The 143015-nt window shown below is 49.6% G+C and overlaps 2 protein-coding genes across 2 annotated transcripts; one reads left to right on the top strand and one right to left on the bottom strand.

Annotated features, from left to right (window-relative positions):
* The first annotated feature begins 11354 nt into the window (after nt 1-11354).
* Nucleotides 11355-38283, top strand: EHD3 (EH domain containing 3). The gene is made up of 7 exons (XM_037066639.1): nt 11355-12259; nt 21787-21963; nt 25945-26042; nt 34028-34440; nt 35090-35254; nt 37640-38222; nt 38253-38283. Exons 1-6 carry the CDS (start codon nt 12033-12035, stop codon nt 38165-38167), a joined length of 1608 nt encoding a protein of 535 aa, XP_036922534.1. The 5' UTR covers nt 11355-12032; the 3' UTR covers nt 38168-38222; nt 38253-38283.
* Nucleotides 38284-83695: 45412 nt separating this feature from the next.
* Nucleotides 83696-140699, bottom strand: XDH (xanthine dehydrogenase). Its single transcript, XM_037066638.1, has 36 exons — nt 140542-140699; nt 135217-135274; nt 134038-134134; nt 132726-132834; nt 129127-129253; nt 128116-128177; nt 124920-124988; nt 124509-124595; nt 123246-123387; nt 121768-121860; nt 121048-121199; nt 119728-119821; nt 118326-118435; nt 115998-116182; nt 114782-114956; nt 113314-113397; nt 111287-111456; nt 108786-108909; nt 104748-104867; nt 103944-104040; nt 102929-103053; nt 102015-102148; nt 101522-101609; nt 100258-100344; nt 97231-97422; nt 96885-97030; nt 95979-96060; nt 95336-95431; nt 94337-94465; nt 93610-93684; nt 91628-91680; nt 89875-89989; nt 89038-89103; nt 87486-87674; nt 86073-86246; nt 83696-84375 (listed from the first exon to the last, which is right to left on the bottom strand). Exons 1-36 carry the CDS (start codon nt 140587-140589, stop codon nt 84325-84327), a joined length of 4005 nt encoding a protein of 1334 aa, XP_036922533.1. The 5' UTR covers nt 140590-140699; the 3' UTR covers nt 83696-84324.
* Nucleotides 140700-143015: the final 2316 nt, after the last annotated feature.

The following is a 143015-nucleotide window of genomic DNA, read 5'->3' as shown; positions in this document are numbered from 1 at the left end:
TCTGAAAACATTAGTCACCTAGATGGCCTGGTACCTAGACCTCCCCTGTGCCCAGGAGAGTTTTACCATGATCTGCCCTTTCTAGAATTGTGTGAATTTATGTTCCAGAAAGAGCTTACCTTTGGAGCCAGATAAAGCTGGGGTTTGAGCCCAACTTTCCCACATATTAGTTGGAGAGCCTTGAGTCATTAACACACCTCTGACTTATTCTTAACATCTAAAAAATAGGAATCATAGCTACTTTGTCAGATTAGTGGAAGAATTCAACTATTCACATTACAATGAATGCAAAACATTTAGTCCAGTGGCTGATACAGAGTGAGCACTCAATACATTTTGTTAAAGGCATAATTATGGTTATTTCACATGATTAGATTCCGTGCTTACTGAGAGGTCTTTGGGAGCCTCGTACCCCTGGGGCCTCATGGGAGTTGCCCACAGGATACCCAGGGGTGCCTGGCCTAGACACCTGAATGCTTAAGGTTATGGGCAGGAGGGTGGTAACCGAGGTCGTGCATGTGGGTAATATCACAGTAAAGAGAGGGTGAGTGAGCAGTAGATTGACTGCATTTGGCTCGTTCTGTACCCATAGTTTTTGCCCTCCCATGCGACAGCCCTTCTAATATAACTGGTACGATTTTAGTTCTTTTAATTATTCCAAACACAACATAGTGACTATTGTCCTAGGCCCCAGCAAGCCACGTCCGAATACATAAATCAGTTCAGGCCTTTACACGTCATGAAAACAGTGGTACTCCCCCTGCCCTGCCTCATGTTAACTACTAAGCTTCGGTTGCTCTGTGTGGGAGAGCAATGGCACTTTGAACTGTCGCTGTGAAAGTGAAATGTGTCGTCTCTGTGAGACCACCTTGTATAATGCCTCCCATATGACAAGCTCTAAGTCAGTAATGATAGTTGTCATTTCCTACACAGCTGGTATCTCGTGCTCATTTTTGGCAACTACATCTCAGCGTTGACTCACATTGACTTTGCTGTATATCAAACCTCATGTCTCTTCAACATGTGAATTCTGTGCCATCCCGTAAAGCAGCAATTTTCAGCTGGTGTGCTGCCACATTTTTAAAACGTGTAATACCTGATTATTTACTCAGGGGAACTGACCTCTACCTCCTTAGATTGTTACGTTAAAAAATGACCGTAGCCTTGAACGATAAATACATAGGTCATATAATAGAGTAGCCTCTTCGTGATTATGTCACATAATAAGTTTGCATCAAATTGGCAAAATCTTGACAGCAGAAATCCTTACACGCAAGTATAGGCACCTGATTTTTTTAAAAAGTCACTTTGGAGCAAGGAGGATAGGTTATTATTATTATTAATATTAACATTATTGTTGTTGTGAATCAGTCACAATTATACCTGTTTTTGTCACATTGGCAAAAATAGATTTCTGACGTGCTGCAGAATCTTAGTAACTGATTTATGGGTGACATCTGATGAGCAAGGCTGGCAATCCCTGCCGTAAGGGAAGCCCCCTCGGACAAGGCCCCCTCAGACAGGCGCCGGGACAGCACTGCAGTGGGCCCTGGCAGCCCGGGAGCAGAGCTCCCCAAACCTCCCACCCCTCCTGTGGTTCCCATTTCCAGTAATGGCATCAGCATCTACCCAGGCTTCTAAAAAGGAACATTCACAAAACAAACCATACGTATGTAATTATCTATGTAGGATTCTAGACACACACAAACACACGTGCCTATGAATTTGAGAGGATGCTACCTATTAGATGCTTTGTTTGGGCAGAATCTTTTTTATCTGAGATCACAGCTCCCAAGCCAAAGAGGTGAAAGAAAGGAGAATCAGGGTAAGAATCAGAATAGCATTGACTCAGGAACAAAACAAGAATGCTCCTTCTTTTCCTTGGCTGGTGTAGCTCAGTGGATTGAGCGTGGGCCTGTGAACCAAACAACCACAGTTCAATTCCCAGTCAGGGCACACGCCTGGGTTGCAGGCCAGTTCCCAGCAGGGGATGCACAAGAGGCAACCATACATTGATATTTCTTTCCCTCTCTCCTTCCCTTCCCCTCTAAAGATAAATAAATAAAATCTAAAAAAAAAAGAATGATCCTTTTTTATTTCCAACATTGTTCTGAAACTTCTGACCCAAATATGAAATGTAATTATAACCCAAGTGGTACCAATAAAAAGAGAAAGACATTAGTTGATGATCTTTATATCATTAGAAAACCTAAGAATGAACTAAAAATTATTACATTGATAAGTATTAAGTAAAATAACTACACAGTATATATTATTTAAAGTAATAGCATTCCTATATAGAACAGTAAGCAATGAGTAGTTACCATATTAGAAATACCTCATTTATAGTAATAATAACAATATCAAATAACTGAGAACAATCTTAAAGGAAATGTTTTTGACCATTTGAGGGGAGCTACAGAAAGATCACAGAGATGTAAAAGATATTTGACTAAATGGGAGTCATGTCATCTTGGATAGAAAGACGAATCATTAATAAGATCTTAATCACCCTAAAATGAATTTGTGGTTTTAATGAGATTCTGATTTTAAAAATCCCAATGATCCTGTTTTGCACAAATAGGAAGAGATAAGAAGATCACAGATAAGGATGTTGTCTTAAAAGAGGTTAAAATAGTTTAGCCTAATTCCCAACGATGGGAACTGGCTGAGTTGAAGCACTTTCCCCTTCAACAGGGGTCAGCAGAATGGATATACTATGTGTCACTCTTACGGGACCAGGCGGAGAGGGGCCTGCGTCCTAGGGTTGCAGACACTGAGCCCCCACTGAATGGTCCCCTGACGCCTCTAACCTCCCCTGGCCGAGCTCCAGCTTTTCCTCTAAGTCCCTACTGTGGTTTCCATCTCATTCTCCCTTGACTTCTAACCAGACCTACATGGTCTTGGTGAGAAAAGGGAAGAAAAGAGAAGGACCCCAGTTTCATAGTGTCAGCTCCAAAGGCCTATAGTGAATGCTACAAATTCTATTAGCAATTATAACCCTTTGAGTCAATGCCATCCTCCGTTAAGATACAAATGAACAAAAAGGTCCAGAACACAGGGCAGTGCCCACATACTAAATAAAAGCAGTAGTGATCATAACCTTAATGTCTAACCATGAATACTGAGCACTCTCAGTGGATTACGCATTGCCCTAAGCTCTCTGCACGCATCGTCTCTTTTACTCCTGAAAAAAAGATTGTTTCTCCATCTCGGAGACCAGAGAGCTGAGGCTTACACAGCAAAGATCACACAGCCAGGACGTGGGGGGACCAGGACCTGTCTCCTGCAGGTTGTCTGAAAGGGAACCCCATGAGCCATGGGGGTGACAGAACACAGGGCCACGTGCTGGGTTTGGGAGAGCCACCTGGCTGGACAGCGTTGCCACCGAGGCAGAGAAGGCGGAAAATAAATGCTGCTGACAAAATGCTGAGTAGGAAGGAACTGAGTTCCAAGAAGCTCCATGCAGCAAGATGTGCCTTTTGTAAAGTTCCAGAGGACTAAAGCTCAATAATACGTTGTTTAGGCTTCCATGCGTATGTGATCATATTAATTTAAAAAGCAAGGGAATAAAACACACTAAATTTGGGGTTGTGTTTCTCTCTGGGGAGGAGAGGAGGCAGCAGACAGGACAAGAGAGGAACAGGCAGGTAGATGTAAATTAATGCTAATTTTTCTAGTCCTTGGATTGGGTGATAGGTTCACCAGGAATTCGTTTATATTATTTAAAATTGTGAAAATTTCCATTGTTCCACACTCTCATCACCACTTGGTACCATCCAAATTTTTATTTTTGGTTATTCTGATGGGTGTGAAGTATAATAACTCTGGTTTGTGGTTTCTCTAATTACTAACGAGGTTCAACATCATTTTTTTCTTCATAGGATATTTATATAGCCTCTTTTGTAAAAGGAATTTTTATGATTTCTGCCAATTTTTTGGATTAGAATATTTGTCTTTTCCTCATAGATGTACAAGCACTAATTATAATAGTAACTGAATGCCCCCTTCATTAATTTTATGCATTGTAAATATTTTTTACTCTCTTTTGTATCTTTAGTTGAGCAAGCACGCTTAAGCTGATTATTGCCAAATGTATTAATATTTTCATTTGTGGTTTATACTCCAATGTCTTATTGAAAGAATTCTTTCTGACCTTGTACATATATTAACACATGTGATCTCTCAAATTCTTTATATATCAGGTTTCCACATTTCTGGCTATTTTACTGTGTCATTCTACTGGTTTATCTCTGTGCCGAAAGCACACCCTCTTAACCCCAGCAACTTGGTAATGACATCCACTAGGGCCAAGTTCTTCACCGACTTGATGCTATTGCCGTTACTGTCTTCTTTTTCTCATCCTTCCCCCCACCCCTCCTTCTTCTCCTCCTGTTCCTCCCTTTCTCTTTTTGGTTCTACTGGAACATCTTAGTTATTCTGGGACTGTTGTTCTCTATGCATTTTAGACTCACCTTGTTAATGTCCATGGAAAATCATCCTCAGTTTTAAATTAAAATTCTATCAGTTATTGACATGGAATATTTCCAAAATTGAACACTGTGCCTGTCCCACTTATTCAGAATGCCTTTAATGTCTTTCCATTACATTTTATAAATTTTCATATAAAGGTCTTGTCCGTTTTTTGTTACACTTATCTCTAGGTTTTTATCTTTTTGTAAATAATATCTTCTAAAAAAGTATCCAGTTCTAAACAAGATAGCAGCATCGGTAAATGCAGTGCTTACATCCTCCCCCAAACACGTCAAAATTACAGCTGAACTACAGGACAACTAACATTTAGAACCACCTCAAATGTAGCTGAACAAAAGCCCTGTAACTAAGGGTAAAAAGAAGAAACCACATGGAGCCCAGGCATAGTGGCAGAGAGGTGGAGACAAGCTGGTTCCCCACACATGGAACCATCACATGGTGATGATTAAAAGTCAGGAGGGATATCTTGCTACTATGGCCATCCTTCTGTGATGAAGGGGTCCCAGCCCAGCACCAGGCCTCCCAGCATTGGGTTCAAGTGCCAGGAAGAGAAGCCTCCATAATTTCTGGCTACAAAAACTAGTGGAAATTAGGCTGAGGAAGACGGAGGGCTTCTGGAATCCCAGGTGTTTCTCTTAAAGGGTCTATGCACAGACTTACTCAGACTCACTTGTTCTGAGCTCCAGTGGTCAGGCAGCAGCTTGAAAGACACATCAGGCACACTCTGCAGAAACTGAATTATCTGGCTGTAGGTTAGGAGTTGAAGGGGCAGCTTTCTCTTAGACAGAAGTGCCGGCAGAGGCCACTGTTCCTTTGCTGAGCACTCTACCTGCAGGCAGGCACCACATCTGAGTCTCCATCACTTTGTCCCACCCTGGTGGTTCACTGAGGCCTCACCCCATCCAACTTGTGGACTTACCCATGCTATTTCCAGTTTATTTTCTCTACCAATGGCATATCTTGGCTCACGGTGCAGACCTTGTCAAAATCTCTAAGAGATTCACAAGCAGCTTCTGGCCTGGGCATGCCCCATACCTCTTGCTGAGTAGCCCCTGGCTTGCTACTAGGGGCTCACAGCCTTGGCTCACAGCTATGCCTTTCCCAGGCACCTCCAAGCCCAGCACAAATAGCAACCATATGCAAATATCTCTGCACCTCAGGCCAGTTGGCTTGCGCCTCCCCAGAGGCCCCAAAGTCAGCACACCTAGTGGTCAGCTTCAGACCATGTTGGAGCACCACCCAACCACCTCCCTGAATGACACACCAAAGGAGGGTACTCATCCGGCCCCAGATCCCTGCTGAAGCGAGTACTGCTATGTGGGGTCAGCCCTTGCACAGTAGCTCCTCCATTGTATTCTTGGCCAGTGATCACAGCCCATGGGCCTGGCAGGGTGATGGGGGTGCTGGGGGGATGGGTAAATCCCTTCCACTGACATGCCAATAGCAAATAAGACTCGACTACAATATACAGCCCACCTGGAGTGCCCATGGGGAAGGCTAAGCAACTGGGCTCAACAGGACACCTATTACATAAGGCCACTCTACCAAAATTGGGAGATTGGCAACTCAGTCTAATACACAGAAACAAACCATGGAGGCAAACAAAATGAGGAGACAAAGAAACATGTTCTAAATAAAAGAACAGAACGAAACTCCAGAAAAAGAACTAAATAAAAAGGAGACAAGCAATCTACCAGGTACAGAGTTTAAAACACTAATTGTAAGAATGCTTAATGACTTAGGGGGGAAGTAGATGAACTCAGTGAGAACATCAACAAAGAAATAAAAAACACAAAAAGTGGAGATATGAAACATAAAAAAGGACAAATGAGAAATGTAGAATGCAATAGCCAAAATGAAGAATACATTACTGGGAATCAACAGTGGAGTAGATGAAGCAGAGAATAAAATCTGAGATTTGAAAATAAGAAAACAGAAAATATCCCATTAGAACAGCAAAAAAAGAAAAAGAATTTAGAAAAAGAGGGTAGTATAAGGAGCCTCTGGGACAACTTCAAGTGTACCAACATTCATATTACTGGGTGCCGGAAGGAGAAGAGAGAGAGCAAAGAATTGAAAACCTGTTTGAAAAAAATGACAACAGAAAACTTTTCTAACCTGGTGAAAGAAACAGACATAAAAGTCCAAGAAGCACAGAAAGTTCCCCAAAAGAGTTCAACAAGATGAACCCAAAAGAGGCCCACCCCAATGTACATCATAATTAAAATTCTAAAATTTAAAAACACAGAGAGAATCTTTAAAAGCAGCAAAAGAAAAGTTAGTTAAAGCAAGCTTCCATAAGACTGTCGGTTGATTCCTAAACAGAAACTTTGCAGGCCAGAAGAAATTGTTGAGAAATATTCAAAATGATCAAAAGCAGAGACCTTCGACCAAGATTAATCTACCCAGCAAAGCTGTCATTTGCAATTGAAGACAAAGAGCTTCCCAGACAAGAAAAGACTAAAGGAGTTCATCATTACCAAACTGATATTACAAAATAAATGAAATTAGAGTTTCTTTTAAGAAGGAAAAAAGGATAAAAAATATGCAAATTAAAACCGCAATGTGCCCTGGCTGGTGTAGCTCAATGGATTGAACATGGGCTATGAACCAAAGGGTAGCCAGTTTGATTCCCAGTCAGGGTGCATGCCTGGGTTGTGAGCCAGGGGTGCGCAAGAGGCAACCGCACATTGATGTTTCTCTCCTTTTCTTTCTCTCTCCCTTCCCCTCTCTAAAAAATGAATAAATAAAATCTTTTAAAAAACTCACAGTAAGGTACCACTTCACACCACTTAGAATGGCCATGAGTAACAAATCAAGAAAAACAAGTGCTGGCGAGGTTGTGGAGAAAAGGGAGCCCTAGTATACTGTTCGTGAGATTATAGACTGATTACAGCCACTGTGGAAAACAGTATGGAATTTCCTAAAAAAAATAAAGATGGAACTGCCTTCTAATCCAGCAATCCCACTGCTGGAATTATACCCTAAGAATCCTGAAGCACCAATTCAAAAGAACCTCTGCACCCCAATGTTCATAGCAGCATTATATGCAACAGCCAAGTGCTGAAAACAGCCTAAGTGCCCATCAGCATATGAGTGGATCAAAAAACTGTGGTGCATTTACACAATGGAATACTACAAAGCAGAAAGAAAGAAGGAGCTTCTACCCCTCACGACAGCATTGATGGAACCGGGGAGGTCTATGGCCATACCATCCTGAACGCACCCTATCTCGTCTGATCTCGGAAGCTAAGCAGGGTCGGGCCTGGTTAGTACTTGGATGGGAGAACTGGGGAGTATTATGCTAAGTGGAATAAGCCAGGCAGTGAAAGACAAATACCATATGATCTCACTTATAAGTGGAACCTAATCAACAAAACAAATACACAAGCAAAATAGAACCAGAGACATGGAAATAAAGAACAAACTGATAGTGACCAAAGGAGCAGGGGAAGGGGGATAACAGGGGAAAGAAGAGGAAGGAGCAAGTCAAGGAACTTGAATAGAGGTCCCAAGGGCAGGGACAATGGGGTAGGGATTGACTGTGGGAGCAGGGAGTGGGGTGTACAAAGCAGGGGAGAGCAATGGAGAAAAAGGCAGGACAACTGTAACTGAACAACAGTAAAAACAAAACAAAAATATGAATAATGAATAATAAACCAGCAATAAATATGTACCTATCAATAATTACTTTAAATGCAAATGGATTAAATGCTCTAATCAAAAGACATATGGAGGTTGAATGGATAACAAAATAAGACCCTTACATATACTGTTTACAAGAGACTCACTGCAGATTGAAAGACATACACAGACCAAAAGTAAAGGGGTTGAAAAAGATATTTCATAAAAGTAGAAATGAAAAAAAACAAAACCCTTGGGTAGCAATACTTATACCAGACAAAATAGGCTTTAAAGCAAAGGCTGTAACAAGATAAAACAAAGGACCCAGAAATCCCACTTCTGGGTATTTATCCAAAGAAACACAAAACACTAAATCAAAAAGACATATACACATCCATCTGTTTATTGCACCATTATTTACAATAGCCAAGGTATGGAGGCGACCTAAGTGTCCATCAAGGAATGAATAGATAAAAAAGTGGTGCATATATACAATGGAATATGATCCAGCCATTAAAAAAATAATGAAATCTGCAGCAGTGTGGATGGACTGAGAGGGTATTGTGCTGAGTACAATAAATCAGACAGAAAATATCATATGACTTCACTTAAGTGTGGAATCTATAAAACAAAATAAGCAAGGAGATTCAGAGAACGTTTTCACAGTTGCCAGATGGAAGGGAGGTTGGGGGAATAGGTGAAAAAGATGAAGGGATTGAGAAGTACAAATTGGTAGTTACAGAACATGGCCAAGTACAGTTTAGGGAATAGAACTGAAAATACAGTAATAACTATGCGTTACATGACTAATAGATTTCTCATGGTGATCACTTTCTGGGTTGTACACCTGGAACTAATATAATATTGTATGTCAACTGTAACTGAAAAATAAAAATTATTATTTAAAAGTTATCTTTTATGACTTGTTATTGCTAGTATACAGAAATGCTGCATTGTTACTTGACTTTTTTTTTAAAGACGAATTTCTAACTCCATAAGATTGGGAGCTTGAGTTTGACGTGTCACGGGGCACTCCATGAATTAGATATTCAGGGTTGACATTCAGTTGTTCACAGTACAATGGCGGTCCTACTTACTGAAATATTAAAATATTTCCACAGTGGACCCCCCCCCTTACACCCTGGCCATCCAGGACTTCCCCTCAGGCAGACACGGGCCTCCTCAAGCTCCAGACACCTGGTAATAATGAGGCTTAATATTTTTCTTGCATTTCTAAGGCAGTCATGTAGCATCTTCTACAAAAGTAACATTTTGTCTTTACCCAATTTTTTATTGGAATGTCTTGTGCAGGCATTAATTATATCTTTTGGGTGATTTTCTGTTTGTTTTGTGTACCACAATGCCTTTTCACTCATTTTTGTACTTCTGCCCCCAGCACAGCTGGACCTTAAGCCCCGTCCCACCGGGAAGGCAGTATCTGTTGTGTTTGTTCCATTCCCATCCATGTGAGTTATTACACATTTTGAATGTTGCCTCTTATGCTCACCTACCAATGCAAATGTAAACACCAAGGGTAAGTTATGAATCTGAGTGGTTTCTTACCCAGGGGTGCAGGGAGCTCAGAGGGAGGTGATGAGCACGAGGGTTCAAGCAGGGAGCCGGAGAGCTGAGCTGCCACTACGGAGATTCTAGCCAGCACCCACCTCTGATAATTCCTGCCTGACTCCTCACAGCTTCACCAACTGTGCTCCTCCACTTGGGGCCCCCACAGGCACCGCAACCACACATGTGTCTGACTGAACACGTCATTTTAAATGCTAAGCATGCACTCCTCCCAATTCCCCAAATCAGCGAAACAGTGTCTCCAACCATCTTCTCCCCTACAGTAGAAAAGTCAGAATCATTCTGGGCTCCTCTGCCTTACTCTCCTTTCCTCTCTATTATTCCTTACCAAGCTGTGTCATTTCCAGGCTATAAAACATCTCTTGAATACGCCCTTCTCCCCAACCCTGATGTCTGCTGTCTCCTAAATTTCTGAATAGTTTCCCAGCCTGTCTCTTGGCCTCCAGCCTCTTTTGCTCCTCCAGTCCCTCCCCTGCCCTATTACCAGCATTAGTAATCCCGCCTGGCCCATTAGCCTGCTCTGTTTCCTCATCTGTGGACAGGAGTGTATAGGAGCCATCTGCCTTGGCAGGGAGCAGGGTTTTATCACTGACACTGCTTAGAATGGAGCTAACACAAAGCAGACTGACTCTGAGTTGTTCTTATCATTGCATTGAAGTTTCCTACAGACAACACACTTCTTTTGCTTACCCAGGCCAACTATTCCACCCCCATTCTTGTTGTTATGCTACAGGAGATGATATGATCTGTCTCACAGGGATGCCGTGAAGCTCAAATGGAAGGATGCTCACACAGAACACATCCCAGGCCGCTGCACATGGTGAACACTTAATGCTAGCAGTGATTAGTAATAACATGATTTTTGGTTCCTTATCCCCTATATGATGCCTGTTTTGGCAAGCAAAGCTGTTCTGGCCTCAGACACTCCCTTCCATCTTCCTGAATGCTATCCACTAGCCAAGTCGTTTGCTCTGCCTTCATCAAACCAAGTTCTTCCGTGTTTCCATGCCTTTGCAAATGCCCTTTACTCTCCCTGAATGCCGTCTCTCTTCTCTGTAGATTGATCATTTCAGATGCAGCTCAGAGTCATGTGTTTTCTGAGAAGTGGTCCCCAAATTATCCAGACAGAAGGACTCCCCCTTCCCTCCTGTGAGCCCATGGCCCTGGCTCCTGTCTCCTCTGTGAAGCAGGCCTGCAAGGAACTCCTGGAAGGGAGAGTCTATATGTGCTCATCTCTATGATCAACTTTGTAACTATAGTCACCCAAACTGGCGAGCCTACATTACCAGCTCAATGTTGGTAAGGATGTTGCAAGGATGTTGTTTGTTTTGTATTATTGGAATGAACAAATGGACATGGTTTTGACTTCGCAAAAAGTTTGGGTAGTTAAAGTTTTTTTCATTTTATGTAATGTGGTATTAAACTCTTCTTTCCATACCCCAAGAAAAATATTCCCAAATACGCTAGCGTACCTGTCTTCTTAAGGAACTCAGTAACTAAAGGGAAGGACTTTTAAAAGCAGAAAGAATGGTGAGCAGGTCAACTCTGTCTTTCCAGCTGTCCCTGAGAGGGCGCTGTTCCGAAATCAAACCTCCAGAGGCCGGGACTGAAATACCAGTGCATTCCCACAGGACTAAGCATCCCTCGCTTCCCAGGCAGCAGCCGGGTCCACAGCGGAGCATCTGCCCACAAACATGGCTGCGCCCTGCTCAGCCTCTCCTCGCAGGGACCGGCTGGCCGAGCTGGCCTTGCCAGTACTCGGGGACTTCCTCCAGCAGTCCGCTTCCTGCACCGCTGGCATTTAAACCCGTGCCGGGGGCTGCAGGCTTCGGATACGGATGCTGAGCTGTCTGCCAGCTGGGCAGGGCCGTGGCATCCCTTGAGCCATCCGGCTGGGCAAGAGCGGAGCCCAAGCACCTAACTGTACCCGGGTCAGACAGACCAGGGGCGGTCTAGGAGGGAGATTTCTCCCAGTTTAATTACAGGTTTGACTTTAATTCCCAAGATCGCAACCCTCCTATCCAGCCCCGATATTTTTTCTCCCTCCGATCTCAGTTGCTGGATGAGGAGGGGTTGGGCTTGGCCGCAGAAGACCTTGTTCTCCTCTTGCTACGTGCTCCAGGGACCTACGAGGAGCCGAGAGCCCCAGTCATGGTGAGGCTGAGCCCCGTTCTCCGGTGAGTGAGGCGGCGGCAGGCGGCGCGGTTCTGAGCTCTGGGGACACGCCCTGCGGGGCATCTTTCCCAGGAGCCAAGGGCACCGGGACGCGGGACTCCGCGCCCTCCTGCTGGGGCTGCGTGAGCGCAGGGTGCGTGCGAGCGGCAGCCGTGATGTTCAGCTGGCTGGGTTCCGATGACCGCCGGAGGAAAGATCCCGAGGTCTTCCAGACTGTGAGCGAGGGGCTCAAGAAACTCTACAAGAGCAAGCTTCTACCTCTGGAAGAGCATTACCGTTTCCATGAGTTTCACTCGCCCGCCCTGGAGGATGCCGATTTTGACAACAAGCCCATGGTCTTGCTGGTGGGCCAGTACTCCACTGGGAAGACCACCTTCATCAGGTGAGCCAGTCCAGGGCCCGGGTAGTCCCACCCTGCCACCCAAAGCTTATGCCTCCCCGTTTGCTCCTGGTGCCCCCTCCACACTGGGTCTCGTCTTCATTTGTGGGCTCTGAAGAAATCTTTGCATGCACGTGTGTCCAAAGCTTACCCCACAATTTCGCTGCTGGTCCCCCGCCCCATCCTACGCAGTGCCTCTCCACCCTACTTAAAGCCTTGGCTTGGGTGGTCAGTTTGAAGTGTTAAGATTCAGAGCCATCCGATTATTCTTCCCATTTTGTGGAGAGTGAAACCAAGGCCTAGGAGGCACAAATGAGAAATTCCCTGGTTCCAAGAGTACTTTATGCTTGTGGGGGTGTCTTACACCCTCACTTTTAAGGGACATGCTCTTTATGTCCAGTTTCACTGCTCTTGCCTTTTAAAGCCTTCAGCCACTCACACGGGGGCTTTAGAGTTGCAGCTGAAGAGGTGGGCTGGGGACCCTTGTGGCCACCCCTGCCTGGCAGTGTGACTTGCCCTTTTATCATTTTCCTTCTCTGAGCAGAGCTCCTACGTAGAGTTCTTGGATACTGAATAGAAGCAGTATCCAGCAGCAAAATGTTTTTTTTTTTTTTACTCTTTTCCCTTGTTTGATCTTAATGGCTCAGTTATAACATTAAAGTTCTTTTAGAGGTGGTAGGGACATTGATGATCATCTGCTCCAGCCCCCTGGCTTGGCAGGTGAGATAACTGAGGCATAGAGAGGTTAAACGCATTGCCCAGAGTCATCTCACTGGGTGGGAGGCCAACTCGGGATGCTGGTCCTAGACGCATGGGAGGAGATGCTTGGCTAAAGGCCTGTAATTTTGAAGGTGAGTCATCCAGTCCCTTCAATTACAGAATCCTTGGGCTGGAGGGATCCTCAAGAAGTCAATTTGTCTATCTTGCATTCAGAGAGGTCTACATATTGTCCACTTGAGTGATGAGAATCCTTATATTTACAAGACAGGCTTCTCTCTAGTCCTCAGTCTCCACCACCTTCAAGGCCAGGCCATTTTCCTTGGCCTCATTTACAGCCATCGCCAAGCTCTTGAGGGTGCTTATGGTCCTCTGTGTTAAGAGTCAGGCTCCTACAGTGTAGTGATGGCTTCCATGGTCCAAAAAGTCAACGGTGTTCGTCTCTTGCAGGATTTAAAACAGGGGTGCTCTTGTTCCCATTCACTGACTGAGAACCTGCAACACCCAGAGCACTACGCTTTGTTTGGCAAGAAAAGCAGCAAAGTTAACAGTCTGGTTACTGGTCTTCTAGATACAAATTTTCTCTTAACGCTGAGCTTATAACACAAGCCTTCTGGAAGCAGGGCATGCCCCACGCTAACATGTTGTGTCTGAAGTTTGCCTTTGCATGGATAGGATTGGGCTCAGCAGCTTTGACAGGCTGAGTGATTTCTTGAGAAGTTTGGTGCCCAGGTGGAGGAGGGGGAGAGGTAGGTAGGCTGGTTGGCTTTTGGATCTCTTACATTGTTAGAACTGTAAGAGCCCTTAGCTCTGAATCTTACCCATTGTGTCTTAACTTTTTAAAAGCTCAATTCCTCCTTTGAAAATCTGGTGAAAGCTGTGGACCTACTAATGCACATAATCCCAAATTTACATATAATTTTGTGGGCCCGAGAACTGCCTTGGACTTTAGGGTGAGAACTCTGATCTAGTCCCTTTCCTTTATTTTATTAAACACCCGTTGCTGCCACAGGCACTCTAGAGATGCCTGGTTCCTGGGTAAGGTCTCCCTGTATTCTCTGTCCTCTGCCCAGTCTGGGTTATGCCCCTCCGGAAGGCCAGGCTCTTTACAGATGGTTCCTGCCTTTGCAGAGGCTTCCCTGGCCCCCTGGACACACCTTGGTAATTCAGAGCTTCTCCTTCCTGTAACGCCAGCCCTTACAACTGTGCCTTAGCTCCTTGGGGCCTCACCTGGGGTCTCGGCCACAGGAGGTTCCCAGTGTTGATTTGCCAACTGGGAGGGAAGGTGGGGATAGGCAGGTGTCCCTGGGGGGAAGACTATCGGGGCCGCAGACAGGTTTAAGTGCCTCTTGTCTGAGATGCTCTCCTGGCTTTGTCTGAGTCATGCTGGCTGTTAACTGGGTCTAAAAAAGTGGCAGGGTTGAGTTCTCAGAGATTATTTGCTATCTGAGGGAAACAGGAAGGCCTGGAGGGGCAGATCCCTCCTCTTTCTTATCCTCCAAGTGCAAGAGTTTTCTCTCCCCGCTCGTGTCAGTAACTGAATTTAGCTCACGCATCAGAAGCTGTCTGCCTTTGAGGGAGCATGGGCCAGCAGGGCAGGAGAGCTTCGGGAAGCTGTCCCAAACCAAATTACATATTTTCCTTCCTTCTCATTAAATCCACTGAACAGCTATTTTTTTTTTAAATTGGAAAATGCAGAGAAGAATGAATTGGAAGGAGAAGGAAAAAGAAATCACCCATAATGCCACAGCGCAAGGAAAACCATTTTAAATATCATTCGCATATAGAAAAATCTATACATTTCCAGGATTTTTTAAAAAAGATTTTATTTATTTCTAGACAGAGGGGAAGGGAGGGAAATAGAGAGGGAGAGAAACATCAATGTGTGGTTGCCTCTCCTGCACCACCAACTGGGGACCTGGCCAGCAACCCAGGCACGTACCCTGACTGGGAATTGAACCAACGACCCTTTGGTTCACAGGCCAGCACTCAATCCACTGAGCCACACCAGCCAGGGCCATTTCCAGGATTTTTAGCTATCGTATCCCACAGTTAAGATCACATCAGAATGCAATATTGTGTGCTAATTTCTTTCACTTACAGCATGAGCGTTCCTCATGTAAATTTTAAAAAAATCTTTGTAAGCATTATTTTTAAGAGCCTCATATTTCAATGTGTATGAAATTATTCATTTGACCAGTCTATTTCTTTTGAGTGTTTAGGTTGCTTCTAATGTTTCTGCTATTGTAGAATCACTCTGAATATCTCCGTGCGTAATATTTTCCCACAGACTGTCCTCTCGGAGATTCTCAGTAGTGAAATCACTAGGCCAAAGGTTACACAGAGTTGTTTCTGTTTATTAACTTGTTTTGCTTTTCCATATTGGTATTAAGAGTCGTATTTCTGAGTTGCTTTTCAAGAGGGTAAGTTGGTACAACATCCCTTTCCAAGGCTCCACTGGGGTAACGGTGTGCGGGGTGGAGCTCTCAGGGTGCTTTCACCCCCTGCCCTCCGCCATCCCCACTTTTTGCCCTGAGCTCCATGAACGGCCCTCCATCCCTGGCCTGAACCTGTGAGGGACCTTTCTCTCAGGAACAAAGACTTGCCACTTCCTTCCCCAGCCCTTGGCCTTGGCCTCTGGAGTGCCCACCCACTTTCAGTTACATGCACTTGCCACAGGGTCTATTTCTTTTCTCAGGAAGAACATGCAGAAAAGGACATTCTTCTAATAACTAATTAATGTGCTATGATCTCTGCCTGAAATAACTTCCCTGGCCTACGGCCCGGCAACCCAGAGTAATAAAATAAACAATAAATGGGCCTGGTGACTGCTCCTTCCAACACAGGCCGCCTCTTCGGAGTACAGTAGCTCTGTGTGCCTCTGGCCTGGCAGCCTTTCCCCTGCCCCTGCTCTTTTTCTCCCTTCATGCATCCTGTCACTGGCATGCAGCCTCCAGTCCCTCCTCCCTTGCACCATTTGGCCCCCCGGTCCTGGAGGTGAGTAGCCCGCTGCTCCAGGGACGGAGGAAGGCTCAGTGCTCTCAAGGGCTGTAAGGCAGGCCAAGTAGAGGACTGGGGGGTTGGGTCTCAGGCCTGGGGCTGCCAGGACTGAGCTGCCTACATCTCTGCACAGGGAGGTCTGGGCCAATCTCAAGGGTCACAGGGCCCTTCTATAGCATGATGTGGACACCAGCAGATGAGCACATAGTGGGGGCTGCTGCTCATCTGACCCTTTCAACCTCCCCAACTTCTTCAGGGGATGTTTGAATGCTCCCCGAAGGTAACTCAGCATTTACCTGTGGGTGCTCCATCTCCCAGCACCATCCTGGCATCCCACTGCCAGGCCTCACTCCGTGCATTACAGCGTCACCATCCACCGCAGGAGAGTGGGTCATCTGCAAAGCTGAAGGCCTGGAGACAGGCCCGCCGTTCCAGGTAGACCCACCGACCTCTGCTGGGTCTCTCCTGCCAGGCATAGTCCCTGCTACAGCTCTGTCCTGTCCACCCTGAGCTCAGTGGACATCCTTTTGCTGTAAGGGCTGTGATCTGCTGGTCCCTAAGGGAGGCTGGGTCTGCCTGCCGCCTTGAAAGTCAAGGGTGTGGAGGTCACCAGGAGGAGCACTGACTGGGGGAAGTAGCACCTCTGGAGAAAGTGCTCCATCTCATAACTGTGGACATGGGGACAGGGCCGTTGAAAGAACACGGCCTGCTCAGCAGAATCCAGGATCCAGCGGATACTAGCCAAGTATCTAACCCTTCTGAACCTCAGTGTGCTTATCTCTGTCATGTGAATTGTGACAACTGCCTCATAGGGTCATTTTCAGAATTAGGAGGGGAAAGAACCTGTGCGGCTCCAGCTCTGTTCCAGGCGCTCTGCTTGGGGCTTTAACATTTCCTCTCCTCTTTCTAGCTGATTCTATGAGCAGAGGCTTAGGGGCTGGCCCTCAGGACGTGGGGGAAACCCCTGTCCACTGCCCACATCAGGGGGGATGTGGGGGAGGCGTGTGCAGGGAGGGCTGGAGGAGGAGCCTGAGCGGCAGTGCTGAGGACTGGACCAGCAGGAGGCTTGACAGTGTGGCCACTGGTCTCCTTTGTGCTGGGGTCAACTCTTCCTATGGCAGAGGCTGCTGTGCCCCAGGGACAGTGGGGGCTGACACAGACCTCAGCTCCGCCATTGGGGAGTCTGCTGCCTCCTCCCTCATTTTGTGTCTCTGGGGTACATTACAGTCTCCCTAAAACCCCATGAGGCTGACAGGGCAAGTATTATTGTTTGGACTCTGTTTTAAAGCTGAAGTACCCAAGGCTTAGAGAGACCAAAGATATAAATACTTATGATACAAGGTAGAAAGTGGTATGTGCCTTTGGAGTCTACTAAAGATAAGGGTGTCAGGTTTGGGATGACAGAATGAACCAGTTAAGGCCTCACGGAAGAGGCACTGGGCCTGGATTTGGAGATTGTATATAAAGAAATGCACTGAGTACTCACAGACAATAATGTGGTGTTTGTTTTCTCTAATTGGTGTGTCTGCAATATGAGCAAATGTCTGGTGTAGCCTTTATGTTTCCTAAGCTCATGGGTGTCATATCACAGTCTTCATGCCGTCCCTTTGACCTACTGTAGTTAGAAACCAAGTATTATCCCCATTTTATAAACCAGGGAAACTGAGTCAGTGGGCTGTTGGGTGACATGTCCAAAGTCATGTCTGTGATGGAAGAGCCACTCGTGAAGGGGCATCGCCCGACTGAGTTGGCCCATGGCAGCACTGTTGTGGAGCCTGGCCCGACTGTTCCCTGCCCTGGGCACTCAGGTCTGAGGTCTGGCCGCCCCCCACTGTGCAGATGGGTCCATTGGAAGCAGACTGAGAGAAGATTCTTGGCTGTACGCCTTACCCTGGGTGCCTACATCACCAGTAAAGCAGACCACATGCTCAGATTGCCAAGCAAGCAGGACACACACATACATACACACCCACACTCAAAATGAGGAAAATGTCATGAAATAATTTACTGAAGAAAATATGCAGAAAAAACATCAAAGTTGTGTTGGACTTTCTTACACCTGTTTTATGATTTTAATATTTACTTATTTTAGCTCTCAAAGTTGCTAAATATTTTCATTTGGCCAAGAACTTGGACAACCTACATCGATCTCAATTTACTCCACTGCAAAACTGAAATAATGCTGCCTTCCCACAGCGCTTGTAGGACTGACACAGCTGAATAATTTGGGTAAAGGTCCCAGAACAGCACCTGCTACTCAGCGGTCCCTCCTTGTCCTTGGCGTGTCCTCATCGCAGCCGTTCCCTCCCAGGCTTGAATGAACTTTCCTTTGTTTCTGCTGCTGTGGGAATGTTTTTGCCTGGCAACAGAGGCGATCTGTATCACTTCCCATAGAGAAGCAGTGATGAGATCCCTCAATAGGTTTTCCTTTCTGGACACAGTGGTAGCTTTGTTAAGGGGGCCCTCGGTGCTGCAAGCCATACCCAAATGTCCCTGAGAATTTACCCAGCTCCGGTTCTCTGTGTGGCCCCACTGTGTCCCTGGATGGGCCGATGGCTCTGCTGGACTCTGTTTGTCCAGCCCCTGGGCGGTTGGCAAGTTTGGGATCACATGGGCTTAGTTAGTCTCAGGGCAGGATAGCAAGCCCAGACTCCAGGCCCTCGCTCAAGCAGACCCGGGCAGACCCAGGCCGCAGCTCCAGAACATCCTGGGAAGTGGCCCTGTTATGCTGGGAGGTGTCACCCTGTCTTTGATCATCTGCTAGCACAGCACGTCTCTCGGGGATGGAATCTGAGACGGCTGGGTCAGCGGGATACTTCATCACTGCCATCTGGCCCTATTCAGGCTGGGTGTTCTTGAAGCTGCCTCAGAATCGCTTCTCTCCACCCCTCTGTCAGCTTTCCCTTGAACCTTTGATCGTAACCACCACCCGCCTCCTGCCTCCGAATTCACACTTGCCACTCCCCTCCAGGGTCCTGCTCAGGGTTTCTCCCCACATGCTCACCAGGCAGGTGTTCCTGGCACTCAGACAGAACAGTTGGGCTTTCCCAGGCATGGGAAGAATCGCGTGGATTCTCATGGAACTTCTTCCCAGGGGAATCTGGCTTTACTATTTTTAAGTCCCAAGAATGTCCTTTCAGAGCCAGTGGGCCCAGGGCCTGCTCTGGTCACCTGACAGCTTTTGCATGCCACACCCCACTCTTCGAGACCTCGATGTGAACCCCAAGGGCGGCCGTGTACAGAGATGAGTGCACTGCTGAGTTTGTGGGTGTCAGAGGCTAAGCTTTCCCTGGAGGCCTGGGCCCTGGACAGTGTCCTGCCAACCTCATTCCCCTGTGGCCCTCTTGCCCCGTTCCTCATTCTAGTCCCATGTGGGGCTCAGCCCTTTTACATTTCCTGGGCAAGGGGAGACCTAGGGCCAGAAAGGACACAGTAAATGCAGTGGTTAGGAGCATGATTTTCAAATCCAAGTGCCAGGTTCAAATGCTAGCTCAGCTATTTGCTGATTCCATAACCCGAAGCAATTATCTAACCTCTGTCTCCTTCTCTTTAAAATGGGGTGCTAATCTAGGTGCCAGGGACTGGTTTTAAGTGCTTGTAAGTAGTGTAATCCTCGGATGCCCTATGAGGTAGGTTTTCTTATTAGGCCTATTAGATAATAAGGATCATCATACTCCCCTCGGAGTAGATGTAAAGATGAAATGAGATAGTCCATAGACCATCTAGAACAGTGCCCAGCACATCACAGATGCTGGATACATTGGAACCTTTATCTCCCAGGTTATAGAGGAAGGTACTGAAGTTCTCAGAGGCCCAGTACCTTCTGAAAGGCATATCCCTATGGTTAAAGAAAGCAGGTCTGTGGCGCTGGGCTGCTGAGATTCCCTGCCTCTCCCGTGGGCCCTGACGAAGAAGGCACATGGAGGAAGCAGGAAGTGCTGTCTAAGTGGGCAGTTATTGTGATGGATCCTCATCCATAGCCCGAGTACCAGGTTTCGGAATGGCCCTCTAATGAAGGAAATCCTGCCTTCACACCCAGGCTGTTGGGCTGGGATCCCGGAGGGAGATGAAGGGCTTCCCGAGGCAACATGAAACCCTCCGAGTGTGGTGGGGGTTGCCTCCTGGGCAGCAGCTTCTCTACTGGCTCCTGGGGAGGCCCCTAGCAACCTGGCTTAAACTGCCTGAACCACTGAGTAAATTGATGGCTCAGAGGCACAAGCACAACGTCCATGAACTAGAAGAGACGCCAGTGAGTCTCTGTCCACCCTGTGGACAGAGAAGCACCCTGCTCCAGGTGCACCTTGGGGAAGCACGGGATGACCATTGGGCCCGGGAGACATGGCCCCTGGTCCCAGCTCTGCCCTGACCTTCTGTGGGGCCTCGATTGGCTCTCTCTGGTAGTGATTTCCTCAGGGTAGGAGACTGTTAAAGAGCAAAGGATTTGGTGTTAGACTGATAGAAGCCTGGGTTTCAACTCCACTGGTAGCTGTTTAACTAGGAGAAAAGTCACATACCCCATCTAAGCCTTGGTTTCTTCAATACCTACCTAAAGGGCTACTGTGAGACCCAAAGATGATAATGTTCCCCAAAAGATCAGTATAATACCCGGCATGTGGAAACGCTCTTGAGTGTCAGTGATACTATCAGTAAAATGAGAGGGTTGTCAATCCCAGCTGCACGTTAGGATCAACTGGGGGGCTCCTGAAAAGGGCCAGTGGCCAGGGCCCCAGCTCCGAGGGAATGGGTCAGAACCTTCGGGTGGGGCAGCCCAGGCACTATTAGGTGGAGCTCCACAGTAGCTCAGCTGGGCAGCTGGGGCTGAGGACCACTGACCCAGGGGGTCTTCAGGTTCTCTTCCCAACCAACAGCCTCTGACTTGGCCTCTTCCCCTTCCCCCTGAGCATGGGCCTTCAAAGTTTAGGAGGCTCTCAGCACACAGTGAGGGCTCACTGCATGGGTCTGTGTTTCTTGGTCAATACTTTCCTTCGCTCCTTGTCTATCCTGGTCTTGGAAGATGCCCCTGGGACTCTCCTCTGGCCAGTCCCAACCCAGTACAGTTCTGGGCTCCTGCCTGAATTCAGCCTCATACTGTTTGGGCTCAAAGTTGTTCTGAGCATCTCCAAAAGAACTTGGTTGTCCTTACAAGCTGTTTTCTTCATTCTCTGGCTCGTCACGTGCCTTTGCTCTTGACTTCTAAAGGGGGCGATGCAGAGGGGCAGTGGCCCTGGGCTGCCACTGCTCAGGCTGGGAGAAGAGCAAAGAAAGGGACCTGCCACCTAGAGAGTGGATCGAAAGTCTAGGGGGGCATCCAGTGTACCTCTCACACTGGCTGTATTTTTGTCTCACATATGAGCTATTTTTATATTGAAGGACTAACTAACCAGGTAAATGAAAAATGACCTAGGAAAAGCTAGCAGAACCCCCAAATGGTCCCATTCTAGCCATGCCTTTCTGCAGGTCCTTCAGCAAGTGACCTGCAGTTGTGAAGTCCACAGTGCTCTGTGCAGACATCAGTTTCAACCCATGTTCTAGCTCTGAGCCCAAACCTTGCTCTGTTTTTTCCTACTGATTCAGGGAGATGGAAAAATAAGAACCAAGAAGAACAGTTTTGGTATTTTGAGTTCAGCTGCAATACCACCTTCTCCACAGTGTCTTTGGAATCCTGTCCAGTGGTCGCCTCTCCCTGCCGCGAAATCGCATGGCTCCGGATCTGCCCATTAACCACGATGCACACCATCACCTGCCTTGTGGTAGACACACAGCATTGATCTACAGCAGAACCCCTGCCTTATAACTGTGCTCCCTCCTGCCAGGTACCTGCTGGAACAGGATTTCCCAGGCATGAGGATTGGGCCCGAGCCGACCACCGACTCCTTCATTGCGGTGATGCAGGGCGAGGTGGAGGGGATCATCCCCGGGAACGCCCTGGTGGTGGATCCTAAGAAACCCTTCCGGAAGCTCAATGCCTTTGGCAATGCCTTCTTGAACAGGTGAGTGCAGAGGGAACACACACCCTGACTGTTCTCTTTTCTTCTTCTTGGGGTATGAGAAGGGAAAGGACAGGGGCTTCGGAGGATCACTGCCTTTTCCATACGTAGAGTCTGTCTTGCTTGTCCCTAACTTGCTGGGAATGCATCTGAGTCAGCCCCCATAGACTAGGGGTATGGGAACTGCAAATAGCAGGCTGACTCCTCCTGACCAAGAAGCAGGTTGAATCACATCCCCTCTATCTGCACCTCCTGCCAATAAAAGCAGAGAGCATTCCCAGCCTTTGCCTGGACTACAGAGAGGATTTGCATCCAGCTAGACAGGGGCAGAGGAAGGCTTTTTGCTGTTTTACTTGGTGGTAAGAACCCTAGACTTAAGGTGGAAGCCTTCAGTTTGAGCATTACAAGACTCTACAAAACTCACTGTGTGGCCGTGGACAGGTCACCTTCCCCTCCTCTTGGACAAGTAAAAGCCTGCAGACAGCAGGGTCATTGTGATATTTGAGTGAAGAAAGCTCTAGGGAATGATTCACAGGCTGATCTAGACCTTCCTGTAATTATTCTGTTTAACTAAAATGCCCTCTGATTGCACTTTGTCTATAAATCCACACCACATTCTTACATGAGTATTGCATTAAAAATTTTTTTTTAGATTTTTATTTATTTATTTATTTATTTTTAGAGGGGAAGGAGAGAGGGAGAGAAACATCAATGTATGATTGCCTTTTGTGCGTCCCCTGCTGGTAGTTAGCCTGCAAGGAACCGGCCTGCAACCCAGGCATGTGCCCTGACTGGGAATCGAACTATGATCGCCTGGTTTGCAGGCCCGCGCTCAATCCACTGAGCTATGCCAGCCAGGGCTGCATTAAAATTTTTTAAACTACTTCCTCTAATAGGAGGTATTTACAGTAAAGGGAAGACTATGGGCTTTGGCTTCAGACAGACCTGGGTTCAAAGCCTACCTAATAGCACATGGATCTTAGACAAATTACTTCTTTGTGTCTTACTTTTCCCATCTGTAAAATAGGATGACACTAATATACTCCTCCAAGGCAAGAGTCCTGATGCGGCACCTTGTGGAAAGCTGGCATTTAACGTGGGTGTTCAATGATAAATGAAGTCACACTGAAAGAGTAAAAAATTAAAAATCCAGGTAGACAAAAAATGGGGAAAAAAAGCAAGCAGAGGGGATGAGAGAATGTGGCTCAGTGCAGGGGCCTTGTGGCTAGAACTTGGAACATTTGCGAATTTCTCCAGGAGTATTTGATGGCTGAGACGGTGGGTGTTTAGACTGACCATGGCTGGGGATCTGCCAGGCATGGCCATTGCGAGGACAAGAGCTCAGGCAGCCTATGTCACATCCCTCATCAGCTCCCCGTCCTTCTCTGTGGGAATCCAGGCACTCTGGTCACCTCATCCTCCTTCTCATTCAGTAGAGGGCCTCACTTGCCCTTCTAGAGAAAATGGGAACCAATGTCCACAGATTCCATCTAGTTGGCTTTTTAAAATCTGTCCATAAACAAGTTCTTTCGCCTTTGTCCTCACTTCCTACCACCAGGCTGCAGAGAGCTATGGCTTCTCTCCCTCACAAGGTCTGACTCCTGCCTTGCCCTGACTTCACCCTCCCATGGCCCTTCTTCCACACAGAAATATCTCCTCTTGAAAACCCTACAGTGGGTCTACTAACTTTCACCCTCTCTCTCTCTTTCTTTTCACAGCCAAGTTTCTTGGCTTCACCTCCTTGTGACTTCCTGTCCCCCAGCCTGTGGAACGTGACTTCACTCTATCACAGCTGCTTGTGTGAATGAAGGTCACCATGACCTCACAGTGATCATAAGGAGCAGACTCCTTCCACCTTTTCCTTCCCCCACCTTTTCTCCTGCCTCCCTGACCAGGCCCCCTCCAGGCTGCTCTGTGTCCCCTTTTTCTCTGGCTCTTATGACCTGCTGTCCCCCATAGTTAGGCCCATCAGTATCACCCTACCCTTCTTACTCCATGCACTTGACCTGGCTTTTGCCTCATCCACAGCCCCCGCCCCAAACACCAGCCCCATTCACATGACGACCAGGTTATCAAAAGACAGAAACCCAGCTCCGCACAATACAGGATGGATTTGAGGATACTGGGTGTGCCATAGAACCTAAGGAGCAGCGTGTGGCTGGGCCTCAGGCATAGTGGGAACCATGGGCTTCGAGAAGACGGGGCTGTGTCACTCACTGTTCTACCCCCATTATCTGGCACGGTGCCAGGCACGTAGCAGACACCCCCTAAATATTTGTCGAACTAAATTGGACATGCTGACAACCATCATATCTGATCACACCACTCTTCAGCTTAAGGCATGCCAATGGGTTTCTATTGCCCTTGGTAAAAGATCCAGATTTCTCAATGTGATTTTCAAGACCTCGGTGGTCAGGCCCTGGCCTCCTCCCTGTCTAGCCTCGTCTCTGGCCACTCCAGCCCTCCTGTTCTCACCTCACTGATGTGTGCCTTCCCCCACATCCCTAACGGTGCATGCACACTCTCTCTCATTCCCTGCTTGTGTACCTAGCACGCCATAACATTTGCACCTACTTGCATACCTAGGGCTGCCGTAACAAATGACTACTCAGTGGCTTAAAACCACAGAAATGTATTATCTCGTAGTTCTGAAGGCCAGAGTCTGAACACCTTGGGCAGGGGCGTGCCCCCTCAGAAGACTCTAGAGGAGCATCCTCCTCACGTCTTCCCTCTTTAGGTCGCCCCAGGTGTTCCTTGCCAGTGGAAGCATAATTCTAACCTCTGCTTCCTTCTTTACGTGGAGTCTTCCCTCTGTGCGTGTCCCTCTCTCCACATCGTGTGCTCCTTTCTTATAAAGTGTTGTTTGATAAAGCTGTACACCTGAAACTTTCACAGTGCTTTAGCCAGTGTTACCTGAACAAACTTAATTTAAAAGAAGGCACTGGTCCTATTGGATCAGGGGCCCACCCTGCTCTCGTATGATCTTAACTAATTACATCGACAAAGACCCTATTTCCAAATAAGGCCACATTCTGAGTTACAGGGCGGTTAGGACTTCAACAGATCTCTTTGGGAGGACACAACTCAACCCATAACACTGCTCTTTCGCCGTGAACTTTTATCTCAGCCTGGAATGCTGTCTTCTCCTCCTCCTCCACTCATACACAAACACACAAAGCACACACTCGCACCCACACACTCATGTATGCAGGGTGTACCGGCTTCCTCTTGTCTGCCTGGCAAATGTGGTTCTCTGTTGAAGTCTTGGTTCAAGTCTGTGAAACCCTTCCTTTTCCCTGTGTCCTGCATCTCTGCCATTTCACACGATATACCCGGGAGAGTGTGGTTCCTTTTCAGCTTTCACCGAAAAGGCCATGTATAAGAGAAGGTTTGAAGTGAGAAGCATCTACGTTAGGTGTACCAGTTTGTATTTGGGGACTTCAGGATGTAGCACTAGACATGTTTCCTTGAATAACACCCAACTTCTACCCTAATAGCGAAGTTTGATATTGAGATAGCCCTTTGGGGCCCAAACTGGCCTTTGAGGCCCCAAATGGGATGTGACCCATCAAGGCCAGCTCCCGTGTCTCCTCCTCCAGGAAGCCCTCCCTGGAAGCCACCTCTCCCCCTTGGGTCTTTCTAAGCCTTCACCTGACCTTCCCCAGGGTGCAGGTTGTGGGTGGCCGTGTGCTTGCCCCCTCTCCTCACCAGCCTGGGTTCTTCAGAAGCAGGGCTCAAGTCCTGGGCGTTGTGAGTTCCCTGACGGCAGGGGTTCACTGTGTAGGACCGCAGCTGCCCAGGATCACCCAGGGAGCTTCCTCAACATACAGGTCCCAGGCCCACGGTTGGGGCTAAGTCTGACCTGGATCCCAGGTTTCTACATGGGAAGGCAGCCAACCTTCCGGACCTCGGGCCCCAGGGCAGCAAAGGTGGGAGAGGCTACGAGAGGACAGCGGCTCACGCGGTTGCCTCTCCTTCACACAGGTTCGTGTGCGCCCAGCTGCCCAACCCCGTGCTGGAGAGCATTAGCGTCATCGACACTCCAGGGATCCTCTCCGGGGAGAAGCAAAGGATCAGCCGAGGTAAGCAAGGTACCTGGTAGGGTTAGGTCTGGCTCTGTGCTGTGTTCCTTCTGGTATGTTCTCTCACTACCATACCTGGATAGAGGCCCCCAGGACTTGCGATCCCTTGATGAGCCAGTGCTGCCTCACGTGCTGTATGGAATCACCCCAGGCAGGGGCCAGTAGGTTGGTGTGGTCCACTGTAGCTCAGGAGACCCCTGGCCTCAGTCTTCTCCTCTGTAAAATGGAGACATCAGTGTCTGCCTTACTTCCCTAATCAAGGTTATTCATTCTGCAAGCCACAGCTACTGTGGGCCAGGCCCTGGTTACTTCTGAAGTCCCTGGTCCTGGGACTGCCCCCAGGACGCAGGGGAGGCAGGTACATGCAGAGAACTTCAGCTGGAACATGCGAGGATGACAGCGTGCTCGCTCTGGGGCCCAGACACAGGGAGCTGGTGTGGGAAAGCACTTTGAAGACTGTTCACTCCAGACAGATATGGGCTAATTGCTCATGAAGGGAGGTCGCCAGACTGCCTGGGTTCAAAGCCTGCCCCTGCCACTTCCTGGCAATGTGAACTTAGGTTTCTTTGCTCTGATTGGTTCATCTGTGAAGTAGGAAGAAATAATTTTATCTACCATATAGGTCGTTTGAGGATTAAAAGAAATAATACAGATAAAAAGGCTTCTACCTGGCACACAGCAGTGCCCAGTAAACATGAAGTGCTATAGATCACCACCATCACCACCGGTTTTTACAGCTAGACTCATGCTGTAAAAAGCTAAAAACATCTGCCCCTGGCTCCTCACCCCCAGCCTCCCCTGCCATAGCGGCTGTGTGCCCCAGGCAGTCCCCCTGCCCTTTCTGTGCCCTGTGCTGTATCCCTGCAAGACAAGCAGATGAAGCCACACCCACCCGGTTCTGGAGCTGGGAGCTGGGCGAGAGCCAGAGGAGCACTCGGAAGTCAGCATCCGGGGAGGAAAGGCTTTGGACTGGCAAGAGTTCCCTGGGCAGCAGCTGGAACTCTCTCCTCCGCCGAACTGGCCTTAGGTTGACTGGCTCCTTCCCTCCCACGTTGCCATGGGCCCCAGGCTCCACGGCCCAGCCAGGACAGACACAGGTGTGTTCTGCAGGCATCTGTGCTGCCTCAGCAGGAAGCCCAGAAACCCCCTCCACCGGGGATGTAGCCGGCAAGGGCCAGCACCCGCTCCCCACAGGCCCCTCAAGGAGACCCTGTGGCCTCACAGGAGACAGGCCAGCACCCAGTGGCTGTGTACTGAGTGCTGCTGGCAAAGGCCTGGGTGCCTGGGTGCCTGGGTGCCTGGGAGCAGGCCGCCGCTGCTGAAACTGGGCAGCCCTCCTGAGAGCTGCCTCAGCTTTCCATCCCGAATGAACTGTGTTCTGCATTCAGGGTCCACCGTGGCTGTGTGAGTGGGCATAGCCAGCCCTTTCTGGGGGCAAAGCAGGGAAAGGCCCCCCTGGGTCAGCAGTCTGCTCATGGGCCCCATGACCCCAAGTCTGTCCTCCAAGGAGACACAGCCTACTCTGCAGGGACCTGGTTCTGGACCAGGCTCCAGCAGGAAAACCCAGCCCCTCCCCACATTTCCCTGAGGAGGTCACACCTGGAAAGAAGAGGGGAAGAAGGCAGCCAGTCAGGAGGGAGCTGTGTTAATAGTTCATGTATTTGGTAGTCCGTCTATAAAAGGGGGATGTCAGCTGAAGGCCCTCTGTGGCGGGGCCCTCGGAGCCTGTGCCCCACGCTAACTGGGCTGCATAGTGGCACCATCGTGGACGGGGTGGGGAAAGCTGATCGGTCGGAAGCCACAGAACCCACGGTCCTGGAAAGAGAGGGCTGTCTCATGGCCCTTCTGGTCTCTCTGCTCTTTGTAGGTATCCCGGCACCCTGCTCAGGGCCCTGTGGAGAGGAAGCTTAGGTGGCTCCCAGTTTGGCTTCTATTAGTTTCCCTAAATGCTCCCCGTCTCCTAACAAGTCTCCGCCCTCACCCCCACCCCCACCAGGATTCACCCGGGCTCATTCTGAGTTGAGGCCTAAGGGGATGTACTGTTTCCCACGGGCAGCCTGCGTCTGTTCAAGGAAGGCTCAGGAGAGCCAGCCTTCTCAATCTGAGCTCCCAGCACATAGGTGCACATGCACCTGCAAGGCCACGGCCGCCCGGCAGGATGGTTTCCCAGGGTGCGGGCCTGGGGGTTCAGAGATGGGGTTTTAGAACCTGTCTCCACAGGTCACATATCCTCCCTGAGCCTGCATGTTCCCCTGTTAACAAGGGGTGATGATACCCATCAAATGACCTTGTGAGGTCTGTGGGTGGTAATGGAAAGACAGACATCAGCTCTCAGTCGGGACTTCGTGGGCTTCCTGCCTTCCCCTTTATCTGCCATCCAGGGCCCCCTACTCTACAGCCCCAGGACCCCCCACTCCACAGCCCAGGGCCCAGCCTGTGCAGCTGGACGGTGCAGCCCTGCTCCAGGGCATCCTGCCTTCCTCAGCCCCTGTCCTGGTCCGTTCTCTTTCCCCTGCTCTGCCTTTCCTCCCGCCTTCATCTTTAGACCTCAGCGGCTGCCTCGGGCCAGTTGGCTGCATGGTTGTCTCCCTGCCCTTCCTGTCCTTTCCCATCTAACACGACTAAGCCCCACCTCTGGGAGAAGGGATGGCCCCCCGAGTGGCTGTCCAGGCCAGCTTGCTTTCTGTCCTCCCGAGTCCAGACTACCTATGCAGCTGCTGGCAAAAGCAGCCTGTGCTAAAAACAGGGGCTGGGAGCTGGGCCGCCAGCGCTGCAGCACAGGCCTGGGACAGTGCTGACCTCAGCTCACCAAGGAGACCCAGAAAATGGGGAGTTACACACTCTCAGACGTCAGGGGGACCCCAAATGAGGAGAGTTTCCAGTACGCACAATCCCCCCTTCTCCTTTCTCACAAAGCTGTAGAACCTGGAGGCTCTAGCTTATACCTACACATATAAACACTCACACACCTACACGCACAAACACCCACATCGGCACACACTCACACAAGTACACATATACCCACACACATATACATATACCCACATGTACACACACACACATACCCACATGTACACACATACTTACACACACACACATAAACATACTCATATATAACCACACATCCAATCCTTCCACACCCCACCCACATACACACCCCCATACAAGTGTGTACACAGAACCAAATGTACTCTCTCTGGCTTCTGGCCGGGGGCCCTCAGAGCCCCAGGTCTGGTCAAGTGCAGACCAGGAGCCTCTTCCCCTCAGCCAGCCCGGGGCAGCACAGCAGCCCAGCCCTGATGAGGCTGAGTTCCATTCTGGAAAATGAGCTGCTCCCAAGGCCTGAGGCTTCATGGGAAGGAGCATTCAGACCCCAGGCCAGAGATAGACAGAGTGTGGTCCTTGCTCAGGGTGTGGCCCCTCTGCCCAGGTCTGGGAGTCCGTGTCTTCAGAGGGAGGGAAAGCGGGGGGCATCTGGGAACCTGAGGCTGCAGGTCGCAGGCCAGCAATTGTCTCCGAATGAAGATGCACCGTGTGGGCAGCAGAGGGGCAGGAAGACTGTTCCTGGAAGTGACAGGAAGTGCCCGGCCCAGGACTCATTACTGGGAAGGAGCAAGGAAGCAGCTGAAGTGGGGTGGGCTCCGGAAGCCTGCACGTCCGCACACTCACTCAGGAACCATGCTTCCCTGCTGCTCCTCAGCTAGAAATCCCCACTGGCCCCACCCTAGAAAAGCAGCCCCATGGTCGTGGAGCCCACTTCTCTCCCAGGAAACTCTTTCCTGCACAGGTGAGCTCAGCAGATGTACAGCAGGTAAAAACCTTGCCCATGTCCCAAAACTCTGGGCTCCTGATTCCCAGCCTGATGGCTTTTCAGCTCATTTTCACAGCCTGCACAAGAAGAAGGTGGGAAGTAGGCCTGAGAGCAAACTCCTATGCGAGTTTTCCCCGGGTGCTTTGGAGCGTCTGGGCTGGTCCTCACAGCCTCACATTCCTGGTGCGTCCCAGCCCCCTCACTGAGGGGCTGCCTGGGCCCCAGACTGGGTGCTGCATACACGCGCCTTTGTGAGCCTCCCTCATTGGGACAAAGCAGTGGGGCCCCAATGCCCTTCAGAACAGCTTGCTGACAGCCTTGTGGTCATCTCCTGGAAGGCATGTGGTGTGGCACCTGTTCCCATTCTCATCTCAGTTCTTCCCACATCGTGGAAGTTGATGCCTCTTTCTCTCTTTCTTTTTTTTTTTTTTTTGCTAAAATGTCCAATCTTAAAAGAGATCTGGGGGAACAGGATAGGACCTTTTTTGTACCCACCACAAGTGAGTGTCTGGTCCGAGGGCTCAGCCCTCTGAGCTCCAGCCTGGCGTGTGGCTATGAGCAATGTAGGCAAGAGTCAGGGATCTGGGTTCTGGTCCCAAGTTTGCCACCACCTGGCTCTGTGAGCTCGAGCAAGCCCCTTAACCTCTCTGTTCCCCCTCCCTTCCCTGTTGGGTGTGTATGCTCTGTTTACCTCCTGGCACATACAGAGTCACGAGGTTCAGATGAGATTATGTGGCTGAAAATACAAAGAAATGTGCTGCCGGGCCCCTTGCATCTCACTTCAGACTTGTAGGGAAGCCAGTGGGTCATGAAGGAGTTGCCTTGCTTATTATTGTTTGTCTCATTGATTTTCTCCTGCCTGCCATTGCTTCGAAATCTTTCTTTCCAGCTTATTAGAGCCTGGGGGCAGCAGGGAGTGCCCCAGGCCCCTGCAGGCTGCCCAGTCTCTGGGCCAGGTGCCTGCAGTCTAGAGCTCTGGGAGCCAGCAGACTTGCTGTGAGCAATTCCGGGAAGGCCAGCTCTGCTCTCAGCCTCTAGGGCTTGAATCTCTCCCGCCCAGCCCTTCGCCATATCTTATCTCAGGAGCCCTTGCGCTGCTGCAGGTGCTTGAGAGCCCCCCCATCCCCTGCCCCCTGCCCTGTTGTGGGTCTGAGAGCCATTCCTGAGACCGGTGAGGGAAAGGGGGCCTGTCACTGGGTGTCCTGCTCACCCCAGACACTAGGGCAGAGTCTCCCTCTGTAATCAGATCCTGTTGCCATGGCTCTTCCACTGGCCCCTCCTTAGTCCGTTGTTATTATTCCTGTTTGTCAGCTGAGAAGACTGAGGTTCAGACTTGCCCAAGGCCACACAGTAAACAAATGGGAGAGTAGTCCCATGTCCTTTTCCTTAGTGTGTCCAGTGCATGCCTTTCAGAGGCTCCTTGCTGGATATACACAAGCCGAATCCAGGAAACAATACCATACCCCTCCGGGAGGCTGCTAGGCTCTGAATAGGCAAGAGCAGGGGGCTGAGCTAGAGGAGGCCCGTGGAGTCCTTACTTGAGTCCCAGGATCCTCATGGCCACCTCGGGAGAAAGAACCTGGCATTACTAACTCTGTAATTTGATAGCAGCTTGCTGGAGCATGCAGAATTTGAGGAAAAAGGGAGCAAGAATAGGAGACCTCTGTGCTTATAAAATCATGGGAAGGACAGCCACCTGCTGTCCTTGGCAGGAGCAGACTTCACAGAGGCACCACATCCAAGGGGTTGCTTTTCTAGGGCGGGGCCTGTTTAAGACGGCGGCCCCAGCCTTCTTTCTTCCTGTTCGGCAATGACTTTCTTGTATCTAATCTCCATCCATTCTGCTGTATGTACTCTCCACCCTCACACCTCCAGTCTTAGAAGCAGGGCATTGTGAACGGAGAAAGGAAGCTCAAAAACATTCCAGTCCTATCAGCTTGACAGGCAGAGACCAAAGACCAGAGAGGGGAGGCTGCTTGCCCAAGGCCACACAGCAAGTTAATGGCTGAAACTACAGTTGGCCTTTCCCTGGCCATTGCTCCTCAGGGGCTGCCTTCAGAGCACACCTATTTCATCGAAACCAGAGCTTGTAAGTTCTTTGTAAAGGGGGCGGAGCAACAGGAACAGCCAAGGTCATATGCAGTTTCACCTGCATCCTTTTTTTAAAAAAACTGGATCCTCGCAGCAACCCTATGGCAGGGTCTGGGGGGTTCCAGTTCAGAACCCAGACAGCTGAGGCCCAGAGATGGCTTGTTTCCTGTCCCTGAGATGGGAGAAAGCAACACGGCTCACATTTCTGTTTTGTTTGGCAAAGACTGACTGAACACTCCTATGTGCAAGGCACCATGCTAAGAACAGGGGTCAGGGGCATCACCCAGTGTGTGTGTGGGGGGGAGGTGGCTCACCCTGACATCTTCCGTGGGAAACCCAAAAGGCCTGTGTCTGCCTGGGTCCATGAGAACACTGAGGGGCACCTGACTTGGCCATGGAGACAGGGACAGGCAGGGAACCATCCTGTTCTGGCAGCACTGACCTGGTGCTGTCACTGTCCCCCAAGTTGGATCTGTCCAGGTCACTGTGATTTGCGCCTACTACGCTCCAAGCCTCTGCAGCCCAAGCCTCTTGCTGCATGGCCGATGCCATCAGGGATTGAAGAGAGATTGGAGGTGGGGGGAGGCTCTTTTCCTGCAGTTTCTCTGGCCCCTTTGCCTTCCCCAGCCTGTGGAGGGGTGGCTGGAGTGATGAACTTGGGGTTGGAAGACCTGAGTTCCAGTTCTGGCTCTGACCCTACCACTGCATGACCGTGACCACGTCTCCCCCCCATCCTTGAGCCTCCATTTCCTTGTCAGTAAAATACCCAGCGCTGGCTGCACTGGCTGCTCTGGCGGCCCAGCCAGCATTGGGTGGCTGGTGTGGTGGGTGCTCAGGGCTGGCATCTGCCTCACTGGGGGAGGGAGTGGTAGCAAGCTTCTCCCTGCTGTCCTCCCCGTGGCCTGCACACCACAGCTACAGCCCTTGTCAGGCCAGATCTCAGAAGGATGCCGGACGCCAGAGCCCTGCTGCCCTCCCCAGCTACCAAGAGGGCCAGGTTGCTGGTTCTAGGCACCAGAGCACCAAAACCATGACCCATTTCCTGGGGTAGGGTTTGAGGCAGAGGGACCAGGTTGTCCTGATTTTCTGAGCCCCCTACCCCTCCTCCTGCCCACAGTTTTGAAGGAGAACTGTGGGAGGTGAGAGCACCAGTCTACTGGCTGTGGCTGTGCCAAAGGCTGCTAAAAATAGCCAGGAGCTATGCCTGGGGCAGGATGGGGATTTGAGTAGGGGAGCAGGTGCAGGCTGCAGGCCCACCTGGAAGGGGAATGCACAGGGTCTCCTGGGTTCTGGGGAGGTGCTGGCTGGGTCTGCGTGGAAGGGAGAGGAGGGGAAGGGAGGGGAGGGGCAAGCAAGAGTGCTGCATGGCTGCCCTCTTGGCAGGTGCAAGGAGCTCAGGGCCCCATTGATCAGATCCAGTTCTGGCCCCACACTTTGCTGGCTGTTTGACTTTCACCATATTCTGAACCTGTTTCTGCCTCTGGAAAATGGGAGTGATACTCCCCAGCCCACCTACCTCAGAGGATATTGTGAGGGTGAAGTGAGGTCATGATGCCAACATCTTGCCAGCCCAAGCAAGCATCCGACCTGGGGTTAGAGAGCTAGGTATCATGCCCCACTGCTGCCTCCTACAAGCAGGTTGGTCCTGGCTGAGTCACCCTGTGACTGTCTCCAGGTGGCACTGATAACATCCCTACCTCATCACTGGGCAGAACCTGGCCCCCAAAACACTTTCCTGGGCCCTGACCTTTAATGGAAAGAGCCAGTTTCCTTAAATGAAAAGATTAAATAGGAATAATGATGTTAATTATAATTAGCATTTACTGAGCAGCTACTATATGCTGGGCTTCAAGTGTATTTAATTAGGTACTATTAGTATGCCCGTTGATAGATGAAAACACACTAACTCCGAGACACAGAATGACTTGCTCAAGGCCAAATAGTGAAAATGGTGGAGGAGTCAAGATTTGAACCCAAATCTGACTCCCAAGAAGGTGTTATTTCTGCTGCACCTGTTGCCTCTCCCCACACCTCTCACCTGTGCCCCAAAGGCTCCTTCCCCTGACTGTCTGCCTGCCGGCAGGGTATGACTTTGCCGCTGTCCTCGAGTGGTTCGCCGAGCGGGTGGACCGCATCATCCTGCTCTTTGACGCCCACAAGCTGGACATCTCTGACGAGTTCTCGGAGGTCATCAAGGCCCTCAAGAACCACGAGGACAAGATGCGGGTGGTGCTGAACAAGGCCGACCAGATCGAGACCCAGCAGCTGATGCGGGTGTACGGGGCTCTCATGTGGTCCCTGGGGAAGATCGTGAACACCCCGGAGGTGATCCGGGTCTACATCGGCTCCTTCTGGTCCCACCCCCTTCTCATCCCTGACAACCGCAAGCTCTTTGAGGCCGAGGAGCAGGACCTATTCAAAGACATCCAGAGTCTGCCCCGAAATGCTGCCCTGCGCAAACTCAATGACCTCATCAAGAGAGCCAGGCTGGCCAAGGTGAGGCTACCCCGGGGGTGTGGGCAGCGTGTTTGGGGTGGGGGTTCAGCTGCAAGAGCTGCCTGCCTATGTGAATATGTCTTGTAGCTACTGCGTCCTGAGCATCAGCCAAGCCAGTGCCAGTGGCCAGGGAGCAGGAGACTGTGGTGGTTATGGTCACCGTCCCTGGGGTCAGATGGCCAGACCGGAGCTCAACTCCACTGTTTACAAACTGTATGATCCCAACCCCAGCAAGGCCCTCAGTCTCTCTGTGCCTGTTTCCATGCCTGTAAAAGAAAAGGGGTGGAGGATGCAGTAGAATAGAGAATGTAAAAGCCTTCTTCCCACACCTGTGTCCTCAGAAGGGCTCGGCAAATGTTAGCCATGGTTATCATCTTCCTCATCAGCATCATCTCCTGTATTGCCATCCCTGTTACTGCCTTGACCTCACTCTTCCCACAGTCTTGCCTTTTCCATGAGATCTAGAAAAGTGGCTCAGAGTTGCAAGCAGTGTGAAAGGGCAAGAGGGTGGAGATAGAAATTACTTCGGAAGTAGGAGCAAGAGGAGGAGGTCTTTATGGGAAGAGATGGGTGAGAGCCACCGAGAGAGAAGGAATGAATGCAGAAATGGAGGTCTTGATCTCAAGCTTTCTCTCTGCCCGTTTCTCAGGTCCACGCCTACATCATCAGCTCTCTGAAGAAGGAGATGCCCTCCGTGTTCGGGAAGGACAACAAGAAGAAGGAGCTGGTGAACAATCTGGCTGAGATTTATGGCCGGATCGAGCGGGAGCACCAGATCTCACCTGGGGACTTTCCCAACCTGAAGAGGATGCAGGTAACTAGGGTCTGGGGCTCCAGGGCGAGGGACAGTGTCACATTAGCTGGCTGAGCAGCCTTAGTGTGGAGGAGGCCACCCAGGAAGATGGCCCTAGATCTGTCCTCCCTGCTGGACTGTCACTGGCCCAGTGGGTGTCATATCTGGGCCTGGGGAGAAATAGGGAGCCCCAGAGATCCTAGTGGGACAGGAGTCCCATGATGTTTGGGGTCTGATACCTGCAGTTTACAACTTTTCCTAGTCACAGCCACCATGTCACCTAATGAAGATTCTCCAGGCCCTCGAGTACTTGTGTTTACCTCCGAGCCCCTACTGAGGAGTGCCTGGGGACGTATGTCATAAGCAGTCCTCATAGGAGCTAGCCACCTTTGGAGCCCACTGTGGGCCCCTTTTTGAGCCAGGGACCGTCACACACAGTTTCTCAAGTTTTTCCCCAAAGCAGTCCTCTGGAGGAAGCATTTGCGTCCTCCTTCACAGATAAGCTAACACGTTTACCAAGATAATCAACCTTTGTAATTAGCTGCCTGCAGTTTTCTGAGCGCAGGAGTCACCCAGACTGCTAGTGGAAGAGCCAGGAGCTGTCCCCACAGTCCAAGCAAGAAGCCACCTGACCGTACTAACTGAATCCTCTCCGAGCCTCTGTCTCTTCGTCTGTAAACTGAGGCTCCAGAAGCACCCACTTACGGATGTCGTGAGCATCCGTGAGATGCTGTCTACACGGTGCTCAGCACGGGCCTGGGGCAGGCTGTCCCTTGAAACGAAGCAGCAAGTTAGGTAGGATGTCACCACCGGGGAAGGCAGGCAGTGAGCGATGGGGACCCATCTATCCATACAATTTTTACAGCTTCTCATGATTCTGTATTTGTTTCCAAATATAGTGTTTTTTAAAACTTGGGAATTAGAGAAAAATAGCAGCAGATGTAGCAGCGATATTGATTTTGTTCTTGTCACTGACTGTGATCCAGAACTCCCTACGGTCTCAAATAGGCATCGTTAGTTTCCTATCTGATTGAAAAATAGACATTCAGAACATACGTTTATTCATGCATCCGTTCATGCTTATAAACACCTAGCGTGAACCAGTCACTAATTTGAGAAATGCTTTAAGATAATCTGTCTCTCAATCAGCTGTGGCCTGGAACATGTCAACTTTTAGTTGCTCCTTCCAATAAGAGTTGAATGACCTGTAAACAGACATTTGGGGTAATGACATTTGAAAGGGACTATGCAACCCCTTTTGGAATATGAGGAATTCTTTCTCAACATAGATTAGTTCATCTGTTCTTGTTAGGTATGCTAAATCAATCACGTAAGTGGCTGTCCTTCAGGGGAATATTGGGAGGAGCAGAATATCTTCCACTGTGTCCCTGGAAGATACTGGGACCCATAGTTGGGAACCCACCAAACACACATAGCTGTGGATAGAGACACCAGGGACCTCCCACGGGCTGGTCTGCTCCTGCCCTTGTCGGCCTCCCCCAGCCCCCACCACCCCCCTGGCTCAGCTTGTCCTTATAGGATGGCAAGAAACACCCAAGCTAACACTTGCTCTTGAAATGTAGCAAGAGCAACAGTTCAAGTTGGTGGGTGTTTTTGGAATTTTTCTGCAGCGAGCTCGATGTGCTTGTCCCCGAGACTGTCCCCTGTGCACTGGCCTCTGCCCAGTGTCCTGAGAGGGCTGTGAGCAGAGCCAGGGCAGGGGCAGAAAGCTCTCGCCTTGTCATTGCTGAGGCCTAGGAGAAGCTGGGTGTCCTGAACTCAGGACCCCTCAGAGTCACAAAGACATGCAGAGTGGAGCATATCTCTCTTACCGTGGGGTGGGGGTGTCGTGGGAAGGCCAGGGGAGGAGCTTTTACAAAGTCTGCATGCCTGCCTGGGCTGCTGTGTCAGAAACATCCGGAGAGGAGCCAGTCATTGAAAACTCTCTCCAGGTAATTCCCATGAGCATCCTGATTAAGAACAGCTGGGTTGACGTTGACCCTGGCTGCTGTTATGACTTGTTTTTGCCTTCTGAGGCAAAGGCAACCAAACTGGGCATGCAATGTGATTTCTCTTCCTCAGAAAGGGCACTAGAGGGGCAAATAAGATAATATAGGAAAGTACTTTCAGTGTTTTTTAAGTGCAACCCTTATTGGAGTAGAGAGACCCGCCTGCTTCATCTCTTCCTTTCCCAGCCCCTGAAACTATTCTGCTCTCCTGGAAAATTCCGACATCAACACATTATGCCTTTTTTCTCCTCCTCTCTCATACCATTTGTTATTATGACATGGTTCAGCTTAGCCTCCAGGCCAAAGGGCTATTAACATCCCAGCCTTAGTAGAAGGGAGCCTCCCCAACTCCTTCCATTGACTTCCACCCTCACCTTCTTTCCTCCCCTTTTCCCAGGACCAGCTGCAGGCCCAGGACTTTAGCAAATTCCAGCCCCTGAAAAGCAAGCTGCTGGAGGTGGTGGATGACATGCTGGCCCACGACATTGCCCAGCTCATGGTGCTGGTGCGCCAGGAGGAGACGCAGCGGCCCGTCCAGATGGTGAAGGGTGGAGCGTTCGAGGGCACCCTGCAGGGCCCCTTTGGGCACGGCTATGGGGAGGGGGCCGGGGAGGGCATCGATGACACTGAGTGGGTCGTGGCCAGGGACAAGCCCATGTACGACGAGATCTTCTACACCCTGTCACCGGTGGATGGCAAGATCACGGGTGCCAATGCCAAGAAGGAGATGGTGCGCTCCAAGCTGCCCAACAGTGTGCTGGGCAAGATCTGGAAGCTGGCGGACATCGACAAGGATGGCATGCTGGACGACGAGGAGTTCGCACTGGCCAACCACCTCATCAAGGTCAAGCTGGAGGGGCACGAGCTGCCCAACGAGCTGCCCGCCCACCTCCTGCCCCCATCCAAGAGGAAAGTTGCTGAGTGATGGGCACAGGGGGCTGTGCAGAGCAGGCAGGTGTTACAGGAGATGGAGGAGGCAATCTCTCTCTCTCTCTCTCTCTCTCTCTCTCTCACACACACACACACACACACACGGGCACAGATCTTGAGAACTGCACTTCAGATGAGGGGGATCAGTGACCCCAGGTCTCCAGGTCGATCTCTGTTTAGGCACAAGTTCTCAGCATTGGCAGAAGCACAGGGGCACGCCCACGGCTCCCGCTTTCAAGCCTCGGCCCCGTCCCTCTCTCCTCTCCGTCTCCCCTGTCTTCTGCAGAGGCAGCTGGTTCACTCGCCCACAGATGGCCCACCCACCTCCAGATGCCCCGAACTCAGAACAGATGGAAAAACTTTTCACTTAATAGGCAATTCACTTTGTTTTCTGAGCTTTCTCTCGGTCCTTGGCTTCCTACTGTGAAATCTGCTCCAGGGTTGGGAGGTGTGCAGCAGGCAGAAGAGGCCTCCTCCGGAAACCAGGTTCCTGACTTGAAGAGACACGGAGCTAGACTCTGTTCTTTCCCCACCTTAGGCTCTGTCTCCCTCAGCAAGCCTGGCTCTGAACCCCGTGGACACTTCATTTCAAAGGACCCTGGTGAGGGAGGGAGAGTTGGAAAACTGGCAAGAAAGAAAGCAAAGAAAGTGTCTTGTCATCCTCTCCTCAAAGCCAGTCAAGGTGGTTGCATTTCTCAGATCTTGGGAGGTTCGTGTTTTTTCCACCCGGCCTCTGATGTATGGATGCTCACTCAGACTCCACTCACACTTCTCCAGTGCCTCCTGGATGCCAGGGTGACTTCATCCCGTGGGGCCCTCAGCAGCCCCTGTGGGCGTATGCATTAGTTCCCCATCCCCTTTTTTAGGTGAGGAGTCCGAGACTCAGAGTTTAAGCCACCTTCCCAAAGTCACAGAGGTCAGAGGATTCAGAGCCAGAGCCCCGCCGTGAAGATGTGTGCGGGGTCCCAGCCTCACTAGCCCCAGCCACCCATGCAGAGCAGGCCAGGCTTGCAGGCCTCCCAGCCTCCCCAAGCTGGCTGGCGGGCGAGGGAGAAGGGCCAGCCAGCATTGGGTGGGCCATCAGTCTAGCCATCTGTCACACTGCAGAAGCAAACTGTGCCTTCTGGCTGTGCACCCCATGTTCCTAAAATTGCAGAAGCCCAACGGCACCAGCGGGAGAGTGGGCCTGCCTGCTGGGTGCTGTTTGTGTCTGTCCTGCTCCACCTCCCCCCCAGTAGCTGAGTCCCCCCAGTGCCTAGGCAGCCAGGGACTCAGAGGGCCAATCTGAGAGGTCGGAGGTGGTGGTCTCCACAGGCCCCTCAGTAATGCTGGTGTCCTCCACAAATCGCCACCATGCGCCGTGCCCTGCCCCCTCCTTCATGGTCTCTCCCCTGGTTTGCTTCTCGGCCACTGAACCAATCACTTTGTATGCTATGCTCCTACCATGATGGAAAATGAAAACAAGTATAACTTATTTTATATCTATGTTCAGACTATAGAGAATATTCTATGTATCTATGATGTGCTCACTACTGTAGTGTGTTTGTCTTTAGTGTTCATGTTAATACAGCACATTTATCCTTTGGTACCCACTTGACCACAGAGCATCATTCCGTGGGGGAGGGGCTGGGGTTTGTCCTGAGGTTCCTGGGAGCATCCTTGGCAGAGGACTGGGCGGCCCTTGGCGTCATCGGCACACGGCATCCCGTGGCCTGATGACGAGCTGGTGACGACACCCCACTCCCTGCCACTCTGGGGTGGAGACGACCCCCAAACCTCCGTGCTTCCTTCTGCATCCACACATCCCTTTTTCTCATGGAGCGACGGGCAAAGGAGGGCCAAGGCAAAGAGCTCCAGCCTCCTCTCTCTCAAGTGCTGAGCCCAGCGGAGACTGCTTGTCTGCCCAGCACCTTTCTCTGGGCTGGAGGAAAATAGGGAGGAGACAGCAGAGGAGGGGTGAAGTTTCTGTCTTTTTATTTTAGGAGGAAGGGGGTGTTTTTGCCCCCTTGCCCCACAGCCATGTGGGCACATGCACCACCATCCTGCCTCGAGGCTCCCTGCCTCTCTGGCCTCCCTTCTCCAAGACTCTACCCCGGAGACATCTGTGAGGCATGAAACTTCTGTCTTGGCACCTTTCCCACCTCCTGAGAAAGAGGAAATGGTGCCTCCTCTCAGTGGCTGAGGGGACAGCCGAGGGTCACTTTCTCTGGGGCTGCGCCTCCGGTTCTTGCTGTCTTGGTCTACTGACCTTTTGCTGGTTCTGGGGGCCTGGGGCTAGCTCGTGCCTGGGCCTGGGAAATAATACGGGAAGCAGAGGCACGTCACGGCAGGCTCCTAGGCTAGAATCCCCACTGTGCCGTGGCTCCTGGCCCCACACCACTCAGCCGGGGTCACAGAAGTCAAAAGATATGAAGAGCAATACCCTGCCCCACTGCCCCAGGAAAGCCTGCCTGGCGCTGAGAGCTAAACCCCGAGCCAAGTCTAGCTGTGTAGGGAGGGGCACAGTGCTGGTCGTAGCCGGGCCTGAGCCTTGGTTGGCAGAGTGGTGAGTGGCTGCCCTGGGCCACCCCCATTTCACTTGCTCCCCCTGTTCCAAGAGCTCGGGCTTCTGTGTTCGCTGGTCAGAATTAGCAGAGCTGCCTGGGGAGAACAGGTTTGTTTCTTTTTCCTGTGAAATGTGAACTGGTCTCTATACATATTCAATTCTTTTTTATCGTTGTCAGTTACAGTTATCCCGATTTTTCCCCTGTTGCTCTCCCCTGCCCCCCACCTGCACCACGCCCTTGTTCATGTCCGTGGGTCCTTAATACATGTTCCTTCACTAGAACCTTCCCCTTCTTTCAGTTCCCTACTCTTTAGTCTATCCTTTCTTCCTTCCCTCTCTCCTCCCCCCCTTCCTTCTTTCTTTCACTCAGAACACTGAGAATCTCCTGCAGAAAAGGCCTGAAGGTACAGGTGGAGATGCATTCCCTGAGCCCCTGAAAAGTACTTACTCAATGCCACCTGTGCAGCGGGGACAACTGGAGCTGCGTCAGACGGGGCCGTTGTTCTCAAAGAGCCCACCGTCCAGTCGGGGAAGGGGAACATACACACACTGATCACACAAGGAGGACAGGACAGGTCCTGGGGTGGGGGTGCAGGCAAAGTGGGGTGCGTGAGGGTCGGAAATGGCTTTGAACTCCCTTAGGAGGCTGTGGTCAGAGAAAGCCTGGGGTGAGGGTGGCACGTGTAGGACAAACCCAAGCAACCTGGGGTCTGCCTCTTGGGTCTACTGGCCTTCTTCTCTAACCCGAAGAAGATGGGATTTCATTCCAAATTAAACCCAGCACTCCCAGCCTGCAGAATCTTGAGAGACCAAGAACCACTGATGTTTTGGGGGAAAAGTATGATTAGAATTTTGCCTCTGGGGATTGGGCTGGTGTTTCATAGGCTGTTTTCAAGTAAAAATATTATCAGTATCTTTAAAGTGGAAATTTTCAGTGCCTGGAGGAAAAGAAAAATGGTGATGGGGAGTGTAAGTTACTGCAGCTGGAGCAGGAGGGGGGTGGGGGTGCAAGAGACACACTCCCTTCTCTGCCTCCCACTGGAGTTAAATGGGGCTGGTCCCCACATTTGGTTTCTCCAGTCCCTCTGGCAAAGGGGAGGATGGAACTTTCTACCCCATGAAGCGAGGTGAGCTGTGTGACTTGCTTTCGCTGGTAAAAGATGAGGGAAGCCGTGTGCCCCTTCTCTGCAGAAATAGGTATGCCGCTTGCCACTGGTTGCATGTGGGAGCAAGTGTGACGATGGAGCCTTGGTCTGCCCATGTCCCTGGGTCACCCTGAAATCCCCGACCAACCGCGCTGGGCAGGGGACATGAACAAGATGGAAACCCTGGTCACTTTAATGTTAACCCACTGAGGGCAGCGGGCTTTCTACCACCCTGCATTCCCTAGACTATCACGACCAAAAGTCCCAGTAAATTCTTTCAATAGCAAGTGTAAAGGAGAACAATTCTAGGAGCCTAGGTTTCTGCCTTCTGAAAAACCAAGGCCACCTGAAGCCGAAGTCACGGGTGATTTGCACGAAGTCCTTTCGTGTCTGAGCCACATTCTGCCATGTCCCAGAACCAGTCCTTCGACATCACTTTTTCAACTGAGTAACTTCGCACTGATGGAATCTAACACTGACCCAACTTGTCTTCTTCCTGCGATCATGTAGATACTGGGGACTGACTGGGCATTTGTCTGCCTGGACCGGAAACAGGGGGCATGGAGGTCAGAGAGACAAACACTACACTTCCTGAAGCCCCTTGCAGCAAGGCTCAGGGTGTGATTTCAGGTCCTGTCAATGAGACGCACGCACGGGGGAGTTCGCTGGAGGGGATCACGTCAGAGGCGGACCCAGCACCCAACACAAGGCCTCCCTGACTTCGCAGCTTTCATTCTGTGCTCAGGAAGCTGGAGGCCTTGTGTGTGAGGTCAGCTGGGGCAGTGGCCTGCACTAGCGACAACATTGTAAATGGCCCCGTGTAACCTCCTGTCTGCCTGCCTGACCATGGCACCCGAGCACTGCTGAGATGCACAGAGGGACCCCCGGCTGTGGTGGGGAGGGTCCGTGCAAGGGTGTGTGTGTGTGTGTGTGTGTGTGCATGTGCATGTGTGCATTGGGAGGACACACTGAAGCAGGTCTTGTCGGATAAGTGAGGGTTTATTCCTGATGAATAAACGAGAAGGAGAGGGTATGGCGGGGCTTTGCAGAGAATGATGGCTGGAGCATTTTCAGAGTAAACACCCCCCTCTGATCGCGCAGAGAGTACCCGAGTGTGCACCTAGAACACCTGACACTAGATAAGGCCGTGTTAAAGATAGCAGTTCCACCTCCTGCCTTAGAATTTCCCACCCAAGGACTGTCCCTGAAGCAAAATGGTGGTCACCCTGGCCTGAGGGCAGTCAGCGTGTGAAACCACCCCACACAGCACCCCGCAGAGAAGGACTGGAGGCTGCCAGACTGGGCAAACCGGGCTGCCTGAAGTCTAGCATCGGGACAAGCCACGTGGCCTTTTTTCCCCTTCATTCACTTTTCCCCTAAGTAAAGATCATTTCTGTCTTGTGGCAATATTGTGAGGCTACAGAGGGACGATGGATGGGAAACATCACTAATTGCATCAGCAGTGCGCACAGGTGAGGGACCAGAAGAGTCCTGGCTCAGGGAGGAGGGAGAGTCTTATCTCCAGGAAGGAAGGGAGGACCACGAGCCAGCCCAGCAGAGGGAGAGGAGACCGGAAGAGCAGCTGTGGGGAGCTGGCGAGGGCAGGGCTGACGCTGCTTGAACTCCGGAAGGGGGCTGGGAGGGCTGGTGCCTCCCTGCAGGCCCTGGCCCACCGAGGCCCTGCCTCCTGTGTCAGTGCACGGCCCAAGTCCCTCCCGGCCCCCCTGCCACCATGATCTGGTGCTGACAGTGGGCTGCAAACACCCACAGTGCACTCACCAGGGTGGGGGTGGGGGTGGGGAGGTGACAGGATTTCCTGATTCTAACACAGACCACCTGTGCATTCCCTGGAGGACAGCAGACCCTCCAACATGTTGGATGCACGACCTAAATGGCCAATGTTTACCTCTGTTTGCCTAGTTTCAGAATGACACTTCTGTGGAAGGTGAAGTCCTGCCAGCCAGTGTCTTTTCATAGCACTTCGAATCTTTGTATGAAGACAAGGAGCTGGGGTGGCAGCAAATACCAGCTCCGTGTAGGGAGGAGATGACCCTCCATGGGTCTCAGTCTCATCCGGTAGTGGAACTAGGAGTTGGTACACCTCTCAGAGGAAGTCTGATTTGTTGGCGTACTGGTAACATGGGTGAAATCTCATTTTGGTCCAGGTTTACTTTTTCACAGGCTACTTACTCTCCTTTCCCTCTCTTCTCCTGTCTCCCTCCCACCGCCACCCCGGGAGGCAGACGGTCACCCGTCCCCCAACAGGGCATTCTGTCCTCTCAGGGCCGGCGATGTGTGCGCACACACACCAATCCAATCCCATCATTCATGTCCGCTCCATTGCACAGACTGGGTCTTGCTGTCAAACCACTGGCTGGCCTCCTGGGAATCCAGGAGTCTCCATGTGTGACCATGGGGTCAGAGGCTAGTGCCACGACTCTGGTCACAGGTGTGAGACTAGCGGGAGCCCACTGGGAGAGGTTCCTGTCATCCCGACGAAGAAGGTGGGAGACTCGGGGTCAGGCAGGTGTTGGGGCACGCCGCCACGCAGCCACCTGCGCATGCACAGACTTTCCCCGGGATTGTATCTGCTCCCCAAGTGCCTCCACAGCTTGCTTGGCGGTACAGGGCAATTTGCCTCATTCCAGAAACTTCTACCCCTCAGGGACAGTCATGAAATGAAAAGATGTATCTACTGCAGGAAAGTCAGCTGGTGCTTCTTGCCCTGAGCAGGGTGACGTTCCAGGCCCCAAAGCAGAGACAACCTGTCCCCTGGATACCCTGGCATGTCCAGTGGCCACAGGAAGTGAGTCTGGAGATAATGGTAGCCGTGAACTCTTCAGTGACATTTCCTGGAACTTCTTGAGATGAAGAGAAAACAAGCAAACCAACACTGAGTGGCAGCACTTGGCCCGATGTCACTCCTCAGCCCTAGGGGGTGACTGGGTGTCTTGCTCGGAATCCAGGTCTAGTGGTCTGTACACAACAAGCCCCACTTTATTATGCCCATGGATTTCAGCCGGGCTACCTTGACTGGTAAATGACAGAAATCCTCAAGCCAGGATTTTCTAAGGCCCAACTCAAATGCTCCCCGCAAGTACACGTGATACCTCCTCCTCCATCATCACCCCCTCCATCTGAAAATCCCCAGAGATTCGGATCTCCATCTGCTGCTGCCACTGTCATTCTCGTGCTTGTTCAATGTCCCCACGCAGATCGTAAGCTCGCTAAAGGCCTGGAACGTACTTAGCCCAGGGCAGTGGGTGCCTTGCAGTGTCACCTAGCCTGTCCCTGAATGCCTGTTTCCCCAGCTACAGGTAGTGCCGCCCCCTGTCCCCAGAAGTTGTCCTTTGCTTCAAAGATCAGCCTCCCCTAATGCCGTGCCCTCTTCCCAGGGCGGCTGCATCCAGTGAGTAGTCAACGAGGGAACACAGGGTCTGACCCTGTTGCCTGAACCCGGAAGAGGTGTGAAGGGCCACCCCAGCTTCAGAACTCCCCACGGGGCCAGCTGAGCCACGTGAGTGCATTGCAGCCCACCGCTCCCTCTGCCCACTCCCGCCTTCTTCCCTCCCCACTGCCAAGTGTTCAACCCCAGAGCGCTCTCTAGAAACCTCCTGCCGGCTAAACTCCATCTCAGCGTCTGCTTCTCAGGGAACCCAACCTGCAGTGGAGGGTCTGGCAAAGCTTCTCCATGAACGCTGGTTGGTATAACTGAGCAGTCAATTGCTCGGCGATAAATCCCATCGTAGGAGGGCTGCCTGGGGACTAGTTAGTTGACCACGCAAATAGAAGCAGCGGCCTTGCCAGGAAATCAGTGCCACATGGCACCGGACCCTAGTGGCAGGCCACACTGAATTCCTGGGAAAACCCGGAGCCATGGCACAGGCAGGGAAAGCCAAACATAGTTCTAAAGCCACACCTCAGGCAGCTCCAGCCCAAGGGCCAGTCATTAGCGAAGACTGAGAAGAACCGTAAGGACTCTCACTCTGTGCAGGGTGAGACCATCTCTGAAATCACTCTCCATCTGTAGTTTCTTCTTTTCTTACCAAAGTGCATCCCTCCCGTTCTCAGACTTGCCACCGCTCTGAGAGAGAGACATCAATGGATGAGGGAGACAGCATCCTTGCCTGGGTGCCACTGCTCTGAGAGAGACAGACATCAATGGATGAGGGAGACAGCATCCTTGCCTGGGTGCCACCGCTCTGAGAGAGAGAGACATCAATAGATGAGGGAGACAGCATCCTTGCCTGGGTTGCAGGTCCAGGCATAGCTTTCCAAAAAGTAGACCCTGGAGCAGGGGCTCCCAACCCTTTGACATCTCTGGGCCACACATTAAATACATTGCAACACATAATCACAAAAACATCTCATAATGTTTTAAATAGATGTATGATTTTGTGTCGAGCCACATCCACAGCCATCCTGGGATGTGCACAGCCCACAGGGTTGGGTCGTGGGTTGGACACCCCTGCTAGAGGGAAGGACACTTCCTTAGGAATGGGATTGGTGAAGAAGCTGTCTTTATGCAGGAGCCTAGAACCACCACATATACAGACGGAGACTTGCCTGCATTTGGTACAAAGCCCTGGTAACCAGGACGAATGCTTTTTAAGCACAGACGTTTAGGATATAAAAGGCCAGTGGATGACAAAGAGATGGGGCATCAAAAGGAGACCTGATGGGGATCAGGATACTCATAGCTGCTTTCCACATCCCATTGGCCATGGACAGGCAGCAGCTGCCTGGCACACTGATGACAGGAGTCTGGGACCCCGTGTGGCTCCCACGACCAGTTGGCAATGACTTTGCTGAAATGGGGAACTGTGGCACATTCCTCCTAGACTCCAGTGTCACCAGTTCCTCCATAAAGAGGAATCAAATTTAACATGACAGTCCTATTGCATATTATAGGTGGTTCATTATGTAAATAATGATATGCTATACATGCTTAATAGTGTAATAAACCATGCACCCTTGGCTGCTGTGGCTCAGTGGGTTGGAGCCTCACCTGTTAAACCAAAAGTTTGCAGGTTCAATTCCCAGTCAGGGCGCATATCTAGGTTGTGGGTTCGGTACCCAGCTGGGGCACATGTGAGAGGCAACCAATCAATGTTTCTCTCTCATATTGTTATTTCTCTCCCTCTCTCTCTCCCTCCTTTCCCCTGTCTCCAAAATCAATAAGCATGTCCTCAAGTGAGGAAAAAATAAAATATTTAAAAAATAAATCAAGCCTATCTTATTCCACATTTTCAGTCATTTTTACCATCTTTTCTCCATCTTACCAGGCTGGAGAAAAACAATTCTCTTCAGATATTATTCAACAAGTAGAAGCCTGGACACAGTGAGTCCCCACCGATCATGTAGTAAGGACCCCACTGGCCAGGGTGGGCAGAAACTGATCGGCAGCCACCCTTATGGAGATACGTCATATAGGGCCTGTTTGGGGTTTTTAGATACTTGTTTACTTACTTACTTACTTACTTATTTACTTACTTACAGAGAGAGGGGAATGGAGAGAGAAAGAGGGAGACAAATATCAATGTGCAAGAGATACATCAATCGATTGCTTCTCACTCACCCTGAACCGGGAACCTGGCCTGCAACCCAGGCATGTGCCCTGACTGGAAATTGAACTGGCTCAATCCACTGAGCCACACCAGCCAGGGCAAGGCCTGTCTTTGCTTATGTGTGGCCTACGTTATACATCCACAGGTCTTGGAGAGGAATAGGACCTTGGAAACAATCCTGTTCCCCAGCCTCAGACACCCACCAATGGAGCACTGTCTCCTTATGACCATCTTGGCCACCACATGCCTGGGTGGACTTTTCTGGGTGTAGTGCCTTCCAGCAGTCACTCGCCAGCAATTACAGTACTTTGCTTTATACACACACACATGGAACTGAACCTGAAAAGAAAATGGGATCAATATGTATTGTCAGAACCCATGGGACACACGAGACCAAGAGTGACCCCCAGTGTAAACGCTGGGCTTGGGGGCGATAAAGACGTGTCAGTGTAGGTCCAGCGACTATAGCCAGCGCACAGCCCTGGGGCGGGGTGCGGGTGGGGGGAGGCCGTGCATGTGCAGAAGCAGGGGTATGTGGGAACCCACTGCATTTTCTTCCCAGCCAGCTTTTCTTCGAAACTAAAACGGCTCTAAAAATAAAGTTGACGACTTAGAAATCAGCCGGGGCCCTCTCTGTGCACAGGGCGCTAGTGCGTGCCGTCTGAGTGCAGCAGTGTGACAGTGTTCTTTGCGGGAGCGCGGGGTCCGCGTGGGCGGGGTCCACTGACCGCTTCCCCGCCTCACTTAGAGGGATTACATAGGGGCTGCCCTGTACTGAGGAGGGGTCTGACTTTAAATTGGGGGGTTGGGGTCTAGAAAAGAAAGAACATCTTAAAAGATGATCAATTAATTAATGACCAGCAATGCCCTCATCTTTTAGATATTTATTTATTTATTTGTTTATTTTTAAAGAGGGTGAAGGGAAGGAAAAAGAGAGGGAGAGAAACATCGATGCGGGAGAGAAACATCACCAGTAGTCTCTTGCATACACACCAACCAGGAACCTGACTGGGAACCAAACCAGCGGCGACACCCAACCACCTGAGCCACACCGGGCAGGGCTATCTACATCTTTACAACCGTGATGTACCTTGGGAGTATGTGGTTCCCCTTGCCCTTGTATTCCCCTTCTTGACACCGCATTTCACTTCTCTGAGTGAGGGCCTGCCTTCCACCACCGCCAAGCTTCGAGGTCATCTTGTCCTAGCATTTCCCTTTGTTGCTGGTCTCATTTGATTCATGAATGGAAAAAAAATAACCCAAGATGACTTACTGCTGAAAGAAAAGGAGATAAGTCACGAGAAAGGAGAGAACTTTTCTTTGCAGCTCAGGAAATGCAAGTCTCTAGATAAGTTTGAAGAAATGGTCTCCTTAACTTTTTTTTGCAATGCAAAAATAAAATTTTCCTTAAAAACCGACTGTATCGTGCATGTGTCCCACACCACTGTCATTGTTTGTTTGTTTTTTTACTATAAAACAGGCAAATGTGAGCTGGAGGAAAACCATCCACCTCGGTCCACCCCCTGTCTCTGCGAGTGTTAATTAAACAAGGGTGAAAAGCAAGATAATCCTTCCAATGCCCTTCCCCCGCCTCGTCCCACCGCCCGCCGAGGTTTCACACAGTTACTAGAGTCATTGTAGTTTCTGGTCCTAATCCAACATTTTTGCAAAAGTATGTATTAGGGGCACTGCAGTATCTACATGGCTTCCGAATGTATGTGCGCTTGTGTGCATTTGTTATTTGTATGTGTGTGCTTGCATTTGTGTTGGTGATTGTATTTGTCCTGTTTCTGTTGGGTACAATAGTTTTAGGAATACCCAAGAGCCACTGCGCACGCCTTTCTAGAACCTTCCTACTTTACTTCTATTAATCAGCTCCAGCTCTGGCAAGGCAACGCTGACAAGTGCCTCCGGCTGAGCAACTTGAGGAGTCGGGACAGTGTTCACGTATCATTGAACAGTCAGATCTCCAGGCCACCAAGTCCATTACTAGCACCACTACAGCCTATCACCTGGGCAGGTCATTGAACCCTTCTTTGAACCACATGTGTTAAATACAGATAATTAAGCCGCTGTCATGGGGTCCTCGTCAGAATAAAAGCAGACAACGTCTGTCATGGACCCCCGCGCAGAGAGGCGCATAGTCAGCAACCACTGCCTTCCTCTCTCCCACCCCTTGGTGGCGCTCAGGCGAAGGCGTGGCTCTGCACCCTTTCCTCCTGGGGTCACCTGTGAACTTGTTCCCACAGCAACTAGGAAATGAGCCCACTCTGGTTTCCACCACTTCCTCCTGTTTTCAGCCCTGGTCAAAAGTCCACAGTGACTTCTCCCTTTTCTGAACTTGATGGTACCTACAAAGTCAAGCACCTACTAGCATAAGACTGAGCTGCTTCTGAAGGGTTTCAAGGGTCTTTATTTTGTCTGCTAATCAGACAAACTACCATAGGGCAGGATTAGGCTTCCTGTTCCTGCTGTTTCCTCTCACACCACCCAGACCAGCCATCAGCGCTGTGCTGGTATATGGTGGTGGACACACTGGCACAGGGGACGAATCGCTTGAGGGACCCGGGTCAGAGAAGCCTGCACCCCAGCCCTGTGTGGAACTGTGAGTCACACACCAGCGCTGAGGGGCCTGAGGTTCAGGCTAACCATGAGGGAGAGTTCTGCAGGTCTCTCATGCCCAAAGCATCTGACCCTTCTGTCCCCTGGAACTTGAGGCAGATGAGTGGTCACCAGGACAAATCTTGGAAGGCAAGTGTGTGCCTGCTGTTAACAGGTCATCTTTAAGCTCCTTTGCCAACCAGGGGTGCCCCTGTGGAGACACCAGACACCTGGAGACCTCATGTAACCTTGACTTCAATAACCACCGCTCACTTTCAGAGCAGCTGTGCAATTCACAACCCCAAATACTAAACCTTCAATTTTGCTCTCACTGTGGATGGGACAACTTTACCCTGTGTGGGGGAGAGGGGTCATCCAGCAGGACATGCTACTCTGGGGAGTCAGCTGGCCCAAGGTGGAAGCCCAAATTTACCCCATATTAGTTTCTGGGTGACTCAATATCAGTGTTCTCCACCTATAAAATAAAGATAAAGATCCTTCGACCGCCATGACTTTTGGAAAAAATCAAAGTTATTTATGATAGCTAACATTTTTTAGGTACTTACTACACACTAGGCTAGGTTCCTTATATACATCTTATTTGGACCCCAGAAGAGTCCTGTATTATGACCCCTGTTTGGCAGGTGAGAAAGTTAAAGAGTGTGACTTAGACAGACTGGAGAAAGTTACCGCCCCAAGATTGACACCCATTACGAGGCAGAGCTGGGACCAGCGATGGGAAGTCTTTCCAAGGGTGGCGGTTCTTAGGGATATCTTGTCTTCCCACCTCTAACTGGAGGCTTTTCAAGGATAGAGCTACACCTCTCCTTGTTTTATAGCCGATCATAGAGCCTTTTAAAACATTTTAAAAATGCTTCCTAAAGGAATGAAGGCATTGTTTTTTGAAGAGCAGAGAGCATAAACTCTTTAGAAAAAATAATAAGAATTAGAGTATAAATATCTGAGATTATCAACACACAGCCCCACTAGAGACCAGAAGAATAGACAAATTATGCTTTAAAGTCCTCTCTAGACTTGTAACACTAGACACTAAAAATAACTAAATAGTCAAGCCGTTGACCTTGTTCATGTATGAAGTTTCTTGTGACCTATCTGTTCATTAGCTGCTGACCGTCTTGCTCTCACTATATTGCCACACTCTGCTCCTTAATTTCAATGGAAAGACAAATGAGTCCGTGATGAGTGAAAAGACTATAATTACCTGGGAGAATTTTTTCCACGTTACTAATCCTCCCAGGACTTGACTAGCTCATTCTCACTTGTACCCCTCAAGGTCCTGACTGCACAGGGAGATCAGGACCTTGTGATCAGGAACTTGTTGATTCCCTGCTTGGGAAGAGAGAGGGCACAAAGTTGGGTGAGGAAATGTAAGGCCAGGAACTCTTCTCCCAAGTCAAGGATGGGTTATTTCCCAAAACTCTGAGAAGTGAATTCTTGCCTATGGTATATCCAGATTGACCTCTATGCCTTCAGGTGAAAATACTCCATTTCCAGGTTGGGTCATGTGGCCCTATTATAAATTTACTCCATGTAACAGCTGGACTCCAGAAGTACATGCAAACCAAGGGTGGCCAACTCTTTCGAAAACCTGCTAAAGTAAAAACCTCTCTAAATGGAACACAAACATGTAGGCTCTGGTTCTCTCTGCCCTTATTAAGCCTACCTGTTGGATTGTAAATATTACCTGCCTGACTTCTATAACCATTTATGTATATGAGTGAGGGCACAGGGCCAAGACCTGGACCTTGAGGGGTGTCCCCAGACAGACAGAGAGTGCAGAGGGAACACTCACCCCCTAGACCTGAGACAGAAAAGCAGCAACTCAGAGCTAGAAGAGGAATATGTGACCCCAGAACCCAGTGGCCATTAAGAAATAGGGCTGGTGAAATTTGACAGGGGAAGGTTCGGGAGTCACCTGGAAGGGGAGGGGACTTAGTGAGACAATGGACTATATGGGAAAGAAGTTTAGCAATCCACAGATGAATAAGGATGGAACAGCACTTAAGAAGAAGAAGAATTAATTGCTCAACAAGGAGGAGTCATGGGCACGCTCTCAGGTTAGGAAAGACTCGGTGGAGGGAAAGGGCTTTGGGGTGACCTGCCATCCTGGTTTGCCGGTAACGGAGAGATTTCCTGATGTGGGGAACTTTTGGGGCTAAAACTGATAAAGTCCTGAGCAAACCAGAAGGAGTTGGTCAGCCTCCAAAAAGCAAAGAGGACAGTGTGGGGATGGCGTGGGATAATAACCGGATCTTACAAGAGGCAGAGAGGCTCACCTGGAAAAGAGGATGGGTGCTTTCTAGACACTAGTGTTTATTCCACTGAGCAGTATCTTGGTGCACAAAGAGCATTTTAGTTTATGAATTATAAAAACATACTCTCAGTTGATCAGTTGACCTGGCACACACTTTAACTTTAGTGTCTGCCTCGTTTCAGGCTCTTGGTTAGCTCACTCCAGCTCTCTAGAGCCTTCTGGTCACTGACCTTCCACCTCTCTGCTCTCCAACTCAAGGTCAAACTTTCACCCCGTTAGTCTTCAGCCCCTGACAGATGAAGCTCAGCAAAGCCAAGGGCCCAGATTGGTCTGTTTCGGATCAAAACATTCTTCCAAATACTTCATGGGGAGGAAGTGCTCAGGCCTGCTGCATGTACACGGGCTTGCTAGAATGTTCCCCAACCCTCTCTTGCTCCCATCTGGCCACATCCCTGCAAAGCCCATGTCCTCAAATCCCTCTGACACTCCGACTTACCCAGCCTCCTCCATCCCATGTCCGCTTCTATTAAAGTGGCTTCACAAGGGCAGGGTGGAGACACACAATTCCTTTTTTTGGTGCATCTTAGAGTTTAGGAAATTCTCCAAAGCTGACAAACCACTTTCCTTTATATCTGTCAGGAGTTGTAAGCAAACAGGGTGTCTTGAAAAGATATACCAGGGTGTCCAGAAGATCAGAAACAAGCTGTTGGCTCTGCTGCTATTAGCCATGGGACCCTGGCTAAGTAATTGAAGCTCTCTGTGCCTCCATTCTCTCATCTGTACAATGGGTATATGATGCCTACCTCCCAGTGTCAGGCTAATCAAATTAGCAGGGAGATAGAAAAATTATTTGTCAATTCTTAGACACACTAAAAATTAGCTAGTGGCACCAGAAGTAACAAGCTAAAAAGACATACTGGAAAACCAGCAATAAATATTTGTGAGATAAATGAATAAGTGAATAGGAAAATATGGAATTGCTAAGGTCAGCAAGACAAATGGAGAACCTAAAAACCAGTCAGTGCCAACCTAAGCATAAAAACAAGAGTGAGCAGGTCCAGGTTCATGGAAGTGGAAGTCTGACGTAACTTGGAGGAGGCATGAATGCGAGCTGACCAGACACCAGGCACAAACCACCCACCACAAAGGAGGCCTCACGTTGGAGGAAACCACCCTTGCTGGGAGAAGCCTCATAAATGCAAGGTCAAGCGCAGGGTGAGCCACGTGCATGCTGGAATCCCATGCCCAGAGGCTGTTGGAGCTAGAACAGGTTCAAACTGGACGCCAAACCAGGAAAGCAGGCAGGTGGGAGAGAAGAGGCATGCTGGCTGCTGCTGAACTAGGGAACACATGTCCTCCTAAATGAAGGCATTTGGAAATCAGTTGAAAACAAAACCTGTGCCAGACAAACAAACACAGATGAAGAAACCAGTTCAGAGAATGGCAGTGTCTGCCAGTGTATGGCGGCCCTGTTGCTGTACTCTAGCTTTCCCGACTTTGAGCAGTACATTGTCAAGACTTCAGAGTAGCCCCGGTGGTGTGGCCCAGTGGTTTGGAGTGTTGTCCTGTAACCCAGGGGTCGCGGGTCTGATTCCTAGTCAGGACACATACCCAGGCTGCAGGTTCCACCCCCGGGCCAGGTGCATATTAGAGGCAACCAATTGGTGTGTCTTTCTCTCACTGATGTTTCTCTCTCTCTAAAAATATAAAATAAAATTAAAAAGCAATGAAAAGATGTCCTTGGGTGAGGTTAAAACAATTTTTTTTAAAGACTTCAAGGGAGAGAGGAGGGTCTGTTGGAGCACAGATCTTCTGCTCGTGGTCCTCAGGTCAGGATGAGCTCCACAGCCCTCTGAGCCCTGGCTTTGTCCCAGGGCAGATCCTGACTTAAAAGTGCAATTAGGAATGTGTGAGGAGCCCGCATAAGGATGTAATGCCCAGTCGGTAATGAGACCCAGCGAGGAACTAGCTGTATTAGGGCTGCCGTGATAAAGTACCGCCGACTGGGTAGTCCGAACAACAGAAATGTGTAACCGCATTGTCCTGAAGGTTGGAAGTCCAAGATCAAGGGCTCGGCGGGGTTACTTTCTCCTGAGACCTCTCTCCTTGACTTGTCTTCTCCGTGTATCTTCACGTGGCCCTCCCTCTGTGTATGCCTGTGTCCTGATTGTCTCTCCTTATGGGGACACCAGTCCTATTGAACAGGGCTCATCCTCATGACCTCAGTGAACTTCAATGACCTCTTTAAAGCCATACCTCCAAACACAGTCACATTCTGAGGTAGTAGGGGGACGGGGACATAATTCAACCCATAACACCAGCTCTTGATAAAAATCACCAACATTTCATTGGAATGAGATTTATCCTCTTTGGCACTGTATATACAAAGAAATAATCAAAAAGACCTTATGGGGACAGAATAAGGGGGCCTAGTAACATGAGGTTGCAGCAAACCTTAGATAATCAGCCTCACACATCTTAATTCCTTCACCGAGAACCACTTTTTGGATTGCACCTCCTGTATTGCAGATACTCTGCCCAGTGCTGGGGACCAGGTGGTGAGCAAGGCTGACCTGGCCTGGCTCTGGGGTAACTCGGAGTCTAATGGAAACATTATTTCTTCTGGTTTCACCCTTTATTGCTTATGAGGCTGCTTAACCTACACGAGCCTCCATTTTCACATCTGTGAGACAGAGAAAATAATACCCGTAATTAGAGAAGATAATACGACGCATAAAGGGTCTATCAGAATAAACATGAAGCTTCTCCCCTAAGTCTTATTACCTAAGAGGCCACACCAAATAATGCCTAGTAGAAAATGAAACCTTTCAAATTTGAAATGGAACATCTTTATTTTGCCTAAATATGCTACTTCCCATTCCAGGACAAGACAAAAGCAGGACCATAACTTACAAGTGGAGACAATGAATATGTTATCAACAGAAATGCACATGCCAAGATAGTACGGGTCCCGCTTCCGAGGGTCCGGCTTATCCCCGCGTCTTCTGACGCAGTGGGTTGGGGAAGGACTGGCGCCATCTTGGGCCATGAATCATTTCCAAACAGTTCCTGGAGGGCACAGACCTCCAGAGCAGTACCTTCCATGCAGCTAAAGAATTTCCTGACGAAACGGATAAGAATTTCCTGTTTTGCTTTTCATTATTACTTTAAATAATCATATTCAGAGTCTTGGAGGATCGCAAGCAGCAGGGGCCGAAAGTGTGTGCCAACATCTTTTCTAGATTAACTCAGCACAATCGCAGCAGCTTTAAAAATGGCAAGTTCCTATCTGGACCCAAATGCACAAAATGACCAGTTGGGAATGAAATAGAAGGACATCTGACAAATGCCCACCCCTCACTTTGTTTGGCACTGGTCTTGGCCCATGCCTTTGACCGTGACTCCAGACCAGGCAGTAGTATCTTCCCTGTCCCTGGGCCTGATGCTCCCCTTAGAGTTCAGAAGGGAGCCTCACACGCCCTCACAGTGACCAGCTTTCTCTCCGAGAAGGCCCCAGGTAGCCTTAGAAGCAGGCATCTCAGGGGCAGCTCCAGCAACCCCCACACCAATCACCCCTGCCCCTCTGGGACATGTGCCCATGCTTAGAGAAAACAGACTGGACAGCTCAATGACTTTCTCTGCGAGTTCTGGGGACACTGACCTGAAATCTCACACCCAGGGGTAGCCTGGGCATGGCTTTGGCCTACTGTGCACTCCACGCCATTCTCCCCTCCACACGCACCTTTGCCCAGAGACTGGAACGAGACTCCCTCCTTATGTCTAGAACTGAGCACACCTCGCACCCCCTCGCTCCAGACCTGCTCACCATCCGGACTCCTTTTTGAGGATGTCACCCCTTTCATCCAGACATCTGAATTCAGGCCTTCTCGCTCAACTTCATTTCTCCCTCTTCCAACTTAGACATCATCAACCGTCACCAAATGTAAGCCGCTGCCGCAGGGCGCCAGAACCTCCGCTTCCTTCCTGTGCAGTCTCGCGTGTATTCACTTGCGTTTGTCCTGTTTCTTCTGCTGCTCCCACCCCAGAATAAAGCCTCGGGGCCTTCAGGCCTTGTCATCCTCAACCCCAGGGACAGCAGTGGCCTCCACCTTGCCTCCCTCATTCCGGTCCTATTCTTACCACCCCTTCTCTAGAGCCGCATCCACACACTGCTTCCTAAATTCACAACTCCGCTCAGAAATTCGTGGCCTAGCAAATAAGGCAACGCCCCCTCTCCTGGCACTCAAAGCCCCACAGGATCTGCTCTCAGATTCCTCTTCTCATTCCTCCCCTGGTGCACCCACACTTCGGCCAAACTAGGCTGTTCCCCACTGTGAGCATTTCTTGTCCTCTGCCACACCCCTGCGTCGGCTCCTGCCACAGCTTCTAGACCAGCGTTTTCTGACCTCTGCCTCCCGGAGGGCAGCCCTCTCCGTGAAGTCTTCCCACCAAGCCCACTCAGGGCAGGTGCTGCCCACCCCACTGCTCCCTGCTCCACACAGCTCTGCACTGTGTTTTCACCGTATGGACACCATATGGGTGGTAAGACTGCCGTCAAATATTTTGGGTCTTTTCTCCTTCTGGCCATATGCTGGATAACTCTGTGATTGTTTGGGCCAGCCAAATGTAAGTGAAAGTGGCGTGTGTCATTTTGTGCCAGAAGCTTTAAAAGCCAGTATATACTTTGCCACATTTTCTTCCCCGTGAAATACATGGTCAGGTGGAGCCTCCATCCGCCTGGGTCCCTGCTGACCTGTTATGATTGTACAGTGTGAGGGAGAAATAAGCCTTTGTTTCTTCAGCCACTGAGGTATGAGGGCTGTTCGTTATCACAGCCAAGACTAGCTTATCCTGACTACTTGAACATGAGACCTAAGATACCATCCAGTCCCATCCCTTGCTTTACAGATGAAGAAACTAAGGCTTAGGAAAGTGAGATGACTTGCCCAAGGTCATATCACTAGTCATGACTCAAGTAGAACCAAGGTCCCCTGAACATCCAGCCCAATACTTCTTCCTCGGCGCCCTCCTGCAGGACCCTTGAGATGAGGACCTAACAGCAGGAGTCTGAGACCTCGGCCTCCACCCTTCATTACTTGGCTATGTGACCCCGGGCAGTCACTCTTGCTCACAGGCCTCAGTTTCCCCTCTCCTAGAACGAGACTATGGAACGAAAATCCCTTCCAGGCTGTCTTTCTATGTGCCCCTCTATGTGCATTATCCTCCCCACAGGGCTCACCGTGGAGCTTTGCAGGATAAGTACTCGTGATGTATAACGATCAGCTAGTGGTCCCATCGGCATATCCCGTCTCCCCTGTGGGAATAACCCACACTGCCTTCCGTAGGTGGGCAAAAGCCAGACTAAGTGCACTGACCCACTCTCGAATCACCTTCACAACTCCCAGCTCCTCATAGGATGGCCAACAGATATGCATGGATGCTTGACTCTCATCTCCCAAACCCTGCCTTTAACTGTTACTCATTGAGTTAACATTCCCCATCCTTAACCGACTGCACAAAAGTCCTTGGCTTTTGGCAACGGAGTGTACTCGGGTGAGAGAGTGTGAGCTTGTTTTTTTGGTGGGCGTGTGTTTCTTTCTTTGCTTCTCACCACACCCCGATTCCTGAGTACTCTAGGAGCTGTCAGCCTTCTAACCAGGTCACTGGGTTTTTGTCCAGGACAGGCTCTAATTCCTTTTTCTTGGTCTTTTATTTCATTTCCTTGGGCTACCTCTGTGTGAAAAGGAGCAAGTCTTTGAAAGTTAGGATACTTATCCAGGGTTTCAAATGCACCAGGCCTCTCTTACTCCTGGAAAAACTGTCAAAAGCTGAGGCTGCCCCTCAGCCTCTAGGCACAGGTTTGGCGTTCATAAAGGGTGACCTACTCCAGAGCAAGGAGGACCCCAGAGTCTGGGCAACCTCTTCCTCATACTGGTACCAGAGAGGTCAGGCGATGACCTGGCGCAGCTCCTCTCAGAGCAAACATTTTGCCACACGTACTGGTTCACAAGGTCATTGGCAGTTACTGGGCTTCCCCTTCCCCTCTGCCCGTCTCTGTGAGGGCCATTCAAGGAAATGACTGATGGGCAGCTGGAGGTGAGGGCCCTGTAGCCACCAAACAAGAGCCTTCCATTAAACACTGCTTTCACCTAGCCCTGGACAGGTGAACTGACCAGACCAAGAGTGGAAAGGAGCCCAGAGTGTCTAGTCCCACCCGTCCATGAGAAACATCATACTAATCACACATGCTGGTAACTGTTCTAATAACCATGTAAGGAAAAAGAAATAGGCAGGTAAATTTAAATTTCCTAATTTGTTTTATTTAACCCAATATACCCCAAATATTGTCATTTCAGCATATAATCAATATAAACTCTTATTAATGAGGAAGTTCAGATTCTATTTTTACAACGGTCTTAGAAACCCGTGTGTGTTTTATACTCACGGCACACTCAGTTTAAATGAGTGACAGTTCAAGTGCTCAGTAGCCACTTGTGACTGATGGCCTCTACATTGAAAACACATGTCTAGTGAAGCCTCTTATTACTATAGATGAGGAAACTAAAGCCCTGCAATGAGAAGCAAATTACATCAAGATCCCAGCTTCACAGGCTGGGTTATTTTGCAACACTCTTTTAGTTGTACCACTAAAACAAACAAACAAACAAGCACCACCCAGCAAGCAAATAAGGCATTGGTTGATACATCAGTGATTTTCAACCAGTGGCCCACCACATACGGGTGTGGTGCAAAGATTTGCAAAACATGCGATAGCTTACTGTTTAGGCAGGGGGCACGGACCTCTTTTCTCCTGGATTGCCAAACAAAAAAATAACAATAGCCAACACAACAATAACCTTTTGGTGTGAATGAGTCAAAATTATACGGGTTTTTGTTGTTGTTGTTAGATCGGCAAAAAATATATTTTCGGGTGTGAGGCAGAATTTTAGTAATTAGTTTATGTGTGCCGTGTGATGGTAAAGGCTGAAGACAGCTGGTTTATACAAATGCTACGCAAAAGACTAAGGGTGCATCAGCAGGGTTACAAGGAGGAGTCATGCTCCTCCCAAGTTCAAGCGAGCTGGGCCTTGCAGGAAAGTCTTTTCACCCTCCGTAATTGCTCGTACTACAGTGAGAGCCAAGCACGGGCAGCAGCCCAGCTGAGGAGACAGGTGTTCCGTCCCAGAGAAAAGCTGGCCGTGCTCACACCAATGGCCCCTGGGTCCATTAGCTTGGCTTCGGACCCGCAGTAAGAGTTGCACAAAACAGTGGAGGTAAAGAGAAAAGAGCGTAGGTCTGGAATGGGTTGACTCAGATTCCATTTCCCGACCTCCTCTTAGGCCTCTGGTCACTCCAGTCTCAAGTGGGGCAGAGGTGATGATGTCGGCACATCTCACTCACTCTGCTGACCGCTGCTGAAGGATCCAGGCCCTGTCGGCCAGTACCTGGCATGCAGGCAGGCATCAGGGAACTCGGGCTTTCCTTCCCTGACCTTCCTGAGGCTGGTTTCTCAAAGCACATCCATGCCATTCTCCCACCAGCTTCTGGAAAAGGGATCCTCTGGCTTAAGGGTCACACTCAGCCAGGACTGCTTAGTGAAACTGAGGTACTGCTAACTGGACCTCCCCCCACACTTTGATGGATGTCTCTGGCCCAGCTCTCCAAGGCCCACCTGTGACATGGATACAACGCTGTCCTCCTACAGTCACACGGGGTCCTTATGGCAACGCTGCTGCTGGAGTTAGAAAGAAAACCAAGTGAGGATGTCCCAGTGCTTTGTCACATGGTGCCATCTGGGGCCAGCCCCAGAGGGAGCGAACCCTGACTGCAGCAGTTTGGGAAGACAGTGCCTCGGTAGGGGATAAATTTAGTGCCCGGCTCAGATATGGAAGTGCCTCTCTGGTATTTTTAATTCTAACTTCAAGTAAAAATAGAATTTCCTGTTGATCTGATAAGAAATTCCTGTTTTTCTGGTGAGCAGGGCAACCTATATTGGGGGCACAAACAGTGGGGGTTACCAACCACTTCCAAGATAGATGATGAAAGAAAGAAGGGACCCACTGGGCCTCGGCTCACAGTTATTTATTTTTAAAGTGCAAAGACAATTCATACCCAGAAGGATCACAGAGTGCAATGAACAGCCTCTTACATACATTGAGGATGTTCCCTGGCTTTGGAAACACTTCTTCTACTGATTCCCTGGAGCCTGGCTATGTCTAGTTTCCAACTGGGTCCTGACTTCTCAAGCTGGGATGTTGCACATCACACATGGAACACGGCACATAAGGGCAGCATGTTGCAGGGGGGTGCAGGTGACAGGCCCCAACCTTTATCCCAAATCCTTTGTCACCCCAACCTGTACCCTGCTTCTAGGGTAGCCCCGTAGCCTGTGGCTCAGCAGGGCCTGCTCTGCAAGCTTCTGCATAAACAGTTCAAGGCATTTGTCTCTAGTCGATATTTGAGGCTTTGGGGTCTCCAAGCCTCCACTTCCCCTTCTTTCTGTTAATAGCTCTCCCATTTCCATTTGGGGAATCACCTCTTCCCCCCAGTGTGCAGGCCCGATGGAACTGTCAATCAAGGATTCTTGCCCTACCCTAGGGTCTCATTGATCAGATCCTGTCCCAAGATTTGGAAGCCTGCCCCTGGGGACCTCCAGACCTTGTCTGACCCCTGCCCTTTTGAGTCTGATTGTTCATTTCTCCAGTGCTGTGGGCTTACCCAGTAGCCTGCTGAAGATCTCTGTTTTTCTAATAGTTGCCAATAATGCCCTATGACGAACACAAACCCTTATTGATGGTGCGTCATAAAGGTTGCCTTCCGTGTCTGCGAACTGGTAAATAACAATCACAGCACAAAGGTGTGATCCATGACTACTTGAGAAGCAACCCCGCACAAGACAGCTCCATCCGTCCTCTAACAGCTCTGTGAGAAAGGTAAGCGGTGATCACAGCACCTTTTGAGAAATGGGGAGGCAGAGGTTCTGAGACCTGCCCAGCTACTACACAGCCTGGAAGCACAGAGCCATTTCTCCCCCGTGGGCCTGTCTTCTGACCCCAACCTAGGACAGTCTCCCCCAGACCACACCGTCTCTCCCAAGCCACCTGCATGGAACTGCAGCTCTCTCCAGGATGGGGGTTATTCACTCTTTAGCCTCTTCTTCCATGCCCTGGCTCCATGGCAACGGAAATTGGGAACCTAAACTCTGAAAGAGATTTCATGAAGTCTGTCTGACTTGCAGACACGTCTTCAAAGTCATCTTTAAAATGTCATCAAGAGAGCAGCAATCCATCTTTCTCGGGCTTCATCTTTTGTCTCAGCCTGGTTTCCCTCGAAGTCATGCAGAATGAATTGCTCCTGGGGCAAAAGGGTCATGTTCTTAGAAGGGAAACCAGGCTGGGACAAAGGATGACGCATGAAAAAGACAGATTGCTGCTCTCTGACCACGGTAATCCTCGAACCTCACAAGCAGGCAGTCTGATGAATGAACTGCTATCTGAATCAGAACAACGGCCCTGCAGCCACTGCCTCGTTCTGTCTCTAGGGCTAGCACCTCAGGGCTGTCATTCGGAAAGACGTGCGGGTTTAAGGGAGAGGAGCAATGCAAGAAGTGATGTGAATTGACCACCTGCAGCCATATCATTACCTAGACAAGCCATTTCAAGAGGGCAAATAAACATTTCTCAATAATTTTGCCTTCATGGGAAATGGTCCTTTAACTATAGATACACTGTATGCTTTTGCATTTGACTTATCTTTAGGCATATTTTTTTAAATAATAAAAAAGTTAAATGTACCTTTCAAGCCCCCAAAATGTCATCAAGACTGTATGTGCGTGTTTCCACTGACTGTTCACAGTAGCCCCATGCCCATGCGCCAGGAGTGGGTAAAAGCCTTTGGTTATATCCATACAATGGAATGTTGCTCAGCCATTAGAATGAATGAAGTACTCACGCTACATGAAGTACTACAATGTGGATGCGCTCCGAAAACCTGCTAAGTGAAAGAAGCCAGACAAAAAGGTCACATGTTGTATAATTCGGTGTACATGCAGTGTCTAGAAGACATAAATCCATAGAATCGGAAGACAGAGTGATGGTCACCAGGGGCTGGAGGAAGGGGGGAAGGGAGAAACTACTCAATGGGGACAGGGTCTTAGTCTGGAGTGATGGAAACATTTTTGGTAACTAGATAAAGGTGGCGTTTGTACAACATCATGAATGTACTAAATGTCACTGAATCGTTCACTTTAAAATGGCTAATTTGATGTTTGGTAAATTTCACTTCCATAAATTACATAAAAAACTTAAGTGGATAAATAACAATAAAACTAATGGAAACAGAATAAAACAAAAATGTCATTGGGACCCATCCCAATGCCATTATTCCTATCAGTCCCCCTGACTCTTTTCCCTTCCTCGTCAGACTCACCTGTCCCTACCAGGTTCCCTTCATACCATTTTCAATCACGACACCTGTTCTCTTAGCAATGACCAATGACACCCCAGTGGCTGCAGGTGGGGGCTCGGTTGAGTGATCAAATCTCCCCGTCTCTATATCGAACTGCTGAGCATCCCCTCTGCTTTAGACCCGTGCTCCCTCCTACTTCACCGGAGGGATGATCTTTGTGAGCCTTTATCTTCTACAAAGGTGAGGGAGGATGGGATAATAATGACAGTGGCCGTGGCGGTGGCCATGGCGGTGGCCGTGGCGGTGGCAGGTGATATTACTAAACCACCCCTGCGATGAACAACAGCTTCCGTTTGCTCAAAATCTTGAAGGCCTCAGCTACCCTCAGTGGTTTCTGTTGGCAAGGGGATGCTTCCCACTAGAACAGAGACAGTTTTCCGAGCTCTCTGCGTGTGTGTGGGCTCCGGCATTAACTCTGCTCGGCTGACTATTTCACCCTCTTTCCTTCTGCATTAGACACCGTGCAGCCTTTTCTGAGCCTGCACTTCTACCATGATAACCTCTACTCTTTTTTGTTCTGCATTTCCCCTTACCCTCTCCCCTAGTTGATACGTAGGATTTCTGTGGCTTGGTATTTGTGTGACCTACTGAGGCTGGACAATAGCACTGGAGCCAAGGAATCAGAACAATCGCCACCTATCAGGAGCCTTCCCATGAGGTGGTTGCACGTTACAAGGCCAAAAGGTCTTAAGAAGATAAAGTGAGGTTTCCTGAGTACAAACATCTCTGACTCGAGGGCAAAGGTCCCACGGGCAGGCTGGCTTCCCCCGTCCACGGTTGGGTGGAGGATGTGGCTTAATTAGAGAGGTGATTACTAAATGCTTGTTGCGTGAATAAATGAGTAAGACAAGAACCATTTGGACACTGCAATGTCCCGCTCAGCTTCCCTTGGTGGGGGGGTGCCGCAGCCATGCCCCACCCCATCCCGGCAGCAGGCTCCTGTCAGCCAGCACTGAGCTGGCCTGAGCTCGACACCAGGCCTGAGGCAACACAGAAAAAGGAGCGGAGCCCAAGGAGTCGGTCGCCCCAGCTGGCTGGCCCCACATCACTGTCAGCCGTGGCCTGGCAACCCCCTATTTAAAGCTCACATGTCTGCTCTTGTTCCACAGACAGACCTGCCATTAGGAGCGTTCCAGACCCCAACCAGGCTGCTCTGAGAAGCAGTTATTAAATCAGCAGCCCGTGTGTCTGCTCTCTGTTCTTTTCACACTTGTCTGCCAACAGCAGGATTACTGGGTAGAAGGAGGTCTTGGCTGTGCCCAGATGGGTGGGCACCCCTATGAAAATATCCAGAAGGCTTGCGGCCAGCAAGGAGGGATGTGGTGGTCAGTCAGTGCAGACAGCTTCTGAGACCCACACAGCAACGCACTGATGTTTCTTTGGGGGCTGCCCTGAAGCCTGGGGAGCTGTAAGCAGGGCTGGAATGAAAGAAGTTCACATTCGGAGTCAGAAATAGCCAGGAATAATTGGTGACCCCATGAGTAATTGCCAGGGCTCCTATGGGCTCGCACCTCTGTCTCTCCGCTTCCCCCTCGGGCTGGCAGGAGTTTAGCAACTGCCCCAAGCTGAAGACAGCACAGCGTGACCACAGAGACACTCTGGAAATACTTCGGATTGGGCGAGGGCAGACATGGGGGACAGCTGGGAAATGGAAGCCAGGGCTGCCTCAGGCTCAATGAGAAGTTCCCCTGTCGTCCTTGCTCGGGTCAGTGACCTGCCCCCGACAGTGTCCTGGTTTCGGGGCAACGGGCTCAGAGGAGTGAAAAGGAGGCGCCTCCGGGCTCCCAGGAGCCCCTCAGAATGCAGGTCATTGTGTCACTTTCCTCTCCCAGGACCCCCTATGGCTTTCCATAAATACACATGGCCTGGGATTCCTGACAATCCAGCTGATTGTACAGGAAAAAGAAAGAAAGAACCACAGACCCCCACTGAGCCCTGCCCCATCCCAGGTCCCATAAACACTCGATGTTCAAAAATACCAAAAGCCCTTAAAGGGACATCCTACTCACCAGAGCCCGAGGATGGGGCCACAGGCCCTGAGACAGCAAGAGCCACCCAGCAGAGAAAGCTGAGCCCTGGCGCCTCTGCTTGGGGTGGGGGGAGGGGTGGGCAGGTGCTTTGCTAAAGAAAGCCAGAAGTGGAAGCATCCTGGAGCCTGGAAGGCACTAGAAGAAAAGTCTGCCACAGGCCTGTTGGTTCTCACTTAGAGAACCCCGCAAAGATCGGTGCATTTTCCTTGCAGCTGAAAACACTAACGCAATAAAGGCAGAACGTTCTATTGTTATCACCAGGTGGGAAAGTTGTTGCACTTTCTTCTCCAGTGGCCCTTCCAGGACTCCATCCGCAGGCCCATCCTTGCCTTTCAGCACCCCAAGGAAAGACCTGGGCGTGTGCAGTGATCGGGAGCGCCTGAGGGGCAAAGGAAGTTGTCTCCCCTAGGCACCAGCCTGAGCTCCAAGTCCGTCTCTCACGGCTGCTGGGCATCTTTTTATGTGCAAGTTAGTGTGTGTGGTCACAGTCTGTATTCCACTGCTGTGTGGAGTGTGTGGTGTGAGTGTGTTTGTGTGTATGGGTGTGAGTGTATATAGTAATAAAGTCCACCACTTTGCTGTTTGGATGTGCGTGTGTATGTCAGTGTATGTGGTCAGAGGCTACACTCCACTGCTGGTGTGTGTGGTGTGAGTGTGTGAGGATTAAAATGATCTCCTCCACATCCCCCACCTCCCACACACAAACCTTATGGAGAAGCCCTGGGGTCACCTCCAGGAAGCCCTCGGGAGTGCTGAAAGCCACTGGATTGGAGCATTGCTGAAGGCAGAGGGAGTCCTGGGAAGGGCCCTGGTTCCCAACAGAATGCCTGTGGGGGGGCTGTGCTTGTGCCCCTTCAGCTGGGTGAGCTTAGATAAGTCAGCCCCCCCTCTCTGCTTGCCATCCCCATCTGTAACGCAGCTATAACCTGAACCACCCACCTCGTCCCCGAGCTGTAGAGAGAAAAGGAAGCATCAAATACTTTATTTGGAAGTGAATTTTAAAATGCAAAGGGCTATGCAAAAATAAGACAATATCACTTAGCATATGGTCAATGAACTGCATTCACTAACTGTGTTCATGGCTAATTCTGCACACCCCTCCCCCTAGTATTGGAGACATCAGTGCAGCCTGCCCTGCAGACATCCACAGTCTTCCTCACCCGGTTCATTCAGAGACTCAAATGAGTACGAGAGCGCTCTGAACATCGTACCTGTCTCCGTAGGTGTGACATGCTGTGTGTGAGCACAGGGCCGGGAGGTGGGGGCTGGACCCAAAAGAAAAGAGCGGATTCCTTACTTTCTCCACCACTTTCTAACTTGGCCATTGTGGTCAAATCACTTCACTTTTGCTTTGTTAAATGGGAATGGGAACCCATGCTTTGCTTGCTTTACAGAGTTGGGAATTTTGTTTTGCTTTGTTTCAGGAAGGTCAATGAGAATATGTATTTGGTAGCATTTGGCAGTGGATAAATAGAGGCCAAGAGCCTTATGAACTTATGACCTCTTATAGGTGGAGACGTTAGCGTGAACCCAGGCCCTGATTCCCGAGCTCACTGTGTGAAGTAGTACCTGGAACAAAAAGGACAACAGCCAAACACAAACAGTGGTCACCACGGCCTTTAAAAAGCTTGGGTCACCTGGCACTTCTATAGTCATTAGAGATGTCCTGTTGGCCTGAGGGGACACAGCTTGGTGAGGATAGCGTGGTCTCTACTTCAGACCCCACTCACTCCCACCCCTCAGCCAGGCCCCCTTGGGCAGCGCACAACCTGCCCAGTTCCACATCGGTGGCCCCCCCTGTGGTGATCACCTTGTTTTCGGTCATTCTGCAGCAGGCTGGCTGTGGGTTCAACATTTCACTAACTCCCAGTTTGGCCCCTCATAAAACAGTGAAATCAGTGAGGCCAGAGTGAAGACTTCAAACAAGAAAGAGAAGCGCTAACCGGACAGACAGACAGACAGAGGGAGCGCTCTCCATCTCCTTCTTCCCTAGGAGACTAGGGAAGAAAGGGTGGCCTAAAAGCAAAGGGAAGGACACGAATCAGAAGGAGAAGGCAGACAGGGGTGTGATCGGGACTTCAGCCAGGCACGTTCTCAGCTTAGAGGAGGAGGAGGCATTGTCGACTTGCCTTTTGAGAGGGAACACAGAGAGAAGGGAGTTTTGAATGTCCCCGTGTTCCCAGGGGTCTTCTCCATTGCCACTGCAAGGTGTCCCTCTGCACCAGGAGGCCTGGCCACCTGTGTAGCAGCCCAGGCTCCCATGACCCTAGTGGGACACAGAGCTGAGCCTTCTTGGGTGAGAGGAGAGGTGCCGGGCTTATGCCTCAATTTCCCAGCATGCTAGTCCAGTTTCCTCCCTGATCCCTTCTCTCTCCATTTATCACACACCTGTTGATTCTGGGTGCAGACCAAGAGCAAAGCTGGTTTTCGTGCATCTTGCCTTGCAGAGACGGGACCCCAGTGCTGGGGTTCACAGGGCTCCCCATCTGCTGCTTGCAGCTGATGCAGTAACTCAGCATCCAGTAAACGTCATGTTGTAGCTGGTAGGTGAAGGCAGTTGGTTCGGACAATACTCTGTGATGTTTCTAGGTCAGATGAGTTTCTGGGTCAGCAGTGTCAATGGTTATCTGATAAGAGCACAGAGTCAGCTGACCTAGATTCAAGTTCTGACTCGGTTACTCACTAACCCAGTTCATGACTTGAGGGACTCTGGGCCTATTTCCTTATTGGAAAAATAGAATGAATGCACATGTCATGTCATCACTGTGCATTAAAGCCATGGGTGAAAGACAGAAGTATTATGAACGATGAAGGGCAAAGTGGAGCGGGGCAATAAGAAAGTGAGGAAGATGGGATTCGGGATTAAGGAGCCCTGCACTGGGGTGCCACTGGTCACTCACACTGGGACCTTGGACAGGTGCTGAAACCTAAAAAGAAAATACAGACTTCATTCTAGAGCAGTCTTAGGTTCACGCTAACAATGAGCAGAAATTACGGAGACTCTCATATATCCCATCTCCACATCCCCACAACACCCCCCGACCAGACCATCTACATCTTACACAAGAGCAGCACGTTTGTCATACCTGAGGAACCTCCATTGTCACCTAAAGTCATTATCACCCAAAATCTATAGTTTCCATTAGGGCTGACTCTTGTGTTGTACATTCTGTGGGTTTTGATTTATGTGCAATGACATGTATGCATCAACACAGTATCATACAAAGTACTTTCACTGCCCTAAAAATTCTCCATGTTCCACCTATTCATCCATCCCTCACCCAACCCCTGGCAACTACTGAGTTTTTCACTTCAGAGTTTCGCCTTTTTCTAAATGCCGTATAATTGGAATCATATTGTATGTATACTTTTCAGATTGGCTTCTTACACTCAATAATACGCGTTTAAGGTTCCTCTGTGTCTCTTCATGGCTTGCATAACTCATTTCCTTTGAGCACTGAGTAATCATTCAATTGTAAGGGCATGGTAGAGTCTATTTATCCATTAACTTACTGAAGGACATCTTGGCTGCTTCCAAGCTCAGGCCATTATAAAGAAATCTGCTCTGAACACCCTGTGCAGGTTTTGTGTGGATTTGGTTTTCCGGTTCATATGGTAAACACCAAAGAGTACGACTGCTGGATCCCGTGGTTGCTGCAGTTTTGCTCAGCCTCATCTGCTCCGCTGGTACAAAGGAGCTAACATAATCCCTGAGGGACTGTGCTGTTGAAGGGAGCGAATGCTCAGGACGCCCTCCACATGGGGTCCAGGTAGCAGCGTTAGCTGTTGTTTGTCACCCTGCTCAAGTGTTAGTGACAACACTAACGTGAGGGACACAAGTCCAAGCATTGCCTGAGAGAGATGGCCTATGGGGGTATCACGGTCATGGATCATCTGTCCACAGTCAAAGAAGGCCCAGGCAGTGAGAAATTCTGGGAGGAGATCAGGGTGCCCCGGCCCCCACCGAAGAGAAATGCTGGTGGTCTCCTGAGCAGTCTGAGCAGAGAGCGGGCAGCTGGCAACAAACCCATGGTCCCACAGCAAAGTTTGTCCCGGGTTTGGCCAGTCAGAGTCTCCGGGGGTGGGGGCTGGTGTTAGGCATCTGTTGTGCTCCGCTGTGCCTTCCTCTCCTCCCCAAGCCTGCTCTTCGGGCAGCTTCCCCACGCCCTTCCTCCGCTTGACTCATCAGAAGCTAAGCCCTGCCCCTAACCAGAAGCTCAGAGGTGATGAAAACAAGGCTTTTTTTCTGTTTTCACCTACTTCTTGTGAACTCACTTCATTGTTCCCAGAAGTAAGAGGTCACCAGGAAGCTTGCTATCTCAGGCAGGTTTTACTGTAGTCGTTTGTTTTTCTTTCTGCTGTTTTGGAATCAAGGCCTGCTTGGGATGTAGACCTGTGTGTAAATTGTGAGCTCGGGGTGTTTCTTCGGAACTCACTTCTTAGGTCTATCGCTGGAGAAGCTCAGTGAGGGCATGGGACTGAATGACAAAATGAGGCGCCCTACATGGGTTGCGGTTTCTGGAAGACAACACATTCTTTCCTGCAGGAGTGACTGATACACGTTCTCTGAGTCTCCAGCCGTGTTAGCTGGAAACAATAATGGCAGCTGTGTTTCGTTTTTATCCCACGCTTCCTTCTCCAGACTGTGATGGATACGAACTGGCCTGAGTCAGAATCAGGCCTGGGTCTTCCCAGATCCTTGGCTTACTCAGTCATTTCCAGAAGCTCCTGAGTTTAGCCTTTTGTTAAATGGGGTCATCAGGCCATTCGTGTGCCCTTCACCTCTGCTCCCATTCCCCCCTCATGGACAAAAGCTCGGGGAGAAGTGAGAACAGCTCTACCCTCTCCCTCTGGAAGCAAAGCCCTTGGAAAGCTGGTGTTTCTGCCAATGATGCCACAAAGTGTGTGCATGGAGGAAGCTGGCAGCTGGGAGCCTGGAGTAGGTCCCACTTTAGTGACATGACTTGAATGTCCTCCGGCACGTCACCTCTAAAATGAGGGTGTTGGACTTGTAACCTCTTTGACCTCTTCTATACCTATTTTTTAATACATTTCTAAGGGACCTTAGCACTAGCCAATAGAAGTTTATGTGGGAATGGACATGTTCACTAAAACCAGGTGACAAAACCTGGCAGCCAGTAGCTCCAGGCGGCCATTGAGCACTTGAAATGGGCCTCGCGTGGACAAGCAACGTTTCCAATTAATTTAAATTCAAGCAGCCACAAGAGGCTGTGGCAACCATATCAGACGACAGAGGTCCAGGGAGCAGAATCCTGTCTTTAAACGATGTGTGTTCTTTCGATTCTCCCGGAAAACACTGTCACAAGTCTATCCACTTCTCATTCCCACAGTGCCCACCCTTCGGCTGAGCCCTGCCAGCCCCTCCTGCCTGGTTTCTCTCCTCCCACTTTCGCCTCCTGTGATCCTTTTCCCACAGCATGGAGCGATCTTCTTAAAACACAAAATTAACCAACCTACTCTTCTCCTGGAAACCCTTCAAAATGTCCTCATGCCAGTAAAATTGAAAACCGTTCATGGGCCCACGGTGCCTACCCACAGAACCACCTGCCCCTCAGCCCCGCCCTGCTCCTGCGTGGCCCCCATTCCACCCTGCCCCCCAACACTTTGGGCTCAGGTACTTTGCATAAAGGTGCCCTTTGTTCTACAGCTGCGCTGTCCAATCCAATGGCCACTAGCCACATGTGGCTTTCTAAATACATATATTTCAACTAATTAAAATTAAATAAAATTAAAAATCCAGTTCCTCTGTCACACTAGACACGTTCCCAGTGCTCAGCAGTCGCATGTGACTTGTGGCAGCCATAGTGGACGGCACAGATACGGACTATTTCCACCATCACAGAAAGTTCCTTTGGACAGTGCAATCCTGAACATTCATCCCCATCCTCAAGCTTGCCTCATTCCTACCCGTCCTTCAAGTCTCAGATTAAAGACCACATTCCCACAGAGGCCTTTTCTGATCCCCCAGTCTACATTAAAAGCCCCTACTTTCTTTTTTTTAGAGCCTGAAATTTTTCCTTCTAGTTCTTACAACTGTTCCCAAAGTGACAGTTACATGCAGAGTTGTCCAATGTTATGTGTCACCTATTAAAGTCTAGCGTCTTCTTTGTTTACCAATCGACCCCTATCTCAGTGCCTCACACTTAGAAGGAGCTCAGCAACGTTGGGCGAATGAAGGAAATAATGAAACAGGAGCCCAGGGACCACATGGTCCTGGAATAAATCCCTGACTTCCACAGCTGTTTTAGCCAGCTGAACCTTTCCGAGCTACCATCTCCCCATGTGTAAAAAGAAACGCTATTCTCCAGCTCAGAGCCCTGTGGTGAGCAGAGAACAGGGCAGGTCATTTGCACACAGGAGGGGCTATGTGTGTGCGCATCCTTTTCCTTTCTCACTTCCCCCATGTCCTTCCAGCCTTCTCTGTGGTCCTCTCCCCTCACACTGCATCTCAGGCTTTGACCTCTGAGTGTCTCATCCCTCAGTCCCAATCCCCTCCAAGTGGCCTTTAGTTCTCTTTAAACTGTCATAACTTGAGGATCAAACTAAAAAAGTTTTGCAACATGGAGAGACCACCTTGTCTGGGCCCCTCCTCATTGCCTTCTCTGTCTCTGGCTGTCACATTGGTCTGATCCACCTTCCTACCCAGAACTTGTAAAGGGACATTGTAACCCTGGGGACACTCTGCAAGTAGCAGGCATGCACAGCACCTGGCTGGAGGGGTCCCTTTCTTTTTCTGGGGCATTCTTGACCAATTCATATCTGAAGACCACCTGTATCAGCATCTCCTCCAGTGTTTATTTAAAATGCAGATTCCTGGGCCATGATCCTGACCCATTTAATCCCTGTGTGATGGAGCCAGGGGCTGGGGCGGCAGAGGGGGTTGGGGCCAGGGGCTGGAAGCCACAGTCAGTAGCCTGTGCAGGCGATTCTACTGGTCTAGCTGGAGGCTTCCCCGTGTGGAATATTTAGCCCCATGGAGCCCTGGGAGCGTTTCTCCGATACATCACTCACTGATCCACCCGATAATTTGTATACTTTTTTTTTACATTAAGAGATTACTTACCAAATACCTACTTAGGGAGTTAAGTAAATTACTATTATTTTGGACGCGTAAACTCCCATTGAACGGTCACTGAGGTTTACAGTGGAACCACACTCACGGTTCCCCCATGGAGGAAGGTACTCCCACAGAACAATGAGCGCCACCCTGTGGACCTCTGGGGACAGTGCGGTGTCCGTCCCAGGCACACAGAAGGACTCACTGTAATCAGAGGACCATCGCTGTTATCCTGAGTTGGTCATGATTTTGAATTGCCGCCCTTTTTGGTCTTTAACAAAAACTTGGGTTGGTTCATCATTGTCGATTTACTTTATTATAGTATATAGGGGTGCATCGTATACAGTGCATAGGGGTGCAGAATGGCATCAACACAGTGGGGCCCATCTGTTCCCGGTAACTACACTTGATGCCACATGGCTTACTATTCAAACACAAATAATCTTAAAGCTAAAACAGATGCATATATACATGTGTATATATACATATACATATACGTGCAGCTATATGTGTATAGACATATACATGTATGTGTATATATATACACACTCACAATACCTCCAAAATTTGCAGTGAGATTTCTCTAGCTCTCAGAAGTAGCAGTTAGGACTTCCGGCCAAGATGGAGGCGTAGGTGGAAACACTGTGCATCCTCGCACAACCAATATTAAGGACAACAAAAATTTAGAAACAGAAAAAAACAACCAGAACTGACAGAAAATTGAACTGTATGGAAGTCCGACAACCATTCATTCATACCGGTAAGAGGGGCAGAGTTGGTGGCTGGCAAAGAGGGGTTGTGGCAGGAAAAGGCAGTGGTTGGCAGACCTGGGCTCGGGGAGGAAACAAGCAGACCCAGTGAGGCATGCAAAGCAGCTGGCTGGCCGTGGTCACACATTTGCATGAGGTAAACCAGGCAAAAAATGGGCAGCGAGACAGACCAAGGGCCCCAGCTCCAGGAAATAAAGCCTAAAAGGATGGATTGAAAACACTTGTGGGGGTTGAGGTGCTGGGAGAGACTCCCAGCCTCACAGGAGAGTTCACTGGAGAGACCCACAGGGTCCTAGAACGTACACAAGCCCAATCACCTGGTTGGGCCAGAAGGGCCCAGTTTGCCTGTGGAAAGCGGCAGAGGGGACTGAAACCTGAGAGAGAGCGGAGCAAGCACCATTTTCCCTCTCTGACCCTCCCCCCACATACAGCATCACAACCCAGCTATGTGGGTTTCCCTGCCCTGATGAACACCTAAGGCTTCACACCTCACTATGTAATAGGTATGACCAGACCACCCCCCCAAAAATGGCTCAAACAGAAGAACAGCTCAAAGCCCCAGAGCCAATACTTCTAAGCAACCAAGAGATAGCTAACCTATCAGATGCACAGTTCAAAACACTGGTGATCAGGATGCTCACAGAATTGGTTGAATTTGGTTGCAAATTAGATGAACAAATGAAGGCTACACTAAGTGAAATGAAGGAAAATGCATAGGGAACCAACAGTGATGGGAAGGAAACTGGGACTCAAATCAATGGAGTGAATCAGAAGGAACAAAGAAACAACCAAACAGAAAAGAATAAAGAAACAAGAATTCGAAAAAATGAGGAGAGGCTTAGAACATCTTGAAACATTCCAACATCTGAATTATAGGGGTACCAGAAGGGGAAGAGGAAATGCAACAAGTGAAAAACTTATTTGAACAACTAATAAAGGAGAACTTCCCCAATCTGGCAAAGGAAATAGACTTCCAGGAAATCCAGGAAGCTCAGAGAGTCCCAAAGAAGTTGGACCCAAGAAGGAACACACCAAGGCACATCATAATTACACTAGCCAAGATGAAAATGAAGGAGAGAATCCTAGAAGCATCAAGAGATAAGGGGACAGTCACCTACGAAGGAGCTCCCATCAGACTGTCAGCAGATTTCTCAGAAAAGACCTTACAGGCAAGAAGGGGCTGGAAAGAAGTATTCCAAGTCATGAAATGCAAGGACCTACATCCAAGATTACACTCTCCAGCAAAGATATCATTTAAAATGGAAGGGCAGATAAAGTGCTTCTCAGATAAGATCAAGTTAAAGGAGTTCATCATCACCAAGCCCTTATTATATAAAATATTAAAGGAACTTATCTAAGAAAAAGAAGATGAAAAATATGAACCGTGAAAGGACAGCAAACTCACAGTTATTAACAACCACACCTAAAACAAAAGCAAACTAAGAGGACAGCTAGATCAGGAGTGGAACCATAGAAATGGAGATCACATGGAGGGTTAGCAACAGGGGAGTGGGAGGAGGGGAAGTAGGGAGAAGGTACAGAGAATAAGTAGCATAGACGGTAGGTAGAAAATAGACAGGGGGAAGGCAGGAATACTATGGGAAACGTAGAAGCTAAAGAACTTATGACATATGGACATGAACTAAAGGGGGGAATGTGGGTGGGAGGGGTGTGCAAGGTGGAGGGGACTGAAGGGGGGGAATGGGACAACTGTAATAGCATAATATATTACAGTAAAATATATTTTAAAAAAGAAGCAGTTAGATGCCTCCCCAGCCCTGATCTTCTTTCCCCTCTTCCCAGGGCCCCCTAACTCTTCAGCACCTTACCCGGGAAACACAGAGCACAGCAGCAGCCCGGAGCTGGCTGCAGATCGCCCTGGAAAAGGTCCCCTAGGTTCAGGAGTGTGTCGGGCACGATGCTAGGCTCTTATGGGATCTTAACCCCTTACCACGGCACACGTCTGCCAGGTCAGGCTTATGTCTGTCTCTTTGGAGCAGATGGGGAACTGGGGTGGGAGCTGAGCTTCCCACCAGGGACCCCTCCCTCACCATCGTTCATGGGAGGTCAGCACCTGGACAGCCTTTTGTGCCTTCCTTACTGTTTTTACTCTGCCTAATCCCATTTATGATAACTTGCTTAAAATCAGCAAGATTCTGCTGATTTGCAAACATAGAACCCATTTAATTTTTTTAAATACTGAAGATCATTTACCTATGGTGAAATGCATAGTTCTTAAGTGAGTTTTGATAGATGCTTAACCCACACCCCATTAAACACACAGCATGTTTCTGTTGCCCCAGAATGATCCTCCTGCTCTTTCCCAGTCAACCCCCACCCTCCAGAGGAAGCTGGGGAGGGACGTGTTTAGTTTTAAGATCTTCCAGTTTATTCAAGGATCTGGAAGCAGAGGAAGGAGCCTGGGGAGAAAGCAGAGAAGCAGGAGTTGGGTAAAGTGAAAGAAGCACAAATACTGCCACCATCCAAGCTTTGGCCTCTAGCTTGCCCATTCTTCCTTCATCCCTTTGAAGCAGCGTGTCTTTTGCTGTTTTCTTTCCTTTCCTCCCAAAGGCAACAACTTCCAGGAGCGGGTCCCAGCCAGCCTCGTGCGTGTCTCCCTGGTGGCTGCTGTCCAGGACTCAGAGCCTTCCCAGGCCCCCCACCCTGAGTCTGAGGCTCTGCTGAGCTCCCACTGTCCCCCACAATTCTCCACCACTGCTCTGATGCCCCCTCCTCAAGCTGCAGGGTCAGGGTCCCAACTGGAGCCCCGGGGTGCAGCCGGGTGGAGTTAGCAGCAAAGTTATACACACAGACAGGTACAGCCGAGAGGCCTGATGAGGAATCTGGGCAAGGGGCCGCTCCCCTGACAGCGGCAGCTGCACCCAGGCCCCCTCCGCATTCCTGCTGAGAGTCCGATGATATCCTGTCCAACATGTCTGTGAAAACAACCCTTGTTATGTTCATCTCAACGTTGTTTACGACAGCAAAGGGGCTTGGGAAGGAGCCAGATGTCAACATCGGCAGATTCATGAAATAAAGCATGGTGCCATTCATACAATAGAAAACGACATATCCATTCAAAATAACATCGAGGAAGAATATTAATAGACACGGAAAGCCGGGTGGAAATATCAGTAAGTTTTAAGGGCATCTCGAAAAACAACAAAGCCTGACCAGTTGTTTGGTCTGAGTGTCAGGATTATGGGTGATTATTACATTCTTCTGATTTACCAGGAATTTGTGCAACCAATGTGCAATATTAAACAAGAGGCATTTATTGAAGAGTCTCAGAATTACACTGTTCAACTCTGAGGACCAAAATAGTGAAGTGCATAGTTCTTAAGTGAGTGCAGGAAATGTAGAAACGTCACCACAGCAATTTCGCTTGCAAAACTGAGGCTAGTGGCGCTGCGCCTGCCACAGCCCCCCTGCCGGGACCCTTTGGCTGCCTCGTTTCCATCCAAAGGACACACTCTACCTGAGAGTCTGCACACACATCTCAGCATTTGGAAGAAACTTATCAGTCCACACCCTGGGAAAGGCTGGCTGCTCTCGCTGCTCCTCCCGCGCTTGAGGTCTCCTCTGTCCTGGTTTGTTCCTTCCCTTCTCTCTCCCTGAAGAGCTATGGCATGGCTAGGCAAGATAATGGCTCTCCAAAGATGTATATCTTCTAACCTCTAGATCCTGTAAATTTGTCAGCTTGCATGGCAAAGGGAACTTTGCTGATGCAATTCAGGTTATAGACACAAAAAACAGGGAGGTGATCCTGGATTATCCAGAGAACTTTCTCGAGCTGAGGTCAGCAGAGATGTGGCAGAACAAGGAGTCAGAGGAGGGCACCACGCCTACTACTGCAGGGGGCAACTTGGACAACGTGAGCAGGGATGTGGGCAGCTTCCAGGAGCAAAGACAGCCCCCCTCCCACCCGCTGACAGCCAGCAAGAGACAGGACCTCAGTCCCGCCACTACAAGGAACGAGTTCAGCCAACAGCTTGAATAGGCTTGGAAACAGCTTCATGCCCAGAGCCTCCCAAAAGAACCACAGCTCAACCAGTGCCTTGATTTTGACCTTGCAAAACTCTAAGCAGAGAACCCAGCAGAGCCACAGTGACCTACAAAACTGTGGGATAGTAGTAATTCTCTTAACAACTTTCCAATAGGCAGGGCAGTAGTACTAATGACCATCACCATGGTGAACAAGGTGCTGTTGTAATGCACTGCGGTGATCTGTTAGGGCAGCAACAGGAAACTAACACACCGTCCTTCAGCACCAGGGCAACTGCCACCCCACGAAGCTGTGTCAGGTCCCTGCATCTGCAGGTGAGTGTCCTCTCGGAATCCCAATGCCTTCTGCCCCTGAGTCTCTTCACTGTCCCCATAGTCCACCTGGCATCAGGGTTATTTCTACACCCTCCTGTGACTCTGTCTAGATTCTGTGCTACTCAGCACAGTATCTGAGGCTCCTTCATCTTTACTTTTCTTCCAGGGCACACATAACACACACCTCATGTGTAGTTAGTGCTAAACTTTTGTGGGAAAGATGCTTCATGACCTGCATGGATGGTTATCGTTTAATACAATGAATTGCTGTGGCAATGAGGAATTGACAGATGGGCCCTAGAAATATTTGCAGATAGAGAAAGGAACAGCTGATTGATGATGGCTACTGACAGTGCGAGGAAAACTAGGACATGCAAAAGCAGAATATTCTAATTGGGGATGCTTGGAATCTGAGTGCTCTGGCAGTGGACTCTGAAGTGCAAGTTCGTACACAAAATAAATAGGATTGCACTGGGAACCAAAATGTTTTAAAATATAGCCTCTTAAAAGGTTCAACTTCTGACAACATGAAGTTTTCATTGAATTAATGTTGTTTTTCTGTTTCATATGGCTATAAACGTTGTGAGAAATGTAACACAATTTTAACAGTGTTAAAAAAAGAACAAAGGGAAACCCCCAAGTTTCGGAGAGAAAAGAGGGAACTCAAAGTCATGATGTGAAGAGCAAGAGTTCCGGAAAGACCCCACATTCCAGCTGGCACAACTGCCAGGCGGTGGAGCCGCCATTGCCCTTGGCCTCCGAGGGAGTGTGCAGAGCAGGCCGCACCCATACCCTGTGACGTGACACAGGGATGAAGAAGCAGAATGACTGGGCAGCCCAGTGAAGAAAAGGGTAATTCACACCTAACCCAGACAGGCAGCACTTCTGGCCCTGGGGACAGAGTGGAGTTTGGAAGGGGAGGGAGGCCCTTGCAGGTGAGAGTAGCTCATCGGAAAGCCTAGGACCACTCCAGAGCCACCAGCTCCCATGGGACCAATGCCACCAATCCCAAAGGGCCTATGAAGTACACCAGATTCTTGCAAGAAGCCCTTACCCCACCTCCAGGAGGACAGAGGACACCTCCAGTTGACTTTTTCTGGGACCCCTGGCTCTCAAGAATGAAGAAAAGGGACAAGACCCCATACATCTGCTCTGTCACACATACAACCTGTACAGTAGGGCCTTCCTCCTAAGACAGATGTGGAAGAAGTGGCCCCGGGGCACTCGTTAACAATGCTCCCCTCTCTCCCTCCTGAGACCATTGGGATGTGCCTCTGGCTCTGCAGTGGCTCTGGGTTTGGACAGAGCGGAGAGCCTTCCTTCTGCGCTAGGTACTTTCCTTCTGGCAATGAACCAGGCCCTACTCTTGCCCTTGGATTCAGGGGAAAGGGGTACAAGAAGAGGGGGGTAGGGGTGTGTATGCATGCATGTGTGTGTGCGTGTCCATGCACTTTCCAGGGCTAGCAATCAAGGCAAGTGTGTAAAGTAAAAAATGAAGAGCCGGCCTCACCCATTGAAAGCTCCAGCATTGGCATTGGGACACCTGGGTTTGTTACCACTAGGACATTTACTGCGTAAACGTAGAAGCTTCCCTGCCAGTTTAGTGCTTCTCCTGCATTTTTGGAGCCTATAGAAGAACCATCAATATGCCCATTTCGCAGAAAGTAGAAGTACAAAGATTTAAGCAATTGGCCCAAGATCACCCAAGAGCTAAGGGAGAGACCCAACACTGGAACACAGGAGCTGGCTTCACAGTAAGTACTCTTGGTGGCCCCACGTCTCCCCGAGCCTCTGGCAGAACGGTGTGATGGTACAACACGCCTAGGTTTATTGGGAGAGTTACGGGAAGCAATGCAAAGTAAAGCGCCTTGCGTGAGGATGTCTGTTTGCATCATTACCAGACAAGATTAAACTTGACGGGTAACAAAAGGGAGGGACCATCTCCTTCTGCTTCCGGCCTGTTGATAAAGGCCTAGGAAGACTGCAGGGTGAGCCTGGAGGGCTCCATCCGCCAGTCTCGTCCATGCCACTTAGTCAGCTGTGGGGAGCTGAGCGCCAGCCCTCCTCTCTCCCCAGCGTGCTGGGGAAATTGCATTTGTGTGAGAAGCCAAGACACGCTAATCAGTCATTTTTGTCATTTATGCAAAAATCTAATAATAAGAGCTGGTCTTACCTGGTTTAAGAGCACAGCTCTCTGTGTGCTACCACTTCCCCACCGCCCCACGCCTCATTACAGCCCACCCAGAGTTTGACTCATCTGTGCACCTTCCCTTACGCCTGCATTTGGATCACAGAGCTGGAAACCACAGCTCTGCATTCTTTAAGGTGCTTTAAAGCCCACTCTCTTTCAGTCCTCACAACTGTCCAGCAGGGAGGTGTGTTTACCCAGGCCTATTTCACAGATGAAAAGACTGAGGTTCGGGGGAGGTAAGTGACTTACGCAAGAGAGAAGAGGAGGAAAGAGGAGAAGCGGAGGGGCTTGGCCAGCCCTGCACTGCTACATCTAGCTCCTAGATAACCAGGCATGGGCTGAGGCGGGTTCCCTGCAACTGCCCCAGAGCAGGACCTCGGGCCAGCCTCTGCAGGAAGCAAGGAAAGGCAGCACCTCTCACGATGTCAGGCAGCAAGGAGGACCCCTAGAAAGGAAGAACACAGGGCGAATGCATGGGCTCAAAGGTTAAGACAATTGGCTGCAAAGGAGACAGGACCTGGTCTCCACACCACTAGGATGTGTTGAAGGTGGGAGGTGAGGAGGGGGAGGAGGGGCAGGCCATGTTCAGCTTAGACCCCCAGAACTGTGCTCTGGGCTCCCAGGACTGACCCAGGACAACGCTGCAACAATGGGAGCAGCCTGGGCACGACTGTTCTCATAGTCCCCTCCCGCCCAAAAGAAGTCAGGGCTAGGTCTCAGGAAAGGGACTCCTGGTCTCCCCCTCAGGCTGTCACAAAGGCACAGCAGAGAGCCCTGCTGTCTTTTTTTTCTGCTAAAAAGATATGGCAGGGGGAGGGGATGATGGCAGGAGGAAGGGGATGATGTCAGCCTAGAACAGAGGAAGCAGGGCAAGGCTGTGTATTTCTCATGGGCCACACTGAGAAAGCTGACCTAAGGCTATTTTGATTCCTGGGTGCAGGATGGTCCCTCCTTCTGTTGGAGTTATATCACCACCACCGCCAGGCAGTCCTCCAGGGTGGCTTCCTCTAGTGCAGCCACAATGGAATCGGTGCCCGACACGGGGCAGTGCAGCTCACTCTTGCTTCCTTCCTGTCACTGTCCTACGGCCTCAAGCTGACCAAACACAGCTTCTCAAGCAGCTGTCATGGTTCAGGCTTCTGAGTAGTCCACTCGAAGATCCCTGCCCAATGGGGAATAATCTCCTCTCCCCTCTCCTCACTTCTCTCTCTCCTCTTTGGAAGGGAAGGTTTGCTTCTTGAAAGAAATTCTCTCTCTCCAGGCTCTCAACCTCTATATTTCAATCCTTTATTCTCTTGAGGTAGGTGATGGGCTAAAGGTGGCAACAGCACTTTCCGGCCACCTTTCCCCAAGTCCTGCCTACGTGACTTAGCAACTCACTTTGGAACAAGAGGACGTTTTGCACTTTCTGTCTTGTGCCTACCTGTGGAACTTAAGAAAGAATCCCACTGTAGCTTCCTGTCCTAGGAGCTGAGGCAGCAGTATGACCTGCACCCCTCCTCCTCACAGTGTTCATTTGGGCCCCAAGTTCTCCATGTCTTCTTCCTGACCAGTGTAACTAGATTTCTATCAGACCCCCCACCCCACCCCAGCAATCTGACACAAATGCAGGATCCCTTGAGGAGTAGATGTATGACTTAATGAGTCTGGATCACTAGTCAGACAGCCTTGTCATAAGCCTGTCTCTCTCACTAAAGGGCTGTGTGAGCCTAAAGGCTTACCCTCTCTGGGCTTATGTTTCTCAGCTCTAAAACAAAGAGCTTGAACTTGATGGTCTCCAAGTTCAAGCTCTTTGTTTTGGGATGCTGAGCTGGCCTTGGGGATTGTGCAAGGCCAGGGCCAGGCTGGTTTAAGGGTGGAGATGATGCTACAAACTCTTTGGGCAGTGCCTGATTATTTCCACTCCCATCAGCAGGCTGCTTTGTTTCAGGTGACAAGACTGCCACAGGATCTGTCTCCTGCATCAGAGAACAAGTACTCCCCCAGTTCAGGACAGAGACAAAAGGGCAGACCCCTGAGCCTGGGGGCCCCGGGTAGCGTCAAATCTAGCAGGTCCGGGAAGCTGCGTGCTCCAAATAGCTGTATTCCAAGATCTAAAATAGGCAGCGAATGGAATGGTTTCCAGGCTCCCCCTCAGCTGAAGATAAAAATATCATGGGCTCAGGGTTGTCCCCGGTCATAAATCAACCAGCTAGGACTATTTCTGTCCTTATCCCTTGCCAGGGGTCCCATCCTACGACCTCCATCCATCTCGTCCTCTCCTTCCTGGTCTCCCAGCTACCTCAGCTCTGACCCAGGAGGAGGTTCACTCTTTGCCTCCGGACAGAAGCTCAGCAGCTTGGCCACACCAGTGTGAGAATCCTACCCCTGGCTACTGGTGAAGAGATAGGCGTTCTGATGCCTCCACCAGCCTCCGTGAGCCTGCTCAGCGTGCGTCCACTCTGACAGGCTGACCAAGTCCCTGTCCGGGCTGGGATTCCTGGCCTGCGTGGCCGGCAGGCAGTCCCTGGGCCAGGGTGTTTTTCCAGGAGTAAACATCCCTGGGTAAGCCCTCTGCCTGGCTGTGGGTAGGGCTTCTCCTTCATGTCATTACAGGGGTTAAAGTCCCACTTCTTAAGGGCACTGGGAGGATTAAATGAGATTCTGTATGTAAAGCACTAAACCTAGCCCCTGGCAAGTCGCACACTCGGAAAATAAGACACCCACCCCGCCACTGTCAGGAGCTGAAACTTCAACAGCTGACCCATGTCTTCAGGGAGCTCCTCTGAGGCATTTTTTGTCCATGTGAAACCCCAGGTCGGTTTCAATTCCAGCTCTCGGAGAGATCTTTGAAGACATTTAGTGTACGCTGAGATCCTAAATCACTTCCCTAGTGCTAACCACAGAAGGACGCGGTGCAGCTGGGCCAGCAGAGACCATGGTCTCACATCCAGTCTCCCACTGCCCTCTGCAGGCTCCAGCAGATACTGCAGGCGTTGTGGGCGGCATCCTTGGGACCTAGGATCCTCACTCTGCAGACTCTAGGCAGTTGACAGATTAAGACAGCGGGGTACCTGGGGAACACAGCGCCTCGCCTCACAGAACACTTGCTCCTTTGATTTGCATGACCATGCTGCCTTAGTGCCCCTCTGCTCCGAAGGGAATTCACAGTCATGTGCAGCCCTCACGGCCTCGGCAACCATGGCCGACGTGTCTCAGTTTCGGGACGCCCTGGAACAGGGGTTTTCAGTCTGTTCCGTCTCATGGCTACATAACTAATTACAAAGATTCTGAGGCACACCATTTTTTTGCCACTTTGACAAAAAAATGGGTGCACTTGTGATTTAAAATAATAATAGTAGTAGTAATTACCTATTCTTTTTGCTCCAAAGTGACTTTTTAAAATATCAGGTGCCTATAATTGTATAATGGATTTCTGGTACCAAGACTTAACCAGTCCGATGCAACATCATTATGTAACATGACCAATAAACGGCAACTCTATGACATAAAACCTACATACTTGTCATTCCAGACAGGACATTCACACTAGACAATTGTTGTGTTGGCTATTGTCATTTTTTATTTGACGACCTAAGAGAAAAGAGGTCAGTGCCCCTGACTAAATAGTCAGGTAGTGCATGTTTTAAACATTCTTCTGGCACACCTGTGGGAAATCGCTGCCCTAGAACATTCCAGAAAAACCATTTGAAACAGACAAGTGTGGATAGCAATGAAAATACTGGTTTAATTTTTAAAGCTCTTTAGTTTTAGTCATGTTGGAAGGGAAATTTGTAGGAAAACGTGTTTGTGAGTGAATGAAGGCATGTGAGTGTTGGGTGTGTGCATTCTCTAGGCATGACAGCTGGCTAAGATACCAGCATTTGGTGTGGTCATGATGACCGCTAGACACTCCTCCCATGCCAGCCAGCTCACAGTGTTGTTTATTAGTGATATCAAGCTCCAGGCTCAACTGTGTGGTTTCCACTCACCTTCCTCAGCCAGAGCCATGGACCCTGTCTGGTTACATGTGGGCATTTTATGCAATGAGAGCGCGTGACAATGTCACATCAGCCACCTAGTTCCTCAAAGCGATGCACTCACCCGCTAGAGCAGCTACAGGGTGTCTGCCTTTCTCTCATTCTTTGCCAGCCTCAGGGACTCGGAGGAATCTGAGCAGAGTTCATTAGGCCCAGATACTACACCACAGTAAGGAAGCCAAGTTGTAACTGCAGATTCCTTATCTAACTGGAGTTTTTGGGCCATATATTTATAGTCTTCAGAGCTAAAGAAGACCTTGGAGGTTATTCCAGTGCCATCCTTCCGTTTTGCACTAAAGCAAAGCACAGAAAAGGGAATTGACATCCAAGGTCACACAGATGGAGACAGAGCTGGATGAAAATCCAGGCTCCTTGACTGTTTTTCTTCCGGCTGATCTTGATTTTGAGTAGCAGCCTTTCTAGATGGAAGTGACTTTGGCTTAAAGGAAGATTGGAAACCTGATCTTTTTTTTTTCCCGTTTCTTTTCTTTCTTTCCTTTTTTAAAACATTCACAAAGGGGGAAGAGAAGAAACCTAGCACACTGTAGGTGCTCAACTAATCTTACTTTGTGCAACTTAACAAAATCAGATCCAATTAATCTTGAATTGCTTTCATTCTTTATTTTCTCCAATGAGCCAAAGGTTGTTAGAGGCTTCAACCTCACCCCCCGTCCCATTGCAAAATCGGGCAAAGAACTAAAGTCACAACACGACGTTAACTGGTTTGAAAGAAAGGCCTTTGAGGAAGGTACGTGGATTTAAAGCAACTTTGGTTTAAGCTCCTGGAGGTTTGTGTGATTCTCTTTGAAGGACAGACACTTGAGGTTGTACAGTCTGCCCAGTGAGTAGAATGTAGCACAAACACTTCCTAAATCAACTTAATCATATGCATGATTAAAACAGACAGGAAATGACCCTTAATTGAGGATTAGCCACTTTGGTCTTGGGCCTAATAGTTTAGAATTTGCTTATCATTATTTTGCAAAGCACATGTTTGATCAAAATATTCCAATGCATTCAGTGTTCTTCCAAACACCATTCAGACGAACCACAGCATTGTCACCCTGCCACTTTGGTAGATTCGTGTTCCGTGCTCCATGGAAGCCCCGAGTAGCAGAAGATGAGTCCGCTGGGGGCTTTCTCTTCAGACCCTCACAGACCAGGGTTTACAGTTTTCTGGTACACCCGTGACACACTAGAAAGGAACGATACAGAACTCACTGCCTGGGGTTTTCCATAGCACACGTCTCCTCCTGCCCGGTCTCTCTCTCTCTTTTTTTAATTGTCACCCAAGTATATGTTTATTGATTTTAGAAAGAAAGGAAGGGAGAGAGAGAAACATCAATCGGTTGCCTCCCACAAGTGCTCTGACCTGAGATCAAACCCACAGCCTCTTGGTGTAGGAGATGCTGCTCCAACCAGCTTAGCGGTCCAGCCAGAGCCCCTCTGCCCTCTTGTAGTCACCTCCCACCACCGCCAGCCACCACTGTGAGGACCAAATGCCACCCACTTAGCAGTCCCAGCTGCTGGAAATGCCTTCAGGGCAGGACCCCTTACATTCCTAGTCATTCCTTTATTTTTACTGAGCACTTTTCACATGGCAGCCACCCTACAGGCTCTGGAGATACAGGGATGGCCAGACACAGAAGTGGTCCCTTCTACGCGGCACTCACAGTTCTTCAAAAGCATAGAATCAGCTTCTTGGTCAAATGCACTGCAGGGGTTTTAAATCACTGGTGTGTTTTTACATAGCAAAGGGGCTTAGATTAGAATCTCTGCTTTAGGTCTAGAGCCCAGGAGTGGCTCATTAAATCATTGAGTTATGCATCAGATTATTCACAAGGAGTAAGTCTGCAAGCTTCTAGGGAGCCATGCAGCACCTCCCCCCCAACCCCCCGCTCTCGGGGACGGGGTCAGGGAACTGTCAGCACCGGGCACGGTGGGAAGGTTCTGAGCTGGGGAAGGTGGCTGCACAGCTGGGGCATCCTCATTGCCTGGCAGCTCCACACACTGCGTGGCTCTCGCCCCAAAGCTAAGGCTACTGGCAGACCTGAAGGACGACCGTCCGCCTCCCTCACTCTCAGTGCTGACGTCTGGGGTGGCAGATCTGCCTGCCCTGGGGGCTCTCCAGAACTTTCCCCGTTCCTGGAACACTCTGGGTCCGTAAGAACCCACTTCACCTCTAAACCCAAAGGAACTATCAAATTTCCCTCCAAATAACCCAAGAGGAACTCCAACTTGGGGATCAGGAAGAGCCTGGTTCTGCTCCCTCGGCAGAGGCTGGCAGCACAAAGGTAACTGAAGAATCCTATGTATGCAGGAGCCAAGCTTCTTAGGGCAGTAACCATTCACCACACAGTAACACCATCTGGCTTCCTGCAAAGTCTTCGAGGGCCCCTGTGTGTCCCCAGTATCAGCCTGGCCCAGGGTAATCACAGAACCAATGTGGGTCATCTAATTCCTTAGTTTCTCTTTTTCTCTCTGTGTCCATGGTACCTCACATGGAATTTTTAACAAAGAAGAATCTTAAAAACATGCTAGCAGTGGACACGAAATTAGGCTCTTTTGGGGTTTTATCCATCACCTTCATCTTCATGGGAAATAATGAAATCTGTGGATGATAGCTCTGCATCACACAGCCCCCCTTTCTCTAAGGAGGCCCAGCTAGAAGCTGCACTTTAAGCGGGTTTCTTATTATTTCCTTGCAAGCTCAAGGGGGTGCCTCAACCGGACAGTGGAGGGTGGCACTGACCCCAGGCTGCCCAGTGGAAAGAGAGCCCGCCCTCTCACCGCCCCTGCAGGACTTCCCCCTGCAGTTCACAGGCCTCTGCCCCGGCCTCCCCAGACCGAGGAGTGGCCGCAGACTGAGTGGGTGCCTGAGAGGTATCATACCAGGGTAGTGAACTTGTCCATGCAGGCATTGCGGATCTTCTCTGGGGTGGCAGGGCTGTCTAGCTGGAAAAGCCCCTTTGCATTTTCTGCATGCTGATCGCGAGCCGCCCGGATGGCATCCTTGATGGCAAAGAAGATGGAGGCCGCCAGGAAAAGAGGAGGCTCCCCGACAGCCTGAGGGGACAGAGTGGGGGACAGGAAGTCAGGCCAACAGGCCCCGACAGCAGAAGGGTCAGTGACGCCAGAACCGCAGCCACCTGCACGGACCAGCCTCCATCAGACAGGGGCTGAGAACAATCAATCTAGTAAGGGACTTGACCTCGGGGGCACACTTCTTTGAACCCTGTGTGATTCTCTGATGGCATCATGCGACTATAATGCACAATTAAAAGTAATATTAAATAGTTGTACTGTATAAACAAACGAAAACAAAACCTGACATGGACTTCAACTTGCTCCTCAGTTATAAGTCGAGGGGAATAATCCACCCGCAACGCTGACCCCAGCATTTACGGGCAGCATAGTTATACTTACAGCATCTACCAGAATACACGCATCACGACAAACAAGAACTAAAACCTTTCCTAGCAGAGGTGATTTTGTCCCGCAAAGCACAGACCAAACACTACCTGTATCAGAATCACTAGGGACACCTGTTAAAAATGCATGTTCCAGGGCCCTGCCCCCCCCCCCCCCCCCCCGCGGCTGAATCACAGTTTCCAGGGGCAGGCCCCACGGAACTCACTTTTATCATGAACTAAAGGCAGGGACGGCAGTGTCCCAAGCCCTCCCAGGGTAACAGAACCCATGAGATGGGCAAAGGAGTGGGTTTCACTGCTTACGGGTGATTGTCTGTCTTCCTAAGACTTAAAACTGTATCAATCAACTCGATTGATTTTCAACCATTTTTTATATTTGTTGGGGACAGAGAGGAAACAGAGGATGGTCTCATCCTTCAGGCATGCTGATCAAGTCTTAGGTCAAGTAGCAGCCACTGAAGGGGGTGGCGGGGACACACAGAGGCACTGCCCCATTTTCAGTGGATCTGCTGGTTCTCATGGGATGACACGGGTGCTGCATCTGTGAGATCATCTCTGGGGCGAAACAGCAAGGATACGCACCTGAGACATGGGTGTAGGTCAGGGTTTGACCCACAGGACTGGACTGAGAAATTCCTCGCTGTGCCCTGGCTTCAGCCACACGGAGGTGGTGTCATGCTCAACCCAGTCCCCTGGTTCTCAGGCAAGACTGCCCTCCCCTCCACCACCCTCACCAAAGCCAGTATCAAGCTCTCTTCTCTCTTCCAGATGAGCCACCTGAAGACCCACATGGCAGGCGGCTGGAGCCCCTGTCCCCACCCACAGCCTCCCACAGTGCAGACAGGAAGGCAGCCCCGGCCCAGGGCAATAGTACCTTGGATGCATAGATGGCCTTCTTGTTGGGGCAGTCACGGAGCAGGGACACCCTGAACTCAGTGGGAATGCTGCCGAATGCAGGGATCTTGTAGGTGCTGGGACCACGGGTATGCAGGACCCCATTGGGGGAGTAATGCAGCTCCTCCATGGTGAAGAGGCCTAGGCCCTGGACAAAGGCCCCTTCCACCTGCAGGGCAGACAGAGACCGTGGACACACTGCCTTGCCCACCCCCAGGGACAGGCCCTGCTTCCCACAACAGGCACCAAGCCACCTAGACGGGGGCCTGGAAAGACGCTGCAAACAGCCCTGCACTGCTTACCCGGCCCCCGCCCACCTGTAATAAAAACTCTGGGCCTTCACCAGCATTGGTGTGGAAGAGCACGGGCATTAACACTGATGGTCAGAACTGGTCAGAGATTCCAGGAGGCTCATGCCATGGTGGGCATGATTTCCCACTAAAACCTGACTTAGGGCAGGTGAAGATGTTCCTCCCATGTCATCTCTGGGGAAAGGGTGGCCTCAAGCTGAGACAGAAACTCACAGGCGGATGGTTGCCAAGTGCCCCCCAGACGCCCACACTCCTCCTGGGTGCTGAGTGGGACCATGCTTCTGAGCAGCCCCACCAGAGAGGAGGAATTTTTTGGATAGTAGATTCCAGGCTTTTCGAACTCCCATCCCTGCCTGCCTTCTGGGGAAAGGAGTGGCCCTGCAGCAGCTTTCCGGTCTGTTTGGGGGCACCTGGCACACTCCGCTGGCTCACTCGTCTGCTCCCCCAGCCTCGCCCTCAGAATCAGGGAGCGGCGCACTTGGCCAAACAAGAATGTCGGGGAAACCGTGCTAACCGTCTTCACATCTATGGGGCCCAGCACAGGGCCTGCCCAGCAGCTGGTCGGCAAATGAACGGACTGACTGGCTAAGACGCGGTTTCTGTATACTCAGCGATTGTCCATTTTTGACAAATATAATTCACCTTTTCTACCAGATGCTCAATACTTTAGGTTCTGATTCCTCCTTCTGTCTCTTCCTCTTCTACCTGCTCTGTGCAACAAATACTCTCGTATTTTCCAAAAGTATGAGAGTCCATCCCTTTACTCCTCTTGTCTGAACCCACACTTGAGTACATTGCTGTCATGGCCGGAAGGAAAATGAGGAGCAGGTAGGTTCCCTGACCTCAGACCTCACTTTCTGCACGTCGATCCCAAACTCAATCTCCATCCAACTGTGCTCCCTCTCACACTGTGCATGTGGGTGCATGTGTATGCACATGTGTGCACATGCACACCCAGTGTTTTCTCCATTTATTTTGTTCTCCGAGGTAGGAGTGCCCTTTCCAACTCAATCCACACTAATCTGCCTTCTTCCTCAGGAGGGTGGGGGGCTCTCTCCATCTAACTCCCACTCTGAGGAAGACACTCTTGGTACTGCATTCAGATGTGCCTAAAAATGACATTGGACAAGATGCTGTGGCTGGTGACCCTAGGAAGGGGAAGGGCACATCAATAGCCAAGTGTGTCACCACCCAGGCTCCTTACCTGCCCACGAGCCTTACCTGTCCAATATCAATGGCAGGGTTCAGACTGGAGCCCACATCCATGACGATGTCTGTGCGAATATTCTACAGTGGAGGACGAAACAATAGCGGTGTGAGGAGAAAGGGATGTGTGGAAGGACAGACGGGTCCCGGCGACCCTTAGGCTATGAAGCGCCAACCCAGACGGCACTTTCCCAAGCAGAGTGCTCTGGGCACGCTCCGACAGGAACACTCACCCTCCCGCCAGTCTCTGCTGCCATCATCACTGCGGAAGTTCAAGTTCTCAGCAGCAGCTGGGGGAGGGGTTGGGATGGCAACGACCTCAGTAACCCAAAACAACTGCTCGCACACCCACGTGTGAGTGGGAGGGGCAGGTCTGTAGGCCGCTGGGGCTTCAGAACTGAGTCTGGGTAGATAATACAAGGAAGGGGTCAACAAAGTACGTTCCATGGGCTGAATCCAGCCAGTGCCCTGTGTTTGTACAGCCTGTGAGCTAGTGCTGGTTTTTACATTATTAAATAACCAACAAAAATAAAAAGAACACGCAGTGACATGTGAAACCTATTTAACACATGCCATTCACATTCAGTGTGCATCAATAGCGCTCATGGGGCACAGCTACGCCTATTTGTTTTTCTGCATCTATGGCCGCCTGTGCGCTGCGATGATCATGTCCAGCAGCATCTTTGTGCCCAGAAAGCCTGGAGTTTTTACTCTCTGGTCCTGCACAGGAAGTTTGCCAAGCTGTGATGTGAGACACCATTTTCCCAACCGCAGAGTTTGTCTCTTGGTGCTCCGATTCGGTTGTTTCTCTTTTTTCCCCCCTTTACTGCTGAAGTTCTGCAAACTTCTTACCTTATGATCCCCTGTGAGGCAGTCAATCTCCACTTCAGAGCAAGCCACCCCATAGGAGAAGTAGTGGAAGGGGTTCCCTGAGTTGGTCTCAAAGCTGTAGCCGAGGTTGGGCGTTCTGGAGCAGAAAACAGAAAAACATTGTATATATATATATATATTGAGATGAATATAATCTCCCCCATAAACATACAAACAGCTTGTCCCACAAGATCTTAAGACCCCAAAGGTTGTATTTTTTCATTCATCTGTTCTTCCAAAAAGTCCATGTGTTTGAATATTTTAACGACTCAACGAAACCCAGGCATGCCAGAGCACTGTCTCTCGTCTCTGCTCCATTTTGCCAAAGGCCCTCACACGAGTCATTCTGTGCAGCCGAGCAGCGTTTAGTGTCAGTGTGCTGGCTTCTCCATGGTGGGAACAGAGGTGACAGGGTTCCCTGAGCTCACAAAGGACATGAAAGTCACAGTCCAAAAGATCCACGAGCTAGAACTCACGATCTCAGAACCAAAGGCTCCTGTGTGGACTGCTGGGCTGTTCACACACGCTCACGGGTGAGAGTTGGCGAGATCGCTATCTCAGACCTGCCTGGGTGCATCTTTAAGCAGCTACTTGCCTGCATTACCCCTCATCGACGGGTCCCTTCTAGATTTCAACAAACGACTTGAGGGAAGTGTTATTAATAAAAATAGATGCTCCCCTACATTTTTTTTCTTTTTCAATCCTGAGTATCTTATGCAATTCCAATTTTGCCTGTCATGTATATGGATGGATGGATGTGTGTATATTCTCACATCAGAGTTTACAGTGCTCTGTATCTATGTTATTCTGTACATTACATGGAAATAATGTGACGTGATCAGAATCTGCATGAAAATAAAATCAATACAGGACTGAGAAAGAAGGCTTCTCCCAGGAGAGAGCTCAGTCGTCATCTGGGTATTCCCTGATACAGCCCCAGTTTCATCGACTCTAAAAATGAAATAGGGACTTATCAGAAAATCCACACTAATTTGCACTTGCATAGACCAAATATTACACAACACAGGGAGCACTGGCAAAGCATTACTTGGCCTAAAAAATAAAAATAAAGATATATTTATATATTTACAAAAAAAATTTTTGAAGCAAACAATGAACTCTTTCCCAAATCCATTGATCTGTGAAAGGAAAGGGTCCTAGCTGAACTTCCCAGGGAAAGCTGAAACATTACAGCTGGCAGTCACTACGGGCATATCTTTTCACAGCTTCTGAATCAGCTGGGCCGATCTCCAGCTCTTCATGCTACCACTGGACTTCACAGTTGCAGAAGACAGGTGCTCTTTTGTAAATGTCACTGTCAGTTCTGTGAATTTGGCACGTTATAACAAGGCCACATGTTCTAAATCCTCCTCTCATTCTTTTGAAGGAAAGACTCCATAAAGAAATCCGATGCATAGTACCGAGTAACACACAAGGAAACTCAGAATACGCCCCCGACCCCAGTTCTCACAGGTGGGTGCTGATGGAGGAGTGATTGGAAATTGTTCCATTCTGTCATGAATGAAGAAACAGGTTTGTAGGGAATCAGTGATGTCCCCAAGGCCCGTGTATTTTAGAACATCTTTAAGTGGAAATCAGTGGAAGTCCACTGAAAAGACAAGAGTTTTGGTGGAACTGCTCTCTCCTGTCTGCAGGCCGACAGAACTGAGTGCTGGAAGGACCCCAGGAGGCTAGGATGACAGTGCATTGTGAGACGGATGAGCACCCTACATACTTATAAAACCCAGTAGCGGACAAGCTCACTGCATCCTCATAGGCAGCTAGGACCTGTGGAAGAGAAATGGCCATCAGGAAGGGGCAAGCATGGTTCCAGAAACCCTGACCCAGCACCAAGCTTTGGTGAGCTCAACCTCCTCTTCTGGAACTTGACCAACGCTTCACTGGTGACTCTCACTGCCACCCCCGCCTCCAGCCCTTGACTTCGAAGCCTAGAGTGCTAACCAGTCTTCCTGCCTCAGGCTGCCACCCCGCCTCCCCCAGCCCAGGCAGAGTGAGGAGCTTACATACCGCACTGCCCATGGCACTTTCTACTCTATTGACTCCCTATTGCCTATAGAGCAAATACCTGATGTCAAGGACCCCAGTCATCTCTGGTGTAGCACACACACCTTGGCCAGGCCAGCCAAACTCAAGTGTTCACTCTCTCTCAGCCCTTCCACACCCTGGGCACATCTGTGTGTGTGGCATTCCCCTGCCATATCTGTGCAAACCCTCTCCTTCCCCCACCAGCCAGCTCAAGCTTCCCTCTCTGATTGCCTCGCCTGGACAATGACCCCCATACTGGCCATTATAACAGCAACTCTCTATATTGCTCACTTGATACCTATGTTTTTACAGATATTTTCCTATTAGTAAAGTTATCCATCTATCTCGCCACCCATCCTGTCTCTTTCACTACATAATAAGTCTTTGAGGGTACCCTCAGCACCAGCACAGCACTAAGATCTAATTTATTGTTGATATAGTTTGCACGGCAGTTGTCATCAATAACCAAGCTCTTAACTATGCACCAGATGCTGTCGAGTAATCTGCGCACATTATCTTACTTAATATTCAGCACAACCCTATAAGAGCAGTATTATTTCACCTTACAGATGAGAAAACGTCTCTCTAGGATCCTTACCATGTGTATATGGTATCGACTATGTACATATACAGCAGTGGTGGAAATAATAACTGGTTTGCAATACAATCCAGACACTGAACAGATTTGATGCCTGTCATCTCCTGACTACACCTTCATGATCATGACCTTTTTGAGGTTATCTGCTCCTAAGGGACACTGGACAATATGGCTAACAGTTCATGACAAAGCTCAGGTCAGCAGGCTGTAAAGGCTGTTGTTGAAAACACTAACATTGCCTTCCCAACTGACACTAGAATCTACACTACCGAAGCCCACCTGCATCCATGCGGGGTTTGTGTGTGCTAGCATGAGTGTGGAAGGGAAGGGAGGCAGAGTAAGATGAGTGGGTCTGCCAGAAAAAGCCAGTTTCCTTTGAACCTGTCGCACTCTGAGCTGGTGCGCACGCAGTCACATTCTATGCATTACTCTTGTGCCTCACCCTTCCCTTCCCACACTTCTGGCAGCTGCCCTCTGAGGGTTCCTGACATGCAGGCCTCCCAACCCCAAATCAAGGAACTGGGCTCATTCTTATCAGGAGTGCTTATTCTGTGACTCCCAAAATCCCAGGAATGATATAAACTCTCATATAATGTCTTTTCCTCCTGCTCCCTCAGTGGACATCTCAGTGGACCCAGACTCCACAGCTGGGTAAGGGGAGAGGCCGGTAGGGGCAGCCCTCTGAGAGATGGGGGTTTGAAGAAAACCAGGCTGATCGAGGCTATGGGCGAGTGTGGTGTGGGGCCTGGCCCAAGGGAAGAATTCACAGTGAGGTGTGCTCACTGAGCTGTCTTCTCAGGCTCAGGCAGCCACACCCCCAATGCCCACAGAGCTGTCAAAATCCTGGATCAAAAATGCTCCTTAAATGACTTCTCTCAACTATGAAAACCACTGAGGAAGGGGCCCCGCAAGGCTGAGCATTTACCTGTGCTGTGAAAGCACCCGGACCCCTCAACTCTTCCCCGCTGTGTGAGTGGGTCACGATCTCCTGTTCCGGCTCAGGCTGGGGACAGGGCCCCTGTTCTCCATTCCACTCTCACACGCAAGCGCAGCTTGGATCAGCTCAGACTTACCCAGTCTTCCCAGGAACCACCAGGATTCTTTTTCTTGAAGGGTTCCAGCCTTTTCAGGATGGTCTGACAAGCTTCCTAAAGAACATGCCCACCAGACACATCAGTCCTCTGCATGCCCTGGCTCAGGGAAAACCTCGAGGGCCCCCACAAAGACACGTCTAAGTAATGTGCCCAGGGTGCTACTCAAACAGCCTTGTCACTCTCTAAGAAATTACCGAGGCCTAGGGTAGAAACCATTCAACCCTTCCGAAGGGACCACCACTGGCTTTTGCTCAGAGAGTACTTCCTGGCCCAGTTCTTAGGCTGACAAAGGGTGAAATGTTTGGGGGGTCCCTAGGGAGGCACTTTCTCCCATCAAACTCTTTTGTTTGATTATATCCTCCAGGTGGGAGAGAAGCAGGTAAGTCAGATTCAGCCAACCCCACAACAGATTTTCAATTTCAGCCCATTGTCTGTGGCCAGTTCTCACACCAGGGAGTATGTCTTCCCAGAACCCCCTGCGTTTTCTCCGACTCTCCTCCCCCACTACACCCATCCTTCCTGACTTTGATGGAAGTGATTATGGTTCCAGCATTTGGAGCAGCAGGGTTCTCCTGGATAAGAGAGCCAAAGGCATGGTCAACAGCCAACGAGCCTGGAAGGGCTCTTCCACCTCCCACCCCAGGGACTCCCTGCACCCAAAGCCCTGGGCTGGCCCTCAGCTCTGCTGGTTCCCGGGGCTCCTTACGTAGACGGCCTGCCCATTGATGTCACTGCTGACAGAGGCGGCCGTGGGAGAGGTGTTGGGCACCGTACTAGTGCTGGTCTCGCTGATGTAGATCTTAGAGGTGGGGATTTTCAGAGCTCTGCTGGCCACCTGTGAAGAAAGACGACACCGCCCGTTAGGGAAAGGGTGAGCATGGGGCGAGGCTGCCTCTTCTCCAAGGCAGGACTCGGGTCCACAAGTACAGGCAAGAAAACAATTTCGTAAACTATAATTCTACCGAGACTGGAATGCTCTCACATCTGCCTGAACTTGAAGCACTACTTTATGGAATGGTTTAGTTGGAAAAAAGACTTCATAAATCTCATGGTGATTAAAAGTGCCCTTTAACAAATTGGTAGTTACAAGGTAATCACAGGGACATAAAGTGCAGCATAGGGAATATAGTTGATAATATTGTAATAACTATGTATGGTGCCAAGTGGGTACTGGAAATAGCAGAGGGAACACTGTGTAAAGTATATGATTGTCTAATGACTACGCCGAATGCCTGAAACTAATATGATATAATATTGAATGTAAACTGTAATTGAAAAATAAAAAAAATTAAAGTGTTTTTTAAAGCTAACCCTGATTTTAAAAAATCCCATTTGGCCAGTCCCCCAGAGTCAAGCAGGTGTGCTCACTCCAACCCAGCTCCCCCACCCATCTCCACTGTGAGGGGTCTCGCATGTGTGCAGAACTAGCTCCCTTTATACACGCAGCACACCCACGTCACACACAGTCACAGGGCCCTACAAGGGTGGTAAAGGGAGTGACCTCAGACACCACATGGCCAACGCGTCTGCACAAACAAAGACACCCAAGTCCTAAACCCGCAGAAGTCTTGCTCAAGACCACATTTAAATGGGCAGCAGAGCCAGGGCCAGAGCCTAGGCCTGATTCTGCTTCCAGTAGATCCAAGCCCTGAGCTTCTCCCAGCATCGTCCTGCACACAGACCCCACAGTCCGCAGGCTGCCCACCTGGACCATCTTGGTGTGAAGGCCTTGGCCCATCTCAGTGCCCCCATGGGTCAGCAGCACAGAGCCATCTGTGTACACGTGAATCAGGGCTCCTGCCTAAGGGGAGGGAGGAAATCCAGACACAAAACTTAGTGAATCCTAGTGCAGCTCAAGACTTGAGACAACAGGTACTGCAGCCCTGGAAAAAGAGAATCGACAAACAACATTTAGGAAATAAACCCCCCACAAAAATTAAAGTAGTATCAGTATCATGATTTAATTAGACAGCCCTTCAGCACTTGGCAAAATTTTTTCATCTCTCTCTCTCTCTCTCCTTCTCTTTCTCCCTCCCGTGCTCAGAGGGAGGTAAATCAAATATCTTTGTCCTCGCTCTGCAGATGAAGAAGTAGGACTGGAAAAATTCAGTGACTGTCCACGGTTCTGCAGCCAGGAAGGATATGAACTAGAATTTGACGCCAGGTCTCTGAGTCTCCTGCTGCCCTCACTGCCTCGTGACATGCTGGACAAAGAGGGGCAGGCAAAGTCATTCAAACAGCGAAGGGCTCTTCCAGGCCACTGTTACCAGAGGCAGGAGGCTTTCCCTCGCAAAGAGGAGGAAATGGGGCCCCAGTGCCATGGAGATAGAATTATATATAGCAATTACCTGATTCAGAAAAGAAAGAGTGAAGCTTATTCCAAACTTGGTAGGAATTATGCACAATCCTCTCTTTTTCCAACAATTTTCCCTGGAGGAAAAGGAACATACTCCTAGAATCTCCTCTATCATGTTTATGCCAAGTTCAACAGATTTTCAGTTAGCAACTTTGTAGAATCGCAATGAGGCACCCTCAGAGCTTCCCATATGGTCACCGTGATAACTGCATTGGGCCCCAATTGTGCAGACAGAAGGAGAAAGGCAGGAATTGGGGTTCTGGGTCCTGCTGTGCTGCTGAAGCGGGGCCCACCCCTGAGCATCTGACTTTAAAGTATCATCACTCTTCTTCCCCCAGTGTCACTCAGATTGGGTCAGAGTACCCCAGTGACCTAGAACTGAAATTGTCCCAGGGAGGACCTGTGGCTCACTGAGGATAATGGTAACACCTCCTCTGTGCTTTATATTTGGTTTTCTGAACAACTCAGTGGAGAAGACAAAACCGACATAATTATGGCCACCTTGCAGGTGATGAAACTGGGGCCCAAGGAGATGGAGTGACACCACAGTCACATTTACGGATTAGCGTCCGAGGCAGGCACATAACTGCGGTGTTCTGTTCGTGTCCTGCGCTGGTGTTCGCTGGAATGTGGTATGCCCAGGAGGCAGACAAGCATGGGGAGATGAACCGCACTGAAAAGCTACAGTGCTGAGTGCAGGCTGGGAGCCTGTCTGCCCCCAGGCTAAGATCACTTCATAATCTTAAAGAGAGGACTATGAACAAGTTGGCTAATTCAGCAGCCTCATAAGTCATTCACTGAATTATTAGCTTTGTAGTCTGAGTTCAGCAAAAAGCCTGTAGAATGTGAAACCCGAGAGGGTGCCAGAGTATCGGACTCATCCCCTCCAGGCACTTACTTGTTGAACTTGTCAATCTCACTCTTCCGAGAGTGATACTGAGAGCTTTCAAGACATTCGTCCCAGCACCTGGCCAAGGTGAAGCCCTCAAGCTTCTGGTTAAAATGTGTCCGGTCCCCTTCTTTGTACATGTTCTTCCTCCGTACCTTCGCAAGGGGAGAGACACGGAGGCTTGTTGTGGGCAACAGGTGAGGGGGGCAAAACTAAAGTGAAGCATCCAGGCCCCTCTCATCAGCACCTGCCTATCCTCCGCCCCTGTCCCCCGGGAGATGCCCAAAATGCAAAGCCACTGTCCCTCAGAGTAGAGTAACCCACTCTGACTGGCGCCACCCAATTCCCTGCTTACTTCCTCAGCAGGCAGCCCACAGGTCACTGCAACTTCACTCATCCAATGCTCGGCAATGAGCATCCCCTGGGGCCCCCCGAAACCCCGGAAGGCCGTGTTGGAGGCCAGGTTGGTCTTGCACAGCCGCCCAGTGCCCCGGATGTTGGGGATATTGTAGCAGTTGTCCATATGGAATAGAGCTCGTTCCATTATCTGAAGCAGAGGAAAGCAAAATGGGAGGGAACAGGGCGTTGGTTTCATCGGGTCCCTGCCTTTCCCAGCCCCACAGTCCCCCGGCTCCTCCACAGACCCAGGTGCGTTCTTCCTGGCACATGGCTGCAGCCTCTTTACTGCACTCCTGACCCCCTGGGCCTCCGCCCTCTAATCTCTGCCTCATACTAAGATATTAGGTCACATCAGGTCCACAACTTGCTTAAAACATCCACTGATTATCTTCAAAGTAAAGTCTGTATCTTCCAGCATGGAATTCAAGACCTTTCTCCAGTATATGTTTTATCCTCTTTCCCGAGTACACGGCTCCTGCCACCTGTCACACCCCTCCTCACCTTACCCACCTGCTAAAACCCCCCACTCCTCTCCGGGGAAGCCCTTCTCAGATCCTCTAGTTAGAATTGATCACTTGCCTCTTGTTTAAAAAACGTGACTTTATTCATTAATTTTAAAGTAGTTTTTATTCCCATTAAAGTTAGACTGCCAGTAGATTAAAGATTTCAATACTTGCATAAGTTGTATTATACAAAACAGGGGCCCCCTCTACCCTCCTTCCTTCCACTCCCCAGAAGCAATCACTTGCAATACTCATAGCTTATTCTTTAACCACTCTTTCCTTAACATCTACATTTCCAAATAATGTGCTTATATTGCCACTTCCTGAATTTTTCAGCTTTAGACTTAAACATTTTAAATTTCACTCCCGCCTAACCCCCTTTCCCTGAATACACACCAGTTTCCTACCCACTGTCCTTCCCATGTAGTTATATTTTGATCTGATCAACAGTCAGTTTTGTGTCATTATTCTATAAACATTACTCACAGCTGAACCATGCAGTGATATTTTGATTACTTGCTTGAAAACATTTTCCCCTAGAGTTAATAAATTGTCTTTATTTTTCCATTTGCTTAGATTTCTGGGCGCATATTAATAAGTTAACTTCAAATGGTGTGCTCATCAATTGGGAAAGTTGCTTGAATTACTTTTGATAGTTCCGTCTTCTTTTTTTAATTCTTTCTTTTTGGGTTCTATTCCATGACCTTCTCAACTCAGCTGGTCCTCAAATTCCTTTGTATTTCCTCTTCTATTTTCCCACCTTATTTTCTTATGTTTGGGGAGAGCTCCTGAGTTTCTTTCAAAGTTTCTGCTTTCTCAGTTTTAATTCGTAAAGAGTTCATTTTAATTCTCCGACTGTTCCGTTTTTATAGCATACTGTTCTTTCATTAAGTTGTAATAACTCACCTCTCTGATGGAATAAATGATGGGTTTCATTTGACTCATTTTAGGTTTAGCTTACTTCCACATGTATAGTTTATCTTTCCCACAGGTGGTTTTTCATGTCCAATTATTTCGGTCCCAATCGCCCTAGACGATTTTCGTACGTCTCAATGAATTCCCTTCGTGTTTTCCCTTCGTGCTCTGTCAGCCTGCACTTTTGTTTCCTCCTGTCTGTCGTTATCTGTCCCCCCACCACACCGTGAACTTCCTGAAGGCAGGAACAATGTCCCTTGGCTTCTTTAGGTTGCTACCCTAGGCACTCGATAAATAGTTGCTGGGTTGAATTTATGATCTTTGGGGCCCAAGTACCGTATCATCCTCAACCTCATTTTTCCTACAACACCAAGAAGCCAATGTTATAAATAGTAATAACACTGAAAGTGTTTCTTTTGTGAACAGTTTTTCACCAGATCTGAAGTGTGAAGTTTCTTAACAGCCAATTAGAGGGCCCCTAGGGGAGAGGGGGTGGGGTGGAGGCAAGAGGTGAGGAACTTCTGCTTTTCCTGAAATGTTCCATTTTTTTAATAAGATTCCATGCATATGCAACTAGTATTGTTATAAAATGAAGATTTTAAAAGAATTTTAAAGTAGTCTCACCAAGATAACTTAGTTAATTCTCAGAATTGACAAAAACGTGTCTGTGCACGAGTTGGACGAGGAGGTTCAAAGCAGCATTACCCATCCAGGCTGCAGACTGCAAAGCACCCAGTGTCCACCACGTGGCGAATGGAGACCAAGCTACGGTCCGTTCGCATCAGGAAATACTCCCCGTTAATAAAAATGAATGAAGAAACGACGCATGCCATGACATGAATGAACCTCGGGAACATTATTCTGAGAGAGAAGAGCCAGGGACAAAGGGCTACATAGTGTATGGTGTTAGTTATGTGATAAGGAAAATTTAAGAAGACGAAAAGTAGATTCGTGGCTATCTGGGCCTGGGAATGGGAACAAGGGGACTGCAAAATGGGCGCAAGAGGTCATTTGGGGGTGATGAAAATATTCAAAAATTGAAATGAGATAATGGTTGCATGACTTTAAATTTACTAAACAAAAACATTGTATCATTCAAATAGGTAAACTTCATGGTACGTAAACTGTACTTCCATAAATTGCTTTTTAAAAGTAACCCAACTCATTATTTAAAATGCAAACACTACAGAAGTGTGCAGTGTAGCAAATGCCCAATTAACCCATCCCATCACTGTTCAGTGTCTCTTTCTGACTATAATATTATACACACATGCTCACACACACAATGTCACCATACTATATATTAAGTTTTGTAACTAAGTTTCCTTGCTTGTCAAGAAATCTTGCACAAGAAAGATGAGTTTCTAATGAGCGAAGTAATATGATCACCTCTGTGTTTAGAGATTAACCAAGGATGGAGAACCCAAAGGCGGGGACCAATTGGGAAACCATGGCAATAATAATAGGCAAGAATAGAGGAGGCTTGCATCTGCCTGTGTGAACAGGCTGTGGGGCATGCCCTTGACCTCCCAGTCACCCGGGCTGCAGGAGGCAGTCCTACTTACACTCTGAGACAGGTCCATGGAGTTCCCAGCGTTGCTGAAGTGGTCCACCTCCAGAGCCACGATCCTTCCTGCCCTCGTGAAGCCAACCTGAAGAGAAGGCAGTGATTTGTCAACAGTCCCCTTTATCTCTACGACTCTCCTCCCCTCTTACGTTACCTGGAGGAAACAGAAAGAGCGAGACACCACACCAGGAAAAAAAGGCGAATATAAGAGACCACCAGAACAAGAAGAGAGGAACTAACATCTCCCAAGTGACACACCCACGGCTCAATTCCGGAATACCTATTCCCCACACTCCTCCTCCTCTCTACCTACTCCTGGCTCCTACCACAGGCAGAGAGAGAAGAGAATGTTGGTCACGACAGGGCAGGGAGGGGGGGCAGGGCAGGAAACTGAGAAAGAGACTGGGGTCTCCCCTCAGAGCTCGGGCCAGCGAACAATAAAAGTCACACTTTGTGAGAGTTTCCCTGTGCTCCGACACCCCTTACTTAGGTATTCATCGAAACAAACTCATAATGGCCACTTTATAAGTGAGGAAGCTGGGACTGCAAATGACCAAGTTACTTCCTTTGAGCCCACAAGAATTTGGAAATAAGAGAAATACAATGTTTGGGGGTGGTCAGTCATGAGACAGTCAGAAGTCAAAGCGGGGGATGTTCAAAGCCTGCTGTCGAGAGAGGGGGCTCCCAGGTTTGTAGAGCTAGACCGGGACCTGTGAGGTAGTGCTGGTGTGGGAGGGAACAGGGTGCAGAACCTGTTCCTGATCTGAACAGGAACTGGTCTCCCATAGGAGCCCAGAAAAGTGCCTGTCTTACAGAGAAACTGGGCAGTGCCCAGCCACCTGGCCGAGTAGGTGCCCACCCTAACAACGTGTGCCCTTCCACAGCCTCGGAAGTTTCATTCCTCCTTGTGAACTACTAAGCAGTCATTCTGATGTTCACATCAAGCTGTGAACACATTAACATCAGGCCATCCTGCAGGAAGGATTTCCGCCAGGTCTGCTGACAAATCACGTTTCTGACCCCGAGAGAACAAACACCAGATTTGGAACACAGCAAATTCACAACAGTCGCAAACACCACCTTGTGTCACTGCTTGGGAGGTGGCCCGCCACCATCAGCCCTCTAAGTTGCTGTTGGCCAATTTGAATGTCTCTTGTTGCTATTTCCTCTTTGAATTTCTACAGATAGTCATCTTTTTTAAAAGTCAGAGTACATCCTAATGAGATGGCCCTGCCCGCCTGGGAGCCCCCAACATCTGGAACCTTGTATCTGGCCAAAAAGGGATGTCTGCCGCCAGATATCACCATGTCCTCGTCACGATCCAGCATGCAGCGCACCGGGCGGCCGGTCCTGCAGGAGACACCAGAAGGTAAAGAAAACTGGGACCTCTACAACGGCCCAGCCCCGTGCAGCTCAGAGATGAAAACAGCAGGGGAGTCTTTTCCCTCTTGGCACACTCAGAAGACCCGGGCTGGGCTGCTTTGCTGTCTAGGCACTGGGCTGGACAAGCTGAGGAATGGAGGATGTGAGCTGTGTGCTTGCCCTCGGGGCCCTCACAGCTAGGTAGGGGAGGTAAGATGAGGACACAAAGAACCAGGTGATGTTATTTTCACCCCTATGTCCAAAAGTTCTAATAACACAAGCCTGTGAAAATGCAAAGCAACGAGAATCTACTTTCCAATGGGAGAAATTCAGAAAGCCTTCCTGGCAGAGGCAGCTTTATTCTTCTTTCCAGAACCCACTAGGCAAACTCACTTGTATGCAGCCAGGGCTACTGCAGTGGACAGTATGGTACTCCGAGTCTCCTTCCCTCCAAAGCCTCCTCCCATTCTCTTCACTCGGACTGTAATCCGATTATCTGGAACCCCCAACATTCTTGCAACAAAGCTCTGTGAGCAAAAACAAAAAAACACTTACTCTGAATGCATCATGTAGACTTACTTCCACCTTAACCTAGAGCTGGCCTGATAAACACAGGCCTAATTACTGCTGTGAGTTCTGAAATTCTTACATTCAAGAATCCCACTCGCATCCCATGGCTGACCCTTGGGTAGTGATGCTGGGGTCCAACACTCATCAGTCACTACAGACTGAATTTAGACACTTATCTTTAACCAGAGGGGAGAGCAGCTAGTCACAGCATACTTTCAGAGCAAAGTCATTCCATTAGGAATGAGTGGGTCATTCCATTAGGAACTGGTGGGTCATGAGGGTAGAACCAGGTGTCAAAAATTCTGGCGTCCACTGTCGCATTGTAAGCAGTAGAGAAATGAGGAATATCTGAGCTGCTGCAGATAACTTAGTGGTCTCTGTGGCTATCACTTACCAAAACCCATCATTCTACAGATAAGAAGACTGAGGCCAGATATGAGGTAACCAAGGCCACACAACACTGGGATCATAATAGCTAACATTTACTAGGCTCTGTCCAAGTATTGAAAGCCATCTGATCATTACAACAACCCTACCAGGTTCCATATTTTATACAAGAGAAAGATTATGTAACAAGCTCAGTGACATCAGCTTGTTGGTGACAGGGTCTGGTCCAGGATCAGTACCATCCAATTCCCTTCTGGACCCACCTGGGTCTCCCTCTTCCCATTTCCCACAATGCCAGGAGCTCCCCGGTGTCCTCCCCAGGCCCCTGAGTTGACCCACAGGGCACCTACCTGGGTCTTCATGGTGTTCTGTGTAGAAACAAAGAGCTCCATCTCCCCTGCTTCACCTTTTGGGACGGCAATGGTGCAGTGAGTCTCCATGTAGAAGTGCTCTTGGCCGCCAATGTACAACTCACCTGGGGAAGCAACGAGACCCCACACAGTGAGCCTGCTGCTGCAGAGGGGACGAGTTTGCTTAAGAAGAACATGTATTTGCCAAGTACCCAAAGAAAGAACCAACTGCTCACAGGTAATCTCTCTGTTCCCCAACTGGTGTGAAAAAGGGCCTCAGTCTTAGCAACCTGGGAGCTGAACCCCAACCAAGAAATCAGAGTGACAATGGAATGCACCAGGCATGAAATTCTCTTCTTACTGCAGCCAGTTGAAATCAAAGATTTTGAAACAATGACTGTGAAATTTCGGAAATGTAGAGTAAGACTCAATAGATGTGACTGAAAAGCTAAAAAAAATACCTTCCAGAACCGAAGCTATCAGGCCAGCTAGTGAGTTAATTTACGAGCAATAACAATGCACAATAGACAATGTAGAAAACAATTCCAAAAAAGGTCTGATCAGCAGCTTTGTCCTGAGATGAGAGCTATGGGCCCAATTTCAGTGTGGAAGGTGGAGGAGAAGGGCAGGGGAGGGGGCAGTATTAGCTGAAGATGGATGAGGGCTGCCTTCAGGTGAACAGGGAGGCTCCAGAGTCCATGTAGTTAAATACCTGGGGATTGAGGCTGCCCAGGGATCTGTGGCATTTGTCTTCCCTAGACCATCTTCCAAGTCTGACACACTATCATCTCCCTGGAATCATTTAGATATACCCAGCCTAAACTGGGATAATGGAGATAATGCCAAGTTCTTTCCCAGCCAACTGTGTACTGTTTTGTCCCAAACATCAGAAGAACTCTTTTGTTCAGAAATTATAGGAAATCACTTCCCTGCCCCAGGACTCCAGGAACAGCTCTTGAATTTCATTCATAAACCAGGGCCAACCCATGCCCATTATAACACGATGTGGCTGCACCTGAAACAACGTTGTCTGCTTCCGAAAACCCCTTCTTGAGGTCTCCTTTCTCAATCTTCAGCATAGATCCATAAAAAGAGTTGTTTTTTATAGCATCCTAAGGATCAAAAAGAGAGACATTTCAAGAGACTTGACTTTCAGAGGAAGGAAGGTGGTTTCCCACTGGGGGAAGAAAAGTTTTCAGAATTTCTGCCTCTCTCTCCTCATACTGGCATCTCTATAAACCTCTTATGCAGACTTAGTAAGTTCACATGCAGCCCAGAAAGTCATATTCCCCCATTTCCTTAGATAAAGGTGGACAACCTTAAACCTTGAGAAAAGCAAAGACATCCTCAATAACTGAAATGGAGCTGAAATTGTGTACAAGGGACGTGGTGTGGCTGTTAGTGGCCTGAGTCTAGGATCACGATTTCCTAGAAGGGAAGGTTTCACAGGACCACACAGTCCCAAGGCCGGAAGAGATATAAAAACTATCCAGTCAAATCCCACCTGCTGCTCAAATCTTCTCTAGAGCACAGGTGACAAACACAAGGCCCATGGACCGAATCCGGCCCTCCACCTTGTTTTATCTGGCTCAGCACCTTGTTTCTACCCAGCAGCAGCACCGAGCTCCTTGCCCCTAGTTAAGGAGTAGTTACATTTATACAGTGCTAACATTACATTCAGCCCTTTGAAGAAAACTGTGAGGCTGATGTGGGCCCCAGTGAAAATGAGTTTAACACCCCTGGTCTAGAGGGTCCTAAACAGAACCCTTTCAGAGATGTGGCGCTCACCCCTGTCCACAGGCAGCCCATCCTCAATTACCTCAATGGTGATAATGGCTGGAAGGTCTTCGTAGGTGATTTTCACGCCTTGAGCTGCTCTCTGTGCATGTTCTGGGGTGTCCGTGACCACGGCTCCAATGACATGCCCAACACAAGTCACCTAAGAGGAGAACCAGACTACTGAAGAACACCACAAAGCCCCTCATAAAGCCAATTATTTTGAATTGTTCAGAAGGACAGAGGAAATCCCACACCCCCACAGTTTCCTATTAAGGCACATCTTAGGAATGTTCTTGGGCCTTTTCATTTCCTTATTCTATTATTTTGGTCGTGTGCTTCTTCATAAGACTTTAGAATCTATAGGAGTAGAATGGAACTTGTAGATGATTACTATCAGAAGGGCAAACTCACTTTACCTCAAGGGCCAATTCTGATGATTTAGTACTGACGGCCTGTTGAGAAGTTGCCCTGGAGAGAATATTGTGATTGATTAGTGATGTCTGCCATGAACAGCAGAATGGGAGGTATGGCAGTGTGACCTATATCTGTCAACTTGGATCTATTCCAATCCCCTTGTTCTTCATACCAAACAGATGGAGACCCAGCAGGATCACAACTGGCTTGCTACCAGACCATAATTACATGTTAGGCCCTGACTCCCAGTTTTATTTTCTTTCTATAACCCTACTCTCTTTTATTTTCTGCTCCCATATTTACACCAATAGCTCCTCAAAGGTGGCAATCATATCATATATTCATCTAGATGCCCAGAAGCTATAGTTTCCAAATGCTACTTCTTAGACTAGATGGTCATAAACTAGTTTTCTGTTAGACTTATAGAATAATAGTTATTGTTTTCCTTTCATTTAAAAGTTCAGTTCCAGACTTCTGGTCAAAATGCAGGCATAGGTAAACATGCTTCGCCTTCTCACACAACCACAGAAAGAATTACAACTAGACCTCAAAACAAATAGAAAGAACATCCAGAACCATCCAAAAACTGAGCTGTATAGAAGCCTGACAACCAAGGATTTAATTTTTTTAAAGATTTTATTTATTTATCTTTAGAAGGGAAGGGAAGGAGAGAAGGAGAGAAATCTCAATGTATGGTTGCCTCTCATGAGTCCCCTGCTGGGAACTGGCCTGCAATCCAGGCATGTGCCCTGACTGACAACCAAGGATTTAAAGAAGCCACATTCATCCAGACAGGTAGGAGGGGTGGAGACATGGAGATGGGTGGAGAGGTGCAGAGATGCAATGTAGCACAAAGAGGTGGCAGAACAGACAGCCCCATATTCATGTGCGGTAGATAAAAATCGGGAGGGATACCTTGGGAGCAAGTGATCCCAGCCCCAGGCAGACCACACAGCCCAGGATCCCAGCACCAGAAAAATCCCCATAACTTCTGGCTGTAAAAAATAGTGAGAGTTGGGGCAGTGGAAGAAACTTCCGATTTTCAGGAGACTTGGCAAAAAGGGGCCTGCACAGACTTAAAACTTACGCAGACCCACCTCCTCTAAGATTCAATACCAGAGCAACAGCTGGAAGGGTGCCAATTGCACAGGGTGAGTACTGGGGGAACCTCCAGAAGCCAGGCAGCAACACTGAACCCTCTCTGAACCCTCCCCCCACACAGAGCCACAAAGTGGTGAAGCGGATTGCCCCACATTGGTGATTACCTCTGACTCTTCCCCACACAATATACAGGTGCCTTTTCTGCAAAAGACTACATTATGAAGACAGGGAGACAAAGCAGCTCTACCTATTACATAGAAATAAACACATGGAGGCTGCCAAATTGAGGAGATGAAGAAATATGGCCCAAACAAAAGAACAGAACAAAACCCCCCCAAAAGAACTAAACAAAGTAGAGATAACCAACCTATCAGATGCAGAGTTCAAAACACTGGTGATCAGGATGCTCAAACAACTCATTGAGTATGGCAATAAAATAAAAAAGGCCCAGGAAGAAATGAGGTTACGCTAAGTAAAATAAAGAAAAATCTACAGGGAACCAACAGTGGAGAAGATGAAGTCAGGATTCAAATCAATGATTTGGAACATAAGGAAGAAATAAGCATTCAACAAGAATAGCAAGAAGGAAAATAGAATTTTTTAAAAAAGAGAATAGTAAAAGGTGCCTCTAGGATATCTCCAAACATACCAATATCCAAATCATAGGGATGCCAGAAGTAGAAAAAGAGCAAGAAACTGAAAACTTATTTGAAAAAATAATGAAAGGAAACTTCCCTAATTTGGTGAAGGAAATATACATATAAGTCCAGGAAGCACAGAGAATCCCAAACAAGTTGGACCCAAAGAGGACCATACCAAGACACATCATAATTAAAATGCCAAAGGTTAAAGATAAAGAGAGAATCTTAAAAGCAGCAAGAGAAAACCAGATGGTTACCCTCAAAGGAGTTCCCATAAGACTGTCAGCTGATTTCTCAAAATAAATTTTTCAGGCTAGAAGGGACTAGTAAGAAATATTCAAAGTGATGAAAAGCAAGGACCTACATCCTAGATGACTCTATCCAGCAAAGCTACCATTTAGAAAGGAAGGGCAGATAAAGTGCTTCCCAGACAAGGTAAAGCTAAAGGAGTTCATCATCATCAAGCCATTATTACATGAAATGTTAAAGGGATTTATTTAAGAAAAAGAAAAAGTTCAAAACTATGAACTTAAAAAGCCAATAAATTCACAACTATCAACAACACACTAAGCAAACAACCAGAACAGGAACAGAATCATAGCTATGGAGATCATTTGGAGGGTTATGAGCTGGGAGGAGGAAAGGGGAGAATGGAGCAATATGTGCAGGGATTAAGAAGCATAATTTGTAAGTACAAAATAGACACAGGGATGTTAATAATATAGAAAATGGAGAAGCCGAAGAACTTATATGCATGACCCATGGACATAAACCAAGGCGGGGGATTGCTGGAGGGAATGGGGGTACCACGCAGTGAGGGGCGAAAGGGGGAAAAATTGGGACAACATTAAGAACATAATCAATAAAGTATATTAAAAATAAAAATTCAGTTCCTATAAAAGCTTAATAAAGCTCCTTCAGAGATAATTTTCTTCCAACGTACACCAAAAATAAACAACAAAAAAATTGTCCAACTCATCACTTTAGTATATGAGGTTTCTGACGATAAGAACCAAAACTTAATATGCCTGTCTCTGATCATTATTTTCTGAGGACCCTGTTAAGTTATTGACTAACTGCCTAGTGAGATGGCTGTTGAACCTGACCACTAACCATAATGCCGGCAGTGTTCCTGGGGGCTCTTGAAGTTTGTAGAGCAATTTGTTTTTCTATTACAGAGCCTCCAAAAAGGCGCTCCTTTTGAAGTCCTTGCTCTCGGGCCGGTAGTTTTTCATTTGCTCCTTCACTCTCACAGCAACAATAAGATGAATTTGCCCTTCAGCAATTCCGACCCACTTCTAATTTGCAACATTTGGTTTGTGTTGGAATCGTAAAGTGACCGTCCAAGAACTTCTCTATGTAAGTGTATGGGTTTTGTAGTAGCTGCTCTCCTGCATGTTTGGAAACTTGTTTAGTGGCAGAATTCCACAGACAACTGAAATTGATAAATGGATTTTCAAATATGTGAATTATCAATACTCACATAGTGGTGGTATTATGACTTCTATATGGTCATTTATTTAGTATACTTTTATTTTCTTTTGATAATGGAACTTAATGTTATACCCTAAAGAACCTGATTGTTAGTTCAAATATAATCACCAGCTTTTTTTTAATGCCACTTTGGCATGGAGTCATCCAACTATGTGTAAACGGCAGCCATTAATTAAATAAAAAAGGAAGCATTAAGTTAAAATTAAAGATGCTACTGAGCGCTTTTCTATCTATCTTATTTACCTATTGCCTTTCTATTCTATTCCATCCTTTTAACGACTGTCCTGAATACTGACCAGTTGGACAATGGCAAGAATATGTGCAAATGTATAATCTTTTCGATATGAGGGATTTGGAGGAATACATACAAATTAAAACTTCAATAGTCAATTCCACCAACTTTATATTTTAAAAAATCCAAGACATACCTTATCCTTCGCAAAGATGGTTTCATCATTAAAAACTCCAGTTTGGTTACTCCCGGGAACATCATTGGCAGAGATAAAGCAAACAAACCCTGGCACATTCTGAGCTTCTGAAATATCTATGGACCTGCAGGAACGAGCAGTGTGAGGGGCCAGGCAAGAAAACTAAGGGGAAGACCTATCCCCCAACTGAGTAACTCTGTCCTCACTTTGACAGTTTTTCCTCCACCCTAATTTCTCCCTTCTCTACATTCTATTCTATTCTATTCTATTCTATTCTATTCTATTCTATTCTATTCTATTCTATTCTATTCTACAAGTGTCAATTAAATGCTCACCATGCGAAAGCCGCTGTTCAGAGTCCTGCTGGAGACAAGGTGAATAGGACAGGCCTGCCCTCGTGGACCTACTACTAACCAAATCATAATCAACAGCCGTCTAAATGCTGGCTAACACCCACCTCACAGCTATGATCCATCCAGAATCAGTACAGCAGGGCCCTGGCGGGCCACTCACCCAGGGCACCTGAACATCGTCACCCAGACAAATCTCTCGCACCACATTCGCCGAGCCATTCCGGAATGGCAGGGCACCCTGGCTATAATTAGACAGCTCAGACCTCAAACGGAAAAGGCCTGGAGAATTCATCAATTGTAACCGTCGGAACTAAATCCTGCTCACTCTGGCCCATGCCCGGGTGAGGAAACAGAGCAGAGGCACCTAGAGAAAGTTATGGGAACCTCTGTGAAGTACCAACCAACTTTCAAAGATGTAAACCTCTTTGAGGAAAGCCTTTGTTGTTACCCCTACTTTTCATTTGGGGAAACTCAAGCCCAAGAAAGTTGAAAAGCTTGTCCACCACCACCCAGCCAGCCAGAGAGCAGCACAGCGGGGCTTAGGACTGAGGTTCCGGCATGAAGAGCGCCCAAGTCAGGTCCGCTTCTGCTCTCTGTCCCTCTCCCCTCCAGGTGCATACGCAAGGGACATCCTGATCACTGCAGTTACTACACAGCCGTAGTAGTAACTACGTAGTAGTAACCACCCCACCCCATCCTCCCACCTCCATTCAGACTTCGCTGGAGAGGAGCAAAGCCATTTGCGTGTAGGCTCTGTGGGTCATGGCACTGTCAGTATGGGCTCAAGACAAAGACAAAGGCCAGTAATTTACCCCATCATTAGCAACCATGCTATCATAAACAAATACTTTTTCAGGGACCTGCAGGAGTCTCACCATTTCTGGAGCCCTCCTCCGGGCTAGGAGTATCAGCAGAGGAAAGACCTATGACANCACCCCATCCTCCCACCTCCATTCAGACTTCGCTGGAGAGGAGCAAAGCCATTTGCGGGTAGGCTCTGTGGGTCATGGCACTGTCAGTATGGGCTCAAGACAAAGACAAAGGCCAGTAATTTACCCCATCGTTAGCAACCATGCTATCATAAACAAATACTTTTTCAGGGACCTGCAGGAGTCTCACCATTTCTGGAGCCCTCCTCCGGGCTAGGAGTATCAGCAGAGGAAAGACCTATGACAAGCACTCCTGATCCCAAATCCATGCAGTGCCAGGGCCCAAGGAAGGTCATTCCCAGCCATTCTACTGAGTAGGACGTGTGTCTCATGCCCACCAGACAGAAAATAAAGGCCACAGTCTCTGGCCTGAACATCCAGAGGCGGCACAGCCCAGTTGCTGACGCTGCCTGGCTTCAAACTCCGGCTGTGCCACTTCCAAGTATGTGACCTGGGGCAGGTAACTTTGCCTGCCTGTCCCTCAGTTTCCTCTTCTGGAACGTGGAGATAACAATAGGGTTACTGTGAGGAATAAGTGAGCCCATATATGTAAAATGCTTTAAACCAGAATGTGGCAAATATTAAGTTTCACGTAAGTGTTAGGTATTACTACTATACTACTACTTCTACTATTACTACAGAGGTGGCGTTCTTGCCATTAAGACTCTCAAACTTCCATAAGCAGGTACAAGCGACTATTCTCTCTCGGTCCCTTGGGGACACTATCCCTATCTCAAACGACCACTAAACCTCACCAAAAAATCCTGTTACACATGGGGAAACTTAGAGCTTAAGCATGCAGGCCAAGGTCACAGTTGCTAAGCACTGGAACTAGGGATTCAATCCCAGGTTCTCCCCTTTTGTGCTGACTCAAATCGTACTGAAACTTTGCATTGAAGTTTAGCCCAATTTCCAAAGTGCAGATCTAACCCGGTCCTGTTAAGGGCCTTTCAGCGGCGCCCCACTCCTTTTTGGGTCCAGCGTAACCTCCCCATCCAGTGCTCCAAGGCTTTGCTGGTCCAGCCCCTTCTTATCTCTGCAAGTCATCCCTGCACCCTCCCAAGCACCCCTGAGCCCCTAGCCTCTCCCACTCTTTTCTAGACTGTAGCTTTAAGATGAGCCCCATTTCCCCCTGTAGACCCACCAGGAGGGGTGCATCTCCAGTGCCTGGCAGGGCAGTCCCAACACCCTCCTCTCCGAGTGTATCTATTACACTCACTTGATCTTAGCGTGGGCCCGGGTGCTGGTGACCAGCCGGAGGGACAGCTCATTCTCATAGCGAGGGATGTCGTCACAGTACACGGCCTCCCCAGACGCCTGCATGGCCGCAGCCAGGTGAGGCAGGGGCCGGCCCACCATGTCCTCCTCAGACTGAGAGTTGGGCACCTCCTAGAAGAACATGGTTGCTGGTCAGGCTGAACTGTGGAGGACACTGTTCTCCTACAGGCCCAGGGAAACCATGCAGAGTGGCTGGCCAGGTGGCAAAGCAGACCATAGATGCAAGAATGGAAGGGGCAGTAAAGAAACAGCTGGAGGAGACAGAAAGGCACAAAGAAGTAAATGGGAAGGTGGTCACAGGATCACCACATAGAGGGACCATAGGAAAGTCTAAAAGAGGAAGCTAAAGGTCCATTCACTGGGGGTTGGGTAAATATGTTACTGTCACACAATGGAATATATGCGACTGCTAAAACGTATTTTTGAAGAATTTTAATTAGAAGGAAAGAAGCTTATGTTAAGTGTAAAAACAGGATGTAAAACTTTGTGGGTGTGTGTGCATGTAAAAATGATTTGAATTTGGCCCTGGCTGGTGTAGCTCAGTGGATTGAGCATGGGCCTGTGAACCAAGGGATCGTGGTTCAATGCTCAGTCAGGGCACTTGCCTGGGTTGCAGGCCAGTTCCCAGTACGGGACGCAAGAGAGGCAACCATACACTGATGTTTCTCACCTTCTCTCCTTCCCTTCCCCTTTAAAGATAAATAAATAAAATCTTTTAAAAATGACTTGAATTTCATGGTAAAAAATAACACGTGTTATATAGTGTATACATGTCCATATGTGCATAAAAATGGAAAACGAATGAAAATATAACAATGATTTTTCTCTTGTGGGTGGGATTTGGGGTGACTTTTATTTTCTTCTTCATACTTCTCTGTATTTTTCAAAATGTTCTAATGTATCCATTTCAAAATAAAATTCTGTTTTATGTGTTTTTCAAATAATAATAATGGCAAATATTTACTGAATGTTTACTACATTCCAGGAACCACTTTTACTACCACATTTAAACTTCAAAACAATGTATAAAACAGGTGCCATCATTATCCACACTCTGGGCCTAATTAACTCGCCCAGGAGGCACAGAGAAGTTGAGGGACTTGTCCAAGGTCACACTGTTACAAAATGGACCCGAGACCAGGCAGCCAGGCCCCAGAGTTCATGTGCTGCACCACTGCCTTCCAGTGCAGGGATTAACACATAGTAGCCCGTGAGCCAAATCGGATCCGCTGCCTGTTTTTATAATTAAAGTTTTATTGGAATGCAACACTTGCCTCTGGCTGTTTTGGAGCTACTATGACAGAGTCAGGGAGTTGCAACAGAAGCTGTATGGCCCACAAAACCCAAAGTGTTCATAGGAAAAGCCAACCCTTTACCTAGTGCCTCTCAAAAAGCTTCTGCAGAAAGCGTTTGTTTGTGTGTTTGTTTGTTTATATGCTCAAGAGAACTCCTCACTTGAGGAGGCAGAACAGACAAAATAGAAATAGAAATTTTTAGCCCTGGCTGGCGTAGCTCAGAGGATTGAGCACAGGCCTGTGAACCAGAGGATCGCAGTTCAATTCCCAGTCATGGCACATGCCTGGGTTGCAGGCCAGTTCCCTGCAGGCCAACTCCCAGCAGGGGATGCACAAAAGGCAACCATACATTGATGTTTCTCTCCCTCTCTCCTTCCCCTCTAAAAATAAATAAATAAATAAAATCTTTAAAAAAAAGAAATAGAAATTTTTTTCTGTAAGGAGCAGCCAAAGATGAAAGTAATGCCGAGAGGGAAATTTAGGTGAGTAAGAGGGCAAATAGCTTCACTGACATTCACGTGACTCTCATTTTCTTCCCTGGGTGCCCATGCACGACAGTAAGGAGCTTTGAGCAACCTACAAACAACTCAGGTAAGTCATGGGCCAATGGTCAGCATCCTCTGCTGTGGTCAGCAAGGGCTCCTGATATTGGCCATGCACTGTCTATACTTACTTGGAAGAGCTGGACGTTGGCCGGAGGGTCTTTCCGAAAGAGTAAGGTGGCACTGGCAAAGGTGGGGTCCAGTTTACCACACCTCTGTGGGGGCAAGAGAACAGAAGTGATCTTAACTACTTTTATCATTGACTCTGATCTCGGTTGTCCCCAACCAGTGACTGTAAACTGTCCCCCTCCTCTTCCTCTACACTCCTTCCGGTACTATCTGGACCCACCACAACATCTGAGCGTGGGCTCTGAGAAGTCGGTGTTTAATCCCAGCCTCAGCCTCTGCCATGACCCCCGCCTTCTGCACAACGAGGGCCCACGCCCCCCCCCAACGGCCCAGCTTTGCCCCCTCCCCGCATTTATGCCTGCTGCCCTCCCCACTGGGGCATCCTTCTCCTTCAGCCTTCCTGGAAAAGTCTTCCTTTTCCTCCTCAATTCTGTGTGAAATGTAGGTAATGATCTAGGGAGTGTTCACAATATAATCTCAAAGGAATCGAGGGGGAAATAAAATTCTACATGCAGCATGACAGCCAATTTATTTAGAAAACCATATATCCCAATCAAAAGACAGTAACATGCTAGATGGATGGAAGGAAGGACAACAGAGAGGGGGGGGGGAGCAAACACAATGAGACCGGGGGACAGATACAGATGTAGGGAAAAGGCCAGAGGAATAAACGAGAATATTAGCAGTTTTCTCTAGGGTATGAGAATACTTTTTTCTTTGTTCAATTCTGTATTTTTTGAAGTTTTCTACAAGTTCTTATTACTTTTATATTCAGAAAAAAACAACTATGAATGTTTTTAAAAGAGGAATTCTGCTCTGCTGTCCCCACACCTGCGAAGCTCCCTCCTTTTGCTCCCCAGGCTCATCTGCACAGCGGCCACACTAGACTGGCCTTCACTGACCACGTTCTCTCCCACTCTGGGCTGCCCCCTAGTGCCCAGTGCTATCTCACTGCATAACAGGTGCAAAAGAAATGCTTGTTGGTGAGCAGATCGGGGAGCTGGGCCCCACCAGCCAGCACCCTCTCCAGAATGCACATCCTTGCACCTTACAGCCTCAGTCCACTGCACGTTCCCATTCTGCCTACAAACCCCGGGCGCAGCAGCTACATTGCCGAAGGATCACCTGGTCGACTCGCCTCCTTTTGTGGATTTTATAACTGAGACTTAGAGAGAGTGGTGACCAGGTCGAGTTCTCACTTGAGATAATGACACAGCCGGGACAAGAACCCATGGACAAGAACCCTGGCTCCCAGCTCAGTGTTCCGCTTCTCAGTCACCCCATTGGCTTCCATCTCTGTGTCTCCCTGGGCCATGACCCTGGTCCTTGTCCCTCTGCCCGTTGACGGCCAGAGGACAGAAGCAAGTTCACCACCTGGTCCAGAGTTCTGTCTCACCCAGAGCAGCTTCCCAAACCCCCAAACAAAAGTGCCGCAGGGAGTCCGAGACTGCCCCAGGCCCCCACACTCACGTCTTCTGAGTCCTCTTTGCCCAGTTTCTGAAGCACCGTCAGGTAAAACTTGAAGAAGAAGCTGAGGGTGAGTGTATGCCGGAACTCCACCATGCCACCAGGGGCGTCAGGGGACAGCTGCAGCTCCTTTGCCAGGCCCTCACACACCTCCTGCAGCAGCTTCTCGTTCCAGGAACTGCCAGAGAGCACGTGTGGGACAGCACTCCCCCCCAGCCCTCGTGTGGACACTGAGCACAGGGCTTCAGAGTCATAGGAATCCAGGCACAAAGCCCGCTTCAGACACTCATAGTTACGTGACTTTAGGCAAGCTAGTTAACCTCCTTGAGCCTCAGTCCCCTCATCTTCAAAAACAGATACAGTTTTAAAAGTCTACAAAAGTAAGAGTTAAATCTACTGAGTCCTTACAATGCCCTAAGTGCTTTACATAAAACATCATTTTAGTAGGAAAAAATTTATACTCATTTTATCAGTGAGAAAACTGAGGCATGGTTGACTTATTACCCATCTGGTAAGTGTTGGAGCCAAGAACTGGAACCAAGGAGTCGAGCTCCCAAGTCAAGCCTCACCTATCCATGCAGTTATGGATTACATAGGGTAGTGCCGTGTAGTGCTTGGTACAGCTGCTGCCATAGAGTAGCCATGGTAACAGCAGCAGCAGTGGAAAGAGCAGTAGCAGCAGCACCAATAGTAGCAGTACCCGCAATGATATCAGTAGTAGTAATACTAGCACTGACAGACTCAGTACTAGGAACAGTACTAGAGGACGCAATAGTAATAGTAGTAGTAGAAAGAGAAGTAATATAGCGGTAGTTGCAGAAGCAATAGCGGTCAAATAATAACAAAAGCACCAGTACCACAACTAGTAGCGGTAGACGTAGTAGCAGCAACAGCAGTGATGTGCTTATGAGGAATAACAGTAGCAGGAGAAACAGCAGCAGCAGCAGCAATAGTAATAATAGTTGTGGCTGTGTAACAATCGCAATTGCAGGAGCAATAGTAGCGGCTGGAGTAGCAACGGGAACAGCACAGCAGCTGCAATACGATCAGTAGCGATGCTACTAGCCGTAGCAGTAATTGTATAGTAGTCGTAACCATGGTGATGGCAGTAGCCATGGTGGCAGTAGCAATAATAATAATACTGTGAGTAGTCATAGCAGCAGCAGCAGCAGCAGCAACGATATGGTAGCAGCAGTTTTCTTTTGCTACTGGCTCTTACTTCATCAGCTGCTTCTTAGTTGTCTTGAAGGCGGAGATGGTTCTGTCGGCCATTCCGCCATAGCAAAGGGCCAGCTCCTCCACCTGCGTGGTCCCTGGACGGAACAGGACTCTCATGCCGCAGGTCACCTTGGCTATGTCATCTTCTCTCCGGGAGGCCTGCTTAAATGCGGAGAAAAACTCGCCCTGAAAAAGAACAGAGAGATACCTGTTTCCTACCCTGTTTTGCAAGGACTACAGTTGGCGAGCCTGAAACACAGGGCCCCGAGGTGTGGTGAGGAGACCGTGCCATTGCAAATCAGCAAGGCGCTGCTGACAGGCATCCAGGATCGAGGCTTAACTGGTGACCGCATTTTCAGGAGAAGTTCCACACAATATGCCCAGAATCGGGGAGGGTCAGGATCACTATTAGGCAGGAAACTAAGAGTCAGAGACAAAGAAGAACAACAGAGCACTCTCAACCCGACAGCTGGGACGGGGAGAGTGTTTTTCACCAAATCTCCTCAGAGACCCCCTCCGGCCTGCCCAGCTTCCCCGCCCTGGGGCCCCGTCTCGGGGCGCACCGGCCTGTCCAGAAGGCTGTGCCAAAACCTCTATTGGCTGGTCAGCCTCTCAACTGCACACACCCAAACGCCACAAACTGTTTGAAACTGCCTTCAGCTCGCAGCCTCCTCAGATGCTGACTTGTCTCTCCCACCAGTCTAGCGGCCACGGCTGGACGTCGTGCCTCCCGACAGCAAGAATTGCACCATGAGACAGTCGCTGCCTCGGTGCTCTGATCAGATGTCCCCTGCCCCTTGGTGGAAGTAGGGCTCTGTCTTTGCGAATAGCAAGAACACATGATTACTTTCCAGGTGAGAACCATCGAAGGTCACGCCTCTTCTGTGTCATGTCCCGCTTGAGATTTGGACTTACCCTGGCACCACAGATTCTGGCTCGCGCTAACGGTCGGCAGTTTAAGGAGGTGTTTACTAGAGAACACACAGTGAGACACACCCTGGGGGCCAACACGACCACAGGCTTTTGTGTGAGGAAGGCACAGAAACCCCCCCTGATGACCAAGCTAGTTCTGATTCCTGGTGTCAGACGTGGGCCTGGGGCAATGAGCACAGAGCCTGAACTTGGCTCTGGAGCAGAGGCTGGGGCTGCCCACACCCAGGACGGTGCCAGCGATGCTCGCTGCAGCCGCGAAACGCCAGGGTCAGGTTGCCCACTGCTCTGTGTGGAGAAACCCTCCCTGCGTCTGGGTGTGCAAGTCTCCCTTCTTTTATGAAATATTTTGTCTGTCTGTCCCTTGCCTGGCAAAATGGAAACTGGACAGTGCTATGCTTGTTCTCACCTCCTTTCCCAACCTCATAATTTAATTTTTTTTTACTGATCTGTGAAATACAAAACTCTGGGAGTCACTGCTCAAATGGTCTATATGAGGACAAGCTAGAACCCCATTAAGAAACCACCTGAGGGATGCAATTGCTCTCACTGAATTAGCATTCTCATTAAGGAGGCTAAATTAGCAAGGGCAAAACACGCCTGAGACACTCATTCCGAGGACTGGCTGTGGTAAACCCTCAACACGCTCCTCCACAGCTGGTTCCCTGGCCTCTCACAGGTCATTTCTAAAAGGCCCACCATGGGACAGGTGGCTGCTGAGATGGGCAAGAACCGCAACAGGCGAAGCTGCCACAGGCATCAAGCACTTGGCAAGGCAGCCAGAGGCTCCCAGACCTGCCCGGAAACGTTGGGAAACCCGCTCACAGAGCAGAGCTCTTCACTCACACCCACCCAGAACACGGTCAGCGAGCAAACGCCTTTTCAAGCCCAAGGGCAGCCTGTGAGGATCTGATGTCCAGGCGGCTTCTCCCCTTCGCACGCAAGCCCCACACTTCACCTTCTGACATCGAGTCTCCTCTGACCTGGGCAGGAATACTCAACTGCTACATGTGTTCTTGAACCTGTGTTGCTGGCTGCTGGCTGGAGACCTCCCCTGGCTCCCAGGCATCTGCCACAGACCTTATGAATTATTTTTCAGTCCTCACAATAAACTGCCCAGTAGGTAACCTTGTGCCCATTTTACAGATGAGTAAAACAGGGCCCAGGAAGGTGGGATGACTGGCTTGGGATCACACCTTTAGCTTCTGTTCATGTCCTTTGCTCCCTACACTAAAACTTCTCATTGTCCAGAGAGGAATATGGTTAGCCAAAGGCCAAGTTCAGAGATAAGAAGACAGATGTTAAAGTTCAGAGATGCTAAGGTTGGTCCTGAGGCCAACTCCCATCTCCTTGTCTGGAGCCTGGCAGTTGTGGGAGTGATTTGGACACTGCCTCTCACCTCCCTGCTGTAGGGGATCTCGATGGAAAGCAGAATCTCCTGTGGAGCCAGCCGGGTCTCTCTGTAGGCAGGGAAGAAGTCTTGGTCCATCGGAACAGTCCTCCTGGTGCCTGTGCAGGGGCAAGATGAAGAGGGACCACGTGAGACAGCACAGGACCACCCGCCAGTGGGCTTCTCCATCCTGGCCCCTGCTGTCCACGGTCAGAGGAAGAGGATGGCACAATCGGGGTCAAGGCCCTCTATCCGAAACCCTCAGGCAACACTGTGCTGGTGAATGCTTAACAATCAGCTCTGAGGGGGTTGGGGGTGGGGGCAGAAGCCCTGCTTCTGTGGTATAAATACTCCCACTATAGCAAATTGCAGGCTGCCATGGTCACACCACTGACTGTGACGTTGGAAAGAGGGTGTCAGAGTTGCCTCACTGGACCTGCTGTCCTCTGAAAGGCTGGCCATTGTCTGTCCTCTGGGAACCTGGATCTCAGGAGAGGTCCTACCATTCCCTGGCAGGAATGGCTCATTGTGCCCGAACTGTTTATTAAAAAACAGCTTGGTTTAAGCTGCGCACCTCCTCCCCTTCAGGGGGCCTGGACTCTGGGGAGTGCCAGCGGAGCTAAGTGACCAGCCCCCATTAAAGCTCCAGGTGCTGAATCTCTAACATGCTTCTAACTGTACTTCTGATGTGTTACGGAGTCAGCCTGCTGCTGGGGGAGCTAAGTGCATCCTGTGAAGTGACTTGCTCGGGCGCAGACTCTGGAAGCTCGTGCCCGGTTCCCTCCAGGGTTGGCTCCATGGGCCGTCTCCCCCTGCTGATTCTGTTTTGTGTCCTCCTTCTGTAGCAAGTCCTAGCCAGGAGCACCGTATGCTGAGTCTGTGGTCCCTCTGGCAAGTTGTCCGGCCTGGGGAGGTGCTGCCGACCCACCGACAGGGGACGATGCACAGAGGCCCACTGTTAGATAGCCTCTCCGCTGTGGATGCAGTAGGTGGAAGTAACCTCAGCAGCACAGGCAATAGTAAAATGAAGTAAAATAATTAGGGAGTGGTAAATTTTCAGTATTCATTACCTTTGTTATGAATACCACTTATCTCATAAGTTTACATAACCGAATTCCTAATAATGGCCATGTTTAACAAACGCTAAAATCCCAGCAATCGCTATGCTGAGCTGGTGTCTTCTGGCTCTAGCACACGGCTAGGTAAGACATCCGGGGACAGAGCCTGTTGTGACTTCCTAATAAAGAAACAGCCCAGCTCTCCTGGCCCCCATCATAGGTGATCCCTCGCAGCTGCCAGGAATTCAAACTGTAGGACAGCTGGGTCATTGAACTTTGGACTCTATTCTTCCAGAAAGTAACCTCTCTTGTGAGATATTCTCCCCCAGGACCCTCTGCATGAGGCCGCTCACCTCTGGACACGATGGTCAGCTTGGCCCCGCTGGCCATGAACACTGGATTGAGGTCAGAGATGGGGCTGGCGTTAATGATGTTCCCTCCGATGGACTAGAACAAGCAGAGAGTGTGCATGAGAGCCCACCCAGGAGCCTCTGTTCACCCAGCTGGCTCCCAAACATGGGACAGGAGGGTGACACCTGGTGAGGGGACGCCTGACCTCCAGTCCCTGTCAACACAAGACTGGCACAGGAGGAACCCCAGCCCTTAGAACAACAGGAAAAACCTGAGATTCAAACACTTGGGATTGGGGCGCAGGCCTGAAATTTACAGGTCAGTAAACCAGAGTCCACACCTTGAAGTGCGTTCATTTACTTTCACCCAAACTTCTTCTGAAAGGAGTAAGGTGGTTTATCGAAGAGACAAGATAGAGTTAGTACATCAGAAACAGGAAATAAAGGAAAAGGAGGAAGAAGCCTTGAGGATAAACAAGGTGTTCTAACTGGATCTGAGTTTCCTGGAAACTTGGCAAGGGCACAGGGTTCTCTTTACCAGAAGGAGGAAGAAAACCAGCTGCAGAACCAAACAAGCTCTTCCTGGAAGTAGATTCCAGCCCAGCTGGGAGCTCAACAGAGATTTCTGAGTTTCTATCTCCTCATCTACAACCAGGACTGGCAGGTGCTGAGCGTAAGTAGGATGTGGGGAACGAGAATAGGCTGTTTTGTTTCCTTTTGTTTTAGGATTTAATTTTTTTTTTAAAAAAAAAAAGCAGAACGGAATGACCAGCTTTCCTCCCACCAGCACTACCAATTATGAGTGTCACAGGCACCAGGCAGGTACATGCCCCTCCCTGCACACGGGGAACCTGTGGGCCAGTCTGAAGGCGGGTTGTAAGCCCCCAGGCAGGCCCCTCCCTCCTCTCGGGTGGGTCTACCTCCGGCCCTACCCCCAGCTCTGCAACACAGAATCCCTCGCTGTTTGGGCTTCTCTCTAACTTATCTCTCATCCACCTGCTGAGAGCCTGAGTCAAGTTCAGGATGAGGGGACAGGAGACTCCTCCTCCCCAGCCTCCGGGAAAAGACTGAGTCACTGAGTGAGCATTACCTGGGGTGGCCCAAAGGCCTTCATCAGAAGCACCTTCGGGGCTTCCCCACCACCGGGTGTCTAGGCAAGAATGTCTAAGGGCAGGGCCCAGGGGTCTGCCTCTTTAACAAACACCCCAGGCAGGTCTGAGCACTAAAGTTCAAGGTCCCCAGAGTCTGCAGCAGGGGCCAGACCAGCCTTGTGATGAAAGACCCCATCCTCTGGGCCTCATGGGCCCCTGATCGGGGACTCACCGCCACAGATTTGACTTGCTTCCCAGCAAACCAGCGCAGCTGCTCCAGGACACCTCTGAACACCTCTGTTTTGTGCTCGGGAAGCTCAGCAACGGCATCTTTCAGGGTCTTTTCCACAGTGCTCAGGGGGCAAGAGGCTCCGAAGGAGATACCTGGGAACGCACACTCAGAATCACAGTGAGCCCCTTCCCAGCTCAGAAAACACTTTCCTACACAGTCTCAGAAGCTGTGCAGCAGCCTGAGTGAGGCTGCACCAGGACTCGCACCCTTATGTGAATGAGGAAAGTTAGGCCCAGAGAGCTCATGTGACTGGCCCAACAACACACAGCTAGTAAAATGTCCAGGACTGAACCCCAGGCCTCTTGTCCTGCAATGAGGGTGCTCTCTCCTCTAAACCAGTGGTTCTCAACTCAACAAAATCAGGTCTCTGAGGGTAAAGTCCTGGCATTTTTTTAAAAAGCACCCAGGCCCTCTCCCGCCACCTGACCCCTCACCCATAAGCAATTCTAATGTGCAGCCAGGACTAAGGGTGACTATTAAAACCCTCATAGCCCTTGCCCACTGGCAGTGAAGGGTGCCCCTTCCCCTGTGCAGGGTGGCTCCGGGACAAGCAGATGACAGAGAGAGCCACAGGGGAGGGTGTCCTGGAACCCACCAACCCCTATGGGACCATCCCCAGCATCCCGGCCCCTCTGGGGGCTCAGGTGAACCTCCCCTTACCCTCTGGTCCACGCTCCACTAAATTCAGCTCAGGGATCCAGGCTGGGCAGATGATCATAGGAAACAGCCTGTTCTTAAACTTCACCTCAATGCCTCGAGAGAAATGGGAGCCTGAAGTTAGAGGCCTGTGTGTGTTTACTAACAATATTAGAAAGAACTGATGGATGCCAACAAGTTTGGCGATTGCGATGGCAAGGGGGCTGGGTAGAAGAGAAAGAGGGTATAGGAGGGATAAATGGCAATGAGAAAAATAAAAATAAATATTAGGAAACACAGGAAATGAAGATCTGTCACAGCAACCCTCCTAAGCACTTGTGCATTTACTCCTCACAACAGCCTTGGGAGATAATGTGATTTTCACTGTTTATAGAGGGAGAAACTGAAGCACAGGGAGACGAAGTTTCTTGCCCAAATTACACAGCTAAGAATAGGTACATTTCAGTACTTGAGCTATTCTAGGAGTTGGGATATAACAGTAGTAATAACACAAAAGTCTAACGTTCAGACACAAAGGGAAATTGAGAGGAAAAAACTTTAAATCTGCTAATCAAGGTAGAAACGTCTATGAACAGACTTGCCTCTGTTCCTCAGACTCGGTGACACAGCCCCTCTCCTAGCCCTGCCCGCAGGGCCACAGAGAGAAAAGGTTAAAGGAGAAATGACCACCCATCACCCCACATTCCCACACATGCTATTCAGGAATCACAAAGGGTGGGCCAGGCTTTGTGGAGCCGGGCCCACCTGAAAAACCAGCTCCCGGGACAGAGAATGCAGATGGATAGGTTTCTCTCTGCCGCCAGCCTCCCCGTGCCCTGCCCCCACTCCGGGGGGTGGCTACCCTTCTGGGCAGCTGTACAGGGGGGAGGGGGCAGGGCAGATGGAGTGATCTTAAGAAATTTCCTCTAATTTGAAGCTGCACAACTCAAGTCTCCCTGACCAGTTGGCATATTGTGAACCTCGTGTCCCAGGTGGTGGCACCAACAGGGTGCAATAGTCACACTCGGACATTTCCTCCCCTTTGTCTTGCCACAGCAGCCCCAGAAAAGGGTGGAGGGAGGGATTCGTGTATGGAACGACTTGCATCCACCAGGCCCTGGCCCAGACACTTTTCCCTCACCATCCCCTCCTAACCCAGGCGAGGAGATACGTGAGGAAGACAGCTGTGTCCAGCTGACTTCAGCACCCAGGGCTCCCCAGAGTGCCTGGCACCAAGCTGGCATTCGGCACACGTCCACGGACAACAGTCATCAAGGATCTCGGTTAATGCTCAGAATAAGCCTCGAGGGAGGTATTGTCCACCCCACACAGGGAACAGGAAAACGAGAGCAGGGGGAGAGAGGGCGTTTTTCGAGGGACGCGTAGCCAGCCTGGGGTCGAAGCAGGCTGTTTGACTCCAAAGCCGGACTTCTGCAGAAGTTCATATGCCCAGGCTTCCTCCATGGGTCTCTGCCCCCAGGCAGCCCCGGGGCCCGCCTTACCGACCTCCGTGTTCCCCACCACCAGCTTGGCCTCGGGGTGCTGTGCCTTGAGGTCCAGCAGCTCCTTCAGGGTCGAGGCCTGGATCCAGGTCACACGTTCGCCTACAAAGCGCAGCTGCTTCAGGGGAGTGTCCTTCATCCTCTGGAAAACAGCGTTTTCGTGCTGAGTCATCTCTCTCTCCCCAGTGCCATGCCCACCACTGCCCTTGCTTCCATGCCACAGTGGCACCACCTCTTCTCCTGATTTCTTACTGAATTCAGAATGAAAATACACGTCGGGGAAGAAGTGGGGGGGAACTACCTCGTATTGAGCCAGGAACTAGGTTGCAGCTCTCACACCCTTGATCTCACCGAGTCCTTCGGAGACTCAGCAAGGGAGGCATTGCGAGCCCCGTCTTTTACAGGCAAAGGAGGAGCCCAAGGATCAGGGAGGTTATGGGCCCTGCCCAAAGTCACTAGCCACAAGGCAACCTGAACCGACCCTACTGTCTCCGGGAGGTGCAGTGAACAAGGTGTGGGAAGTACCAGGAAGGAAGGGTTGTCAGAGGGAATGCAGTGGAGAGCCGGTTCTCCCATGGGAGGGGTGACGCAGGGGAAGAAAACCCCAAATCAAACTGATTTTGCACCATCCCGAGAAAGACACCCCGGTAGCCTGCTGCAAAGCCCTCTCTCTGCCCCGTTGACCTCATAAGGCAGTCTTCATGTGGCCCGCCCCCCCTGGAGGTGTCTGCACTGGAGAAACTCTGAGGGTGGCTTGATTCTCTCCTCCCCATAAACCTTCCAGTGAAGGAGCTGAATCACCAAGGTAAGAAAGTGGGTAGGAGAGGTGTCCTTCCAGCAGAGCTGCGGGCCATGGGCTGTGCCCTTGGAATACAGCTCGGCTTGTGTGTTTGCTTGCTGGCTTGTTTAATGGATGACTGCTTACAGAGAGGAGGTGAGTTGCTGCAGGGTTGGGGGTCATGCACTAAATTTAGCCAGGAGGTCAGCAGATGCGTCAGAAGCACCTGTGACTGCACACAGTGTGCCAGAGAGAGCCATTGGGTGTCCTCAGAGTGACACATGGGAGGCGGGGAGAAATGTGGGTCCCTGTGGGAGTCTGCGACAGACGGATCTGAGCCCTGGGTGTCAGAGAAAGGACGGCAAGTTCAGGCTGAAACCTAAAGGGCAAGGAGCACACAAGTTCCCAGGGTTATGAAATAAGGTGGGTCTCCACAGGCTCACGACACAGAGTCCCCGATGGGCCTTCCCTGGGGCATCACCTACCAGCAGCTCCGGGGGAAAGATGGGCTCCTGGGTGGGATCCAGTGGCATGAACTCCTCCGGGTTGAATAAAGATGGCGAGAGAGTGACCTGCCCCAGGAAAGGGAACAGAGGTGTGGTTCAGTATCTCCTCTGTTAAAATGCCCCGTAGGATCCAGCCCTTGGTCCATGCACACTCAGGTGCAGACCACAGCAGGCTGGTGCGAGGGGCAGGTAGCTCCTGCAAGGCAGGGACAGGAGGCCCTACCAGACACCCAGGGCTAAGGTGCACAGTCACCACCCTCTTCAGTCTGGGCCTGACCGTTTCCTCCGCCAGCCACCACTGCCAAGAGTGTGGAGAGAGCCTGCGGGCTGGCTGGCTCCTTTGAGCTGATATCGGCACCCAGGATTCCAGGGAGAGACGGCCCCACTTACTGTGGACTCTCTCTTCTGGTTCATGCAGCAGTTTGGGTTGTCCACATTTCCTCCACAGCACCCACCACCCTAGAGAGAGGACCGTCACTCACACAAAAAGTACGTGCGAAGAGTTTTCACAGAAGGGAAGGAACCTACGTTAATTATTCATGTCCAGGGAAATCCAGCTCTGACACCTATTCCCCCCAAGACAGTATTAGTGGGCACCCCGTCCCACCTCACTCACCTTTACACAGAGGTAAGGCCTCTGCTTCAGCTACTTTTTCTTGCTTGTGAATAACTTGTGAATAAACAAATAAGACCTCTCCAGAAAGCAGCAGCGAAACTTAGTGATAAGAACTTTTCTCCATAAAACTAGGTCCTCCTACTTGATCAAAACATATCTTTATGCTCACGTCCCCCTTCAGTGCTGCGTCCTCAGGAAGCCACGGGACAGGAACTCCCCTGGTTCGCTCAGCACTCAAGGGCCCCCTCTTCTAGCCCCACCTCGCAGGCTGGAATCTGGGTGGCCCTCCTGATGAGAACACCCAAGGATTGGGTGCCGGGCTTGGAGATGTGCCCAGTGGGTGTGCCCAATGGCCTTGCCACTGCTTCCCAGACGCTGCTCGTCAGGACGCGAGGCACGCTTCACTTCTCACTACGGGCCTCTTCCGCAGGAAGTCCACAGGTCTGACGATGACCCACTACCAGCGGACTTGCTCAGCACCTCTCGGGGAGCCAATAGCAGAGCACAGAGTAGCATCCGGCTCCACGCTCTCAGAACAAAGGCATCGGGAAAGGAGTGTGTTCACATGACTGAGGTGCCCCCAGGAAAGCAGGACTCTCCGCCCAGGACCTCAGAAGGCCCTCCAGAATCAGGGAGTCGTGCTGAGAGGCGGAAGTGGGGGCAACTTCCAGGCACAGCCGGGCACAGTTCCCAGGTGGCCAGTTCCTGGAAGGATGGACCTTCTGCACTGAATCACAGCAGACGCCATTTTTCCCTGACATTTCCCAAAGGACCAGCCAAACCCACTATCGTTCCCAAGAAGGCGCTCAGAAGGCCATGGTGTCAGAGGTGTGGCCTTTGAGAACTAGAAGGCACTGCCAGACTTGGCACTGGTGGAAAACCTTCCCTGTCTCAACCCTCGCAGACGCTGCTCTAAGTGCAGAGCCCCGGCACGCATGGCGTGGCTGCCAGAGTTCAGGGCAGCCCTATTCTGGACCTCTGTACCACTGCCTTGCCCTTCCCTTTCTATTTAGACAGAAAGGAAGAAAGAGCGGAGCCTATAGTGCCTCTTCTCATCTTCCTTCTCGGGGGAGCAATGCAGGGGGTTCACCAGGTTCCAAGTGAAGTGAAGGGCACCAGCCACACTAACCCCGTCCTTGCGGGAAGGATGTCTTTTCACAAGTACATTTTCCAGGTCATGGAAGTGCCAGCACGTTCTTGCTTAAGTCTTTGATCTTGATAATTCACCGATGTGCTCATGACATAAACTGCTGTAATGAACAGTGTCTGCACTCAAGGCAGACATACCGAGGCTGGGTATGACTGCCTTTTCCTCCTGGAAGGTTTCCACTTTTCTCAGTAGGCTAAGACAGGCTTATTTCTCATGGTCCCTTCATTTCCTTCCTTGCTGCTGGGTGGACACTGCCATTTCCTGCTGTGACCAGTGTGCCTCCCTCTAGCAGACTCTCCTCACCCTTTTCTAGTATGTGCCATGGGAACAAAAACGGCATAACCGGGTCTGTTAAAACTGTGCGTAAAACAAGAGGCAAAAGGCTCTGAATGAAGGCTTGGGGGTCTCTAATGAGTGATGTGCATGGCTTCTGAGGACGCTCAGCGCAGGTCATTTCGGCTGCTCAGGGCCCTCAGCTCTGCCCTGCTCTGCCAGGCAGCTGAGGTGAGGGAAGCACCACCCCCCCCAATAGAATCAGGAACCAACCCTGGGAGGACGCATAATTGTCAGCTACACTCCAAAGCCCTTCTCTTTTGAGAAGCTAGGGGGGCTGGTTAAATTGTTTCTCCTTGAGAAGCCTCCTATGAAATAAAATCATGGACATGATTAACAATTTCTGGTTCTCAGGGAAGGCTGAATAATGTATAAAGATTGAATATTGAGTCATGGAAGAAATGTACCAGCATCGTGGTTTATAGTTGCCAGTTACTGAACACTTAAGTATGCCCAGCATCGTTCCGAGGGCTTTCCAAAAGGACTTTCAACAACAATCACAAGGTAGGTGTTATTATAATTCCCCACGTTAAAAACAAGAAAATCTGCCCAAGGTCGTAAGTGACTTAAGGGGTGAAATGGGATTTGAATCTAGGTCTGCAGACTCTGAATCCGAGCTTCCAACCACTTTCTCTTAAATTCACACCTCCGATTCCTCATCACTGCCTGGTGTTTTCCACCCTTAGGAGCCCTGTTTGCATCTCCACCCCCTTTGAATTGTTTGAAGGAAACACTCCTTTTGTACGGTACCAACCCTGCAGGTCGGCAAAAAGCCACCGGAGCCTGTGACTCTACCATCAACCCCGAACCATCCTGGCAGAGGGTTCTTTGACGGGAGTCAGAATCAGCATGACCCAGCTGGAGAGTCAGGTGAAAAGCCTGAGGGGATTCAGCCAAGAAAGCAGAGGCCAGTGTGTCTTTCTCTATAAGCAATGCCCGCACACCTTGGCTGGGACTCCTCACTCGGAGTTCTATGAACACTGCAGGGGTACATGAACTTGGAGTTCGGATTAGCAGTTTCATAAGCCCAGCAGAGTGTCAACTGCAGAAGGCAGCCAGGAAAGGCAGGAGAGCATGGCTGCTGAGTTGAGCTGGATGGGTCGTTACTACGTTCCACACTCAGCGACTCTGCCACGTGCTGAACATGCTGTCTCCAAGGATGGCTGCCCAGCCGAAATATCCTGAAGGAGGTCAACTCTTGGGCACCAGGCCTCTTCCAGAAACCCAGTTCCCCTGGGCGTTTTTTGAGGGTGGGGGGGGGGGTGGTGCATAGCCTGGAGTCCCAGTGGTACTGATGAGAACCCCTCTCCAAATAAGAAGGGCAGCATCCATTGCCCAGGCCTGGTCCCCACAAGGAAAGGACCTGCCGCCTGGCCATCGTATCTCTCTTCTCTAATCCAGAGGCCCTTGGCATTCCTCCCAAATGTGATTCTTGGGTGTTGCTGCTTTAAGGGCAGGGCCACTGATGTCCTGGGGACACCACTTACCTTGGCAAAGGTGCGGAAGCCCTGGAGGATGGGCCTGTAGCCTGTGCAGCGACACAGGTTTCCTGGAGGAGGAAGAAGAAGTCTCGGGGTCAGCCCAGGCCACAGGGCAAGTGAGCAGTTTCTGGCTTAGCTCCAGCATCAGTCAGATGCCTGCTGTACATTCTGTTTTCTCTACCTGGAATGCCCCTCCTCTCCTTCTTCCTCTTCCTCCTTGCACTTCTGACTTTAAAACATCTATCACTTCTTCCTGGAATCCTTCCTACAATGCCCAGACTAATTCAGGTGCCCTTTTAAGTACTTCCCTGGTACCTTGTCACAGTTTTATGAGTGAAGGTATCAAACTGCATTATAAACTCTCTTCCCCTTTAAAGTATGAACTCCTTGGAGTGAGGATTGTATCTTTCATCCCCGTGTCCCTTGTTCCCTGTATAGTGTCTGAAGTATGCTGGGACTCAATACAATATGACCGAACAAATGATGGGCTGAAGTGGTGAACGGATGTGGAGCTTTCTCTATCCAATGCTGAGAAACAGGCACCTGGTCCGGACTCCTAGGCCCACACAAAGAGGGAAAGCGAGAAGCCATCCCTGCCCGCAGATCAGAGTCATGGCTGCCTCCCTCGGATGTGGCCTTTGCCCAGCAGAATCCTGCTCCGGGCAAAGCCAAGTTGGAAGGAAGGAAGCAGTATCACTAGCCTCCGTGGATTTCCAAATGACGTCCTGAGCCAGCCACCCACTGCCACCCCATCCTAGCGCAGAGAGAGGGCAGGAAGACACCTCAAAAAGATGAACTCTACGGTGAGATGTCTCCAACCCGAGTGTTTGTCAAACTAAGAGAGAGCCAACCCTCCAGCAGATCTTAGCCGCCACGTTGGGGTGCCCTGAGTGTTTCTTCCGAAGGACAGTGCCGTGTACTCCTAGCCCATTCCCAGCTGCTCCCTGGGCCCGGTGCTGACCCCCAGGGGACCCCATCTGCCATACCACCTCCTGGGCTGTGCCGAGAGGCCCGCACCTTGGAAAGCATCCTCGATCTCCTCGATGGTGGGCTCGGGCTGGTTCCGAAGCAGCGTGTACATGCTCATGACAATTCCGGGGGTGCAGAACCCACACTGGGAGCCGTGGCTTTTGGCAATTCTCTCCTAAAAGGGACAGACAGCATGGGCACCCGTGTTGGGAGAACCCCTCCCAGACTCCAAGCGTGGCTCAGCTGCGTGAGGCCAGGCCGTGTCAGTGGGCGGTGCGGGGTAGCAGTCACGGCACAGAGTGAAACCCTAGGGCCACCACTCACCAACTGTCCCCTTGGGCACATTACCAAGCCTCTCTGTGCCATAGGTCCCTCACGCTACCGCTCACCTCTAGAGCAGTGGTGAGGATTCAAAGAGATAATTCACACAAAACTCTTAACATTATACCTGGCATACACTGGGCATCCTGCCGATGTTAGTTATTAGTAGGAAAGTCTCTTCGAAGAATAGTGACTCTTAGAGCCAGAAGCAACTTCTCGCCCTTCATTCCCTTCACTGAACAGAGGAGGAGGCAGGTCCAGAGGTTTAAGAGATTTATGCGAAGACACGCATGGTGAACGGAAAAGCCGCGTCACATTCTGTGAACTACATGGCCCCACAACCCAACTCGACCGGCCTTTATTCAGAACCAGCTGAATACATCTTATTTCAAACTAGAGTGCCACTGTCTCCTTAAGTGAAGGAAACCACTGACATCCAGTGGGGACCTAAGAATTAAAAAATGTTTCATGTAGAATTTGCTACATGCATTGAACGTCACAGAATTTTCATTCAAACCTGCAAGATTTCCATTACAAGGAGATTCTCCAAGTCCACACTATTTATTATTATTATTATTATTATTACTATTTTGTCTCTTGGGATCCTCTCCTGGTACTTACATAAAGTAAAATTATTACAGCCTCACATTCCCAGGGCATAGCATTTCTTTCTATTCATTCATTTTATTAACATTTACTGAGACCCTATTGTGCGACAGACAGGGAAGAAGAGAGATGAGGCCTCTGACCTCACGAAGCTCATGTCCTAGTGGGGAAACATATTGACCAAAATAAATAAATAAATAAACAAACAGCGAGAAAAGTCCAGGTAAAGATCAGCACTATGTAGAGAATTCGTGGAGGATGACAGGACCCAGAGTGACTCCTGGTTCCTCGAAGGGGTCAGAAATGGTGGCTCCGAAAAGGTGACCTTGAAGTTGAATCTAATGCCGCAGTTTGGATCAGGGAACAGTGTCTTCCAGACAGAGGGAACAGCAGGTGCAAAGCCTGGTGTGCTAGTTACTGAAAGGTCAGCGTGGGTGAAACCCTCTGGGATGAGAGGAATCCTGGGGGAGATCGTGCAGCTCCTCACGGGCCTGGGCAGGGTCCGGACTTTCACTCTGGGTGGGACGGGAAGCCGTTCTGCAGTACGATCTGGCTTGTGGTTTCAAAGAATCACTCCGGCTGTTGGGTGGGGAATGGGCGGTAGGGGGCAAGAATAGGAATAGGGGACCAGGACACTGTAGTGCTCCAGGCAAGAGGGGGTGGTGGCTCAGACCAAGCAGTAAAAGGGAAACTGAGAGAAGAGGAAGGTTTTATTTTAGGATTTGGAGGCAGACACTACTTCCGGAAAGATTGGGGCTGGTGTACCAGAGGATGAACGGCGAGTCCCAGGTGTTTGTGCTGAGCAATCGGATGGATACTTTTGCCATTGACTCGCGGGGAGGAAGACTAGGCAAGAAAGGAGGAGGAAAAGAACAGGGTTTTGTTAAGTTTGAGACTAAGGCATCCAGATAGCAATACCGAGGAGTCAGGTGGAAGTGTGAATCTGACCTCTGAGGAGAGGTCAAAGTGGAAGATATAAATGTTGAATACGAATCACATGTAGACGGTATTAAATTCAACCAGAGAGGGTGTGAAGGTGGAGAAGGACAGGGGCCCAGGCCGGCTCCCTGGGGCACCGCAGCCACAGGGACTGAGCTGGCGAGGAGCCGGCACACAGTGCGAACAGGGACAGGGAGGGGAATGAGGGGATCGTCATGTCGTAGAAACCAAGAAAAAAAGTAAGTGGACAAGGAGAAGAGGAATGTGGCTCTACAGCTGACTGTATTTTGCTGTTTGTGATGTGCACTTTTGCCCAAATTTTTGAGGGAAAAATAAGGATGCACATTATGCATGGGTGGTACTAATTCCATATTTATATAAATGTTTTTGATTCTTTTGTTTATGCTTACATGTTAAAAGTATAACTCTAGAAAGCAATAATGACACCCATATGTAAAATAAAACCCCGGAATATGATCATTGGTTTTGTTTCTAAATATAAATAAATTAAAAATTGAATTAAAAAATTGAATTAAAAGTTTTTTTCCTGAAAGTGTGGGCCAAAAATGTGGCTGCGCATTATATAGACAAAATACGGTATTTGGGAGCTGAAATAAGAGAGTCAGGAAAAAGGACCTGTGTTGTGGGAGAGGTGAGGTTGCAGCCTCATTATATGACTGCGATTCCAGTGTTTGAATTGCTCATTCTTCCATCTCTTTGTCTCGGAGAATTAGTACAAGCCCCAGTGAACCTTCCACATCTCCTGCAGGTTGAACAAGTTGAGCAATTTCCCTTTCCTCCTTAGGAAATAAGGCTGTAGAGTGAAGTAAGAGCACCCCCACCCTGCTCTACGCTCACCCGAGGGGTCCCAGATACTCCCCTCAAGGGGTATATTTGGCTTGCTCAACCAGAGGCCCTGGCTCCCGGGTCCATGTCATGACCACGGAAGGCGTGCCCTGAACAACAGTCTCCCCAAATGTCCGAGGCAGGACCAAGACCTGGGCCTAGCTCCACACCCTCTGTGAGTGCAATCTCCCAAAGACACCTCCGCTTGCCTCAGCTTCCCCTAACAAAATGCACTGGGGACAATGGTCTTTCCTTCCCACAGTGCTCTGCTCTCCCTGCCACTCTGCCTGAGATCATCCTGATTTTCCCCACAAAAGCCCCCAGATTATTGCCCATTTTTCCCAAAACGTTCCCAATGCCAACCTGTTCCCGGGTGGCCTGACACCATCTGGAGAAAACCTGGGTCAGACACTCGCCCGTCTCTATTCTGCTATTTGGGCCCGGCTTACCTCTGCTCAGTGAGGACAGAGGCCTAGCAGCCCACATTTGTATTATCTGCCCCGGGGGCAGGTGAGAGGTGCAATGGAATTGCCACTCAAGGAGCAGGGAGTTGGGTGGGCTTTTCATCAAGGGGTGTGGAGCATTTGGAGTCTTGAATCTGGGAAGGCAGGGGGTCTCCTAAGCACACTTGAGCTCAAGGTGAGGAAGTTCCTCTATCCCTCCCATCTCCAGTTCTGGTGCAACTGGACTGTCCAGCCACCACATCCAATTGGCCCCTTGGTTCCCCGGCCACATTCACCCCACCACAGGAGGGAGCTGCAGCTTGGGCACCTCCTCCTCTTTCTGTCTCACAGTGCCCACCTCCCACCTCCTCACCTCTAAAAAGATGGGGAGGTGGCCAGGCCACCATGTTTCCTTTGCCCAAGGGTGGCACTCAGGCCCACAACCCAAAGCAAGTCCACAGCCTTGTCATAAACTCCCTTTGCTCTGGTTACCTGCACAGGATGCAGCCTGGACTTGGTGCTTCCTATCCCTTCCACTGTCGTCACAGCAACATGGTGCAAGGAGCAGATGGGCGCCAGACAGGCATTGACAGAAAAATGGCTGCAACCGCATGTTAAGGTCATTCCATTGTCTACTCAGGTCATCAGAGCGGACTGGAGTGCCGAGCCTCGACTTTGCAATGCTGTGTGTCACTTCTCTTTGCAATGCTGTGTGTCACATCCTTGCCTCTGCTCCAAGACTCTGAGACAGGGACAGAGGTAGCCCTCCTTCTGGTGGGCCCTGAGCCCCTCCAGCTCCTTGTGGGGTCAGGCATCAGGGTACCCTAGGCCTCCCAGCTGGAGCAAGGGGGCGGCAGGGTCACTTTCAGACACCTCTTACTCAGCTCAACCCTGGAGGAAGAGCTAAGGGGGAGTTTCTGGCAGGTTCCAGGCTCAAGGTGTGCTCCTCTTCCTGTAGAGCCCTTCCTTAGCCTCTTCATTTTCAGCACCTCCTGCCGCTTTTGTTTCTGTTTCCCCCCACCTCTACTTCTCCCACTTCTCAGAGAACATGAGACACCAGCCCCTCAGAGCTTGCTCACATTTGCTCTTTTGCCCATCACTCATTCACCTGTACAATCAACACCAGTTATTGAGTGCCAGCCACATGACAGTCATTCCGCTGAGGGCTGAGAAATAAAGGTGAAGAAGATGAAATCTCTGCTCTTCAATAGCCCGCAGTCAGTTCAGAAAAATAGAAACCAGTGTGCAGGAGTAATTTCAATATCCAATGGTAAGTGCTCAGGAAGACTGGGCACAGGGCACTGTGGGACTAGCTCAGAAAAAGGGCACCTAGCAATCTTGGGAATCCGGAAAGGCTTCCTAGAAGAGGCGATATTTTCCCCAGTCCTAAAGAGCTAGTCCCATTAGCCATGTAGAGAAGTCTTGGAAGGAAGGATATTGAAAAAGATTTGAAAAATAGCTTATGCAAAGACCAAGAAATTAGTGGGTGTGGAGTGTAATTGTACAGAGTTGTCTCTGCCTGGGGGACTAGGATCCACTGATGACTGGAGTGCTGGGCCCGTGTAGAGAAGGAAAACTGGAGAGGAAAGGTGGGGTATACCGCAAAGGGCTTCGTGTGCGAAGCAGAGAGATGGGACTTTATTTTGGGGGCAACGGAGACCTGGTGAAGGATTGATTGCCTGGGAAATGAAACCAGTCTGGGTTTTTAGAAAGGCCACTCGTGCGCACGCACACCCAGTCACTCACAGGCTGACCCCTGCTTCACCGTCCTCAGATGGGCAATCGGCCAACAGGCAAAGGATACACGATCTTGTTCTGGAGACGGTCGTACTTGGAAAGCATCACGGTGCAAGCTCCACAGCCCCCTTCTCCACAGCCCAGCTTTGTCCCGCTCAGTCCCACTGGATGGCCAAGGATTAAGGAACATGAACTTGAAGAAAACAGGAGTCTTTGCTGGGCTGGTGGGAAATCCCGGGGCAGACCTGGCAGTGTAGAACTGTCACTGTCACGCACAGGCTTGGGCCCCTCCACCAGGGAGACTGCACGCCCACCCGGCCTCCTCCTCGGAGGGGCTGCACTGAGCCCGGCGGGGGCGGGGGGGGGGGGCAGGGAACAGGGTCCTCCCCACCTTCTCTGAGGGAAAAGGCATCAGAGTCCCACATGAAAGCACCAAGTTACATCCCCTGGGACTTGAGTTAGGGGACTTGAGTTAGAGGACTTAAACTTGACGGGGACTTGAATCCTGATCATTTTCTTGGGGTCAGGGTCTTGTAGGCACAGCTCTGTAGGCCCTCAGCCCTATGATATCCCCAGGCAGGTGAATTAGGAACGTCAAAATCTGAGTAGGTAGGGCAGCCGTCACATCTGCCCAGAGAGTGAGATGTGGCTCTAGTCTGGGGTCTACTGAGTCCCAGCTTTTTATCCGGAACCTATGGGGCTGATGAAGTCCACCTTAGGGATGGACCAGGGCTTTTGAATATCCAGTCCGTAGAATACATGAAGGGAAACTAAAATGAAGATATTTTTGAGGTCAGGGACCATTGATGGAGCCACGTCTTACACATATTCACAGAACTAAATCATCGAATACTTGGCATTTGTAAAAGTGCCTAAGGAAGAGGCTATTCCAGAAAACTACAATGGCGGTGGCCTCTTTCCCTGAGACACATGAGCTTATCATCTCCTGGGCACTTCTCTCATTTTCAAGATGAAATTAGTAACTAACTATAATATAACATCTCATACCTGGAAATCACTTATTCCCAAGAACTCTTCACCCTAACTGGTTCGCAGGCAGGGCAGGGACTGCTATTTCCCCATGGATCCAACCTCCACATTCAATGGCTGAGAATTTCAGCCACAGCGCTCAGATGACTTCCCGGGGTCACACAGCTGCTGACTGACAAAGCTGCGACCCGGATGCAAGTGTCCCAGCCCGGGTCCACCGTCCCCACTCCCGCGCCCCCACCCAAAGTCAGGATACACTTTCTTCTCAGGTAGGCCAAGAGGGTCGTTTCTGGATCTGCATTTTTCTCCACCACCTATAAAAAAAACAGCAGAAAAATATATCACGGACCTACTCAGCCATGGTCCTGCTGAAGGAGTTGCCAGGTTAACAGGGATGTGTTAAATATCTTATGAAAACTGAACAGTTTTTCTCGATAGCTCCATAACAATGACATGTTAGCCACAAGCCACATTCTGTGTGTGTGCTGATGGTTTCCGGTTCTCAGATTCTACATCAGCACTCAGCTCAGGACCCGCCCCAGGGTGCCTGGGAGCTGCACCTGCCGGCCTTGTCTGACCAAAGCAAAGCCCCCTTCGCATCAAACACGTCATCTGGTTGCCAGCTGCTGGATCACGCCTGTGAATGCCAGGGACAGCCGAGAGCGGCAGCCTGCACATCTCTGGCGTTGCCTCCGGGCGTGTGCACGCTCAGATGGCGGAGGGCCAGTCTGTGGACCTGTGCTCACAGTGCGGTATCGTGCGCATTGGGCTATCACAGTCAACAAGTACCCCATGTCAGAAATGGAGGAGAACTTGCAAACCAAAGGGCCACAAGTGGAATTTTCAATAAGATGGAAAAGGTTGTTTACGACACAAAACGCCAGTTTCCAGTGCAAATGGTCAGGAAATCTATGTCAAATCATTTCACTACTCCTCACCCATTGTCAAGGATAAAGAGTTTGGATGACTGGGATGGTAAATGGGAGAGAGTCTATAATAAGAATTTCTTTAGAGAGCACTGTAGTGTGAGTCCTACACCTTCCCAAAGCCAGGAGAGCAGTCTCTACCTCCCGCCTCAAGGTGTTTCCATAGCGCCACCTGGAACGCTCACAGGGGACGTGGTGCCCCGGCATATCTACACAGCTAGAGATGGGTTCACCAGACAAGCCGAAGAAGAAAGCGTCATGCTGATGTTGGGATTGGGGTGCATATCCAGAGTTCAGGAGAGCAAAACACGGGAAGTGTTGGCCATGGACTGAGGGTGGGCCATGCATGAGAAAGAGAGACAGAGAAAGAAGTGGCTTGGAGGTGTTTAAGTCATTCTAAAAAAAATAACTACAGGTGACGGGACCTCCAACAGCATCTGTGTGGAGTGGACCTCCCAAAACTGGAGGCTGAGAGAGAGCAGCTGGCCTGGGAAAAGCACGTCCCCACATCACAGAGCCGTGATTGAACATCCCCAGTGATGGCAAGTCATCTTACACCAGCACCAATTGAACGAACACCGTCTTGCTACCCTCACCTCTCTGTCCTGAATTGAAACTGTGCTAGGCAACTTAGAAATGGCCATAGGATTTTTTATTGATCCGAATTAATCAAAGAGGTAACAAAACTGCCAGAATTTGCCTCTTGAATATCGTTTAAAGGAGTAGAAGATAAAATGAATTTTCATTTTTGATTACGCCCCACAGCGTAACCCACAGGTCCAGCTTATTCGAAGTCCTGGTTACAAAGTTTACTTACCCAGGGAAATGAAATGTCTGTTCTCTTGGAGAAGAAATTGTAAATGCACAAAATAAAGAGCCTCATCACCTTTCCTGGAGACGGCAGTGAGGGCCTCTCCCCCACCCCCCAACCACCTCCTCCCCGAGTGGGTCCTCCCTCTCGTCCTCCAGCTCTGCTTTCATAGCATCACGTCAGTTCCCGGCCCAATATTTTCGGTGACCTCCCGCGTATTCCAGGTAACACCCGAGTTCCTCACACTCTCTTTCAAAGCTCATTTCAATCCATCCCCATTCTCCATGCTCAGCCTTTCCCCCTCCCACTTTCCCTGCCACGCTGGTCTTTGCACGCCCATGACAATACCTGACTTCGGACTCCAAAGTCTCGGACCACTTCGTTCCTCTCTCATCTGCATCTTGACTTGTCGCAAGACCCCAGCACGTCCCGACGAAAGGCCCCCCCGTATCACTCCAGCCACAGGGGCCCACCTCCCTTGAATTCCTACAGATGATGGCTGCGCCCCTCTCCCAGCGGTGTGGCTAGAGGGTTTGCCCCAGCACACTCCACAGAACTCGTTCGAGTGGGTGCCAGTGGGTACCCCCAAAAGAAGACAATTTGTGGGGAAGGGAGCTGAGGAAATGCTGAGTTAAGCAGATTGTTCTGGGACACTTCAATCACCAGAACAAATAATGGCCCAAATGGGTTTATAACCCTTTCGATGAAATGAAAACTTCCATGAATTTGAACTGATAATTAGTACATAAGCAGACAAACACACGAAGGGAAAGTTTCTTTCTTTCAGAAATACATTTTGGAATATATTACTTTGCCTCACCATAACTCGCTTCTCCAACTAGTTCGTAAACTCCTGAATGGCAAATGCCTCCAGCGGACACATACCCCACAGGTGTAGGGCTCGGAGAGGTTTGCTAAACGATGGGAGGGAGGAACGGACGCGGGGAGGGCTGACTAGTGAGTCAGTCAGCGACTGACACTGACTTTTTGTGAGGATAACTGTTGGGCGCCTTCAGCCGCACCCTACCTACTAAATCCTCCCAGACTTCTCCAATCCACGGTCTCCACTCAACAGAGAGGGATTGCTCAGAGAAGCCAGAATCCTACCCTGACAATCGCTGCAATAATAACAAAGGCCTAGGCAGCTCCTTCCCTTCTGCTCCGACTCCAGATCGGGAGATGTGAAAAGAGCAGCCATCAGGGCCCATCCCCACCACGGAAGGCCCTCGGGGTATTTGATAGTTGGTATCTTACATCCTCTCCAGGGTCTCAGCTAGAGAAGTCCCAGACAACAGTCTGAAACAGGGAGAGAAGAAGGCTCACATTTAAGAGTGAGTCACTGAGACAGTTAATTACCTACAGGAGAGCTCCCGCGAGGCTGTCAGGGCATTTCTCAGCAGAAACACTCCAGACCGGAGGGAATTGACACAAAATAGTCACAGTGAAGAAAAGTGAGGGCCTACAACCAAGGCTACTCTATTCAGCAAGGCTATCATTTGAAACTGAAGGAGGAATAAAGAGCTTCCTGGGCTCAATAAATAAATAAATAAAACTGAAGGCGTTCATTACCACCGGACGAGTATTGCAAAAACCGTAAATGTTAAAAAGCCTGCTTTAAGAAGAAGAGTGAGTCACCAAGTTCTGACCCCCTCTTTTGTAACTTCTTTTTGTAACATCCTGTAACCAAAGGTCGAGGACATTTGGGAACAGACATGGAAGCCCACTCACAGCTGCCCTAGTTTGTCTTGGATTCCTTTGTCGGGCCTCACTTTTACAGCACTGTTTTTACATCGCCCGTCCTTCCCAGCAGTTTCTCCGGAGGCAACATGTTTACAAATGACAAACATGGACATCCATCACAGAGGCTGGCAGTCGTAGATGGTAGAGTCTGATGTAATGATACCACGTAAAAATTTTAAACTGCTTTCCTAAGGTGAAAATAAAATTCATGGGAAAACAGTTTTTGCCAAGCCAGATTTCCCTAGAACTGGTCCAGTGAAGCTCTGGCTCAGAGGCTTAGTTGTTGGAGGATGACCCTACACACCAAAAGGTTGCAGGTTTGATTCCCGCTCAGGGCATATGCCTAAGCTGTGGGCCATGTCCCCAGTTGGGGGCACACAAGAGGCAATCACACATTAATATTTCTCTCCCACTCTTTCTCCCTCTCTCCCCCCATCTAAAAATAAATTAAATATATATATATATATATTTAAAATTCCACAGAAGATGCCTTCTTGTAAGTAACCCTTCTAGAAAGCCAACTCAGCAACTGTTTCTTAAATCTCTGCAGTATAATTGCTGAATGCAATAAAATTGTTTGAAATGTTGGACGCAGAAGTTTTACTACCACCAACGTGGAAGCTTTGCCCTACTGCTCAGTTTGGTGCCAGATGCCATTTCCAAAAAAAAAAGTGGCACAGGGAGAAAACTTGGAACCCCGAAGAGCATGGGAACCCCACTCCCCAGTGCCTTCCAGGGACAGTCATCACTCAAACAGAATTCACAGTCTTTGGAGCACTGATGGCTCATGGAATTTTCTTACTAGTCATTCCAACACACCCTAACAATGTAAGCACTATATGTCCTACAAAGCACATTTTAGTTCTTGAAAATTACCCTGAAAGTCACTCTGTTTCTTGTCTCAAAACTACCAATATGATAAAACAAATAAAACTGCTTTGGGGGCGGGTGTGCCCACTGGGCACATCCGTCACTCACACAACCATTCACAATGTACGACTATGGCCGCCCTCTTGCTGTCCCTTTCATTCCCAACAGGAGTGAGGGCAGACGTGAGCGAGTCAGCAGTGTGGCAGGGAGGACGCGTGGAGGGTGGAGGCAATGTCATGGACTTGCACCTCCTCTCTCTGCACCCGCATTCGAATTTGCAAAGGTCCTCATTTTTCCAGGGCTACGACGACGGATTTCCACGACCTAAGTCCCCCTCTTCTCCATCTCCCCCTCCCTAGGTCCCTGTGCACGGATGAAGTTAATCCAAGTGGTCAATTTTTATCCAAGCGAGAGATCTGCAACATATATATGTAGAACTAAGGGTGGGAGGGGAGCCTGCCCCTTGTGAAATGTAGTGTGGCTGCCACTAGAGGTCAGTATGCGCCCTCCCACAAGTTACCTGTCACACAGGGTAGGCACAAATAATGCCCCGGTTTATTATAAAATCATAGCATGTAACTCTGGAACGTAGTAATATCACACTCAAACCCACCATTTTAGACATGAAATGTTCAAATTAAAACTATAAATGACTACACCATATTATTACCCTACCAACTACACCCCGGCAGGCCTTACTTCTGCCAGACTCTGTATTTCCATACATGAAATATCAGAAGCAAAGGCTGTGTTCATCTGATATTCTGACATTAGCAAGAAAACTCGTTCCATTCCCTCCCTCGGGCAAGGGATCAACAGAAGCCTTAGGACACTTTTGATGAAATACAGAAATAGAAGTTCGGCAGGTGACCTCTGGTCTCACCTAGCACTCTGCCCCCCACCTTTTCTCAGCCCCTCAGTATCTCTACCACTGCAGAGAGCCGGCAGGGTGGGGTGAGCTCACAGATGCCTCTCCCTTCGCTCCACCCCACCCCATTCCTTTGCCCCTTGAGTATCTTGAGTATCGTGACTGTGTTCTAGCCCTGAGAAGGTCTTCTTTCACTAATGATAGATGTTACCCCAAAGGCGGCCACATCTTTAGAGGGAGAGAGAGAAAGGAGGAGAAGAAGTGGGAGTGAACACGAGAGGGAGAGAATAAAATGACCTGTTCCACAGGACACACAGGCCTTCCCAGGCAGCAGGGAAGCCAAAGCACAGATCAGCTCCTGCTTACCTTTTTGCCATTCACAAAGAAAACCAGCTCGTCTGTGTCCGCTGTCATTGTCAACAGGTGGAGTGCCTACACTCCCAGTACCTCACTCCCAAGAGACACTGGCAGTTATTACTGCTCTGTAACTAGAAAAACACACCTCCTCTAAAAAATGAAACCAAACAGGCCAATGGGAGGGAGCTACCTTAGAGCTTCGGCATATAAGAAGTCCCTGGCAAAAGCCACCGGTTTGCATCATCAAGGAAGTGTTAAGCAATCATCCTTGCAAATCACATCCTCCGTGGCTGTATCAAAGAGTCATCTCGATGCATCTGTGTAAGGAACAGTCATCAAGAATATGTGCAACAACAACAAAAAAAGAATATGTGCGACCATGGGGTCCTAGGCACAGCCCTAAGGGTGGAAACTGCTTCACCCTCCCACTTGCTGAAGCCAGAGGAGGGGCAAGGACCATCGTCAGCGTTGGGGCAATAGAGCTGCTTCCCACCCTCCGTGTCTGCACTTGTCATTTCACCGTTTACAGAAACACGGACTCGGCACTTACATGCAGGACTCACTCGACTGGAGGAATGTGGAGGTCACGAGAGGCAATGCCCAGTGACTCAGAGGTAACACCTGGCATTGGTCCTCAGCCAGCTGCTTATTGGCTCCAGAACTCTGCTGTGGCCATCCCCTAAATGGGAGTATGAAGGACACCAACAGCAAAAGGCTGAGGGACATATTATATGACACACTTTGGAAGTGCTTTGTAAGTTCCAAAGAACCAAAATATTTATTACTATTGCTAATGCGTTCTCTAACAACACAATACAAATAATCCTAAAAACAAACCAGTTTTGAGGCTTTTCTTTTATTGCTCAGGAATATGCCCTTAATAAGTCATCAGAGTAACTCATAAAAATATTTCATAATAGCAAATAAATTAAAATGTGCACACAACCTAGGCACAGGCCAAGTTAACTCTGAGCTGAAATCCTCCCTCATCCAATACTCATTAACTTCTCACAGCGGGTGAGCAAACTTTCGGCGCCTCTGGGCTACCCTGGAAGAAGAGTTGACTTGGGCCACCCATTAAATACCTTGTGACACATAATCACAAATAAAATCTCATAAAGTTTTAAGTAAATTTACGATTTTGTGTTGGGCCACATTCACAGCCATCCCAGGCTGCCTGTGGCCCACTGGCCACAGGTGGGACACCCATCAGTAAACACACATACGTGCCCACTGCCCGCTCGGGCAGCACGGCTGAACTCTCTCTAGTCCAGCCCCCAACTGCCTCTCCCAGCTCACACACACACCAGCATTCCCTCTGGTCTCCTTCGGTCCCCAAAAGACCCGCACAGTCCCTCCAATGGCCCCTCTGATCATAAGGGAGTAGGGCTAGTGGGGGAGAGAAAGGCATATTAAGTACACAGGCTTGGCACACAATAGCCTAGAGAAACGGAAGACCGGAGGACAGCCACATTATCAAGCCACTGCCTCTCTCCCAACCAGTCTTTATTAGCCGGAGATAGAATTTCACTTGGAGGGTGACCAGCCAACCCAGTGTGCTCCCAACCATCCTGGCTATAGCCTGAATCCCTTCAATCCAGGGCAAACCTCATTGGTTGGTCACCATAAACCAATGATTCTTAACTGGGGCGGGGGGTGGTTCCCAACCCCAGAAGCCATTTGACAATGCCTGGAGATATGTTTTAGCATTTGGACTGGGAAGGGTTGTTATAGGCAACTAGTAGGCAGAGGCCAAGGATGCTACTGAACACCCCACAGTGCACCGGACAGCCCCAGTGACAAAGAGGTATCTGGTCTTGAGTGTCAACAGGGCCCAGACTGAGAAACCCTGCCCTGAAAGAAAGGAGGAAAAAGGTGGACAGAAGGAGAGTGGCTGAGCCTGGGGTAGTGATTTGTTATGGGGGACTTCTCCCTGACCCTCACACCTTTGTGATGGAGAGGCCCACCCAGCTGTCCAAGGCCTCTGCTTCCTGGCCAATCTCTAGACAGAGTCCCAAGAAACTTTCAAGATAAAGGGGGAAGGCTGAGGAAACACCTCAGGTTTGCTGTTAGGTAGACTGGCTTTTGAGTATTAGTTCTACCACCTGTGGGTGACCTTTGGTAAACATCACTCTCTTGATCTCAGTACACTTATCTATGAAACGAGGGTGACCTTGCCTCCCTGGTACAATGTACTGTGGTGAGCATGAAACGAAACTGGGGTCGATGTGTGCCCCACGGCACATGCTGGATGTATAGGTAATGATTTACTTCTCCCCACCCGGCCAGGCTTCAGCCTCCTTCTCGTATCTGGAGGTAAAGTTCTCCTCCGTCACTGTGGGGCACCGAAAAGTGGGAATACGTGGTCAGTAATGGCTGATGCTGCCATTCAGACTTCATTTCTGTAATAACTATAATAGCAAATCTATTTCTATAATACTGAAGTTTGACTAAACGGCTTTAACTTAGGGTGATTACTTCTT

This window comes from Sturnira hondurensis, unplaced genomic scaffold, assembly GCF_014824575.4.
Source record: "Sturnira hondurensis isolate 20B ecotype Veracruz unplaced genomic scaffold, ASM1482457v3 Scaffold0016663, whole genome shotgun sequence".
Taxonomy (NCBI): Eukaryota; Metazoa; Chordata; class Mammalia; order Chiroptera; family Phyllostomidae; genus Sturnira; species Sturnira hondurensis.
Note: the sequence above shows the minus strand (reverse complement) of the source record. Positions and strands in the feature narration are given on the sequence as shown.

Excerpts from the sequence above, each read along its gene's own strand:
- XDH (XM_037066638.1), bottom strand. The coding sequence starts at position 140,589 with ATGACAGCGGACACAGACGAGCTGGTTTTCTTTGTGAATGGCAAAAAG. Across the intron at positions 118,436-119,727 it reads GCTGACCATCGTGTCCAGAG|GCACCAGGAGGACTGTTCCG; the intron begins GTGAGCGGCCTC and ends GCCCCTGCACAG. Across the intron at positions 108,910-111,286 it reads CGGGCCCACGCTAAGATCAA|GTCCATAGATATTTCAGAAG; the intron begins GTGAGTGTAATA and ends TCGTTCCTGCAG.
- EHD3 (XM_037066639.1), top strand. The coding sequence starts at position 12,033 with ATGTTCAGCTGGCTGGGTTCCGATGACCGCCGGAGGAAAGATCCCGAG. Across the intron at positions 34,441-35,089 it reads AGAGAGCCAGGCTGGCCAAG|GTCCACGCCTACATCATCAG; the intron begins GTGAGGCTACCC and ends CCCGTTTCTCAG. Across the intron at positions 35,255-37,639 it reads CCAACCTGAAGAGGATGCAG|GACCAGCTGCAGGCCCAGGA; the intron begins GTAACTAGGGTC and ends CCCTTTTCCCAG.